Source organism: Eleginops maclovinus, chromosome 19 (assembly GCF_036324505.1).
Source record: "Eleginops maclovinus isolate JMC-PN-2008 ecotype Puerto Natales chromosome 19, JC_Emac_rtc_rv5, whole genome shotgun sequence".
In the NCBI taxonomy this organism is placed as follows: Eukaryota; Metazoa; Chordata; class Actinopteri; order Perciformes; family Eleginopidae; genus Eleginops; species Eleginops maclovinus.
The window spans coordinates 16,278,745-16,380,258 of NC_086367.1; the positions used below are offsets into that span (position 1 = coordinate 16,278,745).

Here is a 101,514-nt window from a genome sequence, read left to right on the forward strand (position 1 = left end):
CCACCATCGGAAACAGGTTCTCCTCATAAGCAATTTCACTCATTAGAGTTACGCTGCTGATTTGCTGATTGGAGTTACGCTGAGGCTACTGCACTCTTGAGGGAAAGAGAGCAGGGAGGAGAGCGGGAGAGAGGCTCTGACACATTTACAGTGATGTGAAAGCTGAGATGTTGATTAATGTGCATTGTTGCTGTCACATAAACTGAATAAATAAATATCAAAGAAAAGCAGAGAGGAGAGACTCATTTACAAACCAGGAAATGAAAGTTCCATTTAGTTAGGGAGTAAGACGGACTGGGATGACAGTCGACTGTAAACAAGAAATCACCACGGTGTAAATCGAGGCCCTGTGCCCACATGCACACAGCACCTGGTGTGGCTGCTTCAAGCATTCCTTAAACTGACTGTGGCATAGACAAAACATTAAGAGGAGAGCCCTGCTGCCCTGCCAGCTCCTCTGAAGTCCGCCACTGCGATAAGTGGTCTTCCTGGTTAGCATGACATCTCGCAATCAGCTCTTGAAAGCCCTTGGGCTGTGATTGGTTTCAAAACAATCTCACAGCCCGCTACTCAAGCCGGGTATAAAAGTAAATACTCTTTTTTTTGGACTGAATTTAAAAGCCATCTTACATGCTGCAAGTGATGCATGCTGATAACAAAATATCCCATCCCATCCCCATTAAGGTCATATTTAGGATAGGCTGTTAATATTGATCTTCATATCCCATTCACAAACACCCTTGTTTACATAAATAAACAATATTCAGTTTGCTGCTATGGAAACACAGTTTACACAGGCCGCAAAAATCACCATTTAATGGGGTAAGATGTTTACATGCCTGAGAATGCTGGCTAATAATGGCATATCTCAGCTGTCAGACTCTGGTCTCTCTTAACTGGGCTGTGTGTTTATCCAGGCCGGCTATTGGCAGTAGAAGACGGTGTTTACGAGCTACAACTCTTAAATGTAACACTTGGGTTCGCCAAGTAATTTCAGAATACTAATGTGAGAGGTGCTCCTGTGATAATCCTCAGGCGGCAAAAAATATGGATTTAAAAATAGAAGGTCTTGATAATTCTTTCCACTTTCTGACATGATATCTAACTATTTTGTTTCCTTTCCTGGACTGTGAACAGACTGGATCTGTTGTTTAACAGGGCCAACAACTTTGCGTGTTGTGTGTTTTGGTTTGATCCTATCCATTACATCCTCTCTGTCGAGTCCCTGCGTGAACTCCCCCTACTACTCATTAGATCATTACTCCGTTTTAGAGAGCAGCAAACATCCGAGGCCTTCTGAACTTTTCCTGTGGAGTGGTGCCAGCAACTGCATGACTTAATAAATGGTGACAAACATAAGCCAGCACCCACATCAGCAGCATTACACAACTAACAGAGACATGGAGCAAGTTCAACCAAATAAATGGTCACTACAGGTTCTGTGTATTTATATGTATGTGTGTCTCCTCCTTTGTCATGCCGGCATCATTTCTGTGCTTTGATCATTTTCAAGTGATCCTTGGCATGTCATTCTTCTCTGTACAGATACACAACATGCGCTAATTAGGCTTTTTTTGTTGTCAGGTGAACGATGGCTACCGATACGCCCCTCTGTCATTTTCTTCAAGAGAAAATGCACTCGTGCAGGAATTCCTGTCTGCTTCCCTCAGCTCCTTTTTTCTCCCTGCTTTTGCAGATTCCTTCGTCCGCCCGTGCAGCCCAGGAGAAGTCGTTTTACAGTTCAATCAGGAATTCTAATAAACTGACCTGTGCTTTAATGACTAATTCATTGGCTCCTTTACTACCTTCATGGGTATAAAGCGGATTAATGACTTGAGCAAGGTTAAAAACAGTACCACTGTGCTTTTCCTTTATCCATTATCAATCATCCTTTAGATTCTTAAGGAGAGCAACGGAAATTGAAGGAAAATTAGTAATCCTTTTGATGGATGATAGCATAGGTAGGAGTGTATGCGTAAGATATAAGTGTGGCCATAGCATTAAATGGAAATCGCCTGATAAGAAGCGTTGCATGAGGAGCTTGCATTTTAAGACGTGCCACATATATGGACCAGTTAATGCTGTATGACAGGAGTATTATCAGTTTGTGACAACAAAGCCACCACAGTTTTAGAGAATCCACATGAGGAAAATAAGTCATATTTTTAACTATCCTCTTAACAGTGGACTTATAAATACCTGGAATAAAAATGGCTTAGAAACATAATCTCGTATATTGCAGAGAATTATTCTTTAGTGTGTTTACAACAAAGCTTTTAGGAAAAAACTCTAAGGAAAAAAGTACCGCAGTTAAGAGAATAGAAGTTACAAATTTCCCGTGAGTTGTTAAACTTATTTGACAGTTTATTTACTTTTTCTCACACTGTAATTCTTTTTTGTTTTTCCAGAAATCCCATGGAAGGCATGGAAGGAGAGGAAGGCAACCAAAGGAGGAGGCAAAGGGGAATGAGCGCGTATAAGGCTGCCTCTCTTTGTTTACCATTCCATATTCCCATCATACGTACGTACGCTTCTGCTGCATCTCGGGGCTCTTCCCATTCGTGGCCCAGTCATTTCTGACAATGTTAATGATTTAGTGGCGAGCCCTCCACAACGGATGATTTGTGACATGTAGGAAAGCTCGAAACGGGGGAGGACTAGGCAGGTTTCTGTTGGGAGTGTTTGGGATCCAGGGATGCCTTGAAGATGGTGATTCATTATATTTAAGACAAGTGTGACATCCTACTTCAAGGTAGCAGCACACGTATGTGTGGAGGGGGGGAGATTTTTCGGGTGGCCAAAGTGGGGAGGGGTAGGTAAGTACAAAGGAATGCCGGCGTGTTTTTTGAGATGACACAGGAATAGGAGGCAGGCATATGGAGAAGGCAGACTGGAAAATAATGGGTAATGGAGGAATTTAGCCCCGGGCTATATGCCTGCTTTGCCTACTTCTGTATAACTAGTATATTTATAATTCAAATACATACCTTTAATAATTAACAACCAGTGAATTTTAAAGGAGAATGCAGGATATATTTTCTACAGATGGAGTCAGGTGAAAAACAGTATTACATTTCAAATTTGACAACACTATAGAACAAAGGACAGAGGAGCGAAAACTAAAAGTTGTCTGACATGTTTGACCACTTTTGTTTAACTGGGGCTCATGAAATAAAGACAAAGTAGTATTGTACGAGTGTGACATTAATTGTAAGCACTTTGTAGTGTTTCTGCTTTAAAAACAGCTTTTTAAAGATGGTTAAATATTTGTGTGTGTTATCCGTCACGTTTAAATGAGAAGACATTTAATCAGCGGTTGCTGTTACACTAGGCTTATTGTTTCTGGGTTTCTCTTAGTCAATCATTGTGTAAGTCAGTCGAGGGCAACTCCCTGGAAACTTAAGTGTGCAGTTACACAAGCAAACATCTAACTGATTTTCCTGGAGTGTCTCATTCAGAATTCGATTGTTGTCTGGAGTCGTAGCGAACCTTTGCTCTGCGTTACAGCACCAGCTTATGTCTTTTTTTGAAACCCCTTTTGTCTGGCCAAAATGTAAATTGCAGTGTGACATGTTGACACAAAGGATAATATTCATGTAGCCGAGTGATGATAATCAACGCTCATTAAACACACCCTACTCCATATAAAGTCATGTAATTCAAGACACATTTAGGCTGCGTAAATAAGAACTGGATGCATTGAAATTCAGTATTTACACAGAGCTCCAAGTGTGCCTTTTTAAAATAAAATATCCCAAAGGACAGTGTGTTTTGTAGTCTGTACACAAGTGGCACAGAAAAACTCTCAAACAGAGTGTCAACCGATGTTATGCAAACAGCAGAGTTCAACAAAAACCAACACATTTGCATATTCTGGATCTGAAGCATGTTCCGCTTTTGTGCAGGCCTCATTTCTATCTCTACGCTTTGATGTGGCTCATACATATTGACGACCCGCAGAAGAAAACCAGCCATGTTAACTATAGCTCAATTTGTGCATCCCCTTTAAAAAATAAATAAATGGTGCATTAGTTTGTCCCATTTATATTTCCAGGGTTAATTAGCAAGTGAGAGATTGGACAATTAGTTCATCCATGCTAATTGATTATAATATTACAACTAGGTGATGATATGATGAACGCAGACTCCTCGTTCCATATTCCTCTAAGGGATTTGATAATATATACAATGCTTCTGTGTAATGAGGGTTTTAAAAGACCAAATCAGCTAGGGAAATTGTTAATTCAATTCCACTCAGATGATGGTGACTTTTGCATAGCACAAATGAATTGGATTGAATTGCGGCGGTCTTACGGAATGACAGTGTCCTTTTTGATTTTGGGTCCTGTCAACACAGATGATGTAGATCAATGGTTCATTTATGTCACCGGCACAATAGGATGTGAACTCTCAAAGACCTGATCTTATCTGGGTCATTTCTATCTTCTGCTTATAATAGAAAAGCATGCTCCGTTTTATATCTGCAACTACCAGCTTTGGGGGTAGAGATGGAGGGAGAACAGAAGGAAATAAACATGCTTGGTCGCTGGTCTTCCCCTTTTCTAACTTTACAGTCATATAGGACCGGTTCTCTCCTCAGTTGTCAGATGTGTGGAGTGCGAAGCTCAGGTATGGACCTCTAACCACCTCTCGCTGGTGGCCCCACTCCAGCTCCATCACACTGTGACAATCTGTCATGAGGCACAGCTGCAGGGATGAGTGCTGGTGTAGTTCACCTGGAAAGTTACACAGGAAGAGCTCAAACTCCCACTAAAAATGACAAATCAAAGGAAATTTAAACAGTAGAAAAAAAAAACTTTATTAGACAAATATATGTTTTTGTCTGCTGTTAAGTTAGCCTCCTTTTCCTTTTTAGCTCAGATGTTAATTATGTATGTACTCACACATGGCTTATCTTGTACTTAAAAATTCTTACTCTTTATCCTTCAAATATTTATTTTCAGCCACACAATTTTATGAAACATTTTTTGCGAGTGTTTTTCCAGGTACAGCAAATAAAAAACTAAATTAATGTGTTAAATGTTAAAGTATTACACTTCTTTACTGTGCTTAATAATTAATAGCCCATCCCATCACCCTATGAATATTAACATGCAAAGGGTCCCTGGGAGCCTTCCATATGCCAGAGGGAGGGAAGTCTGTGTGTTTATAGCATTAAACGCTCAAACATCGTCACCAACCCTATTTCGCCTCCAACCATGGAAAACAGTCACTAAAGCATTGTGAGCATTTTATTTGTTGTTGCACAATGTAACCCATTCAACTTCCATTTAGACGTGGCAAGTCAAATTACAGGTACTCTCTCTGTGCTCAACTGAAATCCCAGGACGCTGCTTGTCGAGTCGAACGTGAAGGGAGCAGAAATTAGGTTTAGTAGGGGTTGTTTCCAGAGCGATGACATTGCTCATTGAGATCACCTTCCACTTACTGTGTCAAAGTGTCAAAGGTCTTGTTGTCAGCCTTGCTTGAATCAGTGGAAGAAAGTACATAGTATATTAGATTATGTTGTAAAAGCATTGGGAGAAAAGGTCACTGGAGCCTGTGCAACTTTCAGCAAGAGGAAAATAAAATACAAACTCTGCAAATTATGATTGCTGCGGTTATCTGAGCTAATTACGCTGAGGACTTTGGACCATTACAATGTCAGACATTAACGTGCTATTTTATTCTAATCTTGGCGACCAGCATCTGTTTATTCCTCCTTTTGGGTCTGATCCAAAAAGTATAGAATAAATGCTGTAACAGAAGTTTTGAAACTTTGCTGCTTGTGACGGCTTCTGAGCAGGAGGAGATTTCCAACCTCTGACGTCTAAAAGACTGAACATCAGGAAGGTCGCGGAATATAGCAAAATCCCTCTTGTTAAAGTTGCACTGTGGCCACTGTAAAGGATACTACGAGCTAATAATGAACGAGTAGGATATGTAATACAAATAAATCTGCTGTTACTTGTGAACCTGGGCATGTTTGGCTCTTTTGCTTCCATTGGTGATATTTATCTAGGAAGGGGAGTGTTGTTGTTGCCTCGCTGCAGGTCCCCGAGCTCTCAGATCTCCTCTCTGTCTCCTGTGTGGATAAGTAGTGGCTGCAAAGGCAATGCCGGTCTTTGATATTTCACTCCTCATTTGAATCAGTGGTCTCTTTATTTGACAATGCTGGGTAATTACCTGGGTACCTTGCTTGATCATGTGAACTCCTGCAGAACCAGAGTGGAGGCAGGGAGTGCTGGGCCCTGGGTATCGCATGGAGGGGAGATGGAAATGGGAACATGTAAACAGGAAAGGAAAAAAAGCATGGGGACAGAAACAAAACAAACAAGCATAGCATCTGCATTTGTTTACCTGCATTGTTTTCAGACAAGTGGAGTCATGAGCAAGACAGTGTTGTGTTAAGCAGGTCGTGTGTGTTTTTAGACCTTTGGCAGTGGGTTTTTTCTGCCAGGACTGTCCCACGCTGTGGTGCATAACTACATAAATGCATTCAACGAGAGAGAGGATACACTAAGTGCAGGTTTATTATAACTCCAATGAATAGTTTTTGTCTCTTGGGTTCAGTCATTTGATTAGCTTTTCTCTCTACCACCCACCCACTCTGAGTGTGTGTGTGTGTGTGTGTGTGTGTGTGTGTGTGTGTGTGTGTGTGTGTGTGTGTGTGTGTGTGTGTGTGTGTGTGTGTGTGTGTGTGTGTGTGTGTGTGTGTGTGTGTGTGTGTGTGTGTGTGTGTGTGTGTGTGTGTGTGTGTGTGTGTGTGTGTGTGTGTGTGTGTGTGTGTGTGTGTGTGTGATGATTCAGTGAAACATTTTACTTGTGCGCTTGTGTGTTTCACGTCTACAAGACAGAAAAAAAGACAAGAGGAAACCAAAGAACTGTTAAAAATGTTTTATGAAAGCATAAAGAAAATGTACAATATGTTTTCAGACAGAGGATAATTTGTTACAACATGTACACACAGATTAAACAAATAGTGTAATCTAAACAAATATGGCAGTGTGATTTTTTTACAAATGTATTTACATATTTTTTTTAAACGCAGATTGTCAATGAGGGTTCTGTATTTTAAATGGCTGAATATGGAACCTTGTCAATGATGTTTATTGAACAGGAGAGCACTGTTTACTCTGTTGTGTGACTAGAATATCAAAAACCGTCACTCAGTGAAGGCAGCTGCGTTCAGGCTGACTGACTGAGCTCTCCTTGGAGGAAACCAGTACACAACTTAGGCTTGGTCCTAAAGTTTAAACTGGAACACTGTTGCAGCATTTCATAAAGAAAAAAACAATATAACTAAAGTACTCAAATATCAAATCCACATTTTAGTAATGAAAACATTATCTATAAGAGCATTTTTTTAAATCAAAAAATAAGCAAAGACAGCTGTTTTAATGGCCTCCCTGAGAAGGGCAAGTGATTCATTAGGGCTATAAATATAGGAGAATGACGCAAGTCACACAAGACAGGCTAAATATACACAGACTTTTCACAACAAAAACTTTTCTTCACCTTTTAATTAATGGTATGAATAAAGCAGCATGCATTTGTACAGTTAGTTATTGCCTGGTCTATTCTTTGTAGGATAGGATATGCAAATCTACTTCCTTTTCAGCCTTGTTACATGTCTCTGACACTCCCGCGTTCGGACGCTGCATGCATTATTTCGCATGGGGATAAGTTTAACAGTGTGGCACTCGATCCTTTAACATTTCTATTCATTTCATAATCATATCGAAACCATGAAAACCTTGCCTCTGCTCCTGCAGTGGACAAAACAACACACGAGCGGAATTTCTATTCATTTCAAAGTGAAGAGGGGAATTAAGACAATTTAATAAAGGCTTAAACTGCTGGGGTTGTCTGTGCGGCGCCTAAAGCCATATTTCCTCTGATCAACGGAGGAGGGCGACTTTATTGGACATGTTTCTATTTCCAAATCCGCATAACAGGCAACGAAGCATGTATTTCCTATAATGTAGATAAGGGAGAGAGGGTTTGATATGTAATAAAAGGTGGGTCTGTGCTGCCTGTTTAAGCCCCTTAAGCCTGATAAATGATGAGCGACAGAGGCACAGCAAGAGGGTCACTGCTATTAACTCCTCGGTTTCCCGGCCTCCACTTAAACTTCTCTCAATTACATCTGGTAATGTGGCTGGATACGGGCCTTATAGGCTTCGACCTGTTCAATCTTACTGGAAAAAAGGAAGAAATCTTACGTAAATCTCCACAAGCTCCTTTGCGGATGTAGGTGTAGGCTGTCCCTAAAGCCACGTGTTAGGGGGGAAACACAGGGATTATCGTCTGTGGCGTTACTAACATGCACACCAGGTATTCTGGGACAAACACCCAATGCAAGCTCATTAAATCAGCATTTGGTGTTTCCGCACAGGCGTTAACGACGGGCTCTAATCTCGGCGGTGACCTGTTCAGACTGTGTAACAGGCGAGCAGCGCTGAGGCTCAGGCTGCACACACAGTGGTGGCTGACAGCAGACATTAGATTTTTAAAAATGCTCTTAGCTTCGAAATAAAATTGAGAAAAATAAATCGCAATGTAGTTGGTAATCTTAAATATTTTTTGTCCACATTAAAAAATGAAGGTTTTTTTTTCAACATTATTATGTTACTATAATCAGGAATTCATAAATGAGCTGTTATCAAAATCACAAGGTTAAACATTGTAACGTGTTTTTTTTAATCTCAATTGTTTATGCTTCGCTGGAGTTTTAAATGATCCATGGTTTATTTCTTTATTACAACATTCAACAGCACGTTAAATATCGGATGAAAAAAGTCGTCCAGATTGTATCGATTTTAAAATAATCGTTTAGCTTCAACATTAGTGTGTTTTATCAGTCTGCGTATTAAATAAGTATCTATCTACCTGATTTGGTTGATATCAAAGCCGATTAAAAATCAAAAAAATCACATAAATTCACATATTGAAAATAATTCTTGCACACGTAATTAAAGACAAATTATAGGACTAATAAAGGACCCATTTTTTTCTAGTTTGTTTGACACGGTAACAATTATTTAACAGCTTCAGATGTGAAGGGTGTACACAGTTAAAACGAATTTATGTTCGAAGCTTTGCCAGCAAATAAATTAAGAATTACGGAAACAGATCCATGGGACGCTCGATTTGGACACAAACAAAATCTGCATTTTATAACAGGCCTATTCCTAATTTCGATTTACGTTTCTGTGTTGTCAAAAATGAATGACTTGACTGAAATGTTTTTCATTTCAATTTTCATACACGATTTTGTTCATATCTATGGATGGATTTTATCTAAAATTCAGTCGATATTTTTTTTCGTTTGATTTTATGGGCCTTCTCTTATTCGATGCAAAGCTTTCGGCAGCTCGGGATTATCTGTAGCCGCCAGGTGTCGCTAGAGGGCCGCATAATGTCTATCCAGTCCAAGAAGGGAAAAGCCACAGTTACATTTGGTGTTGGCCTCCTCTCCCTCTCTCTCTCTCTCTCCCAACCCTCCCTTTACTAACCCTTTGACACTAGACTCTGAGAATCGGTGGAGGGGAAAATGAGGCTTTGGAGCTGAAGAATTTACAGTTAGTCGCGAAACTTTTACAAGTATTTGAGTTGCTCGCTGCACTTTCTGAAACCCTATAGTCACATTTCACTCAGGGGGTCAAAAAAAGTTCAGATGCAGATGACTGAGGTAATGCTTTCTGCCAGAGGAAGACACAGAGGATCGAAGTTATTATAAACAAGTCATAAATACAATAATTTAAAAGCATGTCTGCGAAAGAGGGACATCTAATGCAGTCTGTTGAGGTGATTCAAATAATCTACCCCGTTGACTTCTTTGGAAAGACGCCGAGCTCCATTACTTTTATTCTGCACAAACAGTAAACTTTAAAATGAAATTATGTATCAGTAGCTGCATTTCTTTAATTTCAAAACTGCTACAAAAAAGAAGAAATGGGCAGGCTGCAAGGTTTTTACTTTCCGAGCCTCTCCAGCAGTCAGTCTATGATCCAGTCTTATCTCAGCGCCTTTGTACATTAGCTTTGCTTATTTGCATAATCTCAAATACTGAAGAGGGCCAAAGAAGAACAAAGTTACAAACAAGATTAGGGCGATTTTATTTGTTCCTGCGGTTGAGCGCCAATTGTTTCTCCAGGAGTGTTTAAGGTCACTAAGAGGATTTGAGGCTCGTTTCATATCAGTGGTCTTTTTGAGGGAATTAAATCAACAATGCTTTTCTCTCCATATTTAGCAACAGGCTTGTGTGTGTGAACAACCGAGCCCTGCAGGGCAGGAGAGGGGGAGAGGGATTGTAAATCCTGCTAAGAGTAAACAGACCAGTGGAAGTTCAGTGCTGCTGTTGGGGCGCATACAGGCGGTCCTCGTGCACCTTTAGGATGTGACATGCAGTGGATCTTTAGCCCGGTGATTGTCCCAGTAGTGTTTTCCTTGAAATGGATCTTGTCCCCCCCTAATGAATCCAAACGCAGCTGGCCATGTCCCACACGGACACCGAGAGCTTTAACCCTAAACTGACCTCAATTTGACACCACCAGATGAAATTTTACTGCCTGTAATGCCGTCCAATGATTATTTTTCATATGCGTAATAGTAGTGTGGTGCACCTGAAAAATTCTCTCAACGTTGAAAGAAATCTAAAACTCTTTAAAACATGTAATTGTCTGCGATGGGTGTCCTCATGGAATTATCTGGCTTGTAAAACGCGTCCAGGTTATAAGCAGGGGAGTTTAAGTTGGCACAGGTCTTGTTTATGAGGAAAATTAATTTTAATTACCTATTGAGTGAATGATGATTAAAATAAAATTACAAAATTAAACACCGACTTGTGTGATGTCGCATTAAAAGCTGTTATTAAGCGAAATTAACCCGTTTCGCCACCTAAATGCTGTTAATGATGATGTCTTGTGTTTATAGCTTCCATTAATTACTCAAATAAATAGTTCACAAAAGAAGGAGTTTAAAATGTCCACGTCGTTAGGAGTCGTTGCTGGAAGTTTTATAGGGAAGGATGTGTTTCTGTGGAGCCGTACATTGGACACGCATAATTAGCCTCTGCTATTTTCACACGCTCTTCGGGTGTTTACATCACTCTCCTCGGGGGCAAATCACATATTTCCACAATAAATGCGAAAAGAATGCGGTTAAGATCTGGAAATATGTATATTTAAGAAATCTCTCAAACCCTTGAGTTTTTAGGATTGTTCACGTTAACGGCAGATTAAACATACATATGAGAATATATTCTGTTTTTCTTATAGTCCAGCCTGGAAACTTTCCCTTGACTGCGTCGTGAAAGGACGCACGTTCACGACAAAGCGGTAGATACAGTATAAGGTTTGTGCTACTTACCGTGGTCGTCCAAAGAAGAAGGATGAAAAAAAAGTCAATCGTTAGTGCACAAATCAATGTGAACGATAGTATTTAGCTTATGAAATTATCAGTCTTCAATAGCAGAGTCTGCCGGGCTGGTTGTGTTTACAGAGTGTAAGAGAGAGTTGGAGACGGTGAATGCCTTGGCTCTCTGCGCACCGCTCTGCAGCTCCTTCCCGGGGTATTGCACGTTGAAATGTCCACACAGCCGTTTGTCAAACCCTGCAGTCCTACACTTCCCACCCCCCTTTATGCCAACAAACATAACTGTTGTCACGGTTTCATTTATTGAATCGTTTTCCTTTAAAAAAAAAAAACCTTGCTATTTCTGTGATCGAACTCAAGCAACTCTGTTTGGGATTGTGTTTGTTGGGAGAGTTTATTGACCCTCCAACAGTAGCCACAGCCCCTCTCCCTGAGCGTGTGTCTACTTCAACCCTAACCTGTGAATAATTAATTTCCAACATCAAAAATGTCACGGAGCTATAAACGGAGCCTTTATGTGAGCACCTATCAATACAGCCATGATGCCATATTAGCATTGATGGGAGCTAAATATTAAAGGGGATAGATGGCCTGCTTCTGTGTTGTGCGTAAAAGTGCCCAGGCTCAAAAAGGGGCTTCACTGCAATCGATGGCCGGAGCGTTGCTCCTCCTCTAAACTTCAATCTCCTCACATGATTGATGATCTTGGGGAGCTTTGATAATTGACTACTCTGAGGTAAGGCACGGATTTCTCTCAAGAGAGGGGATTGGACGAAAGAAACATACAAAATTACTTTCTCCTCAAATGCTTTTTTTTTTTTCTTGGAAAAGTTCATTCTGTGCTTAGAGGGGTGCTGTGTGTCCTTTAATTTGCTGAAAAAAAGCAGAGCAATAATTAACTGTAAGATTAGGACGTATTACTGATATATTAGGCACACCAGCTTAAACCACAAAATAGATAACACGTAAGCGTCATGCTCATGTAATAAACTCAGCATATCCTGCATATGCTTTATATTTTACAGTTTAACTCCTATCTCTGACAATAAGAATGAATAAAAGTCAAAATATGCGTTGTTTATCTATAAATGTTACCCTTCATCTTGCGCAAAGTAAGCATGCTTCATGCGTAAAACTGATTAAAAACAAACGTATTATTTTATCATGATTCCTGTTATTAAAATCAGTCAGTGTTGTGTGCATGAACTCAGAGGAGCTGCTGCCCTAACTGCGTTGTTAAACCTTCCTCATTCAGTCTTCTCTTCTTTTTCTTTAGGACTCTTCACAGCAAAAAGAAATTGGGTGGGAGTTGGAGCTGTTGGTTTGGCTTTTACCCCCAGTGTGGAGTTGAAGCCGTCCCTGTGCCTCGCATATACTCTGCATATCACAAGATTTGGTCTCTCCTCTCTCTTTTCTGGAGCTGCTGTAGGACTGGCTATGGCCACCGCTACTTCCGGGATCCGTCATTTCATTCGCCCACCGCTCAGCGCTGCGAACTGACTCTGTTTCTATAAGCAAGCTAGCAGCCAACCTGCCAACACTCGCTGACACTCACTCATCTCAGTCTCGCCAGATAGACGAAATACCTACGGGGGAAAGAAAGGAGAGATCTGAATCGCTATCTCTTAATTCCTACTGCTTTTTTCTCTTTTTTACAGTGATAATAAAACAAGATAGCGATCTGGAAGCATTAAAGGAGACGCGGACTTGCGGGATGAAAACGGACTAAAAAGATTCGTCCTTCTCTTGAACATCATCACCAACCGTCATTCATTCATTACCTTGACAACCTCTGGCTTTGATTGACAGCTGGAGTGGCAAAAAGCCATGAGACACGACAGTTTAGTTACATGCAGGTTGTTGATGGGCCGATTGTAACCTTCACTTTGGCGCATTTTTCTTTTTTTTTCCGAGGAAAGAGGGAAAACAAGAAAAATTGCAAAACTCCCTGATGCTACGATTTCAACTGAACCACACTGGCGAATAGGAGAAGTCGCAAAGTTGGTTGAAAAAAAGGAATCTTGCCTCTAAATCACTTTTAAACGGGACTGGGATATTAAATATACGACAGATTCAGGAGTTTATTGGAGCGCAGCCTGATGGCGCAAAGGGTAGGTTTTAAATCTCCTACACTTACCTGTTCAAATCCACTGTAGGGAGGCACTCGTATCGATAACTTCTTGTCGGGCGGTGGCAAATTCACAAAGTATTCATATCAAAGTCGCTATATTTGACATTTCTGCAGCGCCCCTACTCTTCAGGCAAAGTGACAGCCTGTGCTTTTACCGACAGCCTCCACAGCAGTCGTGGATCAGTTTCACAGAGACTCCAAACTAATTCTCTCTTTTCACCAACCAAACTCTTTTTCGGGAAGCACCTAAGTTATCATGTTTTTGGTAATGACAAACCGTTTATCAGATTGAATATTAGACACTTTTTCTGCCCTCGCTGTATCGCCTGTTAGTTTCTCCTTTGCGTATATTCAAAAAGACACGGCATGCTTTTTGTACTTTTCACATTTGTTTAAAAAAATAACCGAGCAGCCCGCTGACTTTTGCTCTGATTTTGTTCCCAGTACGATGAGCTGGCCCACTACGGTGGGATGGACGGAGTATCGGCGTCGATGTACGGGGACCCGCATGCTCCCCGGCCGCTTCCCCAGGTCCACCACCTGAACCACGGACCGCCGCTGCACGCCAGCCAGCACTACGGAGCCCACGCTCCTCATCCAAACGTTATGCCCAGCAGCATGGGCTCTGCTGTCAACGACGTTTTAAAGAGGGATAAAGATCAAATTTATGGGTAAGGTTTGCATGAACAAAATAAGCATAAACTTATTTTTACCCAAGTTTTCAGCTTTTCTGTGAGATGTTTTTGTTGGAGTTTCTATCTCAACACTAAATTCACATAGTGTTTTGTCCGGGGTTCACCGCAGTTTTAGAGCTCTATTGTTGGTCAGGGCTGTTGTTGATGTGTAATTTTATACGCATTGTAGAAGGCATCGTGAAGCCTGCAGTAAGTAAGAGTAAGCCTTGAGCTGGAAACACAAGCAATAAAATAATAGGGAAGCTCTCTGCACAGTCCAAGTGCCAGTGTCACAGACGACTGCATTGGAAAAATAATAAAAAGTATTTTCAGCACTTAAACAATTGTTCCACGTTATACAGTTGAGTTTTAATATTACTGCTCTCTATAATTCGTCAATCCTTAAAATAGTCTTGAATATTTTTGTGTGTTCTTGTTGCTGCCTGAAAAACTTCTGAAATGTTTTCTAATAATGTAACACAGACACACACAGCGTTTTAAAACGTCACTTGTGTCTTTATATGTATACGTAAATGACATTATAGTCAAATAGTTTAAGAATAAAAGACGCTTTTGCTTCTAATTGTAAAACTTGACAACAAATCCTGAAATTGCTCTTTAACACACGTACACAGAAGGTGCTATAATCCACAGTGTATCATTATAATCTGGGATGTAGTGCAGAGTAAATCCTCTTCATCTTGTTTACTCACATTTTATATGTTATACTGACATAAGTCTTAATGACATTAATATAGAAAAGGAAGCCCGTTTTAGTAAATTAACGCTTGTTCCAATAAAAGTATCTTATTCTAAAATTATATTTTAGCTTTTAAATATTATGTCGGTGACTGTTTGTCTCGTAATGTTGCTGTCAGTCGTATTTGTATTCAGCTCTGCTCCACTTTTAAAGCCATATTTCCATTAGCAAAGTCCTCGGTGCCTCAGTGCGTCTGTAGTGTTACTCTTAACAAATATGATTTAATTTAAACTTTTTTACTGACCGTATAATTTATCTATAAGCAACAGTAACTGCTGTAGAGTGTTTAATTCTTGTTTTTGTTAAGTTTTGTTGATTTATAAACGTTTTGTAGTTTGCACTGCAAAAAATGTCAATCTCAACAAGTCGAAAAATATAATATAAAGTGTAAAATCTCTGCATTTCCCAAACCGATAAGTACAAATATTTCAGATTCGTGTGTATCCATGCTTGCAAGTCAGAACCGCTTGAAACAATAAGATTGAATCCGGACTATATAGTTTTATCAGTTGTCAGTAGCTATTATTAAAAATGCGATCAGAAGTGTGTTAAAACTACACTGCGGGATAAAAGTTGAATTATTTCATCCGACTATGTTTGATATAAATGAAGTTTGGTATAAAATTATAATTGATATGGCCAGGTAGCCGACAGATAAGCAGGTTGATGAGACATTTTTTGCAGTGGGTTTTGTGGAGCCGGTGTGCTGCTTGTACTCAGGCTGTCTTTCCCCTCTTGCAGTCACCCTTTATTCCCACTGCTCGCTCTGGTTTTTGAGAAGTGCGAGTTGGCGACGTGTACTCCGAGGGAGCCCGGCGTAGCAGGCGGCGATGTCTGCTCCTCAGACTCCTTCAATGAGGACATTGCAGTCTTTGCCAAACAGGTCGATTTCAAAAATATTAAAAAATAAATATTTTGGATGTTGTGGCTGCTTCATGGCACATAGTTATCTGCCTGCTTCATGTGTTTGTTTCTGCAGTAACACTTTCTCTTGATATGATTAATTAATAGTGTGTGTTCGCTGCAGAATGTCCACGTAACACAAACTCATTCGTGAGAATTGTTGTATTATCAGGTTACATTTCAGCTTAGAAATAGACACGCATGCCGCAAATTTAATGCCAAACTAACTTTGACATTTGGTGTATTATTTTAGGTCCGAGCAGAAAAACCTTTATTTTCATCAAATCCAGAATTGGACAATTTGGTAAGAGCACCCTTTGACCTCTCTTGTCTCTCAATGTAATTGCTGCCTCGCTGCGGTTACACTTTGCCTTGTTTTGGGATACTGTGGAGTGTCCAGCATCACACAGTAGATAGGTGAACATATGATTAAAACTTCCTTACTGATGTCAGATCAGTTTTGGAGTGAAGTAGTGTGACCACATTTGCCGCTGTCACTGGTCAGTCCATCTGACCCTGCTGACCATCGTGTGATGACCAACTACATTTTGAAATGCAGCTTCCTTGTAGAGTTAAAAAAAAAAATGTTGCTGCTGCTGGCTGTAGTGCACTCCATAGTGTTATGACGGGGGGATTATTACATGATATTGTTAAAAAAAAGATAAATTCCTGTACATTTTGTGAACTTTGTTTATTTTGCCATTTTTCAGATGATACAAGCCATACAAGTATTACGGTTTCACCTCTTGGAATTAGAAAAGGTAAATATATTTTTTTCTTTATATTTGACACTTTTCTGAGCTTAATGCCACATGCAAAAACACCCTGTATTTTAATGCAACTGGTAGGCCTATTGTTAATTGTTGTTCAATATTTATTGCAATGCTGTAGCATATGTTTAAAAATAAATCGGCATGCATTAGGAGAGAGGTTCAGGTATCTAATTTTCATAAAATATGCTATTTTATTTAGCCAACTATTTATGTGATTATTGATCAAATGTACTGAAGCCTCTTTGCACACGTTGCACATTGTTATCGATTCACAGATTTAGTTTCAGCTGTTCATTATTCCTGCAGCTTACGGCATGCTGTTTATTTTTTGTCGTTCAACTTGTTGCTCCAGTCTCAGGAGAATAATAAGCACTGCAACCATTTCACTATTGTTTCCTTGACGCTGAAAATGCCCCCATAATTGGAGTTATTCTTGGACTGGCTCAAGCGTTTCCCCATTCTGACAAAAGATATTTTCTTTCTTTTTTTCTAGGTGCACGAGCTCTGCGACAATTTTTGCCACCGGTACATCAGTTGTTTGAAAGGAAAAATGCCAATAGATCTAGTTATTGACGAACGGGATGGCAGCTCAAAATCAGATCACGAAGAGCTCTCGGGATCGTCGACTAACCTCGCAGATCACGTGAGTAACAGCGTTTTATTCATAACAAGTGCTGTGCTGGTTTTGTCTGCATGTGTCTCTGCTGCTGATAGGGAACACCCGATAATGTTTATGTATTTTTTTTAAACACAATGCATATGAATAATTGGATGTTTTTAGTTTGTCAGATGTGTTTGATGTGTCTCATAACGCCAACTTTTGGGCTACTTAGCCTGTGCTCAGTGTGTGACCCTGCTGTGCCATCAGTAAATAGAGCATGCTCTGTCTGTTCTGCAAGGAAAATCTGCCGATCGATGTTCTGAGGTCAGAAGCTAGATGTGATACAATAGACTGAGTTATTGTTTTAGTCTTTTGATTAGGGGCAGTCATGTGTGCATAATGCGTCCGTGCTTGCTTGTGTTCTCGGGGTCTGAGAGGGTGTGTGTGTTTGCGCGCGTGCATTAGAGGGTGCGCGTGTGCAAATCGCTGCCGTGCATTATGGAGAGTTGTTGAAAAAAACGCAGGGCAATTATCTGTTACGCAGGTTTAACGTTAAAGCAGGGTATCAGTGGTAAGCTTTAGCTTTAGGCCAATATTTAAAAAGAAAAGGGCTTTATATTTGGGGCTGTGGGAGCTGGATATGGCCTGTGCGTAAAGCTGTGGATTTTGCTGCAGAGGTGGAGAAAGTGGTAGCCTATTGAAATAGATCTCAGAGCTAAAGGCTTACCATCAATGTCAAGTTCACAAGACATCTGATGGTTCGTCTGGAGGCCTTCCATTGCTGTTGATGTTAATGTGTTTAATTGTTTCGTATTGATTGCCGTGCGGTTTGCTCTGCAGTGGCTCTCTCCTCTGCTGCCCATTTTATGGCTGGAGGCTCCATAATGCTGAATTCAATTATATGCACCTGAAGTACAGTAGCTTTAAATTTGAGGATCGATTCCCTGGTTTAAATCGTGCATTTTCGGTGTAATAAACACTGGCTCCCCCCGCATTATGGATTCAGCTGACAGTGTACTATTGAGTTGATTTCTGTGAATTATTGCGTCTTGCATGCCTGTGGTAAAGCTAATGTTTGGTTGGAGAAAAACGAGCGGGTTGCTGCGAGTAAGTGACTAGTTAATATCGGTGCAGCACGAGGCCAAGCCTATTAGGAATAAAGCAGTTTTAAGTGTTATGCAAAGTCAGTGCGCTGCATCTGTTGGCTCTGGCTATAGGCCTAATAGCAGCGGATTTCCCTCTGAAAGCCCGTCGCGTTCACATGGCCACGCAGCGCCCGCACAAGGTGCATTAAAACACAATTAGACCGACGATGCTGATGTCGGTTTGAGAAACGGTCAGAAAGGCAATATTGTGGTCCTCCAACACAAGTGTAGAAATGAGGCATGCTGTTGTTTATATTGTAGAGATTAGATAAACTAGCCTGTTTAGTTTCATGGCAGATGGTTGATACTCAAGCCAATTTCCAGTGGTGCCTCCAGTGCTCAGACATCAGCTTTGTCATCAGTCCACTTGTAAGAAATATTTTTGATAATTAGAAAATTAGATATGCCAATAAAACAAATCAGGAGCAGCAATAAACAAAGAAGGTTGCATGACAAGCCATTTATCTTGAAGTCATTTGGACTGACCACCTCATTAGGTATTTAAGTTTTGAAGGATTTATTTCACTTCTGTGGCACCAGTAAACTTTTTATTATACCTAACTGCTTGGGCTGAATTTGACAAAAGCAGAAGAGGGTTTTTTTCTCTCTCTTGTTTGCTTTAGCTCTGTCTGAGCTGAGAGTAGCTCATGGCTGAGCACTGTTATGGAAACATACACGCTTCAGTTTATAGTTATATTTGTATAAATAAAAATGCCTTATTTTTGTGCAGTGTGTGTGAGAGCATGTGTGCACCTGGTGAGGCTTTAGTGGAAATAATATTTGCACAAAGTGAAGCTATTGGAAGTGAAAACAGTGCCGTCATGATCTGCAAGCCTTCTAGTAAATAGTTAACTTCTTCAGCATAATTCCCATGTTTAGTTGGAAGGAGTCCAGCTTTTCATGCCCAAAATGTGTTTTGAATATTGCAAACAATGCACAAAAATGCACATGGAGGCAAAACTGTGCCGCTGAATGGAAAGCAATTTTTGTCCTACTTGTCTTGATTTATTTATTTTATTTATTCATTTGTTTTTAGCTCTATATTTTATTATTCATATCTGTCCTTGCTTCTCATTGAGGGAAGGAAGGCAGTTTTATAGTTAGATATGTTAATTTATTTAGTTATCTCACGTCCATTTTTCTTTGCTTTGATATGCATTTTTAATATATAGCCCTGGGCTACATCTCATTTGGTGAAAGTTGTTTTTTCTGGAGATGATGAGGCTCTTGACTGTGAAGGAGGCGGCACGTTGAGCTTGTTTGTATATGTGTGCATCTGTGTGTGTTTCCTTCCATTTTAATTTTTTTTCCTATTCTCCCCTCTTCATACCTGACAGCAGAGCATAATAAGCACAGTTTTATTTACACTTGAATGCAGCATTGTCTTAGAGCTGATTGGATTATGGTATAGTGAGAGTGGGATGAGGCCTTGCTGACACTGTTGATTTCCCTTATTTTCGCTTGCGGTGACTATCTCAACCATGTAGCCCACCCAAGGCTTCCTAACTCATCGCCCCTCCTCAGATCAACCCCATCCCAATTAAAAGAAAGAGAAAAAAGAGACTGTATTACACATGAAGGGTGATGGGGAAGAAGGAAAAAAACATGGAGCGATGTAGATTTGTAAACGGTTGATACAGTGTGTGCTTGTCAATGGTTTGCTCTCTTGTCTTTTAATTAATGAATACAATTTCTGTCTCTTCTGTGCTACATCCAATTAGAGAGGCAAATAGAATTAACAGTGTCTGAATATTATCTGTTCTAATGAATTAGCCTTTGTGTCTTCTCGTGCTATTGTGCCGCTTCTCCAGTAAAGCTTACATATTAGCAGAAGGCTTTTCATTTCCTCCTTGCATATGCATTACGCTTCTGAAAGTGGCTTTGAATTTGTGCATAGTTTCAGATTTCTTACAGAGAAAGTGTGCAGGATTTGCAGGTCCTGGCACTTTGTTTTTGGCGAGCTTTTCTCAGGGAGTGATAGTAGTTCCCATAGAGTTTATGGTGTAGCTTATCTTGCCCCTGCATGGCTGCAAAACGAGAAGGGGAAAAAGCTTTCTCTGTTTACATTTGATTTTCTGCTACAGGCTCTGAGCACTGTAGACCAGTGGTCAGAAATGTTGATGTCACAGGTTCAGTCACGTAATAGCAATAGTTCATCTTGTGCCCATGCAGTGATTTACTGTATGTATCAGCAGAGATGGGTGCTCAGTAATGTCCTGTTTCTGTATGTCTCTATGCATGGTGCAGCGCATACACAGCCATGGACTGAGAGCCCTCGGGCCGAGCCGGCCTGCTCAACCGTGGAATTTCTCAGTTTTTGGAGGTGTTCTAATTCAACTAGCTTTGTTCTCCTCGGGGACCGGCTACGTTTGGATCTCTCCCCCCTTCTCATGAAAACAGTGCAGCGTTGACTTGGACCGCTCTGTCTGTTCCACACAATTGTTTTGTGATGGTGGGATGTCTGGCCTTACATTTCCTTTTTGATTAGTGTTCAGAGGCAGGGCCCTGTTGGCAGGCATATCTAATCATCGCTGCCGCGGCTGAAGAGAGGGGCTAAGCGCACTTGTTGCATCTCCCACACTCCCTTTCCTCTAACTGCATGAATGCTGTAAATGACCGCAATGAAAACAGTTGCCGGGCAGTCGTTTTAGAATCATGACATGTATGTTTATTTTTATTGAAATGCAATATACAGATATTGTTACATGTACTCAGTATCCCCACAGCTCTATCAATTACTGTACAAAGATAATAATCTTCAGATTTGGTTTATGCTTATAACATTGTGTAAATTCACTTGTATGTTTATTGTGAAGTCATAGTTACTGATGATGCTGTATTGTACAGCAATTATTTATCCACAAATCATTGCATTACAACTTTATGACCCCATTATTAAAACATACAATTTAATTAATCCTCTCTGACATTGTCAACAAAAGAAAGTTAATTATAGGCCTCATACATATAGACTTTATGGTTATATTACATTGTTATATTGAATTGCTCTAGTTTGTACAGGTGGACATAGTAAAGTGGTTGGTGTAAGGTATATTTACATACCCATATTTTAGCAAGCAATAACTGAAAGTTGAATGAATGTGTTTTGTATTTATGCTTTATCTTACTTTTTAATTGTCATTTGTGCGTGTGTTATAAATACCTATTTGCACATGTAATGTGCCTTCCACTACAATGAAAAATATTGTTTTTGCCTCAGAGAAAGTTTTGAAGCATGAATACAATCACTTAATCCTGTGTGTCTGTTAAAACATGCTCCGGTGAATTATTAGCTTCTAAATTAAGGACTCTTTATATTCCGGATAATTGGTAGTGTTGTAAATACTCAGTTGTTTAAAAGAGGTGCACCTACACTTTTCTGAAGAGACTGTGTATAATTACCCGCTCAACCCAACAGGAAAGTGGCTTTTCTCTGTTTATGCTATGCAGCAAGATGTGTCTTGAAATGTCAGCTGGCGTTATGATTTACGGTCCTGTGTGTTTCTGGTGTGTCAGCGATTCTGTACATGTTCAGCACAGGATTCCTGTGGCAGTGCAACACACACACACACACACACACACACACACACACACACACACACACACACACACACACACACACACACACACACACACACACACACACACACACACACACACACACACACACACACACACACACACACACACACACACACACACACACACACACACAAGGCTAGTCGTTCTCAGCCTACCCCACACACCAACAGATTTCTTCTCTTTTCCTCCGGGTTCCAGGGGAATTTGAGGGAAATTCAATGATGCCGCTAAATCAATTTTATTTGAAATTCCTAGGGATGTAGGCAGAGTGCAGAGAGGGAAGTGAGATTGTGCCAGGCAGGTGTTTGTAAATGAGAAACAGGGGACAGGAGCAGAGAAGACGGCAGCATTCTCCTGCTCTCCTGTGGCCTGGCTCCACTACCAGCCTTTTTCCCCATATTGTCTCCTGCTTTTATATTAATTACAACTTGTATTATCAGCTGCCAGTTGCTCACCCCCAGCAAATAGAAAAGGCTGCCCCTAGAGACCACGCTTCTTTTGTATCTTATTCTCTATCTAGTCCTATTGTGTGAGTGTGTGTGCGTTCCCGTCTGCACATGTATGTGCTTTTGCTTGCTGCCGTTCTCCTCCTCTTCCTCCTGGTAACACTGCTCTTTAACACAATTAGTGAAGAGCATGGACTGAACCATGTTTGACTCCTAATTATGCCCAGCTTTAGGGAATAGTCACATGGGCTAGAGGCCTTATTTTCTCTTTTGCTTCTTCCTCTATTTTTCTTCATCTCCTTGTCTAGGTTGAAGAAGACTGTTTGGGTGACATGATTTCACCCCCCCCCCAACTTGTTTGAACTTTATCAGACCCACGAGGGTTGCGACAAAATGGTTGTGTGTGTTTGCGCTGTGCGGCGTCTGTTGATGCAGCCTCCATAGCTCAGAGAGGCCCACTAAATTATTCATGGGTAGGAAAGGCTGTTGCTTTTGTCGCCTTGTTGAGCGTGGAAAGTTAACGCTTTTGTTGTGATATTTGTTGTCTTGTTTTGCAGACAGTGTTATGAATGAGACATGACTCGCAGGTATTAAAAGAGGAAAGTGTGCTTCATTAAAGATATTTGCTGCAAATTCACTGGGCGTAGAGTGTACTGTATTATTATTATTAGGTCATATAAAGTGCTGCGCTCTGCTTTTTGCCCAATAAGGAACAAACCAACAAAGCATTATCTATATCCCTGCATACAGGCCCATTAAACCCACAAGGTAGCAAATCACAGCAAAATATCATTCCCTTTAACACCATTAGCTGTGGTGTCTTTGAATTTAATTTAGTGCTAGCACCATTAAAAATGACACATTACTCTGCAATGATAGCTAAATTAAGTCCTATCGATTCAGCTGTTGCATTAAAACCGTGCTGTGGCCATAGCTGGCAAGTGTTACATAGAGAGAGTGAACAAGAGCGTGTGTGAGAGCAGCCAGCATAGTTTTTCAGGTCTGTCTCGCATCTTGCCGACAGTGGATGTCTCATTGTGAGGAAGTAGAACCCAGTTTTTTTCTTCTCTTGGAACAACAACGGCCCAGTTCTGACTAAATACATTATACAGTCTGGGAATCTGGGACTCTTACCTCCTTCCCTTCTTGTTCCACATGACAGACAGAATTACACTGTTTTCAGAGGGTTGATGGGCTTTTCCCACATTAGTGATTTTACGCAGCATGCTGTGTTGAAAATAACAGACAACAGACCTTGTTCCCATGAAGTATGCCATGTGGTGATCAGGGCCACATCGAGCAGGGACATTTTCCCCTCCGTTCACTCTGGAGAGCTAAAACCCACGCACAGGCTTTTGTTCACCCTGTCTTCGTACCCCTCTTCTGAGCAATTCTCCGAGCTCTTTATCTGATTGCCATCCGGTGAACAGCTGACGCTGAGAGGGCCTTGAGTGGAGCGGAGGGTCTGAAGGGCCTTGTGTGTTTCTGTCTGCTGTTTTCAGCTCCGAGCTGTTTGAGAAAATAGCCCTCCTTCCCCAAAAAACTTAGCAGATAAAAGGGCCTGGCTCACAGGCATAGCAGCAGCAGCATCAACTCTTCAGCAGAACAAGCAGCAGCACAACAGGGCCGCACACCCAGGGGAGCTCGGCAGCCGCTTGTGTTATAGCCTCTGTTTCTCTGCAAACCACCACTAGTCTCCGGGCACTATCCTGTCTGTCCTCCACCAGTACAGCTCACTCTGACTGGGGCACCACAGCAGGCAGGCAGGCTCCTCTCTGGCGGGAGCTGAAGGAAAAGAAGTTCATCAGGAACTGAAGTTAGACAAAATGGTAAAAACGGTCTCTGTTTTGGAATACTCTGTGGCGTGTACATTTTCCTCCTGCTTTCTTATGTATGTATATGTGTTGCTGTGTGTTTGAGGGAGAGAAAAAAAACATAGCGGGAACCGAGAAGTGGGTTGAGGTTTGTGGGAAGCCTTGGTGCAGGCCTGTGTTTGTTTGGCTTGGGCTCGGCTCAAGGGGCCGCTTCTCCCGGGGCCCCAGACAACGTTGGGCTTACGCTCGCCAACATTTTGTCATCGTGCTCAGGTGACAGGTTAAATTGGGAAAGACTAGCTAGGGTTTTGTGAGCCGCATTAACTCTGTGTGAGAGGCTTTTCAGCGTGTATGGGCTCGAGTATAGTAAATGACGTGATCAGTCTGTCCCTCTATTGCCTGAATGGCAGAGGAAATTCCACCTCCAGCCTGCCTTCATGTGGCACTGATAAAGCCTTTCCTGTACAGTAGAAAATCCTGTTTCCCTGTGTGCACCGACAGGGCAGAGGGAATGACCAGAAAAGAGAGAAGGAGAGAAACTGAACTGAAGGAAAAAAGAAAGACGCCTTAAAAAGCTATGAATTTGTTTATGGACATTGCTTTGAAGTTAGCCAGCAGAGATTTAACACTTTTTTTCAGCATGTGTTTGTATATATAAAAGTGAGTGTGTGTGCATGTGTGTTTATACTTCTTGCTCTATTATGTCATTAGCATGTGTGCGTAAGTGTATTTCTGCAAGCCTCTGTGGGCGTATGTGTATGTCGGTGTGGGCGTGGACACATTTTTGGCAGATTAGCAGGAGAATCACTGTCATATCTTATTTTCATTTCTGACAGTGGTAATGATTAATGGCGGCTGTGGTGTGTTTGGACTTTTTACCTCTATATTTCTCACTTGACACGGAAGTCTCAATTGGTTATGGTATAAACGAACTCCACTGGGCTCTGCCATGTGTGTTTAGACAATTACTCACAAGTGCTCCACTTGCAACGTTCAAAATCAGACGCCACATTAACAGAGCTGCATTTTTCTCTCATGCATTAATGAAACACTTTGATTACAGTGTTTTGACTTATTGCCAGCTGCTTTAGTGCATTAGTTACTTTCTATTCATCTAAGATTTTAGTGGCATCGTTGATTGTCTGCTAGCAGGGAAATACGTGATGGGGCTCTTCGGCTTGCCAGGAGAATGTAAGCAGGCCAAGGACCTTCACAGTATCTGTAGACTCTTACAGATGTCACTCACTTTTGCAGTATACTCATATGGTCTCTTTCTTTCTCTCTCTTTCTCTCCTCCCCTTCTCCCCCTTCTTGCTCTCTCTGCTCCTGGTTTGCGGTTTGGACGGGGAATGTGGATGGATGCACGGATGGATGGATGGATCCCACGCTCGCTTCGCTCTTCTCAAACCTCAGAACCCAGCTTCCTGGAGAGACCATGATGACGCCACCTCCACACACTCAGCCGGCACACCGGGGCCCTCCAGCGGGGGACACGCTTCACAGAGCGGTGACAACAGCAGCGAACAAGGTGAGCCAGCACAGAAATGGGCATGCACATGCACACACACATTTACACATGCACTTGTGTACTCAAGCGTGACAACATAAACATACATAGATGCAGGAGCAGGTCCATGCAGGACATATTAATCACCATGCATGGATAGAGTTGCCAACACTTCACTTTAACCCAGTTTAATGTGAGATCTACAATGAATAGATGGCACATCTCTCTATACACATGTCCCAGTCCCTTCTTTTGCACATTGGATTATCCTTATTTTTGAATGGCGTCCATGTAAACACATAGTCACACCTAAAAATGAACCTGCTTATCACTCTGCTCTCAAAAGCAAGCAACAGCAACTGTAATACACCATCCTAGTAAAGGGCTTTACAGAATGTATCTATTTAGAGAGCTTAACAAAAGCTGGTGATTAATACTATGTTTCTGCCAGTTCCTGATTGCATTTAAAGCATATCAACTTTGCTCACACAACAGCCTCTAATAATGTCTTACTGAGCCTTCTGTTATCTAGTACACAACCTGCCAAACTGTAATAATGCATTTCAAAACAAATGTATTTGAATGTTGTACAGATAGCTCGTGCAAGTCTGAGCTATCTGCCTTGTATTTTTGTCATGGTCCATATCAAATTTGACATGTAAACCATCAGAAGCATATGCTGTTAGTTAAATTCAGAGGTGAGGACATGCATTAAAACCTTGTGAGGTTCAATTTGTTTATTAAATGCAACGGCTGCTTTTTGGTTCTTGCCTTCCCCTCGTTTTGAATGCAGCAAGATCTCCTTTCGTGTGTGTGTGTGTGTGTGTGTGTGTGTGTGTGTGTGTGTGTGTGTGTGTGTGTGTGTGTGTGTGTGTGTGTGTGTGTGTGTGTGTGTGTGTGTGTGTGTGTGTGTGTGTGTGTGTGTGTGTGTGTGTGTGTGTGTGTGTGTGTGTGTGTGTGTGTGTGTGTGTGTGTGTCTATCCGTGTGCACCCTCTGGCAGTGTCCACGGTTTTGCATGACATTTCATCACGCTGTCTCCACACACAAACAGGCTCAAACACTCAGACACACTTATAACGGCTCGCTCACAGACTGAAGCCGCTTGTCTTGTCCCATTCAAGACTATTGTTTTGCCGATAAGCGATCAAACGTATCGATGGGATGTGTGTCTGTGGTGGGGCTGTTTAAATCATTTTCTCCTCTTCAGTCAGAAGCAGCAGTCGAAACATTACTGACCACAGACCGAGGGCCGCAGCAGACCTCTGTGGTTGGCTGTGTCAGGACTAGTTGGATCCCAGGCTAGTTGATGATAGCTAGGCCTTGGCTAAGCAACAGGATATGTCTGTTTGACAATATAAGCATAATGGAGAAATTAGGTATACTGAAATTACACTTATAAGAATAGGGATCAATCACAATGTTCTTTGCCCCTCCATAGTGGGCCCAGAAAAGGAAAATAAACAAAAAGGGAGGAAAGAGAGAGAGAGATGTCGCAGGAAATAAAGTGTTGGATATCTGGAATTAACAATATTATTTAAAAACACTGCATAATTGCAGGTCAGAAGAAGCAGCATAAATGGAGATTTTGCACTCATCTGTGCAATTACAAGTAGCATGGGAGATGAAGGCTGCAGGAACAACCGAGGAAGGGATGGGGGTGGAGGGTGCACGAGAGAAAGAAATGCACTGCCTATTGATTATCTTACACACATAAGTACAAGTGACCTGTAATCCACAGAGCACTTATCGACTCCTCTTCCCACCGTATCCAGTAACAGCAGATCAATACGGGCCAAAGACAGTTACGGTACAGCACCGTGCATCAGGCCAAGATAGGCCTGGACTAAACCAGGGCCAGAGCCTGACCTACACTGAAGAGGGCTAAATGTTTCATGAAAAAAAAAAAAGCAAGCATCACAGAATAGACGCAGAGATTTAAAATAACACGAAGCAAGAGAGATTGAAGAACAGAGGTGAAAAGAGTACAGAAGGTGAAAAAGTATGCAGAGCGAGAAAAAGCAGAAGCAGAAAAAGAGAGAGGGCAGCTGATTTAATGGTCTAATGAGGCCGTCCTCCAGCCAGTTGTTTTGTGTGAGGCATGCTCTGACCTTTCGCTCCGCTCGGGAGCCCCGCCGCCTCATTTTTCACATTCTTGCAATTACGTTAACGCTTGAAGCGCTCGCTGACTCCCGACTCTGGCCCTTCCATTCTGACAAGAGCCTTCCCTCCCCAACTTCTCCACATTTTCCCCCTCCTCTCCTCCACTCCACTTCATGCATGAACTCGCCTCCTATCTCAATACATTTCCACATAAAATTTGTAGTCCACACTCTCAAGTCCACAGAGAAAATGTGAAATCTGTGCTTCACTTCAGTAATGGGGTCTTTAACAGCTTGGCCCCTGTTAAAAGGGGTGACGATGTGGATCAGTTTAGGAAGACAGGATAGATGGGAGCGGGAGGAGAGGGAGAAAGAGTGCGTGAGACCCACGGTGCTTTTTGGTTTTAGCTGCCAAGGCAAACATTAACTTTCCTCCTCATCTTCTGTCTTTAAAAGGTGTTAAGTGTGTTAAAACACCTCCACATTTACACCAGAAACATCACTGTGTTGATTTTATGGCTGAACTCAATTTTCCAAAGAATGGTAAAGCAGTCTTACTGATCAATTGCAAAAGAGTAAAACGTTTTAACTTTCCCTTTTTCATTTGGCTGCGTATAAAGATCAGTATCACTCGCTACCTTTTTAGTAATGTACATACAGGACTCAGGGTGGTTGCTATGAGCAGAATTCATTTCCACAAATCTCCAGCTTGTATCTCAGCACTGAGCATTGCTCTGAACCTCTGCCAAAAAACTATTTAACAAGTGCGCAAATATGTATCGCCCCTCTTGTGGAATAATTTATTGTCAAGCAGTAAACCAAGGTGAAGCATGCTCATAGCTGTGAGTAAAGATTGCCGTTTAAAGTTCTGAAACATATGAAAAAGGTTTCGGTACAATACTAAGATCTGTAACCTCTCCCCAACCCCCACTCTTAACAGACTTTTTTTTCACGCTTTTTCTCAGAATTTACCTCCAAAAAAAGAAAATATGAATTATCACCCTCAGGGCAAATTCTGCACTCTCACTTACTGACTCTTAGAGAGTGACTCCCTATGTTCTAGCTAGATAAACACATTTCAGCGTTTACGGGAGATGGTTCAGAAGGTAACACACAATAACTTCATTGGCTCTGCTCACACTTCATTTTGATTAACAGTCCTTTGGAGCTCCTCCAAGCTAGCTTATCTAGAAACATCAGAGACATCAGTTGCAGGGAGTTAAACTTGATAAATGTGCATGCCTTAAATTAGCAGTCGTTTCCAAGCAGGTGTCCGTAATATGTTAAACACCCAAAGTGTGATGGAGCAGTGTGATGAAATTCTCTGCACGTTTGCCCACACCAAACACAGTAGAGTCAAAAGCACTCAGTCATGAATTGTAAATCCCCAACTCTGATTCAGCACGGTAGGTAACGTTTCCCCCCTCTTGTTGTATGTGTAGATGTGTGTGTCTGAGTGTGTGTGTGCGTGCATGCCTCAGCTCCAGTCCACACTTGTAATTATTAGCTATGCATGAAGACCAAAATCCACATTGACATCTTGAGTGGTGAGCAAAGGGGCTTTCTGTACGGTTCTACTGTAAATGGAAAAGGCTCAACAGAGGAGGAGAAAGCATTTTGTACATTTTCTCAGCAATTGAACAATCCCCACGCTCTGCGGATAGACAGACTCCCCAGAGAGACCGAGAGAGGCTGAGAAAGGGAGGAAGAGAGGGAGAGCTTGAGTGTTCGGCTCCAAGGGAGCATGCTGCGCTTGATGGTGTGTGTGTGTGTGTGTGTGTGTGTGTGTGTGTGTGTGTGTGTGTGTGTGTGTGTGTGTGTGTGTGTGTGTGTGTGTGTGTGTGTGTGTGTGTGTGTGTGTGTGTGTGTGTGTGTGTGTGTGTGTGTGTGTGTGTGTGTGTGTGTGTGTGTGTGTGTGTGTGTGTGTGTGTGTGTGTGTGTGTGTGTGTGTGTGTGTGTGTGTTGAGCTCCCTTGGCCCTGACCAGGGGCCCCACTAAGCAAGGTCTTTGTGGTTGAGCTAACCAGAGGGGGGTCATTCCTGGTGGGGACACGACTCCCCGTGTCAGCCCAGAGAGTGCCAGCATGAACAAGGCCTGTTGAATCTGGCGTTTTACAGACCTTTGGCTTAGCTTTTCTTACAGCTACACTAAGGGCTAAAGGAGACCCAAACTTAGTGAGGAACATTTTAAAAAGAAATGCAACCACAACTGAATGTTCAGCAGAGTCTGTGCTAAACGCAAGATGGAAGCCTTGATGCATTTTAGTAGCCTATACTCCAGCTCTGGGGTGATCAGTGAGGTGTGTCTGTGTATAGAAAAAATATATAGTGTGGATGTGTGGGTGAGTTTCTGTGCATGTGCATGTGTTAGCTGGTTCCCTCTAAGTGCCTGTTAGAGTTTAATTTAGTGTAGTAATTAAAGCTGAACACTGGCCCATAAACAACAGATAAACAATAAAGCAGACCCAAGCCCTGCTGTTTCATGGCTCTCACTCCCAGCTGTTGGAGCACTGATAATTTTTACACAGTGCCCCCACCTCGCCACAACACAATGCTGAAGCAATAAGGGTGTGTATGCGTTGTGAATGTGTGCATGGGTATATTTTAGTGTGTGATGGCAGAGGCTGAACAAAAAAAGGCCGAGAAACACATAAACACACAGGATATGTCCACTTCCCCTCTTGAAAGAAAACACACAGGACCTCAGCAAAATGTAAGCGGAGTAGTCTGCCACCATAGCCCCTTACAAGGCTCAATGGCAACAGTAATCACATAAATATTACAACCTATTCAAACTTTAACTTGCTATAGGTCTCCCGCCAGTGTCAGCAAGTAAACTGCACTTCAACAGAAAACAAGCTCTAAATATACCTTCCTAATGAAGATAACAATGCCACAGTGTTCCTCAACAGGCTACTTTGTGCAATTTTAGCCTTGTCACTACATGTCAGCCCAATGTTAGTCAGGTGTCTGTTGTGAAAACAGTGCAGTGTGTCTGTCTGATGGTTTGTTGGGAAGGGGCAGGGCCATTGTTGAAAGCTGAGAAGAGTTGCAGTGGAGGGGGAGAAAACACGGTACGGAGGGGATACTTTCATGATCCCATTAGCATAAGAGAGGCTAAATTATTCATGTGGAGTGCTTAATCTATGGGGAAAAGTATAGTTAATGCACATAGTTTTAAAATGGATCTCTCCCTGCTTCTGCTCTAACACCAGATTCTTGCTGGATTCAGCATTCGCGGGCATTTACGGGAATGGCTGTCACTCTACCGTGCACACACACACATAGACATAGTGTGTGTGGGCATATGTGCACTCTTACTTAAGCGCTGCTGCACTTCAAGCTGTTTCAAGGGGCTCTGCTCTCAGGCTCATCCCCTCTCTCCCTCTCTCCATAAGTCCCTTTCTCATCTTTTCCCTCCCTCTCCTTCCATTTATTCCTCCACCTCTCTTTCTCCCACCCTCTCCCTCACACTTTTCTCTTCTCTCACCCATTTCTGTTTCGCGCTTGGTACCGCAGACTACCTGGCCCTTGTCCAAAATGTGATTAAAGAGACTGATCAGCTCCCTCAGCTCTCTCCTTCCTTCCGCTCTCGCTTCCTTTTTTTTTTTATGTCTCTCTGTGTTTCTCCTGACCCTGTGATACGTTCTAAAAGTCTATAGATGATGAGAGAAAAAAAACCCGAAAGCAAAGGAACTGCAAAGGGGATGCGGGCTGCCAGTAGAGCCGGCTCCACTTCCAGTAACATACTTCTGTACCCACAACATCACCACTACTCCATCCACACTGCAGCTCATGCTTTCCCGCTTTTCCTCTTATCGTTTCCACTCCTCTCTTCCTCCCTCTCCACTCTCCCTCAGTTCTGGCTGGGGCCTGGTCCCTCTGGTCCATAATCATGAACAGGCCCCCAGCGCGACCCGGCCCAACCCTGCCTGGCCTAGCTTGGCCGGGAACTGGGTCCTACACAGCAGGAAAGGCACATTAACTGGGTCAGCCTAATGTGCAAACTAATGTTTGGAGAACATAGGGAAAAAATTACCCAGATTATTCTGACAGCAGCTGAGGGGAATATCTGTTTTGCACCATTAAGGGAAAGCTGGGGGAGATATTTTTTCTCTTTTTCTTCACTTTCTAGGGGAAGTCGATGAAGATTGGCTTATCTGGGAGTGAGTTGAGCAAAATTAAAAAGCAGAAAAGAGAAGGTGTTGCTGGGAAGTATTCTTGACAGTAAAAATAGGGAGTGATTTTTTCTCTTTTTTATGTAAAGGCTTGGGCCAAAAACAAAGACACAGTGCAATGATGTTGTATCAGTTCATTGGGTTTACGCACCCATGTTCTTTTGCTGATTACTCCAGTGCATGTGGTGATGATGAGGAGTGCACAAGGGTCTGATGTAATACGTCTAAAAGGGATTTGAGCGTGTGCCCCAAAGGGCATTCCCTCGTCCATTAATGCTGCTGCCGCTGTGTTTTCACAAGGATGACAGTGCTTCAGTTCTTTAAAGGGAGAGTGTTTTCCCAGGAAATTTTCTGTCTTGTTTCAGCAAGCTAGCCTGAAGGGTGTCAGCCAAGAAGTCACCCTTAAGAGGTGATAATCCAATTGCTCATGTCCTCACCAGATTTGTTTTCGCCTTGTCTGGCAGTGTGTTCGTGTCTGTATGTGTGTTTACAGAGAGTTTAAGCATGCGTGTGTGAATGTAATAGGCATAGAATGGGAGGCAGAGGCAGCAAGATGCCATTGGTTTCTTCTGTGTCCAACCCCAGGCCCCATTCTAGATCAGAGAGAGGTTATGGAGGCCAAGTCTGTCAAAGGCACACCTGCAGGGAAAGTCCAAAAACCCTGACTGCCAGCTTACACAGGCCCGTTTAAGGTGTGCTTATTTGGAGTTTAACCCCGACTTCAAATGTCCTTTCCCTCTCTCCCCCTTTGTGTTTGACCAATGGGCCTTGTGCTCTTTTACTTTCTTTCCTTTCTTCTGTCTCCCTTGGCTCTTTAATCTCCTCCACCACCCCCACTCTCCCAATTCTCCTCCCCCTAATATCCGAACTCCACATCACAGCAAAGGTCCCTCCCAGAGACAGCAAGCGGTTGAGTAGAGTGGCTTAGCAAGGCCAGCTATAGCTTGTTCACTTGCTGTGTGGTTTTCCCTTGTGTAAACCAGGGTTTACACACTGAAGCATATTTGGAACAGAGCAAAGCAGCTATACCCTACAGGTAGTGCTTTAACCATGCTGCCGCCATCCAAGAGAGTGGGAGGATGATAAAGGAAGTGTGTTACAGAGTTCTTCCTCTCTGCTGCTGATTTTCACGCGCACATCTTTCACGTTTATGCAAAGCTTTTGAGGGCATTATGCAAGATAAGCTCATTTTCTCGTCTGATTCCCACTCTAGTACATGCTTTAATGACTCTTAAAGCCAAGGGCTGCTTTTTTAGGCATAATAGAAGTCCCGCAGTCTCTCAGTTTCCACGTAGCCAGAGTGCTTTTTCCACACCTGATCACTTTTGTTCACCCATTTTATGGCTATTGGGGATCAGGCGGAGGTGAGCGATTTGACAGTGGTTAGTGCCATGAGCCCTAATGTTTATTGGAAGCAAGCGTCTAATAATTTTTGATTACCCCAGAGGAGGTATTAGCCATGTTAGTCAGCAAGGATAATTTCTTATTTACATGCCCCAAGCAGTGAACACTCCGAAGGAACACTGGGGCTAAATGCGCAACAAAACGAATCAAACATGCCAAACGAGAAGCTCCATCCTGGCTGGCTGCAGGGCTGAAGCTGAGAAAACCTTCATTATGCATTTAACATAATTCATTTAGAGGGTTATCAATTTGCAGAATACAGAGAGGATGTTTGGAGGGGGAAGCAAAAACACCATATCAAAACGAGGGAAGAGAGAAAAAGGAACAAGGAAAAGCGAGATGAAAAGGAGTAAGATATTCAGGGATAGCTCACTGCATGGATTTTTAAAATGTTGTTCCAATTACACACTTTTCATGTTCTGAGGCAAAACTTGCATGTTAAATCCTGCAATCTCCTCTCTTATACCAGTGTCACGCTCCGCCCCCTAGAAATGCAGGAGCTGATTTCTTTTTAATGAAAGCCATTTGGCACAGGAGTTCTCTTCTATACATTTTTTTGTTGGGATTGAGGCTACGCAGTTATAGTTTCAATATTGTCTTTCTGTCCATTTAGGGTCACTCTTTGTTTGGCCTCTGGCCTGCTTACTTAAGGGCTTCTTGTATCTGTCTGTGTGAATTTCAAGACAGTTACTACATGTTTTCATTTTTCTCCCATGGCAACACACACACTGAGAAAAGAAAAAGACCTTTAAAAGCATCTTTTCCTACGCCATCAGGCAAGGATGACTAAGGCCCCATTAGAACAATTGCAGGAAACTTAGGGAGACGGGAACTGTTTAAAAGAATGAAAGCAGCCAGAAAACACCACTATCTTGTGATAACCAGTGCTTTCTCTCTTTATCTAAACACAAAAACCCCCACCTTGGAAAAATTGCCCTCACTACATAGCTTCATTCAAAAATAAAACAATGAAATCAGAGAGGTAGGAAAAAGGGAGACCAAAAAAAGAAAAAAACATTTAACATTTTCCAAAGTAAGGGGGGGGGGGGGGCTGCATTGTTTAGTACGAATGCTTACTCCCAGGGATGCAGTCCTTAGACAACTGAGTGTCTGCAGGAGACATCTGTGAAGCCTGACCTTGTGACCCCGGAAAGAATGCTCTTAAGGTGGGGGGAAAACTGCCTTTACCACTGCACCATGGCCTACAGGACAGCCCAGCAGCAGCACAACAAACACAACTGCTACAGAAAATAACAACACAACAGACCAACAGTCGATGGAAAAAATGAGGTGGAAACATTGAGTAATGGAGCAGAATAAAGAGAAAGACATACTGTTAATACAGAAAGAAAGGGAGAGAAAAAACCCATTAGAGATAGAGAAAAATAAGGCAGATAACATGCACAGAGAACCTAGATCTGATCTGGATTGTGCCTCACAGGCCTGGCCTTCTCTTACTCCTTCGCACCCCCCACCCCCCTTCACCCCCCCATGAGATCATTTTCATCCTTTATGAGTCAAAAGGAAGCCTGGCTGAAAATGAAAGGTTACACAAGCCAGAGCCCAAGCCCTCGGAGTGAGAGAGGAGAAGATCCCTGCTGCAAGGGCCCTGCTGCTATTCAAAGCACCTGCCATTGTGTGGGCGCCCATCGAGGCCTATTGTTGTGCAGAAATTAGTCGTGCTCCCTTTGGCTCCCTTTGGCTCCAGAGGCATGCGGCAGACCCCCTTGTTGTTTTGGGTTCAGATATGTGGTCGGATAGATGCGTGGCCCTGGCTACCATCACCACTGGCTGTGGCCCTTTGCCCTTTCTACCAAGGCACAGTATCATTCTGTTTCTTTTTTCTCATCCTCCCTCTGTTGTGCACTTCTCAAGAACACTTTCAGGCCAGCAGTCTTATAGTTTTCTCTGTCTTTCTTTTGTACTCCTACTCTCCTTTCTCCTTTGGTGTATATGCTTATTGTTCTTTGGAGCACCCTCATTATACCCATGGTTATATTTTAAGGGCCTCTCTCTTTGATTCTGGTCTCGTTGGGAATGAGTGGTGGGCTGGTGGGAGCTGTAGGGCTGGCCCAGCTCTCCGGGCTCCCCAGCCAGCGTCTCGGAGAGTGGGCTTGGGGGTATTGTTGGGGCTGGGCACCACTGCAGAAGCACTGGTGCTACGGCTAGTGCAGGGGGTGGATGTGAGGGGAAAATTGAAAAGTCAATAACGAAGGCCGCTCCGAAAAAGAGAGACTGAAACAAAAGGAGATGGAGAGCTTCAAAAAGCTGAGAGCTATAGAGCACTGCTAATTAATAGCATCAGAGGAGCCGCTTTTTTTCTTCCTTCTTGAACTTTAATGCTTCTTATTAACTTGCAAGCCAAGAAGATAAGGAGCCTGAATTGTGAGTCGAGTCCATCTCACTGCAGGACCAGCCTGCAGTGACCATGGGGTGATGGAGAATTGCTTATACCTAGTTTGGAAAATAAAAAAACCAATACATCTTTGGTAAATCAATATCAAATGACTGTACATTGTTGGAAGCAGGCATGTTTTTATTTGCATGCATTGTTAAATTGGACTATTATTTAAAATTTGATTGCTGTGTAAAACTGAAAGCTGAGGTCCAGGAATGCAAGAAAATAAGAATTTTGAACGGTTGGCAAGGCAGAGTTGCAGTAATGTGAACCAAGGCTTTTCAATTTGTATTTTTTCACAGCAGTAATAGGCTCCTCTCTCACTTTTTCTGCAATAGCAATTTCCACTGCCAACAGCTGTCAAGCCCCTAAAATCAAAATTAGTGCCAGGGAATTGGACCTTAATGAAATGACCTGCTGGATTTACCTTAAGGAGCAGGGCGGACAGTCAATACTTGCCTCGTCAAAACCCTCTCTCTGCAGGCTGCGGCCCCATTAACGAAAGGAAATAGTCTCGAGTAAATGTATTAAGCACTACTTCCCCCTTCTAATTATATTTTTTCTTTCTTCCTTCATAATTCATTCACTCTTTCATTAGTTCTTCATATTGAAAAAGGCTTTTAACTGGCTCTTCTTTCCTCACGGGGTCACCAATTATTTGTCTCTATGTATTACAGGAATGGCAGAGGAGTCCATGTTATGTGTTGGGGATAATTGTAGTGTCCCAGCACAGCTAGGATGTGGAAATATATTTTGTTATGTGTTGCTTTGCAGAAATACAATATTATTTTCCTAATACTGTGCTCAATTATCCAGTATTAACACCATGGCAAAACATAGCTGTAGGCTCCCCTCTGCCTTTGCTTCCTATAGAACAAGGCAAATGTGTGCCAAGGCCCAGTGGAGGACACTGGGCCTTGGTTATTGACTTGTAAAGGAGCCGGTAGGTGAGGGGTCTTGACAAGACATGAGCGTCTGACTCTCTTGTAAAGCTGTATCTGATTTTTCTGCTAGTTGGCTCCCTGGAGAAACCCACTCTACACTCTGTTGATCAGACTCACTCACAGCTGTATGGAAAAACGCAGCGATAAAAAGAATGAAAGAGTAGTTTTGTGAAAGGAGACGCACTCACGGTGTATGCGATGATTCCCCGTTAGGGTGAGAATGAAAGCGAGGGAGGGGGGAAGTGGAGGAATCAGCTGCTAGGTGAAAAAGCTATATCCAAGAGAACATGTAGTATTTCAGTCAGTATGCCAAAAAAAAATCCCCTTAAGATTAATGTTTTGGTGAGTTGTGTTGCAAGGGCCTCTACATTTGTGTAGGTGTGATAGTATGAAAATAACAGAGCATTGTATCAGCAAGAGGCCAGACAAAGCAAGTATTAGCTAAGCCAGATACTCACTCCTCAAAGATCTGACTAATTTATGAGGGTAAACTGTGCCGAGAGAGAGAGATGCAGGTGGAGGAAGGAAGTTTTCATTGACTCTCCAGAGCAGGCCAAGCCAAAGCCCCGCAGGGATCTCTCTCAGTTTGAACTTTATCAGGGGCTACGCTTAATCAATAAACTATCGGAAAAAGAATTAATTACTAAAGCAGAATAAAACAGCTGCATTTTAAACCAAGGATTCATCAATTCTGTAATCTCTTGGTTACAGCTCAGGTGTCAGGAGGATCATTTCAGCTCCATGTAATGAGGAACTGTGGGAGTTCACCCCAACTCTCCGTCCTCCTCCTCCACCTCTATGTTTCTGACCCCCTCCCTTCCAACCAACACCCAGATCCTATCCTCCACCTCCTAATTCAGATATATTCCTTCCCTTCTTTTTCTCCTTTTATACCTTCTCAGCTGTTTGTCATCTCCCTACAATATCCTCTCTTGCATTTTTTTTTTTACACATTTCCCTCTTCCTTTGCCCCATCCCACTACATTCCCTTCCCACCAAATTCCTGTCTTTGCGGGGATGGGACGAAGGGGTATTAAACTTGAAATCTCTGGTGCGAACGCTGACTGGAACGGGACATTCCCGCTGCTGCAGCCATCAAGCCGGACATTCCTCCGCTCAGGCTGGGACACCGCTGGTATTGGGCAAAAAGGGGGGCGTAAGGGATGAGGGAGATTAGTGTAAGGCGTAAAAAAACAATACATTGTGCACAAATAGTAAAAACTGTATTGAGTATGAAATCCTACTGTGACAATCAAAGAAAAAGATTGGCTGAAAGGAAATAAATGGCGTTCAATGAATACATTTAGCTACTGCACGACAGAGAAGCTCCAAAGGAAGTTTCTCTAGTGTCACAATAACCTTGGTCGCGCTGTTGCCCCGACTGCTGCCATCCACCCTTCACAGTCCTTGACCTCAGCCCAAATCATGTAAATGGACTGTCCTTGACTCCCCCACTACGGGGGATTTCAAGGCAGGTTGAGAAGGGGTTATGGGTGATGAATTGGGTTTTTAGTGAGCTCATTAGGAAGCCAAACAGAGTTTAGACTGGCGGAGCGGGGCAGCAGCGCAGTAATCAGTTCTGCTCGCTTTGTTCCCTGCCTCCAGGACATTTGTGTGAAAAAAAAGAAAGCGAGTAGAAAAAAACTTCATGGCATTTGGCTGATGAGAGGGCTGCTGAGCAGAGGCTACAATCTGATGGTTGACTTGTTGATTTATAAACCTTTAAATCCATTTACTCTGCCAACCCCTCAGCTCTCTGCTGGAATATACTTTGATGCCACTGTCCTTCAGGTGTGGCAAAGATGTCTGCAATAAATCCAAGTCTTTTAATGCTCTCAGGGATTAAAAACAGGGAGTTTGTTTGTTTGGGTTTGAATTGTAATTGAGGGTAGAGCATCACCGCTGTTGTCATACATTGCCTGAACAGTCTAAGCTGTTCTGAATCACAAAACCACATTCAGTTAAAACTGGCGACCAGCACATGGCTGCTTGCAATACCGGGGGTTTTACAGCAATGTTCACTAGCAGATGGATCTATATGATGCATCTGCGTGCTTTCCATGTCTTTGTTTTCTTTTGGTTTGACTCATCTCTTTATTCCCTGGTTTCACCACATTTTCCTTCCAAAGTAGAGCAACTTAGTCATTTTTACAAAGCAAAAAGTGTGGAAGCAGCTTGTTTTACTAATGATCATTCTTGTTTCAATTCAACATAGCCCTGCTTACTTTTGGGAAATACCTATCCTTTAATATTTAATGCAGCTTCAAACCTGAGAATGTAGGCATGACTCTCTGTGGACTCCCAGCCCTGTTTTTCTATCATAACAATTGTAAATTATGGAGGGAGTAGCGTCAATTTTAAGCACTAAGATCAAGAATAGCTCCATTGTACCCTTAAGTAAGGGGGGAAAAAGAAGGAAAGAGTCTACCTGGACAGAAACAAGGTTTGGACAGGTGCATTGGCAGGTTAGTTCATTTGTTTATCAAGAAACAAGAGATGAACTGTGATTACCTGTGAGACCAATTAGCCCCATTCGATTTGGAGTTTAAGGGAAGCACAGTAGTAGTGTTGGAGTGTAGGGGGAAGTGGGGTGGAGTTGTCAGCGAGGCAGAGAGTGTGAAATGTCTGGTGGAGACCCAAAGCCCTTCATTAGCTACTGATCCCTGTCTGCTGAGTGAGGAGCAGTCATGGGCATCACAGCTCCCTTTTAGTTCCCCCAAAAAGAGTGGGGTGAAGGGGTGGAGGGTAGCTCCCCCATCCCCTGCAATTTAGCCCTTTGCCATTCATGCAAATTGGGTCCTGACATCTGCAACAGCCTGCCTCCTTTCTTTTATACATCTTTATTCCATCTCTATTCTTTGGGTCTATTCCCTCCTCAAATACAGCCCCCTTAAGATGGCAGCGTCTTGTCTCAGCTGACATCATTTAATATGTGTAAAAGTAGCATTTTTCTCTTTGCTTTCAGATACACACGTATATCCATGGAATAGAAAAGGCATGAGTAGTCATTTTGCAACCGTAAACGTTCCATTTTATGACGTAATGAGAAATGAGTTGTTTAAGGTCAGGTTAATCACGTGAATACTTTGTTCAGTATATAGCATTGGATAGTGTGCATGTTTTTTCTCACACAGTGCTACATTTTAAGGGTTTGGCAGATAATCATCTTATGAAAAAGATCAAGAGAGTTGTAGTCAGTGACTCTGGAGAAAAGGCAGTAACCAGGCAGCCTGCCTCCCCTCTATCACCCTTCCTCCCTCACCCTTCTGGACAAACTACTCTTTTTTGGCTCCAGGGGAGAGGCTGTAAGGGGAGGGTGGCTTTTCTCCAGCCCTATTTTGGATTTAAAGGTGAAATTGCCTGACTGGCTTTTAAAAACAAGTTTTACCTCCAACCCTCACCCCTCCCCTCCCCTTCTCTACGTTTCCTCCGCTTCAACCTCGCCCTCTATGGTAGGGATGTGCACAGTGGGGTCAACTCTGTGCCTGTGAGAGGAGAGAGGCGATAGTTATCTCCAGCATTCCAGGGATGACAGAGAGATATCTGCCTGATGTCAGGGTTAGGGGGCTTAGAGAAGGGGTGGAGAAGGGAGGGAGGTACAGGAGTTGTTGAGCAACTACACCCCCCCCCACCACCACCACCTCCCACCTTCCTTCCCTCCCTGCCTTTCTTACTGCCTGACTGCCTCGCTTCCCCACACATAGAAAAAAACATCTAATTAGAAGCTCTTATTCCACTTCATTTAAGGGAACACTTAATGATGTGTTTTTGGGGGAGACAACTACGCATTACTTCTCATGCAAAAGGAACCACTCAGTCGTTGCACTCAGGTGCAGATACAGCTGTGTTTGAGATGGAGGTTTGTTCTCATTTCTCCCTGGTGTCATGGCTATTGAAGAATTGAGCACAATGTCCTCTCTGCTTCACCTTTAGCCAGTGTCCTGGTGGTAACAGGGGGTGGTAAAGAGGAGGCGGGTTGTGACATCTGAGTTTGGCAGGGAGACTTGCTGAAGGAGAGAGTTTGTTGTAATTGATCTGACAGGTTTTAGGGCTGTTAATGACTCCGGCCTGAGCGCTACCAATTTGTCAGCATGCTTGCTGTTTACTAAGCTGTTGTTTTATGGTCCAGTGCAAGGGGCTGCTGCTTGTTTAAGCACAGATCAGGAAATAATCAGCGTAAAACACTAGCTGCAGTGGTGCAGCCACACTAAAAGAGTTCCGTTTAGAGCCCTCATCTACGGTATGGATCTGAATGAGCGCAGTTAACCATATGGTGTGTGGTCACAAAAGAACACACCAATGGGTTACTTACTGTTAGAAATTGGATGCTCAAGTGTGTGTTTTATCATTAAAGGGATTATGTTCTACTCGTTAGCACTCGCCTGTTTTGTATGTTATGTGAGTGCGGAGCATATTGCTAGCATGTGGTTATAGCCAGAAGACCTGTAATCCCCCGTCAGCACAGAGGGCTGGCCATTCCACTAGTGTGAATAGAGCCTCTACGTGTTTGTGTATGTGTGTATGTGAGAGAGATTGTGTGTGCGTCAAGAGCATGTGGTCCCAGAGCCGGCAAAGACCCCTTCGTAAATCCAGAGTAAATAAAAGGGGTAACCAGACGGACAAAAGAGGAGCCCCCACTGGTTCTCTCATTCGCTGCCATTTGGGGGACTGAATGTGCTAAACGCCGCTTATGTTGGCTGAAAAGTTGAGGAGAAAAAGAGGGAAAAGGGAGACTCTAAATCCCCTTCTTCTTTTCTCTTCTTTCTCTGCGGCCAAGCCTGCAGGGCTAGAGGTGGTTTAAAAGGAGGGTGTTGGAGGGAGGGTTGGAGGGTCACTTTGGTGTGCTAAGGTAGAGAAGGCCAAAGGAGCCTCTTAGCTTCTGTTTTCCTTACACTCCTCTTTCCTTCTAACTACCCTCATGAGTTTGTTTCTCCTCCTCATTTGGGTGAGCTCGGGTGAACATGCCTGACTAGTTTGGGCTGACAGGGGGTGTGGGGGGTCTGTTGTAATTAGTCACTTTAACCACAGCTTCCATAAGCCACTGCCTCTACACTCTTGCTTCATTACCCTGAAACAAATGCCAGAGCCTCCCAGTGCAAACTCGCTGCACAGCCTTTACAATAATACACACACAACATCTAAAGCTTGTCTAGAGGCTTTTCAGTAGGTGTACTTATAGTACAGGGACCAACACGTCTGGGGTGTTATTTGATAACTAACCATGACTGGGTTTTAATTTTCTCCAACTATTGACATGTCATTATTCATTCATGCATGAGTTTATCGGAATGGTAGAGCAGCGAAGGGAGGGCGGTCTGATAGACCTGCAATATGCTTTACTTGCGGCCATATCCATAACGCTTCCAGGCCTGACTGACCTCAGTGGCTCCCTGAGGGGCAGGGTGGCTCCTAGACATGAAGCATGATCTCTAGAGTCATTAGGACTCCCCTAAATTACCTCTTACTTTCTGAAGACACTCAGTGCTAAACCAGTTGTTTGTGCAAGAAATCCTGAAGCAACCCTGAATGTGCCAGCATTAGATCAGCAGAGTTGCAGTGTGTTTACAGTCCTTTCCAAACCCGTTAATGAGCTCAGCCCTGAGACCAATTTACTCACAGGGCGATATATCTGAATGCATTTTTAATAACCACCCACTGGTGATGAGAGAGGGAATGTATGTGAGCGTAATGCGCTCTTGGACTTGGTGCTTGTTTGTTTGCGAGTGTTTTCCTTCACTCTCGGCCTCATTGCGGCTGGTCATTGTCTTCCATCTCGCCTGATTACACCTTTTCGATTTCCTTGCGAATAAAAATAGGCACAAACTTTCATTGCAAGCACTTTAGGTCAACATATTGATAGAGTGGGTGAGGGAGAAGGAGAGAGGAGGAAAGACTGAGGGAAGACAGACAGACACTGGGGAGAGAGTGGGAGAGAGGGGGGGGCTTTCTTTTTTCCGTCTCCAAGGGCGCTGCTTTTCCAAAAGTGCCTGGGGCTACACTCCAGCACCTCGGCTCCCCTAGGCCTTTCGGCTGCCTCCTAATAGCCAACCCCCATCTGTGTCACATGGCCAGATGATGGGACGCTTCCCCCTGCTTGCTCTGCCCTGCACTTTTTTTTTCTTTCCCCATTTTTTTTCAGAGTGCACATCCACACAGGTTAGAATGGCAGAGTTGCCAGGGAACAGTCAGAAGCCATTAGCGTTTGGGACAATTTGCCCTGCAGCGTTCCTTCTCTAGCTCATAAGAAAGGAGTGGGGGTGGATGCAAAGCACCAGCTCTCCTTTAGATGTAATGAGGTTGTGCAAGTTGGGTCTTCTTTATTCTTTTTCCACTCCTTCTTTCCTTCACTTTCTTACTTCTTTCCTTCTTTCTTTCTTTTCACCTTCTGTTCACATTTGTTCTTCCTATATTCTCTATTTTGAATACACACATTTCTGCATGTATATTTTAGTTCAAAAGACACTATTAATACTGAGTACAGCATTTGGGCTTGAACGCCACATGTCTGATCTGTGCGCACTTGACAGTATCCATGTGCATGTGAGAGAAAGACAGAGGGAGAGAGTAGCTGAAAGCCTTGGAGTCCGGTTTCACCCTTGCGGGCTAGGGCAGGAGGCAGCGAGCATGCTGGGTAATGAAGTGACAGGTCAGTCTGTAAATACGCACAGGTCGCTCAGGCCCTGGCCAGGGGGGAGGCTATCGCATTGCAGTGAAAATGGAAACGTCAATAAAATTAATCTGCCAGCCTTTTGGCCACTGTGTGGTTCCATTGGATGAGCCTGACTGCTCACAGCAGGAGAGGAATTTGGAGACTAGCTAGAAAAACAACACAAAACCTAGTGGCAACAAACAAACAACCAAACTGTGTATCAACATTATTCAGTGAAGCTCAAAGCACAGAAACAAGGGGAGGGTGGTTAAAATTCACAGCTCACTACTTGTTGTTTTTGAAGTTTGGAAGCAAACTGGGGGAGTAAGACTTGACTTCCGTCTGGCTCGCATTTCTCAGGAAGCCCCTCACAGTCAGGGTAGGGCTATGGCCAGACCAAAGTTTATTGTTTTAGGCTTTCCTGAACAAGGATTCGTACTTAGCCTGGGATTTACGGCATTTGCCACTAATGAATGCCCATTCTACAATTACAACACCCCTAGTCTGTGTCCCCAGTCCCATATGTCCTTCAGAGGGGCTGTTGCTTCTTTAACTTCACACATGGAGCGCAAAGTCGGCACTTGTATGTTTTCTTCTTTCGTGTGGCTCTGCGCTAATGATGTGGAAGGAAAACACTGTGCACAGAAAGAAAAGAAAGATAGACAGAGAGAGAGGGAAAAACAAGGGAGAGGAAAAAGAACTGGGAAAAAGTAGTCTGAAGAGAGGGCCCCTGCTGTCCTTGTATTCTTAATTTATTTTGCATTTGATTACGCCACCAGTCGGATCCTTTTTCTTTCCCCTTTTTTAATATTATTAGTTAAAATATTTATGTGAGATTAAGGCTTGTATAGGTGGTTGTGATTGATGCCTCCCCAAAAACAGGAGGACATGCAAGTCTGAATTTTGAGAATGTCAGGGTCCTTCTCTGCCTTAGTGGAGGAGTTTTTCAGATACATAATTTAGATGCCCTCAAGGAAGGCTTTCAAGGCATTTGTGCCCGGGGGCTAGAAAAAATAACTATGACTGTTAAAAGTAAATCATTTTTGCTAATGCACAATTAATGCCGAGGAAGAGGAACAAGAAAAAGGCAAAGAACAAAGATGGAAACTTCGATTTAAAAGAGAAATCGTGCCTGGGTTATGTGCATGTTTTCTTCTTGAAATCAAACGCTGACGGACATTAATGCAGGCGAAGCCGCCGCTGGCCTGTCATGCTAATCTTGTGGCGGAATGGGGAGGGGTTGCTGCAAGGAAAGGGAGTGGGAGAGGAGGACTAACAGAGTTGGGGCTTGGGGTGGGGTGGGGGAGGCAGACAAGTCCATTATGTGCATCGAAGTGCAACAATGAACCACCCCAAATCACATCCCTACTTTAGTACTCGTGCGTCTACACTGGATGCCGTGAATTATCAACTCCTTTGAGTTTTGTTTGTATGTGAGTGTGTCTGTGCACGCAACATGAATTTATGAATGCCTGTGTAGTACTGTATATGTCTGCATAACTCCGTCCTGTCCCCTTTGGCTCCCTTCAAACGATAGAGAAGAAAATGCTCTACATTATGTCAAGCATGCAAATTTAATTGAATTAATGACATGAGTCCGAGGCCCTTACTGTACTTGAAGGCTCCTTGTCCTTTTTTTAAGTCCCCTCGCTCCATTTTTTTTCTCTTTCCTCCTCCGCCTACTGTAGAACTGCAGTGAGAAACCTAGTGTTTCAGCGTCCAACCATAACATTACCGTCATTAACCCCTATTCCCCTCTCCCGTGCTCTGGGGTATACAACAACTCTGCTAGGCCTCGTGTAAACCCCTCACTCACTGTACAGGCCCTTCTTTAAGGCCATCTAAATCCCCCTACCTCCATATCTTTACTACACAACACTGGCTTTGCTGCGGCGATCCTCTACTCCTCAGTGCAGTGCTTTTGAATTCCTATATATCTCTGGTATTTGTCCGTTTATCCATTTTTCATAAGCCTTAAACTCAGCTTTGAGTGTCTGTATTTATGTCTCAGCTCTGAGAATTTTGAGATCAGGATTTTCTTTAAAAACTGTATTCTGAGCCAGTGTTGTAGTGGATTGTTATTTAACCCCGGATTTGGTTTTCGTCTAGGAGATGGCTTAGACAACAGCGTTGCATCTCCTGGCACAGGAGATGACGATGATCCGGACAAGGATAAGAAGAGGCAGAAAAAGCGTGGCATTTTCCCCAAGGTGGCCACTAACATCATGAGGGCGTGGCTGTTCCAGCATCTCACGGTAAGCACGGCCATTACTTTTTTTGGGGAGATACACATGTAAGAAAACAACCCAGGTATAAACACACACACACCTGTCACATAGTCGTTACTGAGTGAGTGAGTGACAGCTGCACTGTGATGCTCACCTGTCAGCAACCTGTCACAGGGACACAGTGACCAGGTCAATCTAATCAGTTTGGACTGTTTGCTCTGCGCAGCACACTTTGAGTAAGAGGGAGAGGGGCCAACAATCCAAGACATTTTCTCTGTTTGTTTGGCCTGAAGAAGAATGTTTTTTTCTGGGTCAGATTAAGAGCAATGGACTATTGTGAGTGTAAAGGTTTTCAAATCCTGATCACTTGAAATCAAACATAAATATTTGAATTATCGACACCAATATAATGCTTCTTTTTTTTTCCGGAATGAGCAAAGACTTAATCTATTCATCTCTTGATCAGTTGCTCATTTTTTAATCCTGTTTACTTGGGGAAATTGTAGCTTATGTTTGAGGCACAGGCTTATTTTTCTCTCCTGCCTAGCCATTTATGTGTGTGTCAGTCTGTTTCTCCGTCTGTCTGTGTGTGTCATGTAAAAGGGGATGAACCACATGTCCCCCCACCCTCACTAATGTCAGGACATTATCAGAACATCAGGCTGTATTGATTTTGCAACACAGGTCAGATTTCAGAAGGAGGTGGCCTCACCAGGACACATAAGCTGCTCTCGGAGCACGTGGCTCCCCGTCCCAGAGATGAAGGGGACAATGTTGTGGGGAGGGAGAAGTAAAAGAGAAGAGAGAAAGTAGACTTGGTTTAGAGTTCCAGTCTTATGGATCATCCACAAATTTAAGAGGGTCAGGCAGCCCCCGTGCACTCTGAACCCCCTCCCCTTACCAGTGCCCAACCCCCTGCCCAAAGCCCCTGTACCCTGATTACCTAACCAAAAGCCCAAGTAATGTGTGGCCAGCAAATACGGCCTAATTGAAAGGCCTGTAAATCCATTACATATTGGTCAGGGATAATCAGGAGTGCTTTAATCACTTTTATCTATTCAGGAGCAGTGAAGCTGCAACAGCAAAGCCCTGAGCCTCGCAGGCCTTAGCGGCTCCACCACGCCAGTCTGCATGCTTATTATTCTCATCATTATCAAAATGACTCCACAGCTGTTCACAGCTTCATCGCTCCCTGACTGGAAACCTCTCACCAAACCGTAGAGACCATTCAGTGGCTGAGGGCTGCAGGGAGGATCAACTCTTCTGAAATGTTTTGCTTTATTTGCTTCTGCTTTGTTTTCGCTTTAGATCATTTTCTTCTTATAACTTTAAAGTAACAATGCCTTGTCTGTCCTTTAAGGGAACAAACAACATTTTATTAATTTAGATTTTACTGTATTTTCTTTACTGTAAACCTAACTTGAATTAAGACATACAAAGTATTTAGCATCTGTCCTGGTGAAGGTATCAAACTGCTTCATCGCTCCCTTCTGCAAAAGATGCATGTAGAAAGAGAGAATGACGCATATAGAGCTTTTGAAAGAGTCACCAACAATTATCTTTAGAATTGTTTTACACTCATTTGAAAGAGTGGAAGGGAAAGGAGGGGGAATGAGAGCCCTATGTTGGGCACAGAGAGCTGGTTAATTCAGACAGAGCAGAGCTTTGAATGTGCTCTCTTTCTCTGTCCCGCTCTCCTTTATCACATCCCCTGCTTGTAGATGTTCTCTCCAATCTTTATTTGTTTCTTTTGTGTAAAGCCCTGGCCAGTCTTGTACAAATAATAATCCCTCCCTTTTAACCTGCCTTCATTTCTCTACTGAGGAAGAGGACTAATTTAATTATCCCCCTTCTCACCATCCAATTCTCCCACCAATAAACTCTCTCTCCCTCACACACACACACCCATTAGCCATTCTCCTTTCTTTTAATTTGTTAAGCAAATGTATTTGCCATTGCTGGATGCGTTTGTGCAAGGGTGAATTCTTGGGGACTTTGGCCCCTGAATGGCCTATAGCGGCATTCTGCCATTCATGCATTCATTAACTGAGGGGTGAGGAGTGAAAGGAGCGGCCTTGTATTTTCCTCAAACTGCGGGGCCAGCATGGAGCTCCTCTTCTATGAGCCACAGGGGTCTCTCTACATATGTTCTCAACATCCAGCTATTGTCACATCTTCTGAAAAGCTCAAAAGGACTGGACCCCCCCCTCACACACCGAAAAACAACACAGGCCAATAGTAACAACTGTTGGCTTTTGGATTCAGTATAACAAAATTGCCCTCTCCCTCTCCCCTCCCACCCTTCCTTGCTTCACTCTGACCTCACACTCTCTTGGGAGAAATCACAAGATGCTTTTCTTCACGACAGTCACACAGAGGTTACCATCATCCTTACCATGCTAACGCTCTAGCTAAGGGGAAATTACAGTTTTTGTTGCCATCACACAACACATGCAAAGACCCCACATTTAGTGTGTACAGGGATTGATGTATCTCTGAGCTCTTTCAGACTGAGCCCATATGCACATGTACTAGAAAGCACGTGAGCTGGCAACCTTAAATGCCCCATATGTAATTGGCAAACGGCAGGACAGATCAGCTGGTGTTAGCTGGCAGAAGAGGGTCAGACTGTCTCTCCACTCCCACCTTCCATCCTCCCTCCCACTCTTTCTCTCTCTAATACCCCTCTCCCTCCCTACGAGTTTCTGGATGTCTTCCAGCCACATTAGGGGAAGGAAAATCCCAGACTGTTGGTATAAGCTTTTCAATACTACAGGGAGATTATGTTATCAGAAAGGTAAACTTCCCTGTTAGGGGTAAAGTGTTCTACTGCACTTCAAAAGCATTAGACTACAAAATTCATAAGAGGGTAGGTAGATGAGGGAATGTAAGATAGAAGAGAAAAAATTGTGTGTAAGGGAGAGGAATAGAGAGGCTGTGATGGGAGAATTTTGTTATATTGCACTTGGTGATGCCCCTTACTTGGTCAAAGAAAACTCTAAGATCTACAATTAGCCCCTTGGCGCCCCTGGCCTTCCTTCCCTCTAACCCCCTGCTAGCCCCCTGCTAGCCCTTACTCACCCCTGTAAAGACAAGGGTCGAGCACGCAATGAAAACAGGAAGCACTCAGATACAAAGATACCACTCTGGGCTCGGGCCTTGTCTTTTGACTAGTGTAAACCCTCAGACACCTATGAAAATAAATAGGGGACCTCAGGAGCAAGCCAGGCCAGTTGAGGGTTGGCAAACGTGTGTGTATGTGTTAGCTTAAAAAAAGGAGGGAGGGAAGGATTGAGCGAAAGGGGGAGAGTGGTCAGTCAGATGAGTAAAGAGGTAGCCCTCTCAAGCATCAAGCGTCTCAGGTTTTGTGTCGGGCCACCCTTTGGCCTGGGTGTTTGGGGAAATTCTGTTAAGCTGCTAAGCCAGGTGTATTGGTCCCCTGGGCTCCTTGAAAGGGAAGTGATATATCCCTTGGTTACTTGGAAAGACCTTGGACTGTGAGCAGCAGAACTGAGTTCAGATAGCAAATGTTCATGTAGGATTAGATGAATGTTCAGATATTTATATTAGTACAATGCTCGCTTGTTTTGCAACATCTATAGTATTAAAACTGTTTTTTTAATGCTTTGACAGAATGAAAATATATCTTGAATGAATACAGCTGAGCTTTAAAGATGCCCTGTTAATACAGGCGTTAACCACAGTGCGAACACATCACACTTTGTGAGGAAATGAGTGCATTGTGCCGCAAACATCATTAGACACTAGTGACAGTGGCCGCCCCCCCACCCTCATACCCTGCCCAACATAGCATTAGTCTCCATGACAACCGGGTGTCATCGTCAGGTCGAGCCCTCCTAGCCGCTCTCTCAACTGTCCTTTATAGACGCATATGAAAGAGCCAGCTAGGGTCATTCACAAGACATGGGCGCAGGCAAGGCCAAACCCTGGCAACGGATGTTTGTCCCATACGATAAACAAGTGTACAAGTCCATCCCTCAAAAAGAGAGGGCATGTTGTTTGAGTAGACTAAACAGTGAGCTCTGTTGGAACCCAAGTTTTGTCTAAGCTCCTCTAGTCCTTTTAATCCTTGTGTGTTGTTCCAGTACAAGTAGCATTTAACTGGTGGAGACACACATCTGCAAACACTTTGAAATACCCAAGCCCTTTCTCCTTTTACACTAAACTGCTGAAAGCTGTTTATTCCATAGTTGCTGGTCTCACGTTGTGTTTGCAGTATACATAGCACACTATTTTTACTTTTATAAAAAAGGAGATCATGCTTATTTAGTTAATTCCCATAGTGTGACGATATTGTTGATTGTTTGAAAAATTAACTTTTTAAAGCCTTAACGTTTCTCAAGAAGCGACTGTGACAATCAGTTTGCTTATTGCTTTCTTAGTTTGTTGTGTGTTTGGATGAAGAGAGGGTGTAGACAAAGCAGAAGGACGAAGGAGGGGGATTTAGGGTTAACAGCAAGGGTGAGGAGGGGGTAAAGAGGGGGCTCCTAAGGGTCACAGAGGTGGAAGCCTGGAGGAGGCCCACACACTAATCTGTCATGTGCTCGTTTGCCTCGGAGCCCAAAAGTCAGCTCTCCAGTCACCCGTAGCAACCCAGGCGACAGTTTGGTTCACTGCAACTGCCCAAATGTGTGACTATCAGTGGGAGACGCAGGAAAAAGAGTCATCACATTACTTCTGTGAAAACACCCAAAGCCTTTGTACGTGTGTTTACAAAACAGGCGTTAGTGACAATATGACAGGGTAGTTTGGTCATGTTTAGCACAGGAGTCATTGAAAGTCATTGATAATGACTCTGAAGGAGATCTTTGGGGGTTTGAGGCCAAGCTATTGTCTAGTCACTGTGTTCTAATAGTGGCTGCTCAGCGACCCTGGAAAACAGAGACACAAGCCACCTCAGCCTGCCATCTGTTCTTCACCAGGCCACCACAGAGGGGCTACGACAGCATGGAAAGAGACTCAGACACCACAATGAAAATACACTTAAGATATTCTTTATTACACACAAGAATTTCACCTTGTCAAGAAGATGCTTTTTTGTAGAGGCAGAGAGTAAAATACAGAAGGAAAGCTTAGAAGAGGGATCCAGTGACTTCCAATTTTCACAGGCTGTATAATTATATGACGGGCCGCATCAACTTTGCCATCTCATTGCAGAGCAGCTTTGCAGTAATTTCCCCGTGAGAGGGTGTCGCAGATCAGTGGCTGACGAAAGCCTTGTTTACAGTGTGCTTCAGCGTAGTAGGTAGCCGTTCCAGAGGTTTAGTGTTGCATTAGAATCTAATAAGCCCTAATTCGTTTCATGCTCCGACACCAGACCTTTACACTTTGCCCCCTAGACCCGATCTGTCAAAGTTCCACTTCAAAGCCAGCTTACAAAGCATGGCACATACACCTTGCATACACTTTACAGTGTGTATGTTTTCTTTTCACTCCCATAGGCTTGTTTACCCTGTAAATGTGCATATTGTAATTGTGCATGTGGAAATGCAGAGATACCTACAAAACCCAACCACTTCTCCTCCCTCTGCCTCATATTCATCCCTTTTCCCTCCCCCCAAGTTAATTTCCATTCCTGCTGTTTGCATCTTGATGCAGGTTGTTTAATGAAGTAGCAGAAATGAGTGCCTACGCTAAGGGACTGTTTACGACACATTCCCACTGCATGGAGGTGATTAAGCTGTGTGAATTTGAACAGTGTTTGCCAAAGAAAAAAAGGAACCCTCCACATATACACCAGTAAGACAAAAGCAAGGGGGTGACAAAGGATGAGAGTGTATGTGCAAGACATTGGTGTCATCATGGAAAACCAGAGCACAGCATGAGTTTGACCGCCCCCTGCAGAGATGACTGCACATGCCCTGACCATAACAGGGCGAGACCTGGGGAGGGCAGTCGGATTTATAGACTCACATCCCTGAACAGTGAGGGACTTCTCCATGAACACACATGCACAGAGCTGAAGAGACCTCTTTAAGGCCCAATGCTCCACGGAGAATAAGCTTGCACTGTTTCCCTGCCTTCAGCACAGCAGTGCAATCCGCTGCTATTGTAGTCATAACACTGAGCCGTCTGCTAGGACCTGGCTGAGCAGACTCTATGTGAAATTGGGCTGAATGACGTCACAAGGGACCCCGCAAGGATGCTGTGATAGTGTACATGCCCCCGGTGGAAAACCAAGGTTATTAAGATGGTGGTAGCTGATTCTACCGTTTTCCCTTTTCTACACTTTTGGGGTTATCTTACTCATAACAAAATGTATAAGAGGATTTCGGTTTCACATCTTAGAGCTAGTTTCCTCAAATTACCCCTTACCCTACCAGAGGTACCGCCCTGCAGGCTCGCCTCTTCCCCCATCGGTTGATTGCGGGGTTGTGGCTGCAAGAACGGTGGCTGCTACATGCTGGGGACCATTGAGGCCAATGATATTCTGCTGCAGGCCTCCGAGCTGCCCCAGCATTGCTTTGATATTCATCTCACAACAAGAGAAGAATAATGCAAAAGAGAAAAGGAGCAGCACAACCGTGGAAACGGCAAACTAGGCTTAGGGAGGGAGGGAGGCGAGGAAAGAGAAAAGGTTGAGGGATGGAGGCATTGAGTAGAAAATCAGAAACAGACCCTGTGTTTCACTGTTTAGTTTGTCATGGGACCCTTGCTGCACCAAATCCCTATCCTGCCATTTTGTGTGATTTTTCTCTCCTCCCTTTTCCTACTGCTCTCGAATGCATGCTTTTGTTTTGCCCAGCGCTCTGTCCAGGGGCAGGCAGTGGGATTCCTGCACAGTGGGGTCCTTATAACTGGGAGCCATGTCTCTTGTTCTCACCTCTTCCCCCCACTTCCTCACCTTTTCATTTTTTCCCCCATTGATATCCTCTCGCTTTTCCTCTCTGAACATATGGACTGGTTTTTAAGAGAGAGCCCGGTCCACATCAAAGACTGAGGCTGAGCGGGTCAATTTGTTGCTTCTTTCCCCGACTCTTCCCCCTGCACAGGCCTCAGTGGACCCTCCCTGCACCGCAGCCATTTACCCAGAATGCTCCATTGCTCCATTGCTCAAGCAGCTCTGCCTAGCATATATATTGAGCCGTGTGATGTTAGTGTCTGTTCTCCACACAGAGCCGACCTCATTCACTTCAGACCTCTACATTTCTCTGCAGCTACATCCCCCTAAGATCATGTAAGGCTATACAAATGAGCATATGTGATAGATCGCAACCCCTGTATCAGAAATAGCTGATAAGAAAAAGCAGATGGAGAGAGAAGGAAGAGAATCAAAGAACAAAATAAATATATATATACATCCAAATCTAAGCAGAGCAGGCTTTGGCTCCAGATGTGAATCTCTGAATATTGATCATGGGGAAAGCTAGTTCCCCATATCCCCCAGGCTGCAGCGGCTGACACACAAAGCACCTCTCTTAAGCCCATAAACCAGCTTGTACAATTATTTAGATAAAGAGGGCGACAACAGCAGTGTATGCCTCGCAACCCAGAACCTCCTCCTTGGCTCTCATCCGCCTACTACTACTCCTGCTCCTCCTTTTCCCCTTTCTCTTCATGTATTGAAAGATGAAGAAATGAAAAAAGGGGGCAAATGTGTAATTAGCCACACGTTTCTGAATCCTCCTTAATGTTCATTACTGAAACCAGGGGCAATTACAAGTTCAAAGGGGTTTAGGGCACCAGCAGCCCGCATAATCAGTCGCAAATTAAGCACAGCTCATTTGTCACAGCACGCACACTTTGTATATGAACACAGAAACACACATGCATGCCTACTGTCAGAGTTGAGTCATAGACAGGCTGACAGGCATCAATTTCCATGCAGGAACAAATCTCAGCTACCCCAAAGCACCAAGTTAGGTCGCACAATCCTCTTATGCTCTGAGTCTTTGTTTGCGGTAGACACCAGCAAACACAGCTGACACCTTCAACTTAGCTTGCTCCACATTATACTGTATCCTACTTGCATTCATCCTCTTATAGGTGTCCTGTTTGCACTTACAATCCCTGCCACCACCTGTCCCATCCTGTCTCCATTTTACAGCTCTCTCTATCTTCTCCTGTGCATGTCTCCTCCCACCTGGCCGTGTCTCTGCAAACACGTGACAGTGTGTATTTCATGTCTGTCCCCGGAGGTGTATCTCGGTTACCTCTGGGGCCGGGTCACAATGGCTAATTCTGTCTTCAGGTGGCTGTTTAGCAGACTGAGAGGAGAGCTCGCAGAACCGGAGGTGAGCTCCTGTTACAGGACTCCCTGACCAGGGGTCACCTCAGACACACACACACACACACACACACAGACTGAAAGAAACATGCACACATGTCCTAGCAGATAAGCAAGACTGCTTGTACATGCATGCACACACACATGCATATAATCAGGTACACACACACCAATGTTTTTACACTCAAACTCTGTCACTCCGACACATTGAGCCGGCTTATCTATCCCAGGTGGCTCAGCATTCATCTCTATCCTCCCTTGTTCTCTTTTATCTGCCTACTGTACTACTCCTCTTCTAGTCTTTCTGTCTTCTCCCATTCCCAGATCAGTCACCCTCTTGTTCACATTAGGATTCCCTGATATGATCTCCATGAAGACTTGCTCTAGTGGCCATGCGTTGCCTGTCCTGCCCGGCACCCTCATTGTTTAAGCTGCTCTCACACGGGGACACAGTCAGGTCTCCAGTGAATTGAATGGAGCCCTATCATGTGCTGCTCAGCGTAGTGGGAGAGAGAACTCATTTTTCACTGGGGGAACGACATCCATCTCAGCAGCCAAACGCTGGCTGTTTCATTAAGTAGCCCATCCAGGCAGACAGATGTGTTCACCACACTGCTATGTTTGCCTATGCAAGAGCGTGTATTAACCCACAATCCTTTGGGGGAGATTAATAGGCTACCAGCCCCTTTCCATTGATTATCTCCATGCCATTTTCCCCTCCGTTCCTTGGCTAGATATTAAAAACTAATGAAGCCTATTGAAAACGGGAACCGCGAGGCTCTTCACGGATCATTTTAGGTTATTTGGACTCAAACAGAGAGGGATCTCTTTAAGGCACAGTTTGAGTCGAATTAAGAAAATAAATGTTGAGAGCAGTGTTGAAGAAACAGGAGGGAAAGGGAAAAAAAGAGTGGAGAGTGTGACTGTAAAAAGATGTGTGTTTAAGAAAAGACAACTCTGCTCTGACACATGGAGCGGAGACACGGCAGATGTTAGCAATTCCAGAGCATAGCAAAGCATTCCTAGTGTCGGAACCACGTCCTAATTGCCATAATGGAGGTGGTAAGCGCTGACAGTAATGGAGTCGTGGGGATCCATCCCCAGCAACCTGAATTAGGGGCCGCTTGGCAGATCCACTTCAAGATGGCCTGTGTTTTTTTGCCAAGATACTCCTCTGCAAACTTTTTTAATCTTGCGTCACCAACTTTCTTATCCCTGCCTTGGTGCCAGAAGTGGGGGCTCGGGGGTTGGTGGTTGGCACAGTGTACAGAGTGGAGGGAGAAGGCTAATGGGATGTGGGTGCATGAGATAGATGGGTCAGGCGGCGAGTGAGCAAAGAGTTAAAAGCGTCCATGTGATAGGCTCACCTCTGCACCAGGCCTGGTGAAAGGCGGCAGGGTGCTGTCGGGGAAAATGACTTCCTGAGACATTACCATCAATCACCAGACAGGTCAGGCCCCCCGATCCCCCCATCAGGATGAAGGAGAGGAGAGGGGGGATGGGGATGGAGGATTAGACTAGAGGGGACGAAAACAGAAAGACTGGGTTAAGGCTTGTTGGGGAACGGTACTATTAACAATCTCTTTTTCTCACTGTCTGACTGTTTTATGTCTTTCTGTTCCTCTGCCTATCTATCTCTCCATGTCTTTCGCGCTTTCTATTTTCCGGTCTTCCATAAAAACGGCTACCCAGGCATTCAGGATTGGCCCCTGCTGGTCAGAGTCCTCTCCTCGGCTCAATTGCATCATTAATTATTCCACAGGCAGTTGGCTAGAAGCAAGTCTAAAGAGAGGAAGAGAAATAGAGAGGGAGCAAGAGTTAGATGGGGAGATGGGGGACAGCTGTCTCACACCCCCAGTTGGTCTTGCTTTCACTCTCTGTCTCTCTTTCTTTCTGTAAATGAAGGATGGGAATAGGGGAGGGGCTTGGGTTACCTCAGTTAGCGGTTGTGTTACATTCCTGAGAAGGGAAGGGGTAGGGGGGTGGTTCAACGAGTTGTTGAAAAGAACACAGACGCTTGTCAACAGCCTCTGAGCTAGGCAGCCATCATGCCTTGCTTTAGGCCCGAAGGTCAATGACCCTGTGTCGCACCCAGATAGAGAGCCAGGTAGGGAGAGAGGAGGCGAACCACAAAAAGCTACAACACATCACCATATGGTACGTGTCACTGCTCGTCAGTGGCAGAGGTCAGTCCAAATCCTAAAAAATATGTAAATCCTTCTCTTTCTCTCGTCACCCATAAAACACTGTACGTGAGCAGCGGCTAAGCGCCTGTAGATTAGTTATCTCGGAGACAGTAGAAGGAAAAGGAGAGGCCAGATAGAGAGAAACAGAGAAAAAGGCAAGTGCTAGCAGTCACGGCAAAATGGCCCATTAGATTTAAGGAGTAAAAGTTCATCAGCTTTATTAATGGGAAGGTATATAAATGAAGTATGAATTACCTGACTTTTATGGAGTGGCGAGAGTGAAACTGGAGTGTCTTATGATATAATGTTTTAGTGAGCTGTTCTGAGCGCTCTGATGAGCAGGCTGCAGGGAGGAGGAGAGAGGAGCGGAGAGAGAGAGAGAGAGACTGAAGTGTGCAGGGTCCCCTGAGTCCAGCGGCTGGAAGGTTGCCTGATTGTTGCTAACATGCGTAGCTGATCGGGTTAGCTTGGAGACAGGGACGTCCGTAGCTTCCAGGCTTATTCTTTGCGTGTCATTGGCGAACATAGTAAAAATTGCCGGCATGAAGAAAAAAAGGTCAGCTACATCTCTGATTTTGTCACTCATCTACACATGTGCATGTGAGTGTACAGCCACAGTCGAACATGCATGCAGTTAAATATGCAGAAGTATGTTTATAAACAAGCATGCATACAGTATATGCAAGCACAAGGGGAAACACACGCCACCGCACAGACAGACAGACACAAACACACATGCTCTCCACCATCCTGTAATAAGCGGTAAGCTGAGCTAGCTGATGGTCATCCTCCCATGGGGCTGCTGGGTGGCTGCCAACTTCCTGCCTGCTTTGTCAGTGGATAAAGCCCCAAACAAACGAGAGGGCTGTAGCTAGGCAGGCCAGCCAGGTCAAAGGTCACCTCGGCCCCCGGGCAGGATTGAGCCTAAGAGCACTACAAGGAGAGAGAGGGAGAGGATGGAAGAATGCACTTAAAGATCGGCTGCTATTAACCAGGCCTAAAAGCTATATCCCTGCCTTACCACTCCTTCTCTTCCTTTCTCTTCCCTCCTCTTCTCTTGTTTTTGGCGCCACTTCACAAAGGCATTTTGACTCTACATCACATGTCGACTCTGCTTTGAGGAACATTAAGAAAGTGAAAGATCCTAAGGGCATTTGTCAGTCCACACAGCCTCATGCAGCCAGCCGCCCCTGGGTGTTGAGCAATGACAGGAGATATCTCCTTGACTCATGCACCCCTACATGAAAGGAGAGCTCTGAAGACGTGCATTTCTGAAAGGCAGAAACGGTTTTCAGTAAAAGAGAACAGACACAACAGGTAGGGACGGGGTGGTGACTGATCAGGGCTTGGCTGGCTTTGTTCCATGGAAGTACTTGTGATCTCAGATGAATGCACCTTTGGTTGAGCTATGCTGCTCTGTCTCACTGACAGAGACATGGTCTGTCTGTCTGTCTGTCTGTCTGTCTGTCTGTCTGTCTGTCTGTCTGTCTGTCTGTCTGTCTGTCTGTCTGTCTGTCTGTCTGTCTGTCTGTCTGTCTGTCTGTCTGTCTGTCTGTCTGTCTGTCTGTCTGTCTGTCATACGACTAAGAGCTTGTCTCACTGACAGAGGATAGAGGAAAAGGGAGACAGTGGAAGAGAAAGAGAAAATCTTTTCTCCTCCCCAGCTGTCCATTCAAGGGAGAGAAAATTTGACATGGTTGACTTGAACACATTTAGCATCATTAGCAAACAGGAAGTGTCCCCTGCAGCTGTTTTTCAGCGGGGGAGGGGGTGTTCCTGCCTGCACTGTAATGGACAAATGTTACCCAACATGTTTGCCTTTGATTTTTGACCTGAAAAACAAAAATTGACATTACAAATGTCCTATGATAGCTTCCAAATTGGCTTGACATTCCATAGCCGGCCCTGGGGGGTTTCTTGTTTGTCCTCTGTAAGTGGTTGTGCTCTTGTTGTTGTGTCCTGAGGCTCGCTATTAGAATGTACCGGCCTTTCTCTTGAGAATGTGGACTCTTAAAGAGGCAGAGGGAGAGACTAGAAAGAGAAAGCTGAGAGGGGTCCTGGTTGTGTATTTGAATACTTATGCTCATTAAGTTAATGCACAATGAAATGGACAACCGTCAAGTGGAAACTCACAATCTTCTGTTTAAAGAGTGCGCACACCCCCCTTTTCTCTCCCTCTGTCTGTCCATCTCTCCACAAATTACTCTGTTTTCTATTTCAATTGAAGATCAGCATCCCTTTACTTAGAAAGTTAAACACACAGTCCACAGAACACAATAGAGAAAGAGGATAATCTGAAAGGACCCTGTATGTTAATATTAAGTCCTTTTCCCAACACACTTTACCACCAGGCTCTAGGTGCCCCTGTGCTTCTAGAATTTCTTTCAAATGGCCTGTAAGCTTCAGTGTGTCGGAACAGTCTCTTAAAACCTAGACTTGTTTGATGCATGTATTTATACATCCTGTATTGGAATTACTGAAACTTTATTTTTTTCTTTACCCATTAAAACTGAAAAACATATAAAATATATTTCTTGTGCAAACTTATTTGGCAGTGTTTTGTTTTTATTCCCCTTATGGTAGAGTTTTTTAACTCTCACTCTAGTCAGTATAGAAAATCATTGCTTTTTTACAATGTGTACATACGTCATTAAACCATTGTCGATGTTTATTCAGTGGCTTAGGTGGTTTGTTCACTACACTTTAGCTACAGCATGTGCTCCCGGGGACTTTATGACTGGCAACAGTGACAAGTGGTGTGGATATGAGATTGTTCAATGAAGGCAAAGTGGGTGGGTCTTCTGCTTTGACAGGCGCGCCAGGCCTCTAATGATCTGCTTATAGGCCCTTAAAGTCCCTCGCAAAGACAAGAGAGCAATTACTTCACACTCCCAAAAAGCGACATCATGGAGGAAATAAAAACAGGAGGTTCATTTTTAGAGACTTATAAAACATTGAAAAATCCACCAAAATCTTAATTGAACGTTATTGAATTTAGGAACAAAACCCTTTGTATTGTTCGGACCCTTAGCTGTAGTCATTGCAACAAGATGTTTCAAAGATTTCTTAAGAGCAAGTAGTGGCTGTGTGCTGACATCAGGCGAGCTGGAGAGCAGAGCAGAACAGAGCTGGGTGCCCCTGAGCAGGCAGTTACCACAACAAAGTCAACAGACTGGTCTCAAAAACCAGGCCAAATTCCTGCCCTCTAGGACCTGGCTTAAAGCTTGAGCGGAAACTTTGAAAGAGGGGGACGAGATGAGATGAGAGGAGAGGAGGGAAAGAGGTAGGGTGAGAAGGATACGAGACGAGGCCAGGCCAGGCGGGTTAGCGTGTAGCGAGAAAAGGATAGCTGCTGGGGCTTTTGGAGTACGGCAGGAGAAAGAGAGATCGACGGAAATGAGAGCGAGGGAGAGACTGAGAGGAGACCAGGCCCCGGCTGTAAGGATGGAGGGATCGTATTCCTCCTCTTGAAAGCGGAGGGGCAGCCGTGTGGTGGAAAAAGAAGCCATGAACTCGATCTGACGATTAAATTGGCGCATCTCTATGGCTGCAGGCCACAAATGAGACCAGGACCACAACAGAGCACGCACACAGTATGTGTATACAACTGTTGGCAAACTCCAATAGATCTATAGGTTGAGTTCAGTTGATTCACATTTGGGAGTCTTTTACAGATTTCTGCATAGATAATGAATCTTCATTTTCTTTAATGGATAAAAGTGATACCTTATTATCATTATGCATGATGGCATTTCCCCTAAAACATCTCTCTTTTTTGCTGGTCGATTTGCTAAGTCTGGAGGTGCATTGGGATTGTGTGGGAGTGATTGCTATTTAGCCTCACGGAGCTTTGTACAATCAGATGCCTATAAACTCACATATCCTCCAGGGCTCCTTCCTCACCCACATCGCTCCTCCTGACTCCCCTCACCCTCTTTACTGTTACTGTAGCTTGGCAGGCAAGCAGGGCAGTTATGCTGTAGAGCTTCCCTACAACCTTGCGCCATCTCCAGTGAACATAAATTAATGGTGTAGAGCAAACAGGCTGCTGGCTGAGGTCCAGCAGCTGGCTTCAGGAGCCCAGCCAGCGATTGTTGTGGCGGGCCATGGCAGCAACAGCAGCAGTAGTAGTAGTACTGAAGCACTGCCAACCAGCCGACCAGCCAGCGAGTCAGAGAGGCAGACAGACAGACTGGGGGCCCTTTCGTTCTATAATAGATGCCGCGGGCCTTGCCAGTCCGCCTTGTATTTGCAATCATCACTTTTTTACTGTCAGAGGGCAGTCCACTGAGAGCCCTTATACTTACTGTGGAAGCTGGAGTCTGGAGTGAGAGAGACACAAGTGCAATGGTATGTTCTGAATGCAGATCGTGTGAGGTGTAGATATGGATGTACTTTAATTTGCTGTTATCAGAGGTTGGCATGCAGTGTGTGCAGTTTTGTAGGTCGGCATCATGTGAGTTCTGTTTATAAGTTGGCTGCATGTATGTGTGTGTGTGTTTGTGCAATCAAGAGAGGGAGAGAGCAGCCGGGTTCAGTCATTGAGTCATGTGGCATTCTTGCCTGTTTTCAGACTGTTGTCAGGAAGTGGTTTAGTTCTCAGTAAAAAAAAATTGACTCCCCCAATCTCCAACCGCCTTACAACAAAACACACAAAGAGGGAGTGAGAGAGTGATGGAATGAAAAGAGTGAATAAAGGAGATATATATAGAGTTGAGTTTAAAGATATAAATGGTGATGATAGGTGTGGAAATAGTATTTAATGTAACTTCAGTTTACACACTTCAATCAGTTTGGTTAATTTGCAATCCCTCGTTAATGCTCAGCTAAGTATGGGAATAAACTAGACATTAGTTCACAATTGATTAAATAATCAAATTTACGTTTAAAATCCCAAAGCATTACTTCTGTCAGAATTATAACTTGATAGTAATAGTTCTCTGCATTTTGATACATTAGAAAAATGATTATCATAGAAATATGAAGCTCCTCTTTTAATTGACACTCATCAATCTATTTGATGTTTACAGATGGAAGTTATTAACTGCGTGCTTCCATTTAAACCACCAAATCTGTCAGAAAACAGAAGCTAAAAATCCAGAGATTGCTATGTGCATAGTAAACAGGCGTGATGGATTCAAAAACTCCAACTGGATTTATTTGTCATATCTGTTGGATCTCCCGGTAATGCCGATATGCATTCAATCTCATTGTCATTTGTCAAAGGAGCCAATTGTAGCATTATTAACAATGGCAACTTCATATTTAAAATGTGCCAATCTTATGCAGAATTCATATTAAAATGTCATTCCTATATTTGATTGCGTTTATTTCTGACAGTGAACGTTATTATCATCCTCCGGTTGCTTTGATTAAAAACAAATAAGATTCCAATCAATGCGAGTGAGGGATATATGAAAGGAAATACTGGGATACAATAATGCTGTAAACTAGACACAAACTCACATTGAAGCCCATCAAATATTTCCAACACACAGAAGTATTTCTATGCAAAAAGTTATTATATAGAGTTATCTCTGTTTAGAATTTGCCTTATTTATTAGGTCTAAAACTGTAATGTAAAGACGTTTAAACATACACAAAATATATAAACAAGATTATTTAATAACCCCATGCAAGCTAGGGCTAAATCACATGAATCATCATCAGCAGATCCTCAGTGTTGCCCCGGCAACAGGGTAAACAGCCAATGGCTTTTGATTTCCTGGAAGTCATTAGCATGGAATAGGTTTGCAAGCCACTGCGACCTTGTGACCTGGGCCTATAACTCATGTCACACACTGATGATGTCATTAATCAATGGGGTCCACCAGCGACTCTTGCAAGGGGTTGAATGGTGCGACCGGGATAATGATCGGGCTGTGGGGTTTGAGGACGCCGGCGAAATAGGTGTCAGGAGGGTACGAATCTGATATACAGCAGACGGGATGTTGAATGAGTAGATAGGAGTGGTCTGGTGTGAAGTAAGAGTGGTCCAGCACTGGCTGTGGTTATTGTATATGGTGAAATGCCAAGCTTGGGCTCAGGGGGGGTTTAAGGACCATACACAGCAGATGATGGAGCCCCCTCAGCTTGTAATGTTCTGCAACCGCAGGGGCCATTACATCCAGCACTATCAGAGAACACAGAACACATCACACCCTGTAATTTAACCAACACACACACACACACACACACACACACACACACACACACACACACACACACACACACACACACACACACACACACACACACACACACACACACACACACACACACACACACAGGTTCATTCTCAATGACTGGCAGAATGCAATACACCTGTGTGTGTGTGTGTGTGTGTGTGTGTGTGTGTGTGTGTGTGTGTGTGTGTGTGTGTGTGTGTGTGTGTGTGTGTGTGTGTGTGTGTGTGTGTGTGTGTGTGTGTGTGTGTGTGTGTGTGTGTGTGTGTGTGTGTGTGTGTGTGTGTGTGTGGATGTTTAGCTGTGCTTTTTTAGGTGAGATTGCAGGAGTTGGACAACATCAGGATAGTGCAGGCTTGGGCCATTAACAGCCTTCAGCATAATTAACAGAGGTGTTTTCGATCCCACTCTGCCTAGACAACAAATTAAGGCTGCTCATTTCTAGCTCTAATTATTTATAGACTGGATGTTTTACGTTTTGCGGTCAATCCTGTTTTAAGGATATTGGCCTTGGTGTTTGAAACTGCACATATTGAGCGGATCCAAAGCTAGTGGGGAGATTATCAATACCATCTTTGATCTTGCTCCGTGTTTGTGTTTCATCCATTAAATAACCATGTCATACTGTCTCCTGAGGGTAGAGAAGGACATCTCCAGGAAGAAACACATTAGAACAGATTTAGCACTTTGCTTAAAATGCATTCACCAATTCATCTCACGTTTACTCTTTTCATATCAGATTTTTTGTGCTCATTGGGTGATTTACTAACATATATATTTTTTTATTGAGGCGATTAACATTAAGAGGTTACTCAGAGGTCTAAATAGACGTTCTCCAATTTCACGGCTGCTGCAGCCCTGTAACCACTAGGCCCACCATGTCGGCTTATTTCTCACGTCTGTGTTTCTGTGTGTGTGTGTCACCATTGCCACTACACACTATTTTCTGTAGCTGGGATTTCGGAGCCCCATACTCTAAGAGAAGCTGCCACAACATAAAGTGTGGGTGGCCTGCAGTAACAGCCATAAAAAGTATGTGCGTGTGTGTCGGGGAGGGGGGTCAGCAAGAGTTGACGATATATGAAGAGAGGATGAGGATAGGTTGTATACAGACATAGTGTGTGTATGTTTGTGTGTGTGTGTGTGTGTGTGTGTGTGTGTGTGTGTTTGCTTGTCTGCAGTGTATATGTGCAAGTGCATGCAAGTCTTGGGGTTGCAGGGGAGAATTCTAGTCTGACACAGGGAGGGAAAGGAGAGGTGAATGAGCCAGAGCTGGGAGGGGTATGAGATGAACGAAATAGGATTTTTTTTTTCATGTCATGTCTATGTGGTCAGAGTAAATCTCCTTACTCAGGGTTTTGTATGTGATGGGGGGCTTTAACGTCCCCACTCTCCTTGATGAGACATCTTTCTTGTTTGTTCAAACCATTCATTACGTGGTGGCTGCTGGACGAGCTATGCCGCTGGCCGGCGTATTTATCACCGGGCTAAAGCGCGCTCCGGCTGACAGTAGGCGATTGATGACTGGGTCTGAGCTTGAGAGGCTGAGGAAGCCTTAATACAATGTAAATGACCCACTCCCATTTCCAATCTAGGCTGCTCCTCTCCCCACACCTCCATACCACATCATCTTAAGCTCTGTCTCAATTTGTGTATATGTTTGTGTAGTGTGCGTACACAAAAAAGAGTGGGAGGGAGTGTGTGTCCTGTTGTATTTTCAAGCCTGTTTTGATTGTGACCGAGGTCATAGCTAATGTTAAAACGCCTAGGAAGCTTGGGAGTGTAAGGGGGAGGGAAGAGGGAAAGAGAGACTGTGCTCTCATTACATGTTGTTGTCCAAAACAGACACACACACACACACACACACACACACACACACACACACACACACACACACACACACACACACACACACACACACACACACACACACACACACACACACACACACAGAAGCCAATAGACATTGCTCTGTCTTGCCTAGCCAAGGAAATGTCAACACGTGGTAATCAAAAAATGTATTCCTATGCAAGCATTATCATCTTTCCTTTGTTAATAATTTTAGCATATTAAAAGGGACCATGAACACAAGTCCAAATCAGAGTTATCCTTTTCTGCAGCCGGGACTCATTATTTGTCCAATCTCAGCCTTGTTTGTTATTAATTGAGCACATTCCTCTAACCATTTTTTTTGGTCTCTACTTTAATTAAAACAGACTACATTCATACAGGCAGTACTACCTGAAAGGAGAAATATCCCTCTCTGCTGATACGGAACCTCACTTACATCAATTATTTCAGCAGTAATAAATGAGAAAATTGTTCTTGAGCAACTGTTATCATTTCAAGTTAAAATTGAATTAAATTAACATGAGCCAGGCAGATATTACCAGCTTCATGCAATTTGCTTTCTCGATGAGTGTGACGCTGAAAAAATGTGTATAAGTCATGAGGCTATAGGTGTTTTCATTGAAGGGGAAGAATGTGTGTTAATGGAGCTTGTTAATGGAGGTTCTAACCATCCGAAAATAGAGGAGGATTTAGTTGTCAGCTTTAAAGAGGATTTGTTGTGTGTTGTGATTTGCAGGTGTCATGTCTATGAATATTTGCTTGTGTGCATTTCTATTTGCACATAGTTGTGCAGATATGAATGTGTATCCCTGTTTGCATGCATTCGCTCTGTCTACAGTGGCTGAATGAAACACATAGTGTCTCATTTGTTTCGTTTGCGTGCGCCCCGACTCCTAATCTGGCCCTTAAAGACATCTGTCACCAGCGATCACTGTTGTTTTGTCATGCTTAGCAAGCCCAGGGGGAGCAAGGCAGCCCAAGGTCTGCCATTTATATCAGCCCATGTTCTCTAGATTGGACCTGACACAAATAGTATCATTGCTTCCCTGGTCGCAGAATTACATTTTCAGGTAAAAATGTTGGCGTGTCTGTGGAGGAGATTTCACAGCTTTCTGTTCTTTTAGCATTAGTCCGTATTCAACTGCTCTCTATGAAAGAGCCAATACCACAATACATGTCACACATTCAAGGAAAGATAAATGCATTCACTGTAAATCTGCACCCACTCATTCTGTTGCTCAGTATTATAAAAGGATCTTCAGACACCACAGTATCTGCTTTTAGGCCTGCTTTAAAATCTTTGTCTGTGTGAGCCTGTAAGAGTTGTTTATATTTCAGCTTGTAGTACATATATCCAGTTTGTACATTATATGTTGTGTGTGGGCGGGGTGGGGATAGGGAAGGGGGTTATAACAGTTGGCAAACTTGTTGGGCCAGCTCTGGCGGTTTGATCGCTGAACTGTGCATCTGTGTTGTTATGTGGGTGGACACGTGTGAGCTGTGAATGTCTATACAGTGCAAGGGAGGGGCAGGGTCGGGTGGATGTCGCAAGAAGGTGCAGTCTTGGGTTACACAATACACAAACAGGGGCACATATTAAGTACATACAGTAACAAGCAACAGTCGGGAACTTGACTCGGAGCAAGCCCTTCCAGCGCTTCTCTTTATGAGTGTTTATATTTGGATATTTATATTAATCTGTATGTCAAAGAGGCTCATGTGTGTGTTTCTCTCTCTGTTTACTCCTACAGCACCCATACCCCTCTGAAGAGCAGAAGAAGCAGCTAGCCCAAGACACAGGCCTCACCATCTTACAAGTAAACAACTGGTGAGTCAAGATTTCTGCTCGCCCTATCTCCACCACCAGCATCGCTCTGCCTTTCATTTTCAAAAGCCTTCGCCTCCTTCTCCGCGCCAAGTGTGAAAACCGTTTATGTACAGCCCTCCCTGCCGCATATAAACACACACATAGGAGCACACGTCGATCTACACACGGACAACCTTTGTAACATTATTACATATAAGCTACTGGGATGTTCCGGTGTTATCGGCAAAGTGTTCTGTGGCTAAGTCAGTGGCCTTTGTGGTTTGATGCACATGTATTTAGTGGGATATATTTAAGGGAGAAAGGCAGCGATCATAAGCTACCCCTACAGCCCCCACACCCACCCCACCCCTTCATCCAAAAAACCTACCTAGCACCGTCACTGGTGCCCCCACAAAAGGCAAAACTGCCTGCCACCCCCCTCCCCATTTTACGCAAGCTATATGGTGGATTAAGGTTTTGGTGGCCTGGCCAGCAGGGCCTTTGTAGATGGCTTAGCACATAACTGGGGGTGGTGGATTAAATAAAATGATCACAGAAGCAAAGAAATGATACAGGAATTACTTATCAAAATACTAGCCCAGGTTTTATCTGCAGCTTAATTTTGTTCAGTACATTCTCAGGGTGATGTTCAGATTAATTGAACTGACAGCTTCTTTTCAAATTTCCGGGAAGGTATTTGCACGGATTTCAGGTCTTACACAAACTTAATTATATGGAACCCCATTTTATCATTCTAATTCCATGTAGCGGGGGTTCTATTTACAAATGACAAGTCTGTGCCTTTTATTCACAGCTTTCCTTAATATATTTATCAAAGCGGGTTCATTTACAAAGTGCTCTATCTGTTGGTTACAGGCAGGCCGACATTAACGAAGCTTTTAGGTTTATCAGACTCGCAGCCTGACAAGGCACCCGAGGGTCAATTGATTTTTTGGTTCCGTGATACATTTTTTTTCTCATTTTTCCTGGATCACAATGAGAAACATGCCTAGAGAATTAGCCTGGTTTGTCGGCCTTATCTATCAGCCCCCTCCCTCGTCCTCCCCCCTCCTTTCTGACATCCTCTCTCTCTTTCTGTGTCTGTCTCTCACCCTTTTCTTTATTCCCTTTTAGCCAAGGGAAGTCAAGCTACTTAAATTGGCCACAGGAACCGCTGTTATCAGACTTTAATGCACCCTACAGTGTGGATAGCATTTCAATTACACCAGTAACCAAAGATTAGCCCCCGCTTGCCTGTTTCATGCCTTGTGCCACCGTTTCGGGACGCCACGCACCTTACCTACAGGAGCAGAAAATTGAGTTGCCTTGCCTGTGTCATGGTGATTAATGTAGAAATAGTCTGCAAACCTGCGAGGAGAGAGAGAGGGAGAGAAATAGACTGAGACATAGACAGAGATAGATATAGGAAGAGTCCCTGCCTTCTCAGAAGCCATGAAATCCAAGCCTGGCTCTGAAATGCCTCAGATCCATTTATAAAGCAAATCTCGTGCTGGGCAACATCCTCTTGATCCCTGTTTACCCACATCCACACACACACACATAGGTGGTCATGAAGCTGTGTACTAATGTTACACCAGCCATGGTAACAAAAACACACCAAGAATCAATCTTCACAAATAAAGTCATTAGAGAGGCTTATAATCTGCTGCTCTATCTGTGGTACATTCAGATGATGCAACGTTATTGGTTATTTTAAAGTGAGTTGAAAGATTAGAAAGAGAGAGGAAGCTGAAACGTCTCGAGGTGCTTAACCAGGCAGGACTGTTTAATATCACTTTGTTTGGGTTGTGCCCTTGCTTTTCGTCTTTGGTTCCTTGTTCCAGTGACTGCTGAGAGGGTCCACCCAGGATATGACAGAACTTTGCCATATGAAATTCCTGTTTAAAAAAAAAAAAGCTCTTCAAATTCCTGGCTGGCCCCTTGCATTGTTCGGTAGTTCCCTTTGATGCATGGCCGCTGCCACGTTACTGGCCAAATAGAGGGAGAGGACGATAGAGACAGAGGGAGGGAGAGACAGAAGCAGAGGACTAGAGGGGGGAAAGGGAGGGGATGGCTGCCGTCTTCGGTTTCCAGAGCTCTCCCTCGGGGAAAGGATGTGCTGAATCAGGGCTTTGTCCACCGGCACAATCGCAGCCTAGCGAGGGCACAAGGGTGCTCTGTGTGATAGTCAATAGACAGTGCATCTCGCTCTCTCCCCACTTGCCCCATCAAACTTCCGCAAATCATACTCTCCTACTGACACCTCCTGTTACGTTTACCTGCAGCACACAAAACAAAACCCTCAGTTCTTGCTGGTTTCAAACTTTTTGTTTCTGTACCAAAGAAGATACTCCATCTGGTTCTTTATCCAGATTGTATCATAAGCTGCCAGCCTCACCTGTTTGTATCCCACACCCCATTAGCTGTCTGATGAATATAAGAAACAAAAGTAAAGGTTAAAGTCCACATCTCCCTGCACTAGTGTTTAGCAGACAAGAAGGCAGACTTGATTATCCTGTTAATAGTATAGTATGTGTGTATGTACGTATGTGTGTGCATATAATGCACATTATTACTAATGGGAACATTCTTCTCTCTTAGTATGTTCAGATGTGTGTACAGTATCAGGGCGCCATTAGTTGACCATTCGGTAGTGTTTGCTTGGGCCACATTTAAGACAGCTGGCGTCATGCTAACAGAATGGGGGAGTGGTCTGACGTGTAATTGCATTTGCTTAAGATTGCAGGAAAAAGGTGAGGGCCGTGTCACACGCGGGGTTAGCAAAGTAGGTGAAACGGCAGACTCAGGGGTCTATATGCTTGAGAATCGTTTACAGTTTACAGTTTCTAGTGGTATATATGCCTGCCTCAGCAGCTCTTGGTGTCCTGCTATCAGTCTGGGCTAAATGGGGTCTGACCGAATCTTTTCATGTCTCAGCGTCAAACCCAGCACGAAGCACCCTCACTCACTGCCATAAACGCACACGCCAACTATCCTGCCGTTATTTACCACCACAGTAATGCACACACACACACACACACACACACACACACACACACACACACACACACACACACACACACACACACACACACACACACACACACACACACACACACACACACACACACACACACACACACACACACACACACATACACATACATGCACGCAGGGTTATTACATGGGCCTGAGAGATGACGCCGATGACAGATGACCGAGAGAAACAGCATCTAAAAAAAGGAAGGAAATCGTCCCCTCATTATTCCCTCATCTCAGAGGCAGCCAGTTGGTCATTTCCACAGCAGCTAAAGAGAGAGAGAGGACAGAGGTAGAGCAAGTCAAAGAGTGAATATGACAGTTCTTGGCATCTATGATGACTGACTGCTGTGCCACTGGAGCACTAATAACAATAAAGAGGGCACTAAGCCACACTCTATTTTTACTTCTCTGCCTCCTCTCTACTGCCCAGGGGGGAATACACACACACACACACACACACACACACACACACACACACACACACACACACACACACACACACAGGGGAGAGGCTCTAATTAGCGGCAGAAAGGAATACAATGAGTGAGTTATTAAGACACAGGGGCGGATCGCAGCCAACCTTTGCCCCCTGTCGGAGCACAGGTCACATGATAAGGGAAGGATATCCGCCAGACGACGGCGCCAAGCAGCCTGTGCCCACTGAGGAGATGAAATACTCTCAATCTCTCAAGCTTTTCAGGGCAGGGCATGGTGCACTGATTGTTTTTTTTTTTGGTGTCTCGAAAATCTTTGCTCGCCAGAAATACAATCTTCACATTAACAGTATTTGCATTCCAAACTAAATTACCGTATTCACGTACTTGTTTAGTATTTGTCCAGTAACATGTAGTATAAGGCAGGTGGAATAAATAAAATAGGAGCTCATAAGAAAGGTAAAGCTAAATAAAAAAAGCTTTATGAATGCTTTACCAAATCTCTTAAAGGTTGCATTCTGCTGTAACACAGCATGCAAATAAACTGAGTTCCAAACAGACTGCTCTATAGCTCTCTTCACAGCATGATCCCCATTCCCATTCAGATCCTCAGTTTTCCTGCTCTCTGCCTTTCATGGATCCCTCCAAACTTCTCAAAGTTAAAATCACACAAGTACAAAGTAGCTGTGCTGCAGTTTCAAATGCAAATTGTTATATGGTCAAACACAATTGTGTGTGGTATCTAAGAAAGCATGAAAGTGAAAAACCAAAGCCAAATTTGTTCTTCCACTTAGTAAAGCACTTTCCAGCCCTCATTCCTCATTCCAGTGAGAGACTTAGAAACACTGGCTTTTATGATTTTTTTATGATCCTCTGGTTTGGCGGGCAAACCCATTATGAAATACAAAATAATAACTAATATTTTCCAAATGTAACATAAAGCTATTAAGCTCGCCCCGCCGCCTTTTTTTCCACATTCTTTCAAAGTATTTAAGTCTCTCAAATCGCACACAGAGGTTTTTGAGGTCCCTTTTCCCTCTTCTCTCTCTTCTACATACATCATCTACTACATCCTTGCATTTGGGTCTGTTGGGCTAGTTGACTGAAGTTGCTGGTTATCTGTCTAACTTTGACCTAGATGGAAATGTCAGGCCTTTTTTTGGCTACAACCAGGGACTCCCGACAGTGACCATCTTATGCCCCTGGCTTTCTAAATATACAGCTGGAGTGTGGAGAGGTTGCGGCTGTGTGTGTGTTTGTTTGTGTGTGTATCCTACTAGTGTGTCTGTGTGCGAGACCCTGAGTGTATATGTGAGTCTGACTGAGAGAGAAAGAGACTATCGGGGCACTGCCAACACAGGCATCATGATCCCTCTCATTTAGGGACCGCTAATTGGCAGTTAATTAGCAGAATTGACTCTGTTGTCAGATCTCAAGTGCCAGCCCCCCTACCATCACCCCCTTCCCGCTAAATTCATTTGATCTGGCGGCTTTCTTGATGCTGTAATAATAATCCCATTTCATCTGTTTTGGAGGGGGAAACACATTTGGAAAAATATTTTCTTTATTGGCAGAATAAAACATATCAGGCTCCCTGTTGGAGTAGGTTTCATTTTGTTTTTCGTTTTGTTCCACAGTTGTTACATTTCCAAATGTCTGTTTGCGGTGCAATCTAGACACATGCCGTACTTACAGGATAAGCCATGGTAGTGTTGAACAGCTGATGCTAATGTGCGCCACAGTGTTTATGTGTGCACTCAAAGTATATGTGCTGCGTGTGATACATGAACACATGCCGCTGTTGAAACGCTCAGTGTGATTAACAGGGCCCACTCCCACTTTATCAGGCACTAGGGGCACATTGGGTCATAGCATGGCATGGACACCCACCGTGGCAATCGAGAAGCCCTTTGCCCACCTCTGTGCGAGCCCAGAGTTATGAAAAACAGGTGGAGCTTTAAAAAGAAATTGGCACTGTCGGGCGATCATGCATGAAAATGAATGCTTTTTTACTTGTTTTCCCATTTCATGCTCAAGACTCGCCAAGGCTGTGGAATTCTCCCAGCAAAGACGGCATGCGAGGAGAACGAAGCCAGACGAGGAAAGATAGAGGCAAAGAGCTGAAAGAGGCATTAGAGAGAAAGCATTAGAGAGGGAGAGATGGAGAGAGATGGGAGGAGGGAGGGCTTTGTACTCCTCTGCTCCTTTTGGCTCTTTTATTCCTCAACGGCTTGGTTTTATTGGTGGGTCGTTTAATAACAAGGGGTTCTGCGTTTGAAATGAAGTCGAGCTGCGTTTGCGTGGGCGAGCCTCCCTCTTTTTTATTTTAAGATGGTAATTTCTATACTAGGGGTGAGAACTGGAGAGAGATCGAGAGAGAAAGAGAGAAAGAGAATACACCAGAGAGAGGGAACGGAGTGAGAGAAACTGGAAGGGAGAGCAGGGAGGGTGAGAGTGTGGGATAGGGAGAATACAAGGGAGGAAAGTAGGTTAATTTATTTCATTTGCAGGAAGAGAAAGAACTTAAAAAGAAAAAAAAAAGGTTGGTGATAGTGAGAAAGAAAGTGTAGGATGCTGTTTTCATGAACAAGCAGCTTAATGCACACGGGCAGCCACAGTAAGCCTGCCAGAATCTCCCTGTGCCTGAGGCCATCTGTGAGCAGAATAGCAATTTTATTACTTTGTCATTAAACCAATTTCACAGCAGTATTGTTTGTTAATGAGCAGCCGCAAACGAGCGAAGATGTCACGTACTAGAATAGCAGCAAGATTTGTGACCCCAGTTCTCCTCTGTCTCATTCTGCCAACCTGTGCCTCATTCTTATTCTTCTGCTCTTTCCGCCATCGCCTTCTTTCTTAACATCCTTACTGTCATCCTTACTCTCTCCCTGCCATCCTCCCCTCTTGCTCATCCCTCCTTTCCATCCCATGTTGTAGGGGTCCGTGGCCCATAAAAGGGGAAACTGCTGAGAGATAAAATGCAAAGTCTATACAGTCAAGTCTCTGTTTATGAGCTTCCATTTGCCTTTAGAGCTCATTGGGACGAATGGTTTCTCCATGGGCTTTCAGGGCATGCAGCTGGAAAGCCTGGGATATTGGCCTGTTATTTAGCTCTGAAGCCTGACATGGGTGCCAACGGCAAGTGCCAGCAGAGGGACCCGGAGTATGAATAGGTGCATAAGTCGTTTGGATTGTATGCTAGATGATGTCATGCTTTTATTGTCAGAGTTGTGTCGAGTACCAGGCTTGATTACCGCCATTTTTTTAATGAATTTCATTCATGCATTTAAATAAAAATGTAAAAGTTAATGTCTGTCTGAAGGTAATTGGAATGGTCTGTTTTCACAAAGAAAGCTGTGCACTTCAGCTGCTACGGTGCTATAAGCTGCTTTATGGCTGGTCAGTCTGTTTATGTTACTCTGGAGGTCAGTTGGCACAGATTCTTGGCCCTTTTTGGTTTATGACTGAGACAGACAGAGAGACAGACAGACAGACAGACAGACAGAGGGTGAGAGAAAGAAGGAAGCAGTGAGAGAGAGTTAAACCCAGAGGCCCCAGAGGATCAGACAACCTGACAAAGTAGATTTGGCATAATTAGTTTTATCTGCTGAGGGAGATAGCCAGAGGAAGCTGTGTTAGCCACAGGGTGCTGCAGTGTGTATCTATGTGCTGATATGTTCTGGGTTGCTGAATGTTGTGTATGTGTTTGGAAGGAGGGGTAAGGGTGTGGGGGGGACTAAAAAGGATAAAGGTGACCAGGTGTAACAGAATGGCCTTGAGGGTGTGGGTGGGTGTGTGTGTGTGTGTGTGTGTGTGTGTGTGTGTGTGTGTGTGTGTGTGTGTGTGTGTGTGTGTGTGTGTGTGTGTGTGTGTGTGTGTGTGTGTGTGTGTGTGTGTGTGTGTGTGTGTGTGTGTGTGTGTGTGTGTGTGTGTGTGTGTGTGTGTGTGTGTGTGTGTGTGTGTGTGTGTGTGTGTGTGTGTGTGTGTGTGTGTCAGAGAGGACAGGAGCTCCTTCTTTAGCTGAGCTCTTTAAACTCTGTGAACCTCTACAAGGTATTTTCTCTCTGTCCAGGCATGCTCGTTCTCTCACTCTTTCTCTGTTTCTCTTTACCTCCCTCTTTCACACTTTGCATTCTCTCTATTCCTGTGTTTGGATATACAGTAACAGCATGTAAATAAGCATCTATCTTTGCTCTGTTTGTGTGGTGTCGCATTCAAATTAACCTCCTTTGACCTCACCACCCTTAAAGGCACAAGAAGAGTGTTTTTAGATATGAAGGTGACAGTAAGTTCCTGGACATCCCATAAGCAAGAATGCTGCCATGTATTTATTTTTTTTACCTGTTGTGTGTTTTCTGAAGCTTTGATTTGTGGCCTTGTGCCCTATGTGGCTTTGAGGTGAAGGCCAATAAGCCCATCATGGAAGACTCTATAAATCAATATAGCCCTTTGTTTGTTTAAGCCATGCTCTACTCTGGTTCAGGCCTGTTATGGATGAGATATCAGTGCAGTCTGTGCCAAGCTGAAAAGGGGAAGGGAAAGGTAAAGATGCCTCTGCACAAAAACAATCCAATCTTAATTGGACTGTTGCCCAAAATCTTGGAGAAATCCAACCCAATAATTGCCAATTTGGGAGAGGTAAGAAATAAACGGTGAATCCTGCCGACATGCTCTCTCCATGCATACGCAAATGTGTTAGTGCTTTGATGAAGTTATCAGAGGTAGCTCGAGGAATTAGCCACTATTATCCAACACTTTTACATGCATAACAGGATGCAGAGATACAGAGCTGGATAAAGGAAGGGGGAGAACAATGAGGAGAACATTACCCTAATCTAGGGTTTCTCTCTTCCCAGCCTTATGAATATTTATTCCTCCCATTTCCGACGATGATGTTTCAATTGGGAGACGGTGAGCATGTGCGGGATAAGGGAGGGCGGCTGAAATATCATGTCCCTAGTGGGGGTGGTCGGCATCTGCCTTCACCCCTTTAAGGAATGTGTGCTTCATCTTCTTCGTGTTGTATTGACAGTTTTGTGCAGTTTTCTCTCAGGCACGAGGTAAAGAAGGGTTATATCATATGACCTGTTTAATTTCAATTGGAATAGAATAGACCTGATCCCTGATGGGGCAGCATGGACATTGTTAAGGGTTGGTTTTACACGTTAACATCATAAATACACAAAACATTTCAGGAGTTACAAAGTACAAGAGACGTGGTAACCCTTAGTTTGATTAAGAACTAACATCTCCTACTCAAGAGCAATTAACCTGAGTGATGCTTTCTGATTTATTTTAATTTGACTTATTATTTTCAAAGATATTTGAATCTTAGCCTAAAAAATAAAATAATTGAGATCTGTATAGGGAGGAATTACTCATGACATGAGAGCCTGCTTACATTCAAGTACCATATTCTGCAGTTAACTGAATGTGGCTTTTGTGAAACACTGAGACTGTTGTATTTGTTTAAGGCTGTCACATATGAAAGAGGCCAGTAAAAGCTGCACACAGTCAGTGGTAGAGCTGATCTGAGAGGCATAGGGCTTGCTTCAGGCCACCAGACACATCAGAGTCCCTGTGGTCCGCTCCACAGTGTCAGTGCTGCTTCTGCCAGCAGTCCCCTCAATAAACAACAGCTATTTATATCACTTGCCTGCTGCTGGGATTTTTAGCCCTAAACTCTGCTTCTGACTGAGCCTACACATGTGTGTTTGTGTGCATGTGTTCACGCTTATGTGTGTCAAAGCGATTATGTGCAATTGAAACTGAAGATAAATTATTCAATAGGGGAGTCAGAGGCAAGTTGACAACATTTGACCAATGACTCTCGTGGTCACTTATATGTGCAAACACACCTACGAAGACACATCATGGAAAGGTGCACGGTGAAAACAGTCAATCACACCCGAGACACAATCATGAGAAAATGATAATATCCCAGTGGGAGGAAGAATTCCCCACCCCCCCCACCCCACTCCCCAAAAAACACACACTGGCTCTCAAGGCTGCAAGTGCTACGGCACCTAAACCCCGGCATTAAAGAATCTCAGTCCTCTATCCACTAGGTTTAGATGTCATTTTTTAATTGCTCAAACTGCTGTGCATTCTCACTGCCCTAAATTCATGGTTAATACTGTGAAGAGAAAAAAAAACTAAGTGGCAAGAGGGGAGAGGGGATATATGTAAGGGGGTGGGGTGTTAAAATGGGGGCACCCTCCCTGTACAACCTCCCATTGGCATTACTTTTCTGACTTTGAGATTCAGGAGTTAATGTCTGCACCCAAACATGTATGTGTGTTGCATAAGGTCTTAACTGCTGAAGCCCCTCTTGGCAGGCCCTCTTCTTCCCTTTGAGTTGAACCCATTATAGTTATATAAAAGAGGCGGAAGAGGAGACGTTTGATATGAAGCAAAGGAAATAGATTGGCCCTATTTCCTGCCTGGCTGCTGCGGCGTAGACACTTGTGTTGCCTAGACGATGCAGGCAATTGACACTCAATTTTGTTTGAAATATCACGCCTCTATCATGCCATTATCAGCTTCCCCTGGTAATCCACAAAGCCGCCCTGTTTGATATCTGACAATAAGGGGGAGTCACAGAGTCGCGGAATCTCTCACTCGATTACCAGGCAGAAAGGGGAAAAGGGTTGAAAATGAAAGGGAGCAGAAGAGGATAGAACCAGAGACAAAGAGAGAGTGAAAGAAATTGAGATGGAAAGATAGTGCAGGAGGGAGATGGAGAGGCTAAAAGAGTCACACATTTGTATGATAGCAGGGAGAAGTGGACGCAGATGGAGATTATACCTGCAGAAGCATAGAAAGCAGCCTAACAGGCTTGGCATTGTGATGGAAAAAAGAAATCCGGGCAATAAGGGTGGCACTTTCATAAGTGAGAAAATGGGGCGATCTTGTAAGCACACCCTCTCATCTCAGGAGGGCTGGTGGGTAGGCAGGGGTAATGATAAAGCTGGATTTATTTTTTCTTTGTATTCTCCCCCTTTCGTCTGTGTGTGTCTGAAAATGTGTGAGTGTGTGCCAGCCTGCCAGCACGTCTCTGTTCTCTCTCTTGTTGGCCCTGCATGAAAGCAGGAAGCCCTCACCCACCCAAAAGGTGAGAAGCTTGCTTATGAGGAATGAGCATTACCTTCCAGCGCTGATGACCTCTGTCATGCCCTATATGCTGGATCCTTCGACAAGGGGCTAATATTGGCATATGTTGAATGTTTTCAGATGCTCTTCAAACAATGCAAAACACAGCTGTTGGTATCTCAGCTTCTAGGCAGGCAGAGAATACTTTTTGTGCACCTATGCACATTAATAAGGTGTTGTCTTAAGGGAGGGAGCCCCAGAGTAAGAGGAGAGGGGTCTCGCTAACAAGGGTGATGTGGATCAACTATTTCCTTAATCCCCCTGTCTAGTTGTGATTTTCAAAAATAACAGTGTTAGTGAAAAAAATACCAGGGCAGAGGTGCCAGCCTCTGAGGAAAGGGAGGTTAATGACGGGAAATATTAGGGGACTGTCTGGTTGAGGAAGAAAGAAAGATAAAGAAGAGATGATTCTACCCTCCTTACATCAGAAAACTGGAAAAGCTCAGGCAGGTTAGCCACGTTGGGTTGCTACAATAAGGTCTCTTTCATACAGGTGTGTTGACGCCTGGGGCAGGCTTGGCCTCAGTCCATTCCATTCACCCTGGCTGATTTGAACAATAACTATCATATCTCTTAAAAGAGAAAGGAGGGTGAAGCGTCAAGAAGGAGATGCCTGAGAGCTGTGTCGGGGCCAAGAAAAACCCCCGCTGCCGTTGTCAGAGCTTGTTGATGTTTTAGGGAGGAAAAAACGGGCAAGTCCCCCCCTCTCCCTCCATTATCCCCATATTTTTTTCCTTTCTCTCCCTCCACTCCTGCACTGGAATCAGTGTTTTTGTGCCGTAGGACAGAGTGTGGTGAGGAGACGGAGGAACAAAGTGCTGCTGTGTGGAGCAGCAGCTGCTGCTTGCCGGATCAAAGGGGCAACAAGCGTGGTCTTCCTGGCCCAACACTGCTCTGGAGGTGTTTGACGGACAGTCAGCAGCTGGGGCCGCACAGCTCGCCATGTAGGGGTCAGGCTGCTGGACTGCAAGGCCCAGGGGTGACATGCCCTCACTGGACAGGGGGAAGAGGGGAGAAGGTGTTAGATAGGAGGGTAAATAGAGGGAGAGATGTCTATGTTTGTTTCCTTTGTTGTTTGTTTTGCTGTTGTAGTTAGGAGAGTTTCCTCTGGGATTTTTACTGTACAGTTCAAATGTAACTAAGATATTTACCCTCTCAATGAATCAGTTTATTCATCATGATGCACAGTTGAATCCTGATTTTAAGGGTACAACCATCACTATAATAGCATTGCACTCCACACTGCAGTATTCCACCTCTTTGGTGCTGACAAGAAATCAGAGCGAGAAAAGAGAGACAGACAGGGAGCGAGCATGCCGCAGTGCTATTGATTTATTTTAATTAGCTGCTCGTTAAATCGTGTCAGTTTGCAACACAAATATATAATTCTTTGTCTGATTTTCCACTCGAGTCTTAATGACTCGTACTCCCCGGGTTTCAGAGAGGAATGACTTCTGAAGCTAGACTGACAGAGCAATTCAAATGTTACTCATATTGGACTGAGGAGGGGGGGCTGCCACAAAAGGGCAATGAGTGGAGTAATAAAAAGGGAAAGAAAAACAGGTCAGTGAAAGTGCATGGAGGAGAGGTGAAACAGTCCCCCTTGAGAGGCAGACAAAAGAGTTTGGAGGGGGGTATGGAAGCACAGTGGATGAGAGAAAAAGGAAAGAAAGAGAGAGCAAGACACAGAGGTAAAACTATGTAAACACAGTGACTGCCCTAAACGTGGGCCCTCTCTGACGTTCCTAAAAAACGATCCTGCCTCGCTCCGCTTCACATCTGCACTAAATCAAACATGGGGGTGAGGTAATGTTCGCCCAGCTTATGTCTCTTGACTCCTGTTTTAACTTAAAGAAGGGAAGAAGGGATGGAAAAGGGGAAACTCTGTCTCTGATAGGATGAGCTTGAGGAAGCTTCCCCGTTCCTGCCCTATCTCCTTGTCTCTTATCTCCATCCTGAAGGAGTGGAACCTGTGAAAAGCTCCTTTGTTATAGTTTATGATAAATCCATAGATACTGTAGGTTCATCCTGGTGGCAAGCTATGAATAAACTGTTACACGGGGCCTCTAAGGAGCATGTGAGCTGATTTAATCAGTGTTGTTGACACTACAGTAGATCAGTGTTGGTGGTTCAGTAGCTCCAGACTGGACTGACTGTACTGTCTGACTGGACCATAATTAGGGTTTGCTTATACTAAACACACCCTCCTCATGGGGTTAATTTGCATGCACTTCCTGGTCAAAGGACACGCAGTGCCTCACTCATTTCTGCCTGTCTTTTTTTTTTGGCGGGAGAGGATCAAACTAAAGCCTTGCTCCTTTGATTCCATTGAGTTGTGACTCAATCGCTGGGGGTTTGGAATCTTTATTTCTGTCTACAGCAGAAGTATGGAAGCAATGAGCTCTAATAGGAACCAGAGGACAGTCATGTTTGCAAGCAGTGATCAGGGATTGAGTTCAGCACATTCTTGTTCAGATTGTGTTGCATCTAATCTTCCTGCAAACACAGACAGGGGTCCAGGAATTTGACAGACAAACGGAAACTTGCTCCCATGTCCCTGGCATATGTTCTCTCAAAATGGGCATGCACAGGTGAGCTGTTAAGGCATTAAACTATCAACAACCTTTTTGATGCAATTTGAAAACTGGCTCCTTTCTTTGCACGCTTGACGGGGCTACATTTGCACTTATTTCTTAGGAGAGATGTTTAGCGTTTCTCTCTCCGCCCTCACTCAGGCTCTTGCTCGGTTTCTTTCTTTCATCACAAACTCGTCAAACGAGTGACCCTACTCCTGATTGGTCTACTCCCTCCGATCTCCACAGCAATTGGCCAGCCAAGCAGCGAAGCTCTCCTGCTCCCTCCCTCTCACTCTCTTTCTCTCTTGGCTGTGCTCCAGGGTAGGGTGGTTTGGCATGACAATTTCTCAGGGAAGGAATGCTGACAACAGGAGCGAGTTACCAGGTGTGGCTGCAAGTCAGTTAACCAGAAACAAGGCCTTTCTGACAGATTGAGAGGGGGAAGTAGGCAAGAAAAAAAAGAGTAAATACAAGCCCTGCATCAGATAAACAGACCGGTTTTCTGTGATTTCATCTTCATAGTATTTCTCAACTATATTTCAGGATGATAATGATGTTGGTTTGTTGCATTAAAGGGGCATTAAGTGGAAGGACTTCATAAAATTGAGGCATGTTTTAGGATTATGTAAGTTCCCAATAAAGTCTCTACTTCTGTCTCTGACCACCCTCAACCCCCAGCACAAACACACTCACACACACAACCACACACACTGGGTATAGCATAACATTGTATGCTAGCCAGGGTATTTAACACCTAAGCGCACAGTCTCTGAAGCCCCCCTCCCCCCTTCACCCTGTGTATGTGAGCAGATATTAGTAACCAGGGATGCCGTGTCGATCCAGCCTCGTGGAGACCTCGTGTCAAGGGGACTCCTGTTGCCCTGGCTCCATCAGTCATATCTGCTGGTTATTTTCCCCTGCGGCCTGCACAGCCACAACACACAGAGCGCTCGTAAACTTAGCACACTGTATCAGGATGTATCAGGAGGGAGGTTCTTTCAGTGGACATATTGTATCTGTGCGTATAGATGTGTTTGTAAACTCGAGTTGCTCGCGCCATTTCAGGGTATGTCAGCAGGAAGTGCTACTCAAGTCCAATTGTCAGTAGCATGTAAAGAATGTACCATTGTGCACATACACACATGTTGACTGACATGTGCATACAGATTCACATGCATGCTCCAACGCGTTCTTAGCACTGCAAGAGCAGTTCTTGATATACAACTTGAAAATGGGTTTAAGACTAAAGGAGGCCACTTGCCCACGTTTAACAGCAGTAGGCCGCTGCCCCCACCAGCCTGCTTTCTCCGGGGGTAATGTACACATTCTGAGCTGTATCCCAAGGAATGACCTCCACACGACCCCCTAACCTTGCCTTTAATTATTTGTTTGAAGACAGCATGGAGTTCCCATGCTGAGAGGTACTCTGTGTGCATGTGTGTGTGTTGGTGTTTCTGTGCGCTAACATTGAGCAGAGGCAGGCCATAATAAGCTCGACCACCAGATGTAGATAATAAAACATGGGCTTTGGCTTGGAGGTTTTTAGCTAGTGTCCCCTGTGAGCCTCCTGTGTTCTGGTTAGTCTACAGACACACTGGCGGTGGTTGTGGTCATGTCCATGGTGTCGATGTGTAGATTTACAGCCCATGCATATGTTTTAGCGAGTGGTTGGGAATTCTGAGTCCCTGTGGCCAACCTCTGTGTCTCTCCAGGGCCTCAGGTCCTCAGATCTGTCCATCTATTCGTCCATCCCCGTTTGACTGGCCTTCATCTCTGGAGGATTCCAGGTTGTGTTGTTCTAAGCACACACCATTAGCAGCTCACGGGTTGAGGGAAAACAGTGTTATCAGGACTGGCTCTGATAATCTCAATTGGCTTTACTCAGACTGATAAAAGGTGCTCTAAGGCCACGAGAGGGGCCCTTCGTCACCCCCCACTCCCTCCATTGCACAGCATCGCCTCCTAGTTACTGTGGAAACTTGTTTAGCGGACAAAAACAGAGCCTTAGTGTGTGTGTGTTTGTGGGTGTGATATGGTGATGGTTGGCCAATAGGGAATGTTGACAAGAAACAGGTCCATGTCAGAAGCAGCAGGGGGGGAAACATTTGAATACAGACATGTTTGTGAGTACAGGAATAAGCTTGTTTGATAATCAAAACAATTGCATTTCAATGAGAGCAAATACACGGACAGCTAAACATGTACCTGTATTATTTTTTGTCATACATCTCTGGTAAGAAGTAGGAAAAACCAAAGTGGAAGAATACTATAAGATCTATAGATCCATGCTTTCATCTTAAAGTAATTCCTCTGCAGTCACTGGAAACCGTATGGGCATGTTTAGCACCTGGGAAGAACATTTCAAATAGTATGTGTTTATAGTTATATCCCAGAATAGGTAAGAATGCACATGGTTGTGATTTTGAGCCCTTTGGTGCGTGTAGGCAGGGAAAAAGCAGGACATATATTTCAGCAGGCCTTGCACTCATTGAGCTTAAAGAAGGGAGTGTGACATCAGGAATGTCTTACTGTTTACTTGCTCAGCTGGTTTTGATGCTGAAAGCGACTCTCTCTATCTTAAAAACTGCAGGCATTTCTGACAGCATAGCTATCTAAGAATGCTTTGTCCCCTTTGTTCTATCAAAAAATACTTTCACAGTTAATAAACCTTAATCCTCATTCCTCCCTTAAAACACAAACCGTGCATTACAATCATATAATTTCCAATCCAACACTCATTGGCGCACCCCACCTCCCTTCCTCCTCTTTCGTCCTCTCGTTCTCATATGGATGCGTTTCATCTTTTCCTCTCAGGGGCCCGCGGCACCCCTGCGTACCTGCACTCTGGATGCCCCCTGGCAAATGAGCGCCGCGTCTCTCTTTTCCCAACCGTGCATTTTGTACGTTTAACCATGTCACTTTGAGTCGGGCAGATTACAGGCGTTTAAGTTCATTGGAGAAGGTAAGGGCAGGTATCAGGGCTTCATGGGGGATTAGGAGCCTAAATTGGTTCCAGCTCTCCCTTCTTTCTAATGACCAGTTCTTTACCGTACTGATGGTGCCATGGCCTGTATGTTAGAAGAGGGCAGTGGGGCCTTTTTTTCCTCTCCTCTCCTTTTTTGGAACCAGCAAAGGACTCCATGCTGGACAGCTCCAACGTGATTTGAAACCCTTCTTTAATATCAACCACATGGTGATACCTGTAGAGCTAAGTCCACACTATGTTTTAGTATGTGAAAGTGAATGAGAGGAAGACAGAGAGAAGAAGAGGGGGGTGAAAGAGGAAGATGGAAAGATAAATAATGCTTGCTCGACCTGAGTGTCCAGCTTGTGTTTGCCGCGGCCCAAGGCATCTCCATTCTATGTTAAAAATGTTGCCCCTGGCTGGCAGTCACCTCCAGATGACCTCCGGCTCTACAGTGGAAAAGCCACAGGAGCAAGGCCGGCTGGGGAGGCTTTGTGGAGCTGCACTTATTCGCTGCTGTGGTGGTGATAAAACTTCAGACAGCCTAATTGATGGGCTCGCTGACATAACAATACCTTGTGAAAGCACGGAGTGGCCCATGCCTGGTCCTCATTTCTAGACAGCTGGAAGGGGAGCAGAACCCCCTACAATGCAGCCAGAGTGGGGGTCCCACAGAGGGGAATGGTAGAGTGGGGGTGGGATGGTGGGGAGCAATGAAAGGAACCATTTGTATCCTGCACTTTGCTAACCTAAAGCTTACTTTGGAATTCCAATGGGTGATAACACAGAAATAACGTTGTTTTGGAGAAGGAGCTGTGGAAAGGACACTGTACACTGTGGATAAAGTTTCTGTGTGACTGGCTGCAGTTAAGGCAGCGAGAGAGTGATGTGCCATGGTGAGGGTTCTTCTGTGCCCAAGCTGCACTTAATACTTGAGGAATGTCTCCCTGGTGCCCATAGCAACCAAACGTAATCAAAAGCTTTATTAAAAGAGGAGGGAATAGATCATAAGGAACATTAAAAGTATCCCTCGCTGGGTTCCCAAGTCAGCACACAATTGCCCTTTTGTTTGTTGCTGTTTTGTTGTGAGCGCCTCTCTCAAGGACTCGGTGGCTAATGTTGCCATTAAGTCATGCAAAACTGTTTTGTCTTTGTGGTGGCTTGTGATGAATCTCTCTGTGCGGTGAATTGCAGGGTGATTTAACGTTTGTTTTTCTACTCTGTTTTCTCTCTCCTCTCTGCCAGGTTCATTAATGCCAGGAGAAGAATAGTACAGCCCATGATTGACCAGTCAAATCGAGCAGGTAAAAAAAAAGACCAGCTGACATTACGTACAGCAGCACAGTGCTGCTTCGCTCTCCTTCTTTCCCCAGCATGAAAACACCCTTCCCAAATCCTTTACTGGCATGCACATCATGCCTGGAGCCCAGATTTTTTAAAGGGGGATCTTACCCCCCCACTTTAAAAAAAACTACTCCCTCTCTCTTCCTCTCATCCCCTTTTCCATCTTTGTGAGCGATGCGTTCAGCAGTGGTGCGGCCGTTTGCTGATTGACTCTAATTGGAGATTTCCCAGTCTAAGTGGAGAGAGAGGTATATTAGCACTCTCTCTGTGAATTACTAATTGGACACAAGAGGAGTGCCAGAAATGCTAGCAGCAATTTACGAGTTATCTCTTCTTTTTTTTAAGCTGTTTTGTTTTTAATTTATTTCTAGTCCAGGGTTAGGGGGGATTCCCCTACATTTTTCTGCTGCGTTTTTTATTTAATTCCCTCAAGAATTCAGAATTTTGATATTAAGTAGTCATTCAGCACATTTTAAACGTCTGGATCGCTACATAGCTACTTAGTCAAATTTTCAGCTTAAGAGTAACAGTTAATGTATTTCCAGTCATGAAAACTGCCCTTAGGAGGGAGAAGGAGTTTAAAACGTTGCCTAGATTAAATCAGATCAGATGTTTGATGTTTGAACACCAACGCAGAAAGAGATTTCAAGATTCAAGATTCAAGAAGCTTTATTTCTTGAAATCTTGAAATCTCTTTCTGCGTTAACTTCTTTAAAACAGATTATGGAAAGCTTCATATTGTTAATTGATGATGCGTTCATTTTCCATATCTATTGTGGTCCGATTACAAAAAGCACTAACTTATTGGTAAGCACACGACTCTGTGATCCTGTAGAATGATTGACTCAACCTAAGCTTCATTGACTTTGGCTTTGCAAAAGAAGCCAGGTTATTTGTCTGAGGGAGGGAAAAGCTGTTTTTGTTGATTAGCAAGCTCCCCGTCTTATAAAGTCCCCACACAGCGGGAAGAGAAATCGCTCAAAACCAACATGAAGCATGATTAAAATAAGCTGCATTTATACTGCGCACTGTGAAATATTTGTCAGCATTTAACCGATATGTGCCAATCACCAATCATTACAAAAGCAGCATGACTAACAGTTCCCCTTAATCTGTATGAATTACAGATTTTCTCAGATAATTATGTTTTAGTCCTAGAATAGGCTTTTTTTCAACAGTCTCCACGGAGCTTTAGTTCATTAAGGCTTATAGCAGGCAAAACAACAGATAACCTTTTTTTTTACTGTATCTTCAGTGTTATAACAGATGATGAGATAGAGAGAGAACTCATTTAATTGAATAATTGTCAAGATGAATTTAATATTTTTTATGACTAGATCACCACTGACTTAAATACGGACTCGCTGAACTGCCTGCCTTGGCAGACATTCTTCTATTCCTGTCAAACTGCATGCTTTCTTCTTAGAGAACAATGTATCTCCTGTGAGTGTGGTTTTGAATGACATTGGTGCAGATGTGTGTCTGTGTCTGTGTGTGCGTGCTTGCATGCATGGGGACCTACTGTATGCGTGTTTGCATGCCACGCGTCAGTCAATGCGGTCTACAAACATGAGCACAATGTCTTACAGTATGTTTGGGCTTGAGCTGGGACAATTGCTGATTGTCTGGTGTGTTTTCTCTTCTTCTTCCCCCCTCCCTTTTTCATGTCCACGTTTTGACTACAATCAGGTTTTCTTCTTGATCCTTCAGTGAGCCAAGGAGCAGCATACAGTCCAGAGGGCCAGCCAATGGGCAGCTTCGTGCTGGATGGCCAGCAACACATGGGGATCCGACCAGCCGGTAAGTCGTCCACCTTTTGTCCTTTTGCACCTTTCCCTCCGTAATGCCTGCTTTACCGGACACCAGTTTTACCCTCAGTTATCGCAACACTGATCCTCTAGCCTGTAACATGTAGATCAGTCACCTCAGCACGGAACAGGTCCCTGAATCAGCCACGTAAACCTAATACTAACAAGTGCTTCACAACCACGATAACACATCTCTTTAAACCCCCCTTACAGTTCCCAAAACTGTCTGCTGCCTGTCTTGCTTGTTTTTTATATCTTATCTAACACATCTGGGAAAATCCCTCATGAATTATCATAACAAAGGGATTTGTGGGATGCCCTGCAAAAATAAAAACACTTACTCTACTTCTTTACACCTTTCACTTCCCCTTCCCTAATCATTTTCCATCTAACCCTTACCAACCTTTCTATCAGTGGTTTTCCTCTGGCCTCCCTATAATTCAAACTCCTGCTGACCCTTTTTCCTGGCGTTTATCTTCTCTTTCTAGGGCCTATGAGTGGAATGGGGATGAATATGGGCATGGATGGGCAATGGCACTACATGTAACCTCCATCTTGTAAAGCAAAACGCAAAGAAAAAGGGGGAAGTAAGTACTGGGCTGTTTTCCTTGTTATTTTCAACTGTTGGTTCTGTGGGTTTTATTTTTCTTCACCCGCATTACCCCTTCTTACCCTGGCCATAATTTAGCAGTAGGCTCTGACCCCCTTCTCCCTAGCATCAACAACTATGAGCCTGTATGCAGGCATGTTCAAGCAAGATACTTTAAAGGGTAGAGGGGGGGGGGGGGCAGTGGTCAAGGATGAAATAAAGATTTGGGACAAAGGGGGGAACCATCCCAGGACAGAGAGGACCCTACGACTTGTGGCGCCAGACAACAGGAACAACAACAAAAAGAAGGAGGGGAAGAAACAACCGGGCATGGCATGTGCAAATTTATTTATCACAACAGTACCATTGCTCTCCCCATCTTGGACAGCCAATGCAAATGTTGGACATTTAGGGAAAAAATAACATCTCCTGGGGAAGGGGCTGACGGGTAGAAATTAAGCAGGCTCCAGTGAAGCGATAAAGAAGGAGAAGTGAAACTGTCCTCCGAGTGACATAAATCTGTCTGGGGAAGGATTGATGCCCAAATTATCTTATATGCAAAGACGGGAACACCGCAGTACATTACGGTCCCTGAGCGAGATATACGGGCCGTGGGTGACATGGCCGATCCTTCACTGGGGGTTTGGTTTGAGCTGTGTAAAGGGAGGAATGAGTGCGGGGGGGGGCTGTGTGTTTTGATTATTTTTTACTGGAGGGAGACGATTTAAGGGGGCGCGGGAGCCAGTGACTAGCCTGACCTGAGACTCACAGACAAGAGCAAGGAGACATTGAGATACATTTATAAGGTTGTAGACACAGGCATGACTGCATCTACAAGGAGGGGATCTCTTTCACACATACACATACGGTCTCTCTGTGGCGCTGACTTCCTGGCTTTCTCTCTGTCACACACACACACACACACACACACACACACACACACACACACACACACACACACACACACACACACACACACACACACACACACACACACACACACACACACACACAATCCCTATACAGCTAAATGGCGGCAGTCTGATTAAGCTGGCCATTCCACCTCCCGCTAGTGCCACTGTGCTGACATTTGAAAAATCAAGACATATCACATCCCAAAGGCGGCAGGGCAGAAGAGATTTTATTTTAACACCTAAACTCCCTTGCCCAATGAGGCACAATATAATAACACTTACCTTGATTAAAAGAACCCTTTATATGTAAATGGAGACTGGATTTTCCAAAGGGTCACAGCAGCAATTCTGCCGACAGAGATCATTTCACCCCTCTAGTCGTTGCCTCCTATCTCTCTCTCTTTCTCTCTCCCTCCCTTTCCCTCTGTCTCTTGCCCGTTTTTTTTTTTTCTCCCATCCCCGCCTGTCTTTGCTAATGGCAGCATGAAAAAAAAAAAATCAGGAAGCAATGTTCCCTAAAACAGCCACACAGAGACAACATTTGCTCAGGTTGGCTAATTCTTAATATAGGGCTATATAATTTTGAGACTATTTAATTACGTAACATACTTTATGCTTCATGACCAATTACATTAATAGCTTAATACAGAGGAATATTATCCTCTCTTGATTTGATTACACAGTCACACAATATGGTATATTTGGTACTTAATTATGGCCAGCCATTGAGCAGGACCACTGTGCCATAACAGAAGTGAACAGCCAGCTAGGGAGGCAAGCATGCAGAGATGGAGAGATGGAGAGGGAGGGAGGCCCAGTCTGTACTCGGTTATTGTCTTCAGATGGTTTTACCACTCTTGTTAATAAAGGAGTGGGGGGGTCTCAGATCTACTTAACAGAATGACTGGAGCTTACAAGACTGGAGATTACCAGCTTACAGTGTCAAAAACATCTGCTGGGCCTTTTAACAGGAGCTGCTCTAGGTTATATGGAGGTGAGGGCACCCATCATACCCCAACACCCTGAATGATTTATTTATTTTATGACCCCAGTAGTGAGGTTTTAAGAGACCTGCTCTGACAAACATGTGCATTTCAAATGAACTGACATGGAAAGGGAGTATTAGAAAATGGCCCAGCTTTCAACCAATGAGACTGATCATTAATCTTGGCCTTTGCTGTCCCCTTTCCCCCCCCTCTCCTTTCTGTCCTCCTCCTCCTCTTCCCCTCACCGGGGCCCTCCAGTGTAATTTCTTAATTGCAGTGTACTAAGGTGGAGGAATGCAGAGAGTGAGCATGCCTAGTGACCTTGCAGCGACCTCTCCCCTCCTATTACAGCTTCTAATCCCCCAGGGGTTCACATTACAAAGCAGGTCGACCCAGACCCAATCTCAGACCCAGGCCCCCTGGCTCCAGCGGGACCCCCTGCTCTCACTAGCCTCTCCCCAAGGTCCAGGCCTGTAGACCGGCCATGTTCCCATACTCCAGTCTTGGGCCCCACCCACATCTTGCTTTTTCTTCCTGACTACGACAAACAGGCGTGTGAAAAGCCCAACAGTGGCACTGCTGAGGCGGCCCTGTGTCCTAGGTCCTGTCACAGTGTGAGTGATGCCAGCATGCTGAGTTCTCTACACATATGAAGTGGATCCCATCATCAATGTACCCCACCTGCTTTTTCTTTCTTAGTTCATTCAACTTCCTTCCTTTTATCCTTTTGCTACTATTTTCCCTTTTTTCCAAAACCCACACTCCATGTATATAAGAGCAGTACTTTGTTTTGCTTTTAAATGCTTTCATTCGGGGGTGGAACCGAGCCTTTAACGCTCTCTGATACAACTAACTGAGAGCTAAATTATTTAATAACCTCTTTAAGGGATTTTAAATCAAATATGTTCACAGAGACTCGTCCCCCTGAGAGAATGCTTGTTCGGTTTGTCACTTAAGTCAGCTGGGGAATTGACTGTTCCACTTGTAAAAGTATTAGCACTTCTCCACATCAATACCGCTGGTTGATTTCCCTCCCATCCTCCAGGACTGTAGTGTCTGTTGAGGACTGAGGATCATTTTCCAACCTGAGACCTGACCACAACGCTATTGGGCATTGTAAACCACTCACCATAGCCTAAAATAGCCCAGCGCAATAATGTCTCTCTTTACTTGTCGGAGCTAAAAGCAATGTAGTCATAGAAGCAGTGTCATAAAATCGGCTTAGCCCTTTGAAGGAGCATGTTAAAGAATAACAAGTTTATTGAGTGTGTTTATTTATTTCTCTCTTTCTGTGTTTCTCTCAGGTCTGCCAGGCATGTCAGGGGAGTACGTACCTCAGAGCGGTCCTATGGGCATGAGCATGGCCCCACCTACTTTCAGCAACCCTCATCAGATGACCTCCCACCCCTCTCAGATCCGACACGGACCCCCTCTCCATGCGTACCTGCCGGACCACCCCCACGCCCACCATCCTCATCACCATCACCATCCCCACCACGCCATGCTGATGCATGGAGGACCCTCGTCGCACCCAGGAATGACCATGTCTGCACAGAGACCCCCTTTGCTCACTCCCATTGACCCCAGTACTGGAGGACAAGGCCTGGACATCCATGCCCAGTAGTATAAGGGAACTTTGCTACCACAACAAACGCAGCTACTACAAGAAAACAGTTTAGAAAAAGAAAGCAGCAGCCCACAATAAATCCTATTTTGAGACTATTTTTAAGAATAAGAAACGAACCCTTTTGACCAGAATTTGACACTAAAGAAACAGAATTCCAGATGAGCTGTGATAAATCTTTCTTTTTTTTTTTTTTTTTAGACTTGTCAATTTTGTTACTTTCATCCAAACGGAGGACCAAGCTGACAAGAACACTTTGTAAAGTCTTGGGCTTTTGGTAAAGATCAACAGAGGATGTTTTGACGTACACGTGTGCAAAGAACGGACTTATGCACACACTCAAAAACACACTTTCGCACACTTACTCACACACACCAACATAAACATGTTCAGTACACTTTCATGTGACGCGCTCAAACGCTTCTAAAATAAAATCACTCTGGAAGATTTAAAAAAGAAACGACAGAAAGACTCCAAGAGTTATAACTACTGTAGTATAAAAAGTATAGATAAATAAGTTAAAACTTGTGCATTTTTCGTTGATCAAATGGTTTATGTTTCCTGAGCTAGTTTTAGAATTAAAGGTTAACCTTTTCTCTCACACTGTGTGTGCTCCTTCCTGGAGGAGAAACTGTCTCGCAGCACAGCACTATAAAAGAAAAAAAACAACAAGAAGATGGAACATCTCAAACCATAGAGGGCATTCCGGTCCTGTCCCCCATAAGAACAGGGCATGATGGGAAAAGGCTGCTAAATGACACCGGATCTCTCCAGAGGATTCAGTTTGAACATTTGTCATGCCCCTCTTTTTTTGGTTCATGAATGAATGTTGCCCTGTAGGTTTTAAAGGAAAAAAGTTCTTTGTTTGAATTGCCCAAGCACTGGATTGTGTTGGTTTTATACATTTTTATTTTAATATTATTTTATTTTTTTGTACCCTGGACTCTCATTGGTAAGAGCCTGTTGAAGGAAGCTTAATAGTGGAAAAGCAACATCCTACAGCGCTTCTTTATCTGCGGATCAACATTCTTGCCATACGGACAATATTGACACACACGTTGATTCAGCGGCACTGGAGAAGCATTTGATGGTTGATGCACCAAAAAACCTAAAACAAAAAAAAGGAAAAAAAAACTTAAATTATGAACTCAATGCTTTTGGAGGAAGAAAAGCTGAGAGAATATTGTAACAAACTTCGTACAGAGTTCAGTCTATTAATTGTTTCATGTTAGATATTCTATGTGTTTACCTCAATTGAAAAAGAATGTTTTTGCTAGTTTCAGATCTGCTGTGGCATTGATATTGTATGTCCATGAATTCCTTCCTTTTTCAGCACGTGTTCCTCACTAGATGATAAGATGCCGTCTCCCTTAAGCTTTGTCAAAAATACATTAAATACTTGTATGAGGACTGTGACGTAATGTTTAAAAGGTGTTCAGTCACAAATGCTGTAATAAATATTTCATTTTTGATTTTTGTTAGATTTTTGTGTGATTAACTGTGTTATAAACAGAGTCTTTATCCACATTCCCATTGTAATTGTAAAAAACATTTATTGGCTTTTATATAATCATTCAGAAAACCGTGTTCTGGGTGTACTGTCGAAAAGGCTCTAATTTTGTATTTTTCAAATGGTCAAAAAAAAGAGTTACATCACCCCTTTTTCCAGCACTCTATTTTCACTAGCTCCTTTTGGCTGGCCATTAAAAATGCCCTCTTATAATGACACATACAAATGATGGTTGAAATATATCTTGCCATGCCAATTTATTTAAGCACACAAACATGTCCTCTAAATGATAAATAGCTCTCAAACACAAATGAAGGTTACAAATTAATGGGGCAAATTCACCACCAGCAGATCTTTAGTTTAACACCAAAAGACAAACTGTAAGGAGGGAAATTGTGGTAAATTTAAAAAAAGTTAATTGGTGGCTTTCAGCTCGTAAATGTAGAGGGCAAAAATAAATTACATTTTATGAAAAATATTTATTTAAATAAAAACATCACCATTTCCTTTTTACAGAAATAAACACACGTTAATAAAATGTAGAAAATAGTATTTCAGATATTCCTGTTTGTGCATAACGGTGAGTTAATCGATATTTGGGAGTTTAAAGAAAAGTAAAATATAGTTAAGATAAATATACCCTTCACCCTAGACTTCAAACAATAGAGCGAGGATGGTCCCCTGTGTAATCTCTCCTGCATTGAGATCCACGGCTGCCCTCCGTGTGCTGTGCTAGTTTCTGCCGTTTTGCAGCGCCGCCTGTCGGCCTGATGGGGAAGCACACCGCTGGGTTTTGATGGGCTATCTCGTCTCTCTTTATCTCTTTGCCTGTGTTTGCCCGTGGCTATCCAAGTCATAGCCTTAAACCAGAAATGACAACATCAGTTCGACTGAAATATGTTCTACCTTTCACATAGAAGTTTAGACTTTTGCTTCGTCCAATTCAAGGCCTTTTTAAAAAAAACGTGTTTTCCTTTAAATTGTATTTACCAGCTCTTCTCTTATCTGCTGATTTTGAATCAACAAAAATACTACGTGGAAAAAAACTATAATAAAATAGGGTAGATATAATATTTGTGGTTTAACTTTACATTTTTTAGTGCACTTAAACAGCTGGGGATTTTGTTTATAACCACAGCTGTTTATTTAATTTTTTATTCTCTTGTGGCCTTCTGAAAGTTTTTTTTTGTTGCCAGCAATTAATTAACAAATTCCCACGTTGTCCTAAATATGACCTACATCATGTTTGGCTATTTATTAATTTCCAATTAATCTACACAATGATTTATTTCTGTTTATTTCTCGTTAGGCCTTTTGTGTATTTATTTAATGTTGGATTGAGAACGTTTTTGTGATTTAAATCAGTTTCTCACACTAAAATAATTTCAGTGCAATTTCTCGCGTGGATAGTAATTTCATTTAATTTCCAAAATTTTTTAGCAGTTTATTTATTTTTATTTATTATTTGAATTTCTGTTTAACCTCCTGACTGTGCAACTCATTTTCCTTTGAGTTATTTTAGCATTTCGTTGGAATGTTATACAGGTTGTTTTACTGAAATTCCGTACGTAATACAGTTCATGTTTGTTTAACAATTTTCTGCACACACGCACACACACGCACACACACACACACACGCACACACACGCACACACACACACACACACACACACACACACACACACACACACACACACACACACACACACACACACACAGGAGTGTTAAGGCCTTAACCAGGTTGAACATTTTTAGATATTTATTAGTTTTACACCAGCGTCTAGTTAATGAAGCATCTTATTCCCCTAACTATTCAAAACCTTTAAGTCCTTTTTTGTTTTTCTAGAGCTCTATTATTATGTGGATAAAACGGAAGGAAGAAGCCCTCCGTTTTGTGCGGAGATTATCAGATGAAAAAGAGAAAACGTGAGGATTACTGTGGATGGAGAGGATTTTAATATTAATAGTTTTTTTTTCTTTTCTTCCTCCACCATCCCCCCTACTCGCCTCCTCCTCCCCCCTCTTCCCCGATGAGACAGAAGGTAGATTGCCTCTGCTGCTTTCCTTTTGCCGATTCGGTGTGACAGGGATGATGGATGATCCAGCCGAGCTAAACAACTCCTCCCCTTCATCTCCTCCCTGTCAAAGCCAGTCCGGGCTGCTGCTGCAGGAATAAAATAAGGAATATATTCCCTCTGCACTGCTGCACAATGCAGCCCGGTCCTCCGTGCAACAATATTAAAAGTACACACACAGTTTACTCGCTAGAAACAGTATGTGCAGACGCAACATGTTAATAATGGTTGTGTTATTGGCTCTGTGGTTTCCTCTGCAGAGCTTCTTGTAAAGTGTGTGATCTGAGAGGTATTTTTAGATACACTTGTGCATCTGCTTGCAGCGAGGGAGAAAGGCATCAACAAAAAAGTTTGGTTTCTGCTTTGTTTTTCTTTCAAATTGCTGATTTGGATAGTGGTCATAAAAATGGACGCACACGAGGGGCTGAGTGTCCTTCGCTTTGCAGCTGGCTCTCCCCGAAATGGCTTGCTCTGGGGGACAGTTTTTAGGTGTGTGTGTGTGTGTGTGTGTGTGTGTGTGTGTGTGTGTGTGTGTGTGTGTGTGTGTGTGTGTGTGTGTGTGTGTGTGTGTGTGTGTGTGTGTGTGTGTTGCACTCCTTTTATTTTTTCTCTTCTTTTTTTCAACATTTCAGCAGTTTTTCTCCTCTTGCCATAAGGTGTTTCTATGACTACGTTATGTAGGCCTGTGTGAGCGGGTCAGAGGCGGGGGTCCCTGGGAGAAAAGGGCCGCATTTGGCTGATCATTTATCAATGTCAACCGCATAATGATTCTCCCTGCAGTCCCCTATTGATGAGGATAATTACATTAGCTCAGAGTGACTGATCAATAAAGCCCAGGGAAAATGGTTTATTATAGCACCACCGAAAAGGCTTTCTTTAAAAGGAGACTGGCTGGGTTTAAAAAAAGAAAGGAAATAAAAGACAGGGTTGATGTGCACAAACCAAACTCCGGAAAGATAAAGTGAAAGGCAAAACTTCACCCGCACGCAGATTTCACGAGCCTGAATGTTTTTCTTTCTAAGGATTGTTTTTCTTTCATTATTTATGTTTTTATGTTATTTATTGTTTGAAGCTATCCATAGTTTTTCATGAAAAAAAAAACTATTTACTTTCTCCTTCATTAAACAAGAAAATAGGAGTGCAGCGTTTTTGATCCAGCTGGTAAAGTCAAATAGACTGAAGGCCCATACATTTACTTGTGATTTTTTAAATGATAAATCAAAAGTCAAGCTAAATACATGAATAAGTCACTAAAGACTGCCAAATGCCTTACAGCCATTTAAGTCGTGATTTCAGATAAAACCATTATTTATCTTGATGAAAACGATGGCAGGAATACAGTGTCCACAAATCCACATCGGCCCTGAAAAGAATTCCTTATAATTATAAGAGTAAACAAAAATAGCCTTGTTGTGTTGGTCAGGTTGCAGAAATACTACACCGGAATAAATAGTCTCAAAAGACGGCCAGTAAATGCATGTTTGACCTCTCCCTCACTGTTTCCGTGAGTGTGTGTTCTTTAATTGTCAACAACTTATCCCCTGCAGGAATGTTGCAACTCGTTCGCCTTAATTCTCCGTGGTGCTGCGCGCCAGCTCCTATTTACCGCTGATGAACGTGTCTGCAGGAGACAGCTCCATTATCTATTTATCATTTATGATAGTATTTTCTCAGACAATGGAGGAAGAAACGCTCCTACAGATAGTCTCACTAATGGCTCTCCACTGCCCTTTCACTAACGTGCTTCTTTATTTATTTGGTGGCATTAGAATAGAACATTTTGATTTCATCCTAGAAAATACAGCCTTGACATTTTGGATTAATATCTAAATACGCATAATTACATTTTGATTTTATTTTTTACGCACAAACAATTATATAAGCAACGTTATTAAAACAAAAACAAATCATAAAACAATTATAACATGGACCACATATTATTTTTAATGTATATTTCATACGGATCGGGTTAAATTAAAGTGTGGTTTTAGGGGAAATATTGAAAATAAATCTTTCAGATGGGTGATTTCAGGACTTTTTGCGCTTGGCTGAGACTACTTGAATTAGAGGCGATTTTGTTCACACTTCAGCGCTGCTTGTCTTCTTAAAAGTGAGTGACAGTCGACCTCCCCCCTTCCCAACACACACTTACCCCACACATAAATCTTAATGATATGAAATTTATAATTAATAAAATAACAGAGCTATAGGGGCTTTTGAAGGAGGAGACATTGAAAACCGCACTCGGTCTGTTGTGAAGCAGCAGGAAGAGAGGGCATGTGAGTGCAGAATAAATAAAGCGCAATAAAAAGGGAAATAGCCGGAGTTTAGTCAAGCCTTGAGGTCCTCAAACCTTTATTTCAATCAGTTAAGATTTAATTAGACAAGCCTCAGGCCCGGCCGTCTCCTTTCTTTCTCATTATGTGCCTTCTCCAGCGCTGTGTTACAATGCCCCTAAGGTTGTGAACATTTGACCGGTTTTTCCAGTGAAATATTCACGCTTTATGGCTTGAGTACCCATAAGATTCGCAAATAAATCTGGCATTATTCCATTATGAGGCGGAAGTCCAAACAGTGAACGGAGAATTTATTGATTCATTTCAAATTATGGGTTGTTGTCCTAAGATTTTTTTTATTTATTCTTAATTTCTTGGGTTATTTTGAGATCCTGGAGAAGAAAAAAAGGTTCGAAATATCCTGCGGGTAGCCGAGGGCAACAAAGTGAGACGTTTCACAAGAACTGTAAATAAAGGAAGAGGGCTGAGAGTAAAGGGAGAAAGGGAATGGGCGTTTATCTACAATATTTAATTTCTCCAGGTTATTGATTATTGCACATATCTATAAGCACAGTGCAAGTTTTAAAACAATGAATTGATAACTCCAATTTAATAGATGTTCGTTGGTTTAAAAAAAAAAAAAGCTGAGACCCCCTCCCCACCACACCCTTGGGCGCACTGTTATTACATGTTGGCGACCCCTTCTGGAGGCCAAAGTAAATGTGTTTACAGAGAGAGAAGAAGAAGAAGAAGAAAAAGACGAAACGGCCTGTTGTGACACCAGCTCCTGAGAAGATCACATTCACATTTATGCTTCAAACATGGAGAACAGTCTGCACTTACATCGATCACTTGAGGAATCATGCAAAAAGGACTCCGCCATTTGTACCCTGTTTTATCCCCTAAGATGGTGAGACCCTGACCTGCTGCTGTAAATGACCTCCAAAGACTCTCATCTCATATTTACTCACAGGTATAAAGCTCCTTATGCATGTATTAGGCGTCCACGTTGATGGTAAAATCAATAAAGATGGATTGTAGGGTCAATATTATGCTTTGCACCTGGGGACTTGTTGCCAGGCTCCCCTTCCTGAGAGCGTGCGTGTGTGTGTGTGTGTGTGTGTGTGTGTGTGTGTGTGTCACAAAGAGAGAGAAACGAGCAATTCATAGCATGAGACCGCAACATCTCTCCTCTGCAAGAGCTGTGCATGGCGGAGAATATGTGTGTTTAAAGGAGGGGGGGGGGAGAGAGAGAGAGAGAGAGAGAGAGAGAGAGAGAGAGAGAGAGAGAGCTTGAAGCAGGGCAGCATGGCTGAAGTCATCCAGCCAGGGCTCTGAAGGACCCGGCTCGCACTGACTCATTAATCACGGCCCACTTGAAGATTATGACTGAAAGTATAGAATCGGTAACCATTATCGTCTCGGATGGCAGTTAAAACCTCTCCTTATTTTTCAAAACAAGGTAATGGCATAGAGGTCTATAAGGAAAAAAAGAAAAAAAAAGGTTCAAAGACGGGGGAGGGAGACTGGTGTCACTGGGATGGAGTTACAGTTTCCTCTGGAGGAAATATCAAGGAGACACAGAGGTGGTCCACTTCATTATGTAGCTTGGACTGCTTTAATTATGGTTAGAATAACATTAATAAATTCATAATTCTGTAAAACAAACAACTACAAATGGCTATCAATGCTTTGAATAACGATATTAAAAATAAATAAATGGCTTATAATAATGGGCCACAGGTTATTTATTGTTTTTTTAATCTTTTTATAAGCCTATCTAGAATTTAGAATACATATTTTTCATAACGTTATAAAATACGAAATATTAATTACAATTATTTCGTTTGAAAAGCAAACATGTTTTTCTTTATGTCATTGTCATTTAAGTATAAAGTAAAGCAAGAAAACGTTTTTTTTTATTGGCAAACATTTTTATTTGCCTATTTATCATTTTGTTTAAAAGTGTAAACGGCTCTGTCAATATTTCGACACATTTCGATTTCCGGGTGACAAGAACGGAACAAGTAGCAACCTCATCAATTATGAATTTATTGATCCGAAAGCAGAAAATGGTCATCTTCATTTTATCTAAAACAAAAACAAGCGCAATTTCTTTTTTGGGATAGGCCTACCTATCCTTTTTGCCAGAGACTGATTTCGTCTCAAATTGTAGACATAACCTTCTGATATCAGGATATCATAATAAATAATAACAAATATAAATAATAAATGTATACAACTTTCAACATTTGTAACGAGCGAAAAAAGGTGACTTTACATTCCGATTGTAAAACAAACTATCGAAAAACGTAAACGCAGCCACGTCGCAGTTTAAAGAAAAGTCCAACCCGAAGTAGCAGGTAATTATTTTTCCATTAGTGTGTCCGTTTTTAGGGGTGGCATTTCCGGTGTTTTTAAACATGCTAAACGCATGCTATTAGAATTTGTAAAAAAAAAAACAATGTTATATATCTGACAGTGTGAGAACTGTAATGTGTGTGTTTCTATTTTATAAGCATTAACTCCAGTACACAGCCTGAGAGAGGAAGGAATAGCTAACATGCCCCCACTGCTGAGAGAAGCTGCAGTGATGAAAAGCAATAGCTGGTGTAAAGAACTTTTTTAGCACATCACTACAGCTGGTGGGAATAAATACTAGTCAACTGAAGAGGAGCAGGAGCAGGAGGAGGAGGAGGTGGAGGAGGAGGGTACAGGCTGTGACATAAGGCTATTTGGGTTTGTGACCACAGGGAAGCTGGGCTCTCATATCTCCTCAACACAATAAAAGCTCTGTGTGCCACTGCCTCACAAGTCCAACTTTGTTTCTCAACAAGGAGTGTAAACTGTTGTCAATATTCAGATAGCCTTCATCTGCCAATAATGACAGGCAGCCGGCTTCCTATCTTATCTGGGCCAGGTAGCGCCGTACCTGGGGGGAATAACTGCTGTGATAAAGAGAGTCTGGGCCAATAGAAAGGCTCTTGTCTGTCTGTGAGGAGTTAATGGAGAACGCCACTGGAGACAGGAAGTCCTCAGAAAGTGAAAAGCACTTTATTGCGCACCTGAATGGCCTGGCATAGGGTTTCTCTCAAACCCAATGGGAAAACCACATTACAGGTCCTTACACAGGGTCATTACAACAGGGCAATGGAGTTCAAGTGATCCATTGCATTTGAATGACAACATCACATCGCTCCATTCATTCTTCTCTCTTGTGTGACCTGACGATGATCCCTGTGGGACGGGGAAGTTGTCAGTGGAGTGATGTGCTGAAGTTACAGTTAAGAGTGTGCAAGATTCGGTTCATTCAAGTTATTCCTCAAAGTGTGCATGAAACTCACCGCAGCACACGGATTGCCTCATGCACTGCTTACTGAGTCAAGACAGTTGTGATGACTGCTGCTTTCTTGCAGCAACAGGTTCATGGACCCATAACCCACAGTACACTGCAACATGACATCATCAAGGCTCTAAAAATGAACTGCAACATCGATCCCTCGCAGGCTGACCTCCCATAAGTCAAATATAGACGATGTGGGACATGTGTTTGGATGGAAGTGTATATTTACCTGTCACCAGGAACTCAAGGACATGGCAGAAGCGAGGTTGTATCCAGCCCAAGAGGGGAGTGTTTTGGGGGTGAAAATGAGTTGTAAAAGTGATAAATGGCCCACATTTCTCTAGCTGAGGAGCAATGGAGCTGGCACTGTGCTTTCAGCCAAACAGTTAATTGCTCAGCACAGTGAAGGCCCAACAAAATACTCGTAAAGCATCACAAAAAAAAGAAAAAAGTTTAGTCCAGTCTTCCTGTCTTCTCCCTCTCTGCCTCTTTATTTTCCCGTCTCCTCCGGCTAAACGACTGCTTCCATTCCTGCCCTTCACAATTTCCCAGCACAAAAATATTATGTTGCCAATGGCAACAATTCAAGAAAATAACCAATCACATGTGCTCTTTCAAATATTTCCCGAAATTAAGCCGAGCTTGTACATAATGGAGGAGTCGTCTGATCTATAAGTCAAGATTTGAAGCTGGATTCATTGCTGTGTGATAAATGATTGTGAGGCTTGTTTTGACAAATGCAAAATACTTCTGAAAGAGCATGCGGCCTGGCACAATGTGCAGGGCCAGATCAACTGGATTACAGACTCTGATTATGCTCTGGATTCAAGCTTTGCTCTCAGCACCAATCAAAACGTGTGGTTGATGCATCCCATAATATCTACGCTTGTCTGGTCTTCGCCGCCTCTGTACAGTAGGCCCACCTCCTCCTGAGTGCACTTATTTCATAATAACAAGCCTGCGACAGCTCTCATCAGGCAATCATGCTCACAAATACAGGAAATGGGAGAGTGTGAGCCAGAGTTTGTTTTGACTCAATCAAATTTTGTCTCCAGCCTCTTGCAACTAACCTTTCCCCACCCCCCAACTACTTCCACAGTCTTATTTTCCTACCACACAGCTCTAATCTTTTAGGATGTCACTATTGCTCATATGTCTACTACTGCCTCTCTGCTGTCCCTTCCTCCTCTATCTCTCCTCTACCCTGCTGTTCCCCTCGCCCTTGCTCATGCCCATGCTGGCCTGTACCTGTACCTATAGATGTAACAGGGCCTCCTCTAGACCCCTTGCTGAGAACAGGAGATGACACAGTTTCTGGGTCACTTCTGTCATAGCCCAAATGCCACTCAGGGGGGCTGACCTTTCCGGTGGCCGATGCTAGAGCAGGCCGCCTCCGTGCAGGCTGTCACCCCTGTGGCTCCAACCACAAGCGCCCCCTCCCTCCATTTCACTGACAGACCTTTTTTTCCCCCTACAAAACTCCCTACGCTGCTCTGCGTTATTCACATGATAGTTTTTAGTCATAAATATACAGGTTAGACAATGGGGATGAATCAAAGCTGACAACAAGAATAACCTCTGTAAAATGTGTCTGATGTCTGACATCTTGGCTAAAGTCTGGATGGTCACAGGCCACAGCTATGGCCGCAGACACATGATGTATCAGGTCTCACTGGAAGGAACTCCAAATATGCTTCCTGGATTTATTTGAAGGCGTGGGTTACACAGCGACTGCCACTGTTTTTACAAATGGGAGCTTGGCACCAAATGGAATACCTCAATTAGCAAGAATCCCAGTCAACACCTTACCGTTTAACATAGTGTACCATCCAAGGTATTTAGGTTTCCATATCCATGCTGTTTCTTTTAACAGAAAGGGACCTGAGTTGCTCATTTAGGGCTGTCAGAAATGGAAAATTTCAATGGCCGAGCCCTGGGTGCATGTGTTCCCGTGTCACATCAGTGTCAGGAGTGGTTTTTGCAGGGTGTTCAGAGCTCTGGATATTTTGTTTTTTTAAGCTCTCGGCCATGTCCCTGCTTGTCCCGCACTACCAGTGACTCATACATCACTAAACTACACTAGCGCCCTCATCTCCCCCACCCCTCTGAGTGGATTAATGTGTATTAGTTGTTCAGTTTCCCTCAAACATACCATCTGCCTACCATCCTGTCAATCAAATGTCCACTGCCTTGCCATGTAAAATCCCCTAGACCATTTTTCTCATGATCCATTGTTGTTTTTAAATAACAGCCTCTGATTAGGCAGTTTCCCAAAAATAAAAATGAAATCTCTTCGTATCTGCTTCAGTTCAGGGCAGAGAGGCTGCTTTTTTCCCCCTGTGCTGTTATCCAAGCACTCTTTAAAAATGTTTTTAATTTTAAACTGGATGCTCTGAATCTTCCAAGAGAAATGTTATTTATTTTCACCCTGTGATGTCTTGCCGGCTGAGGGAGGCTGTGAGAGGATCCCGACTAAAAGCGCTATGCTGCCTTGGGCAGCAACAGGCCAGAGCGCTCTCCACATAAATAACACAGGAGCATGGAGGAAGTCCGTTTGGTGGTCTGCTGGAGGGATAGAACCTAGCCTTCAGTCTAACTCCGGTTCTGTTCTTCTTCCTCATTCTTGATGTCTCAGTGGTCTATCTAGCAGTTTGGCTGAAGAGAAATAAAACAGCAGGATCTGGGAGCGATTGGGATGATATGCACATGTGAGTGAATAGTGGACTTCAAGTAGCCTGCAGGCCAAGGCCAGACATAGTGGAATCTGTGAGTTGCATCAAACTAATCTGACACATGGGCGTCCCAGATTAAAGAAGTGCAACCAATACAATAACAATAAATGTTTAACTAAATACTTCTCAATGTAGGTTATTGGCAATACATTACCTGGAGAACATGATTTAAATGCTTTCCAATTTCTCTGATTGACCCAATTATATACTACTGCAAAAAATAAATACTGTATGTTCAGTCCTATTATTACT

At 43.5% G+C, this 101,514-nt stretch overlaps 1 protein-coding gene across 6 annotated transcripts; it reads left to right on the forward strand.

The window, feature by feature from the left end:
- The first annotated feature begins 12,706 nt into the window (after positions 1–12,706).
- Positions 12,707–90,798, forward strand: meis2a (Meis homeobox 2a). 6 transcript variants are annotated; one of them, XM_063909189.1, is made up of 13 exons: positions 12,709–13,490; positions 13,955–14,181; positions 15,686–15,827; positions 16,101–16,151; positions 16,558–16,608; positions 17,114–17,263; positions 25,622–25,736; positions 45,497–45,642; positions 65,837–65,913; positions 83,307–83,365; positions 85,116–85,205; positions 85,702–85,800; positions 89,007–89,233. In XM_063909189.1, exons 1-12 carry the CDS (start codon positions 13,479–13,481, stop codon positions 85,758–85,760), a joined length of 1,179 nt encoding a protein of 392 aa, XP_063765259.1. In that variant the 5' UTR covers positions 12,709–13,478; the 3' UTR covers positions 85,761–85,800; positions 89,007–89,233. The 6 variants fall into 6 exon arrangements, with proteins under 6 accessions (XP_063765255.1, XP_063765259.1, XP_063765257.1 ...); XM_063909188.1 differs by lacking the exon at positions 12,709–13,490 and adding an exon at positions 13,537–13,775 and having other exon boundaries at positions 85,095–85,205; XM_063909191.1 differs by lacking the exon at positions 12,709–13,490 and adding an exon at positions 13,537–13,775.
- Positions 90,799–101,514: the final 10,716 nt, after the last annotated feature.

Coding starts and splice junctions, on each gene's coding strand:
- meis2a (XM_063909185.1), top strand. Junction 14,182..15,685: donor GATAAAGATCAAATTTATGG/GTAAGGTTTGCA, acceptor CCCCTCTTGCAG/TCACCCTTTATTCCCACTGC. Junction 16,152..16,557: donor ATCCAGAATTGGACAATTTG/GTAAGAGCACCC, acceptor GCCATTTTTCAG/ATGATACAAGCCATACAAGT.